Source organism: Bos taurus, chromosome 6 (genome assembly GCF_002263795.3).
Source record: "Bos taurus isolate L1 Dominette 01449 registration number 42190680 breed Hereford chromosome 6, ARS-UCD2.0, whole genome shotgun sequence".
NCBI lineage: Eukaryota > Metazoa > Chordata > Mammalia > Artiodactyla > Bovidae > Bos > Bos taurus.
The window spans coordinates 17,483,319-17,627,497 of NC_037333.1; the positions used below are offsets into that span (position 1 = coordinate 17,483,319).

At 41.0% G+C, this 144,179-nt stretch overlaps 1 protein-coding gene across 2 annotated transcripts; it reads left to right on the forward strand.

Annotated features, from left to right (window-relative positions):
- The first annotated feature begins 5,983 nt into the window (after positions 1-5,983).
- Positions 5,984-118,358, forward strand: PAPSS1 (3'-phosphoadenosine 5'-phosphosulfate synthase 1). Of its 2 annotated transcripts, none has more exon segments than NM_001034210.2 (12): positions 5,984-6,072; positions 20,391-20,505; positions 25,851-26,086; positions 33,027-33,165; positions 40,154-40,272; positions 59,297-59,410; positions 61,919-62,030; positions 64,365-64,570; positions 66,273-66,408; positions 78,023-78,291; positions 99,292-99,521; positions 117,637-118,358. In NM_001034210.2, coding segments are annotated over 12 exon segments (1,875 nt in total). In that variant the 5' UTR covers positions 5,984-6,012; the 3' UTR covers positions 117,776-118,358.
- Positions 118,359-144,179: the final 25,821 nt, after the last annotated feature.

The window sequence follows — 144,179 nt, forward strand, 5'->3', positions numbered from 1 at the left end:
GTTCCCTTGCCTACCTGTATTAGTCAGGGTTCTCCAGAGAAACAGAACCAGTAGGATAGACAGACAGATATTTATCATAAGGAACTGGCTCACCTGATCAGGATGGTTAGAAGTCCTAAGATCTGAGGTCAGTAAGCTGGAGCCCCAGGACAGCAGATGGTGCAGTTCCAGACCAAGTCCAAATGTCTGAGGAGGAGGAGAGCTGATGGTGTATATTCCAGCATGAAAAATAGCAAGCTCGAGACCCAAGAGCCAATGTTTCCATTCAATTCTGAAGACAGGAAAAAGGCCAGCGTCTCAACTCAAGGAAGAAAGTCAGGAGGAGTTCCCTTTTAGTTGTAGAAGAAACATCATTTTGTTCTATTCAGGCCTTCAGCTGACTGGATGAGGATCACCCACATTAGGGACGGCAACCTAGTTTACTGTCTTACTGATTCAAATGTTAATATCACTCAGAAACACAGACACACCCAGAATAATGTTTAACCAAGTATATGGGCACCCCTCGGCCCAGCCAAGTTGACACAAAATTAGCCATCACATTATCTTTCACCTAACACTTACATCAGTTACTAATGGTTACTGCCTGGTCATATCATTTACCTGGTCAGATGCTTAAAATGGTGATTTTTTTTAAAATGCCAGTATTCCTTCTGCATTTATTAGCCGAAATTCTATCCATACGAACTTTCCCTTCCTTATCAATTATTTTATTACCCTGAAATACAGTTTGTACAGAAAGGATGCAATAAATTTATCTTTTCTGATGACTTGGTTTTCTAAGGAGTTATCACTAATTTAATCCCAAACTCAGAGAAGGCAATGGCACGCCACTTCAGTACTCTTGCCTGGAAAATCCCATGGACGGAGGAGCCTGGTGGGCTGTAGTCCATGGGGTCGCTAAGAGTCGGACACGACTGAGCGACTTCACTTTCACTTTTCACTTTCATGCACTGGAGAAGGAAATGGCAACACACTCCAGTGTTCTTGCCTGGAGAATCCCAGGGACAGGGGAGCCTGGTGGGCTGCCGTCTATGGGGTCGCACAGAGTCGGACACGACTGAAGTGACTTAGCAGCAGTTTAGCAATCCCAAACTATGTCAGCTGTCTAAATTATTTTCAGTATGTCACTCCCATCGGATGCTCTATCAATTTCATCTTCCTAAACCAAGCTCTCCAAGGATTTTTTAACTTCATGAAGAAGCTTCTGGATGATTATCCTCTAGACCCCATAGCGGTCATCCCGGGATCTCCCTTCATTAGAATTCCCTCCAGCTGTTTCCTGTGTGGGAGCTCCTATTCTCTGAATGCTATGTTTTTCCTCGTTCTATTTAAGTGAAGCATATCCCCCAGGTTTCTTTAAGAGAGGGTGTACGATAATTCCAAATTCTACGTAGGAAATATTTTTTCTTTTCTTCTTTTTTTTCTTCATGGAAATACTTTCTGTTTTAGAGCATTTGTTTTCTAGCTCTTGGTGTTTTTCTTGACAGCTTCAGTTTCTATTTTTTTCCTCTTGAAAAAAAAAATTCTGCATTAAAAGACTGTGGAGTCTGCTTTTTATCAACTGCTAAGTGTATGAGGGAGACAGCAGAGGTGGGGTGGGAGAGGCAGCCCTGCCAGCTCTGTAGGGCTGAGGAGCACCCCAGCCGTATTTCTCTCAGCCATTCATTGTGGGGAGAGCCAGCTTCAGTCCATTTTTACTCCTCATTCTTTGTTTGTGAACTCTCCTTCTCCTTGGAAGCTTGTAGGATTTCCAAACAACTTCAGAGCACTGGGGAACAGTGTTTGGAAATTTCACAGTGCTGTGCTTTGTGTGCTTGATGTTTATCCGTTTAGTTGGACATTCTGGGAAGCTCTGAAGTCCTTCAGTGACAGGAAATTTTGTTGAATAATTTTCTTGGTTATTTCCTCTGGTGAACTTTCTGTTTCTGCAACTCCTAATATTTGAATCTTAAATTTTCTAGACTGTTCTTTCAATATTTCTCATCTTTTGGGGTTTTTTTTTTTTTTTTGCTCTGCATCTGAAAGATATCGACACCTTTCTTCCACTCCTGCTATCTTGTTTTTAATTTCCAGGAGCCCAATTTTGTTTCCTGAATACTTTTGGCATTGCCATTTCATTGGTAAATCTTTCAATATGTATCTCTAAAATTACTCCTTTAATGATAACAACACTTTTATCACAACAGAAAAAGTTGTCTTTAATATCAAGAGTCTAGGGACTCTTTAAATTTCGTGTGTTAAAAAAGATTTTTTTGTTTGAAGCAGTATTCAGGTAAGTTTATGTATTTCAATTGCTTATTTTTCATGTTATGTTTTAATGTTTAGTTCTTCCTTATTTATTTTTTCCAACCACTGACTTACTGAAGAGTCGGGTCATTTATGATGTAGAGTTTTCCACAGTTTGGACTCGACTGATTGTATTTATGCTGATTTTACATTTTCCTCTTTACTCTGCATTAACTATAAATTGATGTAACCTGAAGACTTTATTAGAATCAGATTTGACTTTCTTGGGGGTATTAATACTTTCAGGAAGCAAAAAAGTTCTAATGTTCTTTATTTTCATGATTTAGCAGCCATTGATGATCATTGTCTTTATTATTTCATTTAATGGTATAAAATGATATTACAAACTTATATTTCTTTCTGAATTTATTAGCTGTATGTCTACAAACAAAAAATTGCTCTCATCAGCTTTTTCATTACCTGACTTACAGTTAGTGCATGGTACAATTAGCAAATGCTTAATATTTTCCTTTTGTCAGTTTTCAAAATAATGAGTAGGTTTATTAGCATCTTCTAAGGATTACAATGAGTTCTTTTTAGATTGTTATCATTATGAACATTTAGATTTGAACGTATTTGATTTGTTTCAATACATTATAGATTTTACCCCCTTTAGTCCTCTGATTGTGTGATTTTATTTTTAATTATTTATTTTTGGCTGTGTTGGGTCTTTGTTGTTATGCAAGGCTTTCTTTAGTTGCATCGAGTGGCGGCTACGCTCCAGGTGTAGTGCGAAGGCTTCTTGCTGTGGTGGCTTCTTTTGTTGTGGAACATGGGCTCTAGGTGTCTGGGCTTCAGTAGATGTGGTGCATGGGCTTAGTTGCCCTGAGGCATATGCAATCTTCCTGGACCAGGGATCGAACCTGTGTCCTTGCACTGGAGGCAGATTCTTCACCACTGGACCACCAGGGAAGTCCCTAATTGGGTAATTTTGACAGAGGAAAGCTTCTTTTGTTTGGCTTCTGAGTCTTTTTTACATAATCATACTGGTTTTTTTTTTTTTTTTTTTTGACAATTCCTTGTTTTGGATTTGACAAGTTGTTTCAGGTTCATTTGCATGATGTCTGAAATAATAAATTTGAATTGATAGTATCAATGTAAACTTATGATACATTTTACCTGAAAAAGTCCATAAATATTGACTAACTCAAAAGCATTAAACACTCCTGGAAGCCTAGATTGTGATATCTAAAAAACATTTGCTTCTGAAAACCAGGAATCCTGGGTCTCCTTAGAGAAATGGCTGATTCCAGATATGGTGTTGTGTTTTCATCTGAAGCTTGGGATCCTCTTCCAAACTCATTCTGTTATTGGCAGAGTTCAGAAATTCATTGAAATTAAGTTCTATGTACAGACTGTAAATGAAGAATCTCCAAGGAAAAAGCTATAAGGAACCATCGACAATTTGAGGATCAAATTTTTAGAGACACTACTCTGATAGCAATGACAAGAACGGTGTGCATGGGCAGTAGAAGCACAAGATGCTTATCTACAGAGATTAGTTGTGATTCTTCCTGCATATGGGGAAGGCCTAACACAGGACAGTAGCAGTAGGGTAAATAAACAGGGGACTGGTTTGCTAACTATTAAGAATGTATGACTGTCAGCTTAACTGATGCCAACTTGGGCATGTACAAGTTCCTATCCTTCCACTGACCCTACCCAGGACTGTACTCTGCAGTAAATCATTTTACTGTCATCAAGAGCTTTGTAGTCAATGGATACTATTTAATAATCATTAGGATCCAGTGGCTTCCCTGGTGGCTCCAATAGTAAAGAGACAGCCTGCAATGCAGAAGACCCGGGTTTGAAGATCCTGGGTCAGGAAGATCCCCTAGAGAAGGGAATGGCAACCAACTCCAGTATTCTTGCTTGGAGATCCCATGGACAGAGGAGCCTGGTGGGCTGCAGTCCATGGGGTTCCAAAGAGTTGGACACAACTGAGCGACTAACACTTTCACTTCAGGACCCAGTGGCCTCTATGCTGTCTTAGTCCCTGAACAACGATGAAGACCTTCGCTGACATTTTCCCAGAGCCCAGGAGACTAGTTAGCCGTATATAAATCTTGACTTAGGAATGCACTTCCTGTTTCTAAGCACTACTCCCATTCCCTTGGCTAACTATAAAACTGCCCCAATGGGCCCTCAGCAGCGTATGCAGTGCAACTGCAAATGCCTCTGGATCATAGTCCTTCTGATCCCATCCTGTAAGTTACTGAATAATAAACAATTCCGTTGATTACATGGACTTCCCTGGTGACTCAGACTGTAAAGAATCTGCCTGCAGAGCTGGAAACCAGTTCCATCCCTGGGTCTGGAAGATCCCCTGGAGAAGGGAATGGCAACCCACTCCAGTATTCTTGGCCTGGAGAATTCCATGGACAGAAGAGCCTGGTGGGCTACAGTTCATGGGGTTGCAAAGAGTCGGACAGGACTTAGCGACTTCCACTTTCGCTGACTACATGGAGCTGCCTGTCTCATTTTTTTCAGTTGCAAGATACCTTCTCACTTTGGTGGGCATTTTTCATCTCCTTTTGTCCTCCAACAAAGAGGCAGTAACGTCAGGTCTTAGGGATTGGTGTGCGCTTGTAGGGGAGGGCACTGGGTTATGGGGAAGCGCGGCAAACAGCTACGGAAAAGCCCTGAGAGTGGTGGTTTAGTCGCTAAGTCGAGTCCGACTCTTGCGTCCCCAGGGACTGTAGCCCGCCAGGCTCCTCTGTCCACAGAGGTGGAAAGGAAGATAACTCCCAGAGGAAGCTCCCTCCACCCCCAGCCCATCCTCAGGTGAAGTAGCCACGGAATTCTCATGTGAGTTTGAAAATGTCCTCTACAGATGGGCATTCTACTTAGTGGTAACCAAGGGCTCTTCCTCAGCCTGGATTTCATTCCTCTAAGGATTTCATGAGAAGCTAATAAAATACATGCCCCTTTTTGACTTAGCCGGTGAGAAGTACCTGACAGAAATCTCTTCAAGAGATGTCTTCTAGTGGGGACGGAGGCACCTGTTAGAAACCAGAAGAGATGTTAACTACTGATGGTGTATTGACTTTTTTTTTTTTAATTGTTGGGCAGAATTTGAAAACGAAGCGGAATGTGTGGACAATAAGCTGTTCAATCTTCTCTTTGAGATGCTGGAAAATTCCTTTTTATATGTGCCCAAGCCGAGATGAACACAGATTTGGAAGATAGGAAACTGGTGACCGGGCTTATGGAGGAAAAGACAGGGGCGGGAGACCACGTCAACGTCTTCTTCTTTCCAGTAAACAGCAACAGGGAGCCAAACCCTCCAAGAGCTGGGAGTCTGGTACCTTGTCTCTAGGTGGAGGCTTCGGACCGGGTTCCAGCCTCCACGCATGCGCAGCGCAAGGTGCGAGCCGGGGAGGGACCGGGGAAGTTCCACGACTACCTTCTCAGGCTCCGCCCCTTCTCAGAATCAAGGGGGAGGAGCGTCGTGCGCGCTCGCGTCGGTGCGCGCCCTGAAGCCCGCCCCCAACTCCTGCCTCTGGTCGTTCCACCCCACACACCTCTGCCCCGGACCCATTTCGGAGGCGCGGCCGGCGCGGCGCGTAGTCAGAGCCACGAGCACGAGCGCGTGCGTACGACAGCGCGTGTCAGCTCCGTCGCGAGGAGGCCCCACCTTCCCGCCCCGCCCCCGCCGGCCTCAGCTCCTCTGGCTTCGCTCCCAGCGCTGAGAATCCCGGTATCCGCGCGCGCTGTGTAGCCATGGAGGTCCCCGGTAGCCTGTGCAAGAAAGTCAAACTGAGCAATAACGCGCAGAACTGGGTGAGTCGAAGCAGATGTGCGGAGGAGGTTCTGAGAGGCTCCGGCTGCAGATCCATTTGGAGCCACTGTCCGCTCCTTCTGCATCCTGCTTGGAGAATCGGGGAGGGTACCGAGGCCGCGGCGCCTTCCAGCAGGGGCGGTGGGTGGTGCCTGGTGGCGTGGCGTGGCGTCGCTGGGGCGGGGGTCTCGGCCTGGGCTGTACAGGCAGTCGGAACCACGGCCCGTGGGAAGAACGCCCGCTTCTCCAGCTCCACGGCTCGGATGAGACCTCGAGGACTATCTTTCGGGAGTGAGCTGGCGGCTGCTGAAACCTCCGGCGAGGGGAAGCTGCCCGCATCCCTTCCAGTGGCCTGAAGATCTGCAGAGGAAGCGGAGGCCGGCGCCTTTGGTGCATTCCTCATTTTTCTTGGCTCTGCCAGTGCAGTTAGCCCAGGTTTGGGTCCATCTCCATGTCTTTCCAGTTCTGACTTACAACATGAAGGGAGAGTACCCAACAATGTGGCCATTCATGAGCTGAGACTGCCCTGAACTGAGGTTCTTTGTGACTCGGTGTTAAATTGGAATATTTGACAAATAACATGGAAACTAAAATGTAGGGGGAAACTAATGGTTTATAACGTTTAGCAAGGACTGCCAGTTGGCTTTGATGGGGAAATGTTCTTCCTCAGAAGGTTGCTTCCTTCCTTAATTATTCTTGCTAAGAAACTGCCATAAGCTAAGCTTTTGTAAGTGAGGTGGGAGTAGGGTGGGGGAGGTGTTGCCCAACTCTGGAGGCCGGAAAGGCCTTGGTTTTAAGTCTGGATGGAAATTTTTTTTCACAGTACAGCAAGATCTTGAGGTTTAAATTCAGCCTTGTAAGTCATCATTACCGTTGGTGAATCGAAGGAAAAAAAAAGCCATTTCAGACAAGTGTTCATTTCAAGTCATTAATTTACCATTTCTGAGGTTACCAAGGATTCTCACCCCGATTCCTTTCTCCTTCTAAGTTACTTCACTCTTCCTTTAGGTGATAAGGAGGGAGAGGAGATAAAAGGTAAATTCAAACATTGAGAAGGAGCCCTGGACTACCATCTGGTCTCTGTTTCCAACTTTGCCCTTTAGTAGTTGTTTGATCCTGAGTGAAAACACTCGACTTCTTTAAACCTCAGCTAACTTAAAGATACAATAGCCTGTACTTCTCTAGACAGTTTTGAGGAGTAAAGAAGGTAATGATTTGGAAGGGTCAGTGATACCACTGCTATGCAATTATTGATATTGCTCCTGTTACTCTGAGGTATTTCCTGGTTAGGGACAAAGGGTTGGTTAAATTAGAGTATTTACAGGTTATTTCAGCTACACCGTCTGTAACTCATTTACTGTTCCACTTGCCAAAAAGTGCATGTGCTTTGTAGAAGTCCTCAGAGAAGATGAGAAATGAGGAACTCGGTACTTGCCTTCCAGCTGGTCATGGCCTGGTTGGGGTTGTAGTTGGCATTTGCTGGGTGATGAATATATCATTACAGGCCCAGTTATTTGATCACAATTTAGAGGAGAGATTAGTTTAGTCTGGATGTTTTGGAGAGGATTTATGGAAGAGAGGCTTTCCCTGGTGGCTCAGACAGTAATCCGCCTGCAATGAGGGAGACCTGGGTTGGGAAGATCCCCTGGAGAAGGGAATGACTACCCACCCATTTCATGGATACAGGAGCCTGGCAGACTACAGTCCATGGGGTTGCAAAGAGTTGGACAGAACTGAGCAACTTTCACTTTTGTGGAGAAGTATGCTTAGGTTTTTGAGGTAGAGGGAAGCTGTATGACTAAGGTCTAGGAACAAAAATAATTTATATTATTTATTGTAATATTATAACTACTATAAATAATAATAACAATTGTTATTTACTCTAGGAACAATGAAGAGACCTGTTAATATACTCTGGAGGGCTGTTGTTGACTGGAGATAATATTAAATAAGCAGTCTGGGGCTACGCTATATAGTTGTTAATGTTTGGCTGCTGAGTTGAGACTAGATTCTGTGAGAGATTTTTGATGAAGCTAGAATTTTTAATTTTATGGCCTTGTAAATCTTTCTTTGCCCCAATAGGGAACACCCATCATCTTTCCCTCTCATATACATCACCTGATAGCCACATGTGTAGAGAATGCACATACCTTTCCAGTTCCCAACACATGATGAAATTGGTATTCCAGAGGGACTGGTCTGCTGAAGAAATTAGATGCTGTTAGAGCCCACATGCGGAGAAGGCAATGGCACCCCACTCCAGTACTCTTGCCTGGAAAATCCCATGGATGGAGGAGCCTGGAAGGCTGCAGTCCATGAGGTCGCTGAGCGTCGGACACGACTGAGCGACTTCCTTTTCACTTTTCACTTTCATGCATTGGAGAAGGAAATGGCAACCCACTCCAGTGTTCTTGCCTGGAGAATCCCAGGGACGGGGGAGCCTGGTGGGCTGCCGTCTATGGGGTCGTACAGAGTCGGACATGACTGAAGCGACTTAGCAGCAGCAGAGCCCACATGTAGAAAGAAGTCCTGGCGAACAGACAGGTTTATGCTGCTGTTCCTGCTGCTGTGAGTATCATGAGAGACAGTGGTTTAAAGCAAGGATCCTGGAACTGACTGCCTGGACTTGATCCTGGGTTTCACGGTTTACTCATTGTGTAACCTGTGGCTAGTCACTTAATTTCTGTGCCTCTACTTTGCTCCTCTAGAAAGTGGGAGTGATAGTCTCACAGGGATATTGTGAAAATTAAAGGAGTTAATGTGTGAAAAATGCTTAGGACAATGTTTGGCATATAGCATTATATGTCTGTTAGCCCTTACTGCCTTAGTGTTACGTGTGTTAGCGCTTTATTCTCTTTATTCCAATTGTTGTTCAGTTGCCCAGTCGTGTCTGACTCTTGTAACTCTGTGAACTGCAGCAAGCTTCCCTGTCCTTCACCATCTCCCAGAGTTTGCTCAAACTCATTGATGTCCATTGAGTTGGAGATGCCATTCAACCATCTGATCCTCTGCCACCACTTTCTCCTTTTGCCTTCTATCTTTCCCAGTATCAGAGTCTTTTCCAATGAGTAGGTTCTTCGCATCAGGTGGCCAAAGTATTGGAGCTTCAGCATCAGTCCTTCCAATGTATATTCAAGGTTGATTTCCTTTAGGATTGACTGGTTTGATCGCCTTGCTCTCTCAAGAGTCTTCTCCAACACCACAGTTCAAAAGCATCAATTCTTCAGTGCTCAGCCTTCTTTATGGTTCAACTCTCACATCTGTACATGACTGCTGGAAAAACCATAGCTTTGACTATATGGACCTTTGTTGGCAAAGTCTTGTCTCTGCTTTTTAATATGCTGTCTAGCTTTGTCATAGCTTTTCTTCCAAGAAGCAGGTGTCTTTTAATTTCATGGCTGCAGTCACCATCTGCAGTGATTTTGGAGCCCAAGAAAATACCAGTTAGTGTCTCCATTTTATAGATGAAGAAGCTGAGGCACAGATATCATAGAGGTTGTAAGAGGTGGACCCAGTATTAAGCATGCTGCACAGGTCTTCCCTGGTGGCTCAGATGGTAAAGCGTCTGCCTACAATGAGGGAGACCCGGGTTCGATCCCTGGGTCAGGAAGATCCCCTGGAGAAGGAAATGGCAACCTACTCCAGTACTCTTGCCTGAAAAATGCCATGGACGGAGGAGCCTGGTGGGCTGCAGTCCATCGGGTCGCTAAGAGTCGGACACGACTGAGCAACTTCACTTCACTTTCTGTAAGGGACAGGCATTCTTAGTAGAGATAGTCTGTAGAACAAGGCGATGTGTGTGCTCAGTTGCTCCATTTTGTCCAATTCTTTGCAACCCCATGGACTGTAACCTGCCAGGTTCCTCTGTCCATGGGATTTTCCTGGCAAGAGTACTGGAGTGGGGTGCCATTTCTTTCTCCAGGGAATCTTCCTGACCCAGGGATTGAACGTGCTTCTCCTTCATTGGCAGACAGGTACTTTACCACTGAGCCATCAGGGAAGCCCATAGCTAAAGTACTGTCATCTCAGCATAAAAATGAGTTCAGTACTGTCATAATCAATACAAAATTATTACGAAATATGCACAAGTATATATTTTACACTTAGCACACATCTCAGTTCAGACTAACCACATTTTAAAACCTCCATAGGAACATGTAGATAGCCAGTAGGAATCGAGTTAGGTGAAGGTTGGAAATAAAGATTTGCTGGTTAAATTTGAGTTAGAGAATTTAGAGAGAAGGGCGGTATCTTCATGTACCTACAAAAATAGTAAAATCAAAAATGCAGAGGGCCCTGTTAGCCTCCTCTTATCTCAGTCTGACAAAACATCAGATGTAATGAATATCATTCCCCATCTGCTTGAACCTTTCTCTGTTGGGATTGGTTTTCATCTGCCTTTGGAAAACACTTCAAAGTGTGTGTTAGTTGGCCCTCGGTTCAGACCCAGGGGTCACTCACCCATTTTGTAGACTCACGTTGGCCCAGATCCTTTGTTCGAGCCTGCTTTATGGTGGAGTTGGACCCTTGCTCCCCGCAGATTAGTCTGGGATCTAGCGCACTGGAAGCGCGTTCAGTCTCGTTCTGGTCTGCCGTTCCAGTCCCCTCTCTCCTCCGCTCCCCAGATTCCTATGACTCCATATGTCCAGCGCCAGTTTTCTTTCTATACCTTACATTCTCAGGGTTTTACACAAGCTTTTCCTTCTGCCCTAATGCCTGTTGACCTGTGGAAATCTTCAGAGCCTCAGACGCCTTTACCAAAACAGGGTGGCCCTCCTGTGTCCACACACTCTAGCGTGTAGGATGAATTGTTTCTGCACCTCCGTATTACATATTACGTTGCACTCTGCTGTTACCATGTAATCATATTTCATTACAGAGGTTTTGTGTGTACACTGAGCTTCTGCTGATATAACAGGATTGGGATAAAGGTTAGGGTACAGAGTTAGCTAGGGTACTTCTGATATTAAAAGGCTTAGATAATTTACTAGTAACTTAGCACAGCTTAAATAAGAGAGTAAGCTCCATATGGGGTAGGATTCAAATTACAGTTTTGTCACTTACTACCTGTGTAATCTTGGGCATGTTACCTAACTTCTCTGTGTCTCAATGTCTTCAAATGTAACAATGTGGATAATAAAACCTAGCTTGTAGTGGAGCTAACAGGGCATACCTCAAAGGGTCATAGCAAGGTTTAAATCAGTTAATACATTTAAAGCTCTATAGCTGCTGCTTTAAATGGGCCTTCTTATTTATTTAAGGCGTTAAATTTAAGGTGTTCTTATTTATTAAGTCATCAAATATTTACCACCTGGTTGGTGTATGCCGTTGTCCTAGGTGCTGGAGATGCAGTCATAAAAAGACAGACAGGGCCCGGCTCTCATGGATATTGCATTCTACCTGGGAGAGAGTTAATAATAAAAAAGCAAATAAGTGAATGAGATACTTTTCCCTTTTATCAGTTCTCCTTCTCTGAGCAGTATGTCCCTCATACTGTTCAAAGCCTTTCATAGAAGGCCAACAGCTCGTTCTGGATTTGAAGGAAGAGTGAGGTGATACAAAAGTGAAATAAGCATGCAGAAGTGGAACAGTATGGCATCTGAAAAACCATACATTCCTCCTTCAGAGCATGGACCTGGCTGAGGGCAGGGGCGGGTATTGAGCCGGAAGGTAGGGAGCCACTGCTGGAAAAATTGCCTAAAGGAGAAGGAAAGCTGGACTTCTGCCAAGAGTGTGCTCCTTTGTTGACTGACCACAAGCACAGGAAGGATGGCAGGATCTAGATCTGCATTGTTCAGTATGGTAGCCACTAGTCACCTGTGGCAACTTAAATTTAGTTCAAATGAAAAATTCTGTGTTTCAGGCGCTACATTTTCATAGGAAGCTTGTGGCCACTGTTTCGGACCATGCAGTATGGAACATTTTTATCATCTCAGGAAGTTCTATGGGATAGAGCAGGTCTAGATAATAACTCTGGGATGGCTACTGACATTTTTTCCCTACTTATTTGTGTATTTGTTTTTACTTTCTTCCTTGGGGAAGGAAATTTTGAGAGATGGTGGCAACTTTGGAATCATGGTTTTGGACAGTTCTGCTGTTCAGGGTACCCAGCTGTCAGTTAGCCTCCCCTTAACACAGTGACTTCTCTAAAGTTGGAATGTGACATAAGCTTCCCCAGCTTGGCTCTGCTATATTGACCTTTAAGAAATAGTTTTCTTCTTCAGTGATTCTCAACCAGGTAAAGATTTGCCACTCCCAGTGGGTGTTTGGTAATATCTGGAGACATTTTTTGTTGTTACATTTATGTGTCTATGTGGACAGGGTTGCTTCTGACATGTGTTGGGCAGAGGCCAGAGATGCTGCTAAAAAAATCCTACAGTACAAAGAACAGCCCCCTCAACAAAGAATTATCACCAGCGCCAGGGTCCAAAAGTCTTAATGTTGAAGTTGAGAAACCCTTTTCTATGCTTTGAGTAAGAAAAAGGGGAAGTAAATTATGTAACTCCGAAATGCAAAACTAGTCATTTAAAACAAAGTCCAGCTGATGCTAGCATTTTTTTATCCACCTGCCTGGATGTTCCTGTCTTTTGCTCTGAGATGAGTCAGTTACCTGTAGCATACTGACAGCAAAACCATACAATCCACCACTGAATTGTTTTGAAACATATTACTGAGTAATTAGTTCACATGGAGAGGCTGTAGCTTTTGTTTTTGTTTCTGTTTTTGGCATTCACCTAAGTGGTAATTTTTTCTATGAAATTTCCTTTCCCAAGGACATAGTCCTCTACTAAGTATGTTTTAACTGGATAAAACTAGTGGAAAGATCGGACACTATATAGAAATCGGGTGAGATGACTGCAGCCATTGTTCTTCTTCTCTCTAGTTTCTCTGATGCTTGCATCCTTGCCTTCTCTCTCTCTCATGTGTTTAAAAGAGTTCAGTTCATTGCTCTGTAGTATATTCACAGTTTTACATCCATCACTAACCAATATCTAGTTTTAGAATATTTGCATCACCCCCACAGGAAACCCTGTGGCCATTAGCAGTCATCCTCTACCTTCTTCCTTCCCTCTCTGTATCCCCTGACAACCAATAATCTACTGTTTTGTCCCTGGATTTCCCTGTTCTAGACTTTCCTCTGAATGAAATCATACAATGTATCACCTTTAGTGTCTGACTTCTTTAACTTAGAATAATGTTTTCAAGGTTCATCTCTAGTGTAGCACGTGTGGATACTTTGTTCCTTTATGTGATGATATAGTGGTATGCTTTATGGATGTATCACATTTTGCTTAACCCTTCATTAGCAGATGAACATTTGAGTTTCTTCTACTCTAGTTGGTATGAATGATGCTCCTGTGAACATTCATGCACAGATTTTCATGTGTACTCTTAGATGGTTTGAGGTAGACATTAGTATATTTTTGGCTGCCCAGCCTCTAAATCCTCTTCGTGTACGTAGGGAATGCCCCAGTGTCACTGATGGGAGGCAGGGGCCTGTCACAGTATAAAGGTTTCTTTATCTGTTTATTGTTTGTGTCCTTCCCTGAAATGTTCTTGATCATTTTTCTCCCATATCTAGGAGGGAGCAATCAACAAATAATGAATGAACCAACAGGTAGGTAATCTCAGACTCATTTCTGTTTTTTAGGAATCTCTTATGGCTGGGCTTCCCAATTAGAGGTCACCCAAGGGCCACTCCCGGAGAAGGTGATGGCACCCCACTCCAGTACTCTTGCTTGGAAAATCCCATGGATGGAGGAGCCTGGTGGGCTGCAGTCCATGGGGTTGCTGAGAGTCGGACACGACTGAGCGACTTCACTTTCACTTCTCACTTTCACTCATTGGAGAAAGAAATGGCAACCCACTCCAGTGTTCTTGCCTGGAGAATCCCAGGGACAGAGGAGCCTGGTGGGCTGCCGTCTGTGGGGTTGCACAGAGTCAGACACGACTGAAGCGACTTAGCAGCAGTAGCCTCAGCAAGGGCCATTCCATTAAAAAATATCCATTAAGTCAATATTTAAATGTTCTTTCATCTGTAAAACAGAATAGTTGGCAAGCCATAATGTACATGCAGAGTGCATGCGTGACAATCAGTGATCAAATAAACATGCCAGTTTCTTCGCTCTGATTCAAGAGATCTGGGATATGGCCAGAGATTCACTTTCTGACAAGCAGCCAGCTCTCTGCCAGTTTTGCTGTGCACCACGCTTTGAGACAGCAAGGTTTTAAGTGTAGCCTTTGCAAGTTGTTTTCTTAACCTCCAGGAACGTATGAGCTTCACTTTTGCTGTTTGTGTTTGGCTTGTTAGTGTTCAAAAGGTTAATTTCAGTCATCAGCAACTCTGTGAACTAAAGCTTTTTTCTCATTGTGCTCTTCAGTTTGTCCACATGGGACTCCACCTTCTCTCCGGTTTATTCACTGTACGTTGGGATGTAGAGCAAATGTGCCTGTGCCCATTGCAGGTATTCCCTTTTGAGGAATACACAGTTTGGCAGTCAGTTTAAGATGGATGGTGGGATGTGATAGATGTTGAAGTCTAGAATTACTCCTGTTATTTGGTATATGCTTTGTGCCTTTGCAAATTCGACTTAAAAATGCAGAGATCCTCATAAAATCGGAATAAACTCACAAACCTTGAAATTCTCTAAATATCATCATGGGAGATGTTAGTTTGTTCCTTAGGGAGGTGGATAGAATAACAAAACATCCCATGTGGAAGTTGTTGCTTTGTTGTTGTTTTAGTTGGTAAAATTCTTCTCCTGTTTCATGGACTGTAGCTCTGCCAGGCTCCTCTGTCCATGGCAAATTAAGGTGGGTCAAAAAAGGGGCACAGGGTCAGTTGTGTGGCTGTTGAGGACAGCAGCAGAAGGTGTAGAAGATACATGCCACAAATATGAGCGGCCACCTGACATTAATTAACCTGTTAATAAGCCTGGTAGTCATTTAGTCCCAATCGAGTCCTTTAGTCTCAATCAGAGAAAGAGAAGGAATTCTCATGAAATGAATTGTCCCAGTCCTGCTGTTCTTAAAACCTGTGACTGTCAGTTATCAGTTCATTTGCAAGTTATACAGAGAACACAAATCACACTTTAAATGCCTTATATCTGACTTTTACTGAGTGGAGACTAGGCTCAAGAAAAGAGGTTGGGGGTTGTGAAAAACACAAAGAATCTGTAACTCTTCCTGCTTGACCAACCAACTCTCCCGAGAAAGTAAAAACTATATACAAAGAGACCCCTAAAAGTATAAAACAACAAACAAATCCTATGGGCAGTAAATGTTATAGTGACTAACTGATTGTACGTGCACCAAGCCAAATATTACTTCAAACCACCCAGACTGTTGGGAAAGAATTAGCCTGACTTTGCTGTTCTGTGGCTAGAAACTGGGCCATTGAAGACTCTGAGAACAGGAGTGGAGAGTTGGAAGGAAATAACTCACTCCTGGCCCTTAGTCACTAATGTCAAGTTTTCCCAGCAGAATTATAGGCAGGATTTGGTTAGAGTGGGATAGAAAAGGAAAAGAAGGGAAGTGGCCCTAGTGGTATGTTTTAATATAGCAAAGCAAAACTTAATTAAATGGACACTTGATGATTCCTTCTGGTGAACCATTGTTTTACAAGAAATTGAAGTCTCTGTGCTGTATTTAGGAAAGGTTGTGATACATGGGATGTCTCAGATTTGTTCATGGAAACCTAATCGGATAGTTTTTAAATATTGGCAGTTTATGATCTACAGGAATAAATGAGTGAACAAACTTTTCTGATCTACGCTTGACCTACATGTTTTTTCAGACTTGACTCCAATCCATTCCTTACATGAAGGCTCAATTTTCTCAGTATTTTGGGTTACTAGTTCAGCAGAAGCCAAGAAAAACAATAACTTTGTAGTAATCAGAATGTTATTCAACTGTATATTGTTTACTTTATTGTAAATACTGGTGAACAGTGGTCAATAAATAGTTTTATATTCCTTAAAAAAAAAAAAAAGAAGTGGCCTTTAGATTTTTAGTAAAATTCAGGCATCTACCTACCATCTTGCAATTCTAATAGATTTAAAAAATGTTCTTTGGTTTATTCCGAAAAACTGGGCATTAGGAGATTGTGGCAAATCTTTTTGGAGGTTTGTTTTTTAATATGAAAAATATCAAACATCCATAAACAGTAAGCCTCCTTGTACCCAGGCTGCCATATTGGCTGCCAGAATTTTTTGAAACATAGGAGGCAAGAGGCCTGGAGGGAGCATACTTTCCTAGTGATTAAAACAATCTTTTATCCTGTATCTTCTGTCAGCCATATCCTCTGCAGTTTATAGCTTCTCAGTTTTTTGTTTTTGTTTGTTTTACATTCTACTCAGTTTAAAAAGAAAAGCAGAAGGTATTTTATGGTGCCAAAATGAATTAAAATTCATTAGATACAGGTTTCTTCTTGCCCTAAAGCAAAGTAACTTGGAAAAACATCCCCAAACCAGATGACCAAGTGGAACAGGTTTTGCAAGTGTAGCCAGCTGACGAGTGTAGACAGCACCTTCCTGGTGCCGCCCCCCGCCCCCCACCACCCGTTCCTGTTGTGTCCCCTCTCAGCAGACTCGGCTTCTGTCTCCTCCCAGGCTGCCTGGCTGGGAGCTGAAACTGGACACTTCAGGAAAGAGGTGCCATTGCTTGCCAAGAGATGCAGATGTCTGTCTGATACCCCGTGTTTTGTTTAAAATCCTGGAAATGCAGAGCCGGAAAGTTAGGTCTGCCTCCTCAGTTTAATGGAAATGAAATGGGAGACCCCTATTAGCATTCTTCGTGATTATTGGAAGACAATCTGTTAATGAGATGGTTAGTGGGGGAGGGGTCCTTTTGGCTCCTGAGGATCCCGCCCACTCCCAAGGGCAATGGGTGATGGACAGTAAGAGGCAGATGGACAGAGGTGCTTTCTCCTGTAGCCCTGGCAGTTGTGCAGGGAGATGAGGAAAGATTCTGAACCTCCAGCACTTCTTTCGGCTAGCCAGTTTTAGATAAGAATACATCTGGAAGTTGAAGATCTCGATGGAAAAACAGTCCCGTTTCGAAGTCCATGTGTGTATACCTGGGAGGGTGTTTGTTCCCCGTTTTTGATGACCTCTGTCTCTGACTGTTTCATGCGTCAACATGAGCCACTCATGTGGCTGTGGAAGCACACAGTCATGGCCGCTGCTCTGGTTTTAAATGACTTCAGATGCTTTGTTCCGGCTCCCCGGCAGTCATTCTGGAGCTCCCCGTTACTTCTTGCTTTTCTCTACGCTTGCTGTTCCCCATCTGGAAGGGGCTTCCCTCAGAGGTCCTCAGAGACCTTCAGTGCCTTATTCTGGCTGAAACCTTCCCTGGCTACCCTGTCTAAACATCACCCTTCCTCTGATACTTCTTCTCATTTTTGGCTTTATTTACATTCCCCTCCTGTTTGATACTATTTCTAATTTACATACTTTCCATATTTATCTTGGTGTATTTGCCCTCCTCTGTTTTTCCAGTGGGTTCTCAAACTTGAATTGGCATTGGAGTCACTTGAAGGCTTTAGAATGACGATCGTTGGGCTTCATCCGAAAGTTTCTGACTTAGTTTGCCTGGGATCAGTTCTGGTAATTTGCATTTCTGGCATTTCCCAGGCGTGCTTGTTCAGTCACTCAGTGGTGTCCGACTCTTTGCGAGCCTATGGACTGTAACCTGTCAGACGCCACTGTCCATGGAATTTTCCAGGCAAGAAGACTGGAGTGAGTTGCCATTTCCTCCTCTAGGGGATATTCCAGACCTAGAGATCGAACCTGTGTCTCCTGACTTGGCAGGTGGATTCTTCACCAGCATTTCCCAGGAGATGCCAACGCTGCTGATTAGGGACCAGGCTTTGAGAACTCCTGCCTTGGCAGGGAGGATTAGAAAGGCCTCAGGAGGACAGTGATTTTATAGGTATTTTCATCAGAAGCTAGAAGAATATCAGGCATGTAGTGTGCCTTCAGTAAATGTCTTTGAATGAATGATGAATAAAACTGTGTTGAAGAGCTATACGAAGTATCAGATACAGACACCCAATTAAAAGAATGCTGACACTTATTTTACAAAGGCATAACTTGTTGGAAAGACCCTATAATTATATTTTTGCTCCATGGGAGGGCAAAACAGAACCTATATGATTCATTTTTTTCAATTTTGGAAAACAACTTTATTGAGATAAATTTGCCTGCCATTCAGTTTACCCGCTTAAAATGTACAATTTGTAAATACACGCTGTTTAGTGTATTTACAGACTTGTGCAACCATCGGCACAGTCAGTTTTAGAGCATTTTAACCACCCTAGGAAAGAACCCTGTTCCCATTAGAAGGCACTTAACATCCCAGTCTGAGGCTGTCACTAATCTACTTTCTATCCCTCTAAATTTTCCTGTTCTGGATGGTTGACATATTAACAAATGGAATTATGCAATATGTGGCTTTTGTTACCAGCATCTTTCACTTAGTATAATGTTTTTGATGTTTGTCCATATTGTAGGATGTATCAGTACTTCATTCTGTTTTATTAGCAAATAATATTTCCTTATATGGATATACCATACAATAAAAAAAAACCATTTTGTTTAATTATTGTGATGCACAGTGGGGTTGTTTGACCCATTGGCTTTTGTGAATCATGCTGTTAGAGCATATATGTACAAGTTTCATGTGGACTTGTGTTTGCTTCTCGTGAGTATGAATCTGGGAGTGGGAATCATTTGGTGATCATATGTAATGTTTTGTAGACTTGCTGTTTTCCAAAGTGGCTGTACGTTTCCATCAGTGAACGTATGTGGATTCCAGTTTCCCCGTAACTTCACTTGTTATTGCGTGTCTTTTTAAAAATAATTTTATTTTGCTTACTTATTTTTGATTGTGCCACGTCTTCGTTGCTTATGGGCTTTTTTCTAGTTGTGGCGACCTGGGGCCATTCTTCGCTGCCGTGCGTGGGCTTCTCGTTGCAGTGACTTCTCTTGTTGCCGAGCATGGGCTTTAAGGCACACAGGCGTCAGTATTTGTGGCGCACGGGCTTAGTTGCTCTGCAGCACGTGGGATCTTCCTGGACCAGGGATCAAACCTGTGACTCCTGCATTGGCAGGTGGATTCTTTACCACTGAGCCACCAGGGCAGCCCCCTTGCCTGTCTTTTTGATTATAGCCATCCTAGTGGGTGTGCAGTGGTATCTCATTGTGGTTTTGATTTTAATTTCTTGGATGGCTAATGTGCTAGAACATCTTTTAACGTGCTTATTTGCCATTTGTGTTTGTTCTTTGGAGAAATGTCTATTAAGATCCTTTGAAGCCTATGTAAGCCTTTGTTTAAGAAGAAAAAAATTTGAGAGAACAACAGTTGCATTCCATTTTTTTTTTTTTTTATCATTACCCATTTCGTGATACCTGCAGACATCCCTTCCACACCTCATTCAGGAATCTGCTCAGATGCTACCTACTCAAGAGGCTTTTCCTGATGATCCTGTTTAAAGAAGCAGTCACCCCCTATCTCTCTTTCCAGTTTTATCCTGTTTTCAGAGAGCACTTGTCACTCTCTGATTTAATAATTAAGTTTTATTGGTCTGTCTCCCAGTGGAATATTAGCTCAATGAGGGTAGGGAACCTGTTTTGTTCACTTGGTGTACAAGTATGGCCTCGAACCACTGGTTGAATGAATGAATAAATGAATGAATGAGTGAGAAGACAGGGCTCTGGAGTCCACCATTCAGAATTTATGGGAACTGGGGCAGGTTATTTAACTTTTCTCAGGTTTAACACCTTAATCTGGAAAACCATAGTAGTAGGACTTTCTGCATCTTTGGGGAGCTGTGCAGACTAAATCAGAGAAGGCAATGGCACCCCACTCTAGTACTCTTGCCTGGAAAATCCCATGGATGGAGGAGCGTGGTAGGCTGCAGACCATGGGGTCGCTAAGAGTTGGAAACGACTGAGCAACTTCACTTTCACTTTTCACTTTCATGCATTGGAGGAGGAAATGGCAACCCACTCCAGTGTTCTTGCCTGGAGAATCCAGGGACGGGAGAGCCTGGTGGGCTGCCGTCTATGGGGTCGCACAGAGTCAGACACGACTGAAGCAGCTTAGCAGCAGCAGCAGACTGAATCAATTGGTGTATGTAAAGAACTGGACACCGTGCCAGGTACTCTAAAGAAAGGAAAAGCTGTTAGTATTCATCTTTTTTCCTTGCTTTTGTCATGTTACATAGGGCAGTTACTGTATGTTTGCAAGGAATATATGTTTACCTTTTAAGGAACTCAAGTAGACCAAAATTCTTTCTTTTTTCCCCCCTTTTTTCCAGGGGATGCAGAGAGCAACTAATGTCACCTATCAAGCCCACCATGTCAGCAGAAACAAGAGAGGACAAGTGGTGGGGACCAGAGGCGGCTTTCGTGGTTGTACAGTTTGGCTAACAGGTATGGTCCAGAGAGTTCAACCAGTTTTTCAAAAACAGTGTTTATTATAGACAGCCTTGACCTGGGAATAAGCATATTTAAATTTTTGAGTCCTGTTGTATCTGGAGCATCATAATATAGCTACTCAGCAATAACGTATTTTCTTTTGCTAATTCCTCTTGTTCTTTGTAAAATTGCTGTTAAACGGGAAAAATCAGAATGCATCTTAGAATTACTTTACATTCTGTTAACTTCTGCATGCAAATAAGAACTGGATTCTGCCTTCAAGATGCTAATAATGTAGACCATATGAGGAGAAAGAATGAGCGATGAAGAATTTCACATTTTCTCTCACTCTTCTTCTGCTTTGGCCTCTGATTGAGTCTTGTGTTGATTTTTCTAGAGTCTGTCTTGCAGAGGGTAAATTGATCCAGGTTTTGGAGGTAGTTTTAAAAATGATGGATCTTTTCACTTCTAGGAGTTTGATTTAAAATTTTGGTGCATCTTCCCAGTTTACCCATGTTGGAGGACAGAGGGAATGAAGAGTGCTTACTGAATTGAGAAGGTATCTTGAGACTGAATAACAAGGCAGGCAGTTCCATTAATCAATGGATCAGTTTATTGTAGGGTAACCTACTCACTGGGTGGGATCTGGCAGTGATCTGGAAGCTTTCTCAGCTGCACCCTGCACTGCCGAGGGACCCCCTGGGACAATTTAATAGTTAACCTAGGGCATGGGAGTACGTGCTTGGACATAGGAAGTGCATTCTTAAGTCAATATTTATGAATGGATAACTAGTCTTCCGGGTACCAGGAGTATGTTAGCTAAGGTCTTCACCATTGTTGGGAATTAACAGAGCATAGAGGCATCCTGGACCTAATGATCTTTGAACAGTATCTATTAACTGCAAATTCTTGATGACAGAGAAGTGAAATTTAGTCCTGAGTAGGGTCAGTGGAAGGACAGGAGGAACTGTACTGGCCCAAGATGGCATCACTTACTCTAACAGCCACACAACCCACTAAAATTTAGACTTACTGACTTCACTTTCACTTTTCACTTTCATGCACTGGAGAAGGAAATGGCAACCCACTCCAGTGTTCTTGCCTGGAGAATCCCAGGGACGGGGGAGCCTGGTGGGCTGCCGTCTATGGGGTCGCACAGAGTCGGACACGACTGAAGCGACTTAGCAGCAGCATTTTCCTAGTGTAGACAAGGGTCCGTTTTCCAGTGTCTTGTCAACATAGATATTACTCATCCTTAAAATTTTTGCTGATTGCCAAAAAGCAGCATTCTCATGTTTTGTTTTTATAAATTAAAAGTTTCCGTTGTAAATAGGTGATATGTTTCTGTATGTGGCACTTTTGCATTCTTCCCATCTCCTCATTCTTAAGTTGAGATTGATGTTAAATTGTTATGTTTACATTGTCTAGACTTGTAATGGGCTTTCTAGGTGGTGCAGTGGTAAAGAATCTGGCTATCAGTGCAGGAGATTCAAGAGATGTGGGTTTGACCCTGGGTTGGGAAGGTCGCCTGGAGAAGGAAATGGCTACCCACTCCAGTATTCTTGTCTGGAGAATCCCATGGACTGAGGCGCCCGGAGGGCTACAGTCCATGGGGTCACAAAGAGTCAGACTCGACTGAGCATGCTTGTAACATATTCTGTTCCAAATCTTAAATATACATAATTGTTTGTATTTGAGTTCTGTAAGTAAATTGGTTCACCCTTAACCACCTAATCATCAGTTCTTTTATTATGGCATGTCTGCTCATGAGCTCTTTCTTTGAGTCACGTTTCTATGGTATATATTTTTGAAGTGATTTTTGTAAGATGGCTTTCTGTTAGATTCTAAATTGCCTGAGTTTTTATGTTTGAGAATGTCTTACCCATCTTTTATGACAACTTGGTTGGGTAAAATATGTATTTGGTTCCTACTTTCTTTGTCTTAGAATTCTTAAAACATTACTCCATTTTCTTCTATTAAATGTTGTGACTAATCTGACTTTTTTCTGCTCCTTACGAGCTTTTTTTTTTTTTTTTTGCATTCATGAAGAATTATTACTTTTCCTATACTTTCTTTCAGAAGTTTTGCTTTTCTCATGTAGGCTCTTTGTTGTTCATGTCTGACTGCGACCCCATGAACTACAGCACACCAGGCTTCCCTGTCCTTCACTATCTCCTGGAGTTTGATCAAACTCATCTCCATTGAGTCGGTGATGCCATCCAACCATCTCATCTTCTGTTGCCCCCTTCTCCTCCTGCCCTCAATGTTTCCCAGCATCAGGGTCTTTTCCAGTGAGTCAGCTCTTCACATCAGGTGGCCAAAGTATTGGAGCTTCAGCTTCAGCATCAGGCCTTCCAATGAATATTCAGTACTGGTTTCCTTTAGGATGGACTGGTTGGATCTCCTTGCAGTTCAGTGGATCCTCAGAGTCTTCTCCAGCACCACAGTTCGAAAGCATCAGTTCTTTGGGGCTCAGCCTTCTTCATGGTCCAGCTCTCACATCCGTACATGACTACTGGAAAAACCATAGCTTTGACTAGAGGACCTTTGCCAGCAAAGTCATGTATCTGGTTTTTTAGGCTCTTTATCTTCTGTGGTTGGTTTTTGTATTTAGTGTGAGGGAGGGATCCATTTTCTTTTTTTTCCGTGTAGATAATCAGTTATCCTAAGAGAATATATAGATAAGGGTATTCTTTTTCTCTTTGATCTGCTGTGCCAGCTATCATAGATCAGGTTTCCACTTATGTGTGGGTTTGTTTCTGGGAACTCTCATCGTTTCCACTGGTATACTTTACTTGTCTATTCCTCTTTTATTACCACAGTGTTTTAATTACTGTATGTTTATAAAGTCCTGAAATTCAGTGGAGTAAGTCTTCTTACCTTCTTCATTGGAAGTATCTTGACTTTTTTTTTTTTTGGCTCTTTGTATTGTATGAATTTTGTAATCCGTTTGACCAATTCCCCCAAAATCTTGTTGGGATTTGGTTTGGGGTTATGTTGTATCTAAAGATCAATTTGGGGTGGATTGATCTTTAAAAAATTGAGTACTCCTTTTCTTGAACCTAATATATTCCCTTTATTTTACCACTAATGATGTTTATAAATACTGTTTATCAGATTTTTTTTTTTATTGGTACTTCAGGTCTAGGATGTAATCAATTTCATAATTGTCTTTTGAAAAGAAAATGCATTCCCCTGACATGGGCAGTATTCTATATACATTCACCAGACCAGGCTTGTTAATTGTGTGTTTTGGTTTTTTTTTTCTGACAATATCGTTGGATACAGAATTCATGACTTCTTTCTTTTTCTTTCAATTCAATAGCTTAACCAGACCTGTCCAAGTTTGTACGCCATTTTCTTGAAACACTGTCTTTTCTCAGATTTTGTTTCAGATCAGCTTTCTTTGTATTTTTATGTTGATTTGTATATTATTTTACCAGGGCCCCTGTAACAAATTGCTGCAAACTGAGTGGCTTCAGACAACAGGAGTTTAGGAGGCGGCTGGAGGCCTGAAATCAGGGTGGCTTCCTCCTGTGGGCTCTGAGGGACAGTCTTCTCCGAGCCCCTCTCCTAGCGCCTGGTGTTTCTGGCAGTCCTTAGCGTTCCCTGGCTTGTAGGTGCACCACTCCAGTCTGCTTTCGCCTTCATGTGGCCTTGTTATAAAAACACCAGTCCCTGGATTTAGTGCCCATCCCAGGTCCTGTGTGACCTCATTTTAGTTTAAGTAATTGCATGCACAGAGACCCTGTTTAAAACAACAGTAAGCAAAGGACAGAAAAACCCAGTCTCCCCAGCCTCTGTGTGCACTTATTGTTGATACGTAACAAGTTACCCCAAACCTAGTGGTGAGGAAGAGCCATTTTAATTTGCTCACCATTCTGTGGGTAAGGAGGTCAGGAGGGCTCTGCTGGGCAGTTGCCCTCTGGGTCTTGCTTGGTTGCAGTCGCGCTGGCTTGGGCTCCAGTCATGTAAAGCTGGTCGGGTGTCCGCAGGAGCTTCACGGTAGGTCCTGCTTGTCAGCCGGGATCTTAGCTGGCTGGGGTTCTCAACTAGAACACCTACTTCTCATTTCTCCAGCGTGTGGTCTCAGAGTATTTAACAGCTGTTGTGTAGTTGCTAAGTCGAGTCTGATTCTTTCTGACTCTGTGGCCTGTAGCCTGCCCGGCTCCTCTGTCCAGGGGATTCTCCAGGCAAGAATACTGGAGGGGGTTGCCATTTCTTTCTCCAGGGGATCTTCTTGACCGAGGGGTCGAACTGGAGCCTCCTGCATTGGCAGGTGGATTCTTTATAGCTGAGCCACCAGGGAAGCCCTGTTTAACAGCTGGCTCCTCTCAAATTAAATATCCAAAGAGAAGCTGAATAGGTTTTTCTGACCCGGTCTTGGAAGTCACGGATCATCATTTTCACTGTATTCTTTTGGTTATAGGTGAGTCCTAAGTCTAGCCCAGATTCAAGGGCTGGGAAATACAATAGACTCTGCCTGTGAGTGGGACAGTGGCAATGTCCTGTTGTAAAAAAGCTTTTAGGCCAATGTTGCAAAATATACTACCTGCTATGCTTGTTAATATACATTTTTAATGTAGAAAGCATCTAATGCTATATTGATCCTTTTAACATATCATCTTTTTTTGCCTTCTATACTGACATGTCAAGAGTTTCAGTACATGAGGTTTCAGTATCTCTTGTCTCATAACTGTCTTACTTGTGAATTCTGTAATAACATACTCCCTAAGATGGCACATATTAGTGCATAAATAGACTCTTTCCTTTTCCTTCACTTCTCATCATTTAGTGACTAAACATCATTAGTAGAAGAAGGTTAAATGAGAATATTCTTTTCTTTCTAGATTAATTATGTTATGGATTAGATTTTCAGTTACTTTTATCATGATAGCCTTTGGGAAGTGTTGATTCTGGGATCTAGAGGTCACTTTCTAATATTTATTTCACTGACTTAGGTCTTTTCTTTTTCTACCCTCACCAGAAGTAATTTGGGCATATCACTTTGTTTTAGAATTGGCATGCAGCTTTAGAATAGTGGTAACGAGAGGACTTGGTGAATATCTGTATCAACCAAATATAATATTCAGATTGGTTAAGCCTTTGTAGCTCAGTGATTTCTGGGATGCCTTTGCATTTAGATAGGAATTACTAAAACATAAATGCTTATTATATTTAAATTATAGATGTTTTTCTAGCTAAGACATAGTAAAATCTTACAGAGAAATATTGGATAAGAATGTTACTAAGAGATTGCTTTGAATAATGAATATAATTAAGCCTGTGATTAAAATTATTTATTATTAAGTAATTATCTTCAATTTTCTATCTGAAATCTGTGGACTGTTCACTTTTAGGCTTATCTGGAGCAGGAAAGACCACAGTAAGCATGGCTTTGGAGGAATACTTGGTTTGCCATGGTATTCCATGCTACACTTTGGATGGTGACAACATTCGTCAAGGTCTCAATAAAAATCTTGGCTTTAGTCCTGAAGACAGGGAAGAGAACGTTCGACGCATCGCAGAAGTAGCTAAGCTGTTTGCAGATGCTGGCTTAGTATGCATCACAAGTTTTATATCACCTTATACTCAGGTATGTGGCTTTTGCACCATTGTGGTTCTAATTACATATATTGAGAATATGGTGTCAGAAAAAGCAAGCAATATAAACATTGACATGTACTTTGAGGCTAAATCCAAATTAAAACAATTAACCTACAGCATTTCTGTGCTGCAGCTTTCTAAGTAAATTCATTTTTGAAAAGCTTGCTGTGACCCACTCATCCCCTGGCCCCTACCAAGTATAACTAAAGTTGTTGACAAGTCAATGGCCAAATTATTTCAAGTTTGACTTTTCAGTTCACAAAACCTGTAGTAAAGACTCAATATGCATTAAACACCAGGGAAAATGTTAAGATTTCTTAGCATGTGTCCGGTTGGGACTTTTTTTGCTCACAATTCCTGAGGCTCATCTTTCATCACATTTTTTTCACAGAGACCATAGCAGCACTAATTCACATCTTTGTATTTCTTAGAGAAAAATCATGTTGTTTTTCCTCATGAGAATTTCGTTTCTCTCTGCCTTAGAAGGCGTTCACCTCCTTTTTCCTCGCCTCACCTCAGCATCAGTTGGTCAATCTGAGTCTCAGGTTGGGTATCTCCTCCTCTCAGACTTTGCAGGGTATCTGTCTTGGTTGCCCTTGGTATTGTACCTAACACATTAAAAAAAATTAATTAATTTTTGGCTGTGCTGGCTGTTCGTTGCTTTGTGCGGGCTTTCTCTGGTTGCGGTGGGCGGGGACTCCTCTTCGTTGTGGTATGAAGGTTTCTCGTGGTGGTGGCTTCTGTTTTGGAGCACGGGCTCTAGGTGGATGATGGGCTTCAGTGGTTGCAGCACGTGGGCTCAGTAGTCGTGGCGTACGGGTTTGAGGGTGCGTGGGTTTCACTAGTTCGGCTCGTGGGCCCTGGAGTGTAGTCTTAGTAGCTGTGACGTATGGGCTTAGTTGCTTCATGCCACGTGGATTCTTTACGGACCAGGGATCAAACCCGTGTCCCCTACATTGGCAGATGGATTCTTATCCACTGTACCACCAGGGCGGTCACATTGTTTTATTATAAATACCAGTTTTTTGGTTGATGATGCTAATAGCAGCAGCAGCAGTAATAACAGTGATGATGATGATAATAATAGCAGCCAGCATTTACTAGACACTTACTGTGTACTGATAACAGTTTTAAAGTGCTTTCACGTGAACTAGCTCACTTAGTTCTCGTCACTCAATAAGGAGGGTGGAGGTGAGGAAACAGAGATGTAAATCACCCAGGCTCACACACTGCATGGAGGAACAAGGATTTGCTCCCAGACAGCGTCACTGGGATCCATGCTCTTGCCCACGGTGCTTTGCTGCCTCTAAAGTCCCCTGGCTCCTTGATGCTGAGGTTCTGTCTGATTTGTCTTTATTATCTTGACGCTAAGCCCAGATGGAGGAACACAGTAGATATTTAGAACACAGTAGAGATTTGTTAAGTGATAGCATAGCCTCTTAGGGAGCCCAGGTATGTAAAATCAGGCGAGATAGCTTAGTGGTTAAAGATAGCAGCTTAGAAGCCAGAAACAAGAGACTGAAATCTCGGCTCTCCCAGTTACTGTTAGGTCCTTGGCCAATTTACTTAACCTTCCAAGCTCGGGTAATGCCTACCTTGTAGGATTGGTGTGTATATGTGTGTGTGTGTGTGTATACGCTTGTGCATGTGTGTGTGCGTGCACTCAGTCACTCAGTTGTGTCTCTTTGTGGCCCCACCAGGCTCCTCTGCCCATGGAATTTTCCAGGCTAGAGTTGCTCTGAGGATTGGGTAATTCATGCATTCACTGCTGTCAGCACAGGGATGATGTATAGTAAGTATGCAGTAAGTGTAATAAGTAATAGCACAATTCTATTATTGTAACATAAATCTGGATGGGTTACTTAGATTTTTAAAAAAGTTTAAGCTGTAAAGATTATAGATTAAGTATGAGATTGAGTGTTAATCACAGAGATTCACTTAATTGAAGTGTGGCAGGAGTTGTAAAAGGTTCTTTGAGGACTGCTGCTGCTAAGTCGCTTCACTCATGTCCGACTCTGTGTGACCCCATAGATGGCAGCCCACCAGGCTCTGCCGTCCCTGGGATTCTCCAGGCAAGAACACTGGAGTGGGTTGCCATTTCCTTCTCCAATGCATGAAAGTGAAAAGTGAAAGTGAAGTCGCTCAGTCGTGTCTGACTCTTAGCGACCCCATGGACTGCAGCCCACCAGGCTCCTCCATCCATGGGATTTTCCATGCAGGAGTACTGGAGTGGGGTGCCATTGCCTTCTCCCTTTGAGGACTAGCTGCTTTTCATTTTCCTGAAGCATTGGGATCAGTGTCAATACATCAGCTTAAAGTATCCTAGCTAATGAAATGTGTAAGAGAATGAGAATTGTTACAGTTCCTCAATCCTTGGATAGAAACAGTTTTCACAGTGATATATAATAATGGTGATATTCTTGCACCTTCTGGAAATCTTTGCAGTTCTTGGAAAAAGAAAAAGCCAGTAATACCTTTGGAAAGCTAGCAGCTGAGACCTGGGTATCTAGAAGTATATGCTAATATGCTTCTTTTGGCCCTGTTGTTTCCATTAGCATGGAAAAAAACTTTTGTTGATCTCATGCCTAAAAGCGCTGAGAGTGGAAATGAGGTTTAGATTATGCTTAGAGCACGTCAAAAATCCACGATAATATTTGTACCAAGTCATATAGGATATGTGTATTCTTCTGTGTCACCCCCCTGAACTTGGGCATCTTGGCTGTAAAAATAAACCTGATAATTCTTATCCTTAAGGAGTTGGTAAGTGATTTGGTGGGAGCATAGAGATGTGATCTTAAGGCAAGCAATTGGGTATGTATATGAAAACTGCTGTGGAAGATCCAAAGAGGTGGTGTTGCTTGAGGTGAGTCACGAAGGGTGACCCAGTGTACCAGTTAGACCAGAGGGAGAAAGCTATTTCAGACAGAGGAGATACCGCAGTAGTTACAAAAGCATGGACATGTGAGGGAATTGCACCTGGGGACCTGTAGGTAGTTTGGTTTGGCTGCTCTGCAGGATAAACATGAGGAAAGATGCAGCTCGAGCCATTTGCAGCAGTCTCACGCCAAACTCCAGACTGCTCAGGACTTTGCCCCAGGCGTGGTGGAGAGCTGAGATTGTGCTGGGGAATGGTGTCTCTGGGTGTGTATTTTTATGAGGTCACTGTAAAGCCTGGAATGAGAATGGTCGAGAGGTAGGAGAATAGTTAGGAGGCTTTTGGGGTGAATTCAGGCACCGGCCGTGGGAATAGAAAAGATGGGGCATATTTGAGAGCTCTTGAGCATGTAGTGTCAGTGGGATGTCGTGCCTGGATTGATTGCTGAATTGGGGGTGAACATGAAGGAGGGTGCTTTCTGAAGAGAAGATGATCTGATCGAGTTAGAAGATGTAGAGTAGGAAGGGAGGAGAAAACCGTGTCATTTTAGGTGGGTAAGATTTGAAGTGTCGGTGGCGTAGCTAGGTGAAGATGACCACTGGGTTATTTGGAAATGTGTTCTGGAGTTCAGGAACGTTGTATAGAGTTGAGATATAGTTTTGGAAGTCATTAACTCGATTAGTTGAAGCCTTGATGAAGCTGAAAAACAAAAGAGTATAGAGAATGAGAAGAGAGCGACGGATGGAAACTTGGGAACACCTTCATTTGGAAGGACAGTTGGAATAGTAGGATCACCATTGAGCTGCTGTGCCAGAAACTAACGTCATAAAGCTCATGAAATTATTTCAGTACATTAGGATCTGTGACAGAGGTACATTGTGGGTACTTTCCCAGAAGGCACAGTGGTAAAGAATCGACCTGCCAGTACAGGAGACGCAAGAGACATGGGTTTGATCCCTGGGTCCAGAAGATCCCCTGGAGTTGGAAATGGCAACCCACTCCAGTTCTTGCCCGGAAGATCCCATGGACAGAGGAGCCTGGTGAGCTGCGGTCCATGGGGTTGTGAAGAGTTGGACACGACTGAGTCACTGAGCACTGAGAACTCAGAGAAGCGAGGCCCTCAGCCAGCCTGGACGTGTGGGGCAGGGTTCCTGAGGACTTAGCATGGGGCTTACTCTGAGTGAGCGCACTGCTGTAGCCACAGGAGAGGGGTGAGCGTGTTTGCAGGGGCTATGGCAAAGGCATCAGATCCAAGCAGCCTGGTGGAAAGATTGGCATTAATTATCAATAGAACGTCAAATGCAAGACTTGAGAATGTTGGCCCAGGTGAAGGAGGCCTGTCCTGTCAGTCTGAGAAGCTTGGCTTTTACCCTGATGGCAATTGAGACGGGGCGGGCGGGGGGGTCTCTGAAGAGTTTAGTGACGTGGTTGAATTTGCATCATCTTGTCATCCTGGGTACAGTGTAGAGTGTGCCTTTGAGAAGATCAAAGCTGGAAGCCAGTAGACTGATTAAAAGGGTGTCACACTTGTCCAGGCAAGAGAAATAAGGTGGAACCAGAAGTTAGGCAAGGAGTGGATTAGTGTAATGTCTGGAGGTAAAATCTGAAGGACTTTGGGACAAAATGCACAAGATGGGACGGCAAAGGGAAGGAACCAGGAAAACTCCGGGGATTCCAGAATAGTGTTCTTATCCCTTGATTTGGGCAGTATGAGTGGGAAGGAGAGCCTGGGAGGAAAGAGAATGCTTTCAGTTTTTGGACATGTTCAAGGTACATGGCAATGGCACCCCACTCCAGTACTCTTGCCTGGAAAATCCCATGGATGGAGGGCCTGGTGGGCTGTAGTCCATGGGGTCGCTGAGAGTCGGACACGACTGAGCGACTTCACTTTCACTTTTCACTTTCATGCATTGGAGAAGGAAATGGCAGCCCACTCCAGTGTTCTTGCCTGGAGAATCTCAGGGATGGGGGAGCCTCGTGGGCTGCCGTCTATGGAGTCGCACAGAGCCAGACATGACTGAAGCGACTTAGCAGCAGCAGCATGGGGGATGTCCAGGAGGGTGTGTATACGAGCAAGTTTCAAAAGGGTGTTTAATTTCAGAAATGGAGAGAGTTCAGGCTGGAGAGTTGGTGTGTATATTGTAGTTTCCACTGTGAAAGCAGTTGAGAAGAGTGCTCCGGGACTGTGTGGGGTGAGCAGTGGGCTCCTGATCAGCTGTGGGCACCGCCAGTGCTGCAGCGAGGGGTGCAGTGGAAGGAGCCCTGGGCAGCCTGTGTGGGATCCACCAGGGAGCAGCCTTGTTGGGGTATGGACGGTCAGTAGTGTGAAATGTGGGCAGAATGGCCTGGCAAGTGCCCATGACCATGGGGATTTTTGTATCATTTGTTTGTTCACCTGTTTTTAATGGAAAATAGTGACTTTTACTTGTTCGTTGTCCGTGAAGAAAGAGAAGGTTGAAGATTCTGGATGAAGCAGGAATCGCGGACTGAGCAAGTTTCATTAGAGGGAAGGGATTTTTTTTTTTTAACTTGTTATTTTGTATTGGGATATAGCCAGTTAACAATGTTGTGACAGTTTCAGGTGAACAGCAGAGGGACTCAGCCATACATACACACGTATCCATTCTCCCCCCAACTCCCCTCCCATCCAGGCCACCACACAGCATTGAGCAGAATTCTGTGTGATCCTTGTCTGCTCTCCGTTTTAATCATAGCAATGTGTACATGTCCATCCCCAACCCCCCACCTATCCAGAAGGAGATTTTTTTTTAAACGTATAATTTTAAAAGTTACTTTCCATTTACAGTTACTACAAAATGTTGGCTCCATTCCCTGTGTGGTACAGTGCATCCCTGAACCTATCTTGTACCGAGTAGTTTTGTCTCTCTCACTCCCCACCCCTGTGTTGCCCCTTCCCTCCTCTCCCCTTTGGTAATCACTGATTTTTCTCTCTCTGTGAGTTGGCTTCTTCTTTGTTATATTCACTAGTTGGTTGTGTTTTCTAAGATTCCACGTGTAAGTGATCCCATACAGTGTTAGTCTTTCTCTGTCAAACTTGTGTCATCAGCATGATGCCCTCCAGGCCCATCCATGCTGCCACAGATGGCAAAAGCTCATTCTTTTATATGGCTGAGTGGTATTCCATTGTGGGCTAGGGCATTTTGAATCTGTGAAAGGAGGAGTGCGGGAGGGGATGTAGGTATATTTATACGGCAGAGGGGAGATGGAGAGCATTCGTGTCTGGGGATTTTCTTTTTAAAGTCAGAGGTGTAGCCGTTGGTAAGAGTGGAAGTAGGCTTGAGTGGAGGGACCATAAGAATGATGGTAAATGACAGCAAAAATGGTGGTACTGCCTTGGATGGATAGAGTGAGTGTGGAGCCTGACTTTGAGAACAGGCAGGGGAGTGAAGCCTGAAGGGAGAACTTGGTTTTAGTTAAGACCAGAAAGAAGAAGTAGTTCACTGAAAAGGGCGGAGTATTCCAGAAGACAGAGTGGAGAGGTTTTAGACTGGGCGATGAAGTAATTACCAGAGCTGGGGGTTAGGAGCCATGCAGAAAAATAAAGTTTGGGGTGTGTTAGAGATGTGCAGTGGCTGCAGGGGTTTGTATTTGGCAAGAGAATAAACTAGCCTCAGGGTTCTGAATGGATTTCTGGTGATGTTACTTTTAGGCCAGCACAGGCTGAGGTTGAGTGAGTTATTAAAAGAGCGGCCTGATGGCATTTGCATTGGAGCTGAGCTTTGGCTCACGTTCCTCATAAAGTTTAGGTGAAAGTTCTTGTGGGGCATTTATTCTGCCTCCTGGAACTTCCCAATATATCCGATTTTCAGAATAGCAACCCTTTTAAAATTCTTAGTGCAGAATGGGCTTCTTAACCTGATTTCTTGGGTTTTTATTTTCAGTTTGTATTTTTAAAATATAAATTAAACTTTGAGTAATACATTTTGCACTAACTCAACCGAAAAGCTCTTTGACTTGTCCTTGTTATCACTATTGTACCCTTGGTTCCTGTGATTATTCTTTGTTACGTTTCTGCGCACATCTTTTTCCTAAGGATCGCAACAATGCAAGGCGGATTCACGAGGGTGCGAGTTTGCCTTTCTTTGAAGTGTTTGTCGATGCTCCCCTGCATGTTTGTGAACAGAGGGATGTCAAGGGACTCTACAAAAAAGCACGGGCTGGAGAAATTAAAGGTAAGTAATACGTTTTTTCCCCAATTTGTCTTTCCTTAAATATTTCATCTTACCATATCTGAGACGGATAATCTTTTCTAAAAGATGAAAGTATTCGAACAACTTGAAGCTCCTTGAGAAGAGTGAGTGGGTCTTACTACACAGTTGGATCTCTCAGGCCTAACCAGTAGTAGTACTGTGTATACTCCGCATCATCCATCAGGTTAAAATCCTACTCACAAGACAGGTTTTAGAGGACTTGGATTTTGGGGGCTGGTGGAAACATATTGGTGTAATTTGGTGCCTAGCACTTCTGTGGTCTTTGTTCTAGTGAAAATGTAAGAAATTCCATAGTGAATGGGGAAAATGCCTAAATTATAAGCATCTTGAGAGCAAGGAAAATGTCTCATTGTTATGTATAACATTGTGCTTGGAATGATCTGAAATTCATTCTATGTGTGATTGTTGCATTAGATTGAATTAACATATCAAAGTACATGCAGCTTATATTTTCAGTTTTATAGTCTGTTCCCAGAGTTTCAACTCTGATGAAAATTTGGCATAGAGACATTTAGAACTTGTTCCTCTGTGGCCTTTGATACCAGTCATTCTATTTATCTTTTAGACATCCTTTGACATTAGTCCTGGTCTGTTATTATTATTAACAGTAAGAGAGAGCAGGCCAACATGAAAAAAGCATCAAAGATAGATATTTAGTTTACATTCTTTGGGATCAATTCATGCTGGTAACTTTTATTTGCCTTCCCAGCAGGGAATATGTGATAGCCTGGGACTATCAGAAGCTCCCAGGAGTTCCATGAAGTATAAATTTTGGCACCAGCTTCTGACCCTGAAAAGGAAAAGGTGGAACAGGAAGGAAAATGCTTGTTAAGCTCTTTTGTCTGGGCCTGGGAATGCATTAGCAGTTGGGGCGAGTTCCACTGAATCTGGTGGTGAATTTGGTTCCTTGGGCAGGCTCGTGTCCAGTCTTGCCACCTTGGAAGCTCAGTTTGACCTATGAAGCCTGTACTTTCTTGACTCAGGAAGAACAGTCCTGAATGTGATAACAACAGGAAGGGAACCAGTTTATCCATTTAGTTTCTAGGTCACCCTCTGGCTTACCTGGTAGCTCAGCTGGTAAAGAATCCGTCTACAATGCAGGAGACCCCATTTCAATTCCTGGGTCATGAAGATCCCTTGGAGAAGGGATAGGCTACCGACTCCAGTATTCATGGGCTTCCCTGGTGGCTCAGACAGTAAAGAATCTGCCTGCAATGTGGGAGACCTGGGTTTGATCCCTGGGTTGGGAAGACCCCTGGAGGAGGGCATGGCAACCCACTCCAGTATTCTTGCCTGGAGAATTCCATTGACAGAGGAGCCTGGTGGGCTACAGCCCATGGGGTTGCAGAGTTAGACACGACTCAGTGAATGAGCACACAGCTCTCTCTGTTGATTATCAGTGTTCCCTTCTGTTTGTTCGTCATAGAGACTTGCAAAGAGAAGCTGAAGGATGTGTCCAGGATCCTGATGTCTGAATCTTTTACTTACTTTAACTGTAGTTGGTTTTGTTGTTTTTGCAAGGATGGATTGGTGAGGGAGGTAGGTTTGTCTGCCCACCTGGAGTAAGCACCCTCTTTACCATTTTTTGTGTTATTAGAATTTAGCACAAAGCATGGCCTAAAAGTAGGAAGTCAAGAGATAACCTGGAGTAGCAGCAGGCTTGGCCTTGGAGTACAAAATGAAGCAGGGCAAAGACTAACAGAGTTTTGCTAAGAGAACGCACTAGTCATAGCAAACACCCTCTGCAGCAACACAAGAGATGACTGTACACATTAATACCACCAGATGGTCAATATGAAAATCAGATTGATTATATTGATTATATTCTTTGTAGTTGAAGATGAAAAAGCTCTATACAGACAGTAAAAAGAAGACAGGGAGTTGACTGTGGCTCAGATCATGAACTTATTGCAAAATTCAGACTTAAATTGAAGAAAGTAGGGAAAACCGCTGGACCATTCAATGAAAGTGACAAATAGATTCAAGGGATTAGATCTGGTAGAATTCCTGAAGAACTATGGATGGAGGTTCATGACATTATACAGGAGGCGGTGATCAAAACCATCCTGAAGAAAAAGAAATGCAGAAAGGCAAAATGGTTGTCTGAGGAGGCCTTACAAATAGCTGAGAAAAGAAGAGAAATGAAAGGCAGAGGAGGAAAGGAAAGATATACCCATCTGAATGTAAAGTTTCAGAGAATAGCAAGGAAAGATAAGAAAGCCTTTATAAGTGATCAGTGCAAAGAAATAGAGGAAAGCAATAGAATGGGAAAGACTAGAGATCTGTTCAAGAAAATTAGAGATTAGGGAACATTTCATGGAAAAGTGGGCTTAATAAAGGACAGAAATGGTAGGGACCTAACAGAAGCAGAAGATATTAAGAAGAGGTAGCAAGAATATACAGAAGAACTATACAAAAAAGATCATAATGACCTGGATAACCACAATGATGTGATCACTCACCTAGAGCCAGACATCCTGGCGTGTGTAGTCAAGTGAGCCTTAGGAAGCATCACTATGAACAAAGCTAGTGGAGGTGATGGAATTCTAGCTGAGCTATTTCAGATTCTAAAAGATGATGCTGTGAAAGTGCTGCACTCAGTATGCAAGCAAATATGGAAAACTCAGCAGTGGCCACAGGACTGGAAAAGGTTGCTTTTCATTCCCATCCCAAAGAAAGGCAATGCCAAAGAATGCTCAAACTACCACACGATTATCCTCATTTCATGTGCTGGCAAAGTAATGCTCAAAATCCTCCAAGCGAAGGTGGGAGGGGGTTCAGCATGGGGAACACATGTACACCCATGGCTGATTCATGTCAACGTATGGCAAAAACTACTATAATATTGTAAAGTAATTAGCCTCCAATTAAAATAAATTAATTAATTTTAAAAAATCCTTCAAGCGAGGCTTCAATAGTATGTGAACTGGGAACTTCCACATGTACAAACTGGATTTAGAAAAGGCAGAGGAACCAGAGATCAAATTGCCAACATCCGTTGGATCATAAAAAAAGCTAGAGAATTCCAGAAAAAATATCTACTTCTGCTTCATTGACTACGCTAAAGCTTTTACTGTGTGGATCACAACAACCTGTGGAAAATTCTTCAAGAGATGGGAATACCAGACCACCTTACCTGCCTCCTGAGAAATCTGCATGCAGGTCAAGAAGCAACAAGTAGAACTGGACATGAAACAATGGACTGGTTCCAAATTGGGAAAGGAGTACGTCAAATGGTATATTGTCACCCTGCTTATTTAACTTATGTACAGAATACATCATGCAAAATGCCAGGCTGGATGAAACACAAGCTGGAATCAAGATTGCAGGGAGAAATATAAATAATCTCAGATATGCAGATGACACCATTCTTATGGAAGAAGGCAAAGAGGAATTAAAGAGCCTCTTGATGAAGGTGAAAGAGGACAGTGAAAAAGCTGGCTTAAAACTCAACATTCAGAAAACAAAGATCATAGCATCTGGTCCCATTACTTCATGGCAAATAGATGGGGAAACAATGGAAACGGTGACAGACTTAATTTTCTTGGGCTCCAGAATCACTGCAGACAGTGACTGCAGCCATGAAATTAAAAGACACTTGCTCCTTGGAAGAAAAGCAATGACAAACCTAGACAGCATATTAAAATGCAGAGATGTTATTTTGCCATCAAAAGTCTATATAGTCAAAGCTATGGTTTTTCTACTAGTCATGTATGGATGTGAGAGCTGGACAGTAAAAAAGGCTGAGTGCCAAAGAATTGATTCCTTTGGACTCTGGGGCTGGTGAATACTCTTGAGAGTCTCTTGGACAGCAAGGAGATCAAACCAGTCAATCCTAAAGGAAATGAACCCTGAATATACATTGGAAGGACTGATGCTGAAGCTCCAAACCTTTGGCCGCCTAATGTGAAAAGCCTACTGATTGGAAAAGGTCCTGCTGCTGGGAAAGATTGAAGGTAGGAGAAGGGGACAACAGGGGATGAGATGGTTTGATGGCATCACCAACTCAATGGACATGAGTTTGAGCAAATACTGGGAGATGGTGAATGACAGGGAAGCCTGATGTGCTGTAGTCCACGGGGTCACAAAAAGTTGGACACGACTGAGCAACTGAACAACAACAAATGGCCCAAAGCATAATACTTAGTACATACACAGTAAATGCTTGTGGGATGGTATGGAAGGTGGAGTAGAAATCATGTGTTCAGCACATAGATCTCCACTGTCTATTTGCAAAGTTTGTGTTTGGTGCTAGGGATGTAAAGTTGAATAAGACCAAAGCCAAAATAGCTTAAGTCACTTGCAGTTTGCATTCTGCATCTGGGAGTATGTTTGTATTAGTTCAGTTTTCTACGTGTTGCTTGTTTGCCAAGTATTTCTTAATTCCTCTGACTAGGCATTGATAAAACGTTCCTTAGGTTAATGTATACCCATGTGCTTGAGTGTACCCACATTTATTTATTTTAGGTTAGCCATAATATTAGAGTTCCTGACCGGGTAGTCTTTAGAAATCATTCGTTGTTAGAATGGTGCTTAGAGAGTTTCTTAGCAATGATCCTTGATGGTAAAAATTCAAGGACAGGTGGTATTACATCCATTCAGTGGACCTCAGGCTTTTATATGGCATTACTAAACTGTAAGTGTATGCCTAAGTCAGATACTTTTAATACCTAGATTATTTTCATGATTAGTTCTTAAGTAGTTATAATCTACTTATATAAATGTTTTCCTCACAATGTACATTTATTATAATCACTTATGGGATAAATTAAGGAGGAGGAAACTTCCTGGACTTTTAAAATGTTAAACCAAACCTCCCAACACAGTGATCTTCAAGCTTTGCTGCACACAAGGATCACCTAGGAGAACTTAAAAAATCTAGTGCCAAGGCTGAACCCCAGACCAATGAAATCAGAATCTCTTGAGGGTAGGACCTGGTGATTCCAAGTTGTAGCCACATTTGAGAATTAGAACTTATGAACTAGAGTTTTAAATAACCAGATTTGTTCCCTATCTATGTTACTGTGACTTACCAGTGATACTGTTGGAAGTATCAGTAATGCAAAAATTTCTTCCTGGGCTTGGACTTTATGTGATACTTAGGAATATGAGATAGAAAAAGAATGAAATAGGTGGGTTGTAGACTTATAGTGTTCATCTCAAAGCTTCTTTGATACCTATGCCTCTTGTTAAGAAAAAAAATCTTTGAATTTTATGTTGGAATATAGTCAGTGAACAATGTTGTGGTAGTTTCAGGTGGACAGCAAAGGGACTCAGCCGCACACAATACATGTATCCATTCTTCCCCAGACTCCCCTCCCATTGACGCTGCTGCATACCTTTGAGCAGAGTTCCCTGTGCTATACAGTAGGTCCTTTTGGTTTTCCATTTAAAATATAACAGAGTGTACATGTCCATCCCAAAGTCCCCAACTGTCCCTTCCCCTTATCCTTCTCCTCCTGCAATCATTAACTTTGTTCTCTAAGCCTGTGAGTCTCTTTCTGTTTTGTAAGTCGGTTCATTTGATGCCTATGCCTCTTAATAGTAATGATTTTAAATTCGTATTTACCATTCTAACCCAGGAATTGGTGTTCCAAGGCAAATAGGCCCTGAATGACTTAGGTATGGAATAATGTGAAAGACAGGAATAGCATACGTTTAGCTCAGTCAGCCCATTCTGTGGTAGCAACATGTATTCTTTCTCTTCTAGCAGTTACACAGTAGCACATATATGATAGGGAAAATCTAAATAGTGGTTAATACCTAAATTGATTGCATTTGATTGTGGAACGTATTTGATGATATAACAGGATTCCTCACCTACGTTTTACTTGAGCCAATAGTAGTTAATAGATCCTGATTAACTTAATGTGATCTTGAACACTGACTGTGATGGCAGAAGAAGCTTGCAGAGCTTTAATTTGGCTGCAGATAATCCTGGTGAATATAATGGACAGATTGACTTGGCATCAGTTTTTGCACTGAGAGGAAAAAAGACCTCGATGAGGTTGGTTGTATGCCCAGAGCTTAGGCACTATGTCCTGTGTCCCTGTGGAGAAATTGGATGCTCTGGGTCACTTTGTATTCATTCCTGTTTCTTCTTACAAGGCACTTACTTAACAGGGAAGGAAAGGTGATAGAAGTATTGTCTGACTTCATTATTTGAAGACTCCAGGGCTGCACATGTGCCTACTCACTCAAGCTTATTTGTAACCCCCACATCAGTGTAGCCACAGTGCTTTGGCTTGTAAACACACACAGAGCAGCAGCCTTTTAGTCACCCAGAGTACACAGTCCCGGCTCAAGTCTGAACAACGCCTTTGTGTTTCAGCTCTCATGCTGCAAAGGAGTGTGCTTTACACGGCCTGTTCAGTGCCATGTCTTTTATTTTTTAGCTTTTTGGTGATTTTGCTTTTTTAAAATGCACTCCTCTACCTTGGCATGGTGCTGAAGTGTTGTCTCGTTGTTTGAACTGCAGGAAGACTGACCTGTCTTGGGGAGAAAATATACATGTTAGATAAGTAAGTTTTGTTCAGATGTGAATTCTGGTGCTTGTAGCCATTATTTTGGTGTTAATGAATCAACTATATATATATATATATATAAATACTTATTAAAAGTTATATATTAATTGGTTGATAAAAATTTGGTGATAGGAGGCTCACAGGAACCCACCTCCATGTATCTCCTTGGAGCTGTGGTTTAGTATTCACTACATCTGTGTTTGTGGCAGTTGAACATGACCACTGCGAATGAGGAGGATTGACTGTTTATATTCAGAGAGGGAACAAAAGTTTAATTAGAAATCTCCCCAGGAAGAAGTTTCAGTAATATAACCCTGTAACCTAAAGGGGAGTGTAAAAATGAACTTCAGCATAGCAGAGACTTGCGCTGAAGAAACAAACCTATTTTAATTTCCACCCTCTCTATCATCTGTTACCTTTTATAGGTTTCACTGGGATTGATTCTGAATATGAAAAGCCAGAGGCCCCTGAATTAGTGCTGAAAACAGACTCCTGTGATGTAAATGACTGTGTCCAGCAGGTGGTGGAGCTTCTACAGGAACGGGTAAGAGGATGTCAAAGAGCGAATTCCCAGAGAATGATTATGTCCGATTTATAACATTCCCTCTCCAAATGAAGGATGGTGGTAATATGGAGTAACATGTATATTTTAAGTTCTTTTTTTTCTTCCAATTTTGAGACATAATCGACACACAGCATTGTATGTTTATAGTGTACAGCATAATGATTTGACTTACATCATGAAGTGACTGTCACATTAAGTGTAGTGAACATCCATCATCTCATATAGACCCAAAATTAAAGAAATAGAAATGTTTGTGAGTGTGTGTGTGTGTAATAACTCTTAGGATTTGCTCTCTCAGGAACTTTAGTATATAACATACAGCAGGGCTAATGGCACTTGTAATGTTGTCCATGACATCCCCAGTATTCACCTTATCACTGGAGATTGTGCTTCTTGACTACTTTCCTCCAGTTCCCTCTCCTCCCCGTCCCTTCCTCTGGTAATTACAAATCTGATCTCTTTCTTTGTGAGTTTGTTTGTATGTTTGTGTGTTTTTAAAGCATTCAGTTCAGTTCAGTCGCTCAGTCGTGTCCGACTGTCTGCGACCCCATGAATCACAGCACGCCAGGCCTCCCTGTCCATCACCACCTCCCGGAGTTCACTCACACTCACGTCCATTGAGTTGGTGATGCCATCCAGCCATCTCATCCTCTGTCGTCCCCTTCTCCTCCTGCCCCCAATCCCTCCCAGCATCAGAGTCTTTTCCAATGAGTCAACTCTTCACATGAGGTGGGCAAAGTACTGGAGTTTCAGCTTTAGCATCATTCCTTCCAAAGAACACCCAGGGCTGATCTTCAGAATGGACTGGTTGGATCTCCTTGCAGTCCAAGGGACTCTCAAGAGTCTTCTCCAACACCACAGTTCAAAAGCATCAATTCTTTGGCGCTCAGCCTTCTTCACAGTCCAACTCTCACATCCATACATGACCACAGGAAAAACCATAGCCTTGACTAGACGGACCTTTGTTGGCAAAGTAATGTCTCTGCTTTTGAATATGCTATCTAGGTTGGTCATAACTTTTCTTCCAAGGAGTAAGTGTCTTTTAATTTCATGGCTGCAATCACCATCTGCAGTGATTTTGGAGCCCCAAAAATAAAGTCTGACACTGTTTCCACTGTTTCCCCATCTATTTCCCATGAAGTGATGGGACCGGATGCCATGATCTTCGTTTTCTGAATGTTGAGCTTTAAGCCAACTTTTTCACTCTCCTCTTTCACTTTCATCAAGAGGCTCTTTAGTTCCTCTTCACGTTCTGCCATAAGGGTGGTGTCATCTGCATATCTGAGGTTATTGATATTTCTCCCGGTAATCTTGATTCCAGCTTGTGCTTCTTCCAGTTGACCTAGAACCCTGGGTTGGTTTCTGTCACACCACAGAATGGTGTTTTTATACATTCCAAAATGATCACCATAATAAATCTAATTATTACATGTCACCACAAAAATATTACTTAGTTATTAACTATGTTCCCCACATTGTATATTTCTCTTGGAGCTGTAGGCTTGTACCTCTGAATCAACCTCACCTATTTCTTTCCTTCTCCCCAGTCCCCTCTCTTCTGGTAAACACCCTTTTGTTCTCTGTGTCAATAACTCTGTTTCTGTTTTGTTAAGCTTGTTCATTTGTTTTTTTAGATTCCATATATAAGTGAAATCATACAATGTTTCTTTTTCTCTGTCTGACTTAATCATATCCTCTGAGTCATCCATACTGTCATAAGTGGCAAGATTCTATTCTCTTTTATGGCTAGTTTTCATTGTATACGTCTACCACAACTTTATTCATTCATCTATTGATGGGTACTTGGGTTGCATCCATATCTGGGATGTGTAAATAATGCTACATAGGGGTGTGTATATTTTTTCTAATTAGTGTTTTTATTTTCTTTGGACAAATACCTAGAAGAGTTATTGCTGGATCATATGATAGTTCTATTTTTATTTTTTTGAGGACTATCCATGCTGTTTTCCTAAGTGGCTACACTAATACATATTCCACCAGTAGAGTATGAGGGTTCCCTTTTCTACACATTCTTGACAATACTTGCTATAACTTGTTGTGTTTTTTGAAAATAGCCATTCTGACAGGTGTGAGGTAATATCTCATGATGGTTTTGATTTGTTTCCTTGATGATCATTGATGTTGAGCATCTTTTCATGGACCTGTTTATCAGCTGCATGTCTTCTTTGTGAAAATGTCTGTTCAGCTTCTCAGAGCCTCTGCCTATTTTTTAATCTTTTCTTTTTATGTTAGTTGTATGAGTTCTTTGTATATTTTGGATATTAACCTTATCAGATGGATCATTTGAAAAATATCTTCTCCCATTCAGTAGGAGACCTTTTTGTTTTGTTGTTAATTTCCTTTGCTGTGCAAATGCTTTTGTTTTTATGTAGTCCCATATGTTTGTTTTTGATGGTGTTTCCATTGCTGAAGAGACATAGCCAAAAAAAAAAAAAAAAATGTTATTAAGGCCAGAGAGCATACTGTGTGTGTTTTCTTGTAGAAGTTTTATGGTTTCAGGTCTTACATTTAAGACTTTAATCCAGTTTTAATTTATTTTTTTATATGGTGTGAGAAAGTTGGCAGTTTGATTCTTTTGCCTGTAGCTATCCAGTTTTTCTAAAATTGTTTATTGAAGAGGCTGTCTTTTTCCTATTGTATATTCTTGGCCCCCTTGCTGTAGATTAATTGCCCATATAAGTGTGGGTTCATTTCTGGGCTCTCTATTCTGTTTGATCTGTGTGTTTTTGTAACATAACATTTTGATGACTGTAGCTTTATAGTGTAGTTTGAAATTTTTAGGGAGCGTGATACCTCCAGCTTTATTCTTCTTTCTCAAGATTGTTTTAGCTGTTTGGAGTCTTTTGTGTTTCCATACAAAATTTAAGATTATTTATTCCACTACTGTAAAAAATGCCATTAGTAATTTGTTAGGGATTGTATTGAATTTGTAGACTGCCTTGAGTAGTGTCCTCATTTTAACTGAACTAATTCTTTCGATCCATGGCCGAGGTATATCTTTCCATCTGTCATCTTCAGTTTCTTTCATTAGTGTCTTTTAGTTTTCTGGTAACAAGTCTTTTACTTGCTTAGCTAGATTTATTCCTATTTTATTCTTTTTGATGTGATTGCAAATGGAATTGTCTTAAGATCTCTTTCTGATAGCTCATTGTTAGTGTATAGAAATGCAACAGATTTCTGTATATTAATTTTGTAACCTGCAACTTTACCAAATTCGTTGATTAACTCTAGTAGTTTTTGGTAGTCTCTTGCAGATTTTCTGTGTTGAGTTTCCTTATTCTATGGTTACTCTTAATGTACTACCAGATTTCTCCAGTGGTGAGCTGTTCCACCTCGTCCTTAGTGTGGGATCTGGTCTGCAGAGAGCTTTCCCCAGTGTTTCTCCTTTACCTGCAGCTTTTAGCATTCACTCGATGCCTGTACTAGTGTTCTTGCTCCTCTCTTGGCAGTACACTTATTACCACTTACTACCTCGTTGTAGCCGGGCTCGGAGAAGGCAGTGGCACCCCACTCCAGTACTCTTGCCTGGAAAATCCCATGGACGGAGGAACCTGGTGGGCTGCAGTCCATGGGGTCACTAAGAGTCGGACACGACTGAGCGTCTTCACTTTCACTTTTCACTTCCGTGCATTGGAGAAGGAAGTGGCAACCCACTCCAATGTTCTTGCCTGGAGAATCCCAGGGACAGGGGAGCCTGGTGGGCTGCCGTCTATGGGGTCGCACAGAGTTGGACATGACTGAAGCGACTTAGCAGGAGCAGCAGCAGCTGGGCTCATGATGGGGAAGTGGTGGTGGTTTCCAGTTTTACTGAAGTTCCAGCTTCAGTCCTTTTTCTTTTTTAATAAAGGAGGCGCAATATTTTTTAAATTAATTAACTTCTTTCTTTTTATTTTTTGACTGTGCTGGGTCTTCATTGCTCTGCATGGGCTTTCTCTAGCTGTGGTGAGCAGGGGCTACTCTTCATTGTGGTGCATGGGCTTCTCACTGTGGTTGCTTCTTTTGCTGCGGAGCACAGCTCTAGGCATATGGGCTAGGTGGTTGTAGCGCACAGGCTTAGTTGCTCTGTGGCACGTGGGATCTTCCTAGAGCAGGGATGAAACATATATCCACTGCCTTGGCAGGCAGATTCTTATCCACTGTCCCACCAGGGAAGTCCCAGCTTCAGTCTTAAGCAGGACCTGTGTCCCTAGGGCTTGAGGGGGTTCTTTCTCAATGTGTCTTCCCCTCCCTGCACGGTAGCTAGCCTCTCCTTGAACCTGGGAGGTCTTGGAGGATGAGTCTTGTGCTCCTCACGTGTAGATCCCTGGTTTGTATTGGTTCAGGGTCTTGGGCCAAGACAGTTTCTTCTACCTCCTTTCGGTGGACCATACTTGGTTCTATTGTTGCTGTTGTTCAGTCGCTAAGTTGTGTTCAAATCTTTGTGACCCCATGAACTAAAGCATGCCAGGCTCCTCTGTCCTCCGCTGTCTCCCAAAGTCTGCCCAAATTCATGTCCATTGAATCAGTGATGCTATCTAACCATCTCATCCTCTTCTGGTCCCTTCTCCTTTTGCCTTTATTTTTACCCAGCATAAGGGTCTTTTCAAGTGAGTTGACTCTCTGCATCAGCTGACCAAAATATTGGAGCTTCAGCTTCATTCAGCTTTAGTCCTTCCAGTGAATATTCAGGGTTGATTTCCTTTAGGATTGACTGGTTTGATCTCCTCGCAGTCCAGGGGATTCTCAAGAGTCTTCTGCAGCACCACAATTCAAAAATATCAATTCTTCAGTGCTCTGCTGAAGATCATAAAGATCTCAGTTGGATCTTTATGATCCAACTCTCACATCTGTACATGACTACTTGCTTCTACAGACCCCCCCCAAAACAGTGGACCCTGGGTGGAGTGAGGGGTCCTTGCTGTCCTCCATCAGCTTAAGGCTTTTGTGTTGGATGAGACAGTGTTGCGGGGGCAGGCAGAGCCTTGTGCCTACACCACTGAGGGAGCTCACTCTCTGGTCTCCAGACCGGCTTCTCATCTTCCTTCTGCAAACCTGTTACAGGCCCACTTAGGGTGAGTGCAGAACTCCTAGTGTTTGAGTTCCCAGTGATAACAACCTGCCACACAAGTCCACACTCAGCCATTGGAGTTTTTAAATCTTTAAAGCTGTTTTCTTCTTTCTGTCTTTACTATAGCCATCTCTTCTTCCCATCCTCTACTGTAGGGAGATAATTCATGTGTCTTGACTTTTTTTGGTGGGACTTGTCACTCTTTGGAAGCAGTTCATGTTACTGAGTTAGGACCTCAGCTCTGTGATGGGTTCAGGAAAGTTTGATTTTATAGATTAGCTGGTCTTTTTCTTTGTTAGTGGTGGTCAGTTGTGAGATCTGTTTCATTTTCAGTGTACTGTCTATCCTTACTCTCCTTTGTGGGGTTGTTTATAGTTTTCTTATAAATTTGTATGAAATTAGTAAGGTGAAACTAGAGGTAAAAAACTTGCCTGCCAAGGGAGAGACATGTGAGAGATGCAGGTTCAGTCCCTGGGTTGGGGAAGATCCCCTGGAGATGGAAATGGCAACCCACTCCAATATCCTTGTCTGGAGAATCCCATGGACAGAGGCACCTAGAGGGCTACAGACCGTGGGGTCGCAAAGGGTCGGACATGACTGAAGCAACTTAGCACGCACGCACAGTAAGTATTCTGTGTCATTTTCATTGAGCTGTGTTTTCAGTATTTTTTCTTTCTTTTTAAATTTATTTTTGGCTGTGCTGAGTCTTTATTGCTGCATGCAGGCTCTCTCTAGTTGCACCAGGCTGGGGCTAGTCTCCATCGCAGTGCATGGTCTTCTCATTGCCTTGACTTCTCGAGCCGGCGTGCAGGCTTCAGTAGTTCGGGTCATGAGCTCAGTAGGCAGGGCGCGTGGGCTGAGTAGTTGTGGCACAGGGCCTTAGTTGCTCCGTGGCATGTGGGATCTTCCTGAACCAGGGATCGAACCCATGTCTCCTGCATTGACAGGTGGACTCTTAACCACTGGACCACCAGGGAAGTTCCTTCCTTTATATTTTGAGATAATTTTGTTTGTATGTTTTGTGTTGTGAACCCATATTTTCTTTTTTAAGACTTGTCATATCAATGTTGGAAAGTTATACATAGTTCTATTTTCTGTTAGTTTGAATTATCTATTTTCTACATCTAGTGATTCTTATGTGTGTTATGAAACTTCAGAAAAATGCACATAGATATTGTAAAATTTTGGTTCATGAATCTCTGAATCCATTTTATGGGCTTTAGATAATTCCAGATAGTTCAGACACTTAAAAAAGGGATTAGTTACTTAATAAGTGATGGCCATCCTCCTTCCTTCCTTTCTTTCCTTCAATTCCTAAACACTTCTTTGGGGCCCTGCTCAGAATAGCATCATTTGAATTTGACCCTTTAGTACATAGAGGCTATTTTTTTTTGGTAGTAGTGGTCAGATGATTTTTTTTTTTTTAATTAATAAAATTTTGTGACTCTTCTGTGAATCTAAAAGTAGGACAGAGTTCTTATATATCCTTCATTAGCTTCCTCTTAGGTTAATAACTTGCATAATCATAGATCGTCTCTCAGCACTGTGAAATTAACCTTGGTACTAAAGCACAAGCTTATTTGGATTTCACCAGTTTTCCCACTAATGTCCTTTCCTGTTCTCTGATTCAATCCAAGATTCTTCACTGTATGGACTTACTTTTAACCATGATTCTGTAAAGTGAAACTACAGGCTCACATGATGTCTGTTATGCACCGGATTTTGCTTCCCCCCAACCCAGTGGTAAAAAAGGCAGGATTGACTGTCACTGTAATTTTAGGCTCATGCTACTCGATATTCCCTCAAGTGGTCACCCCACCTCCAGTTCTATATGCCTTTTATTCCACTTTATGTTGTTGGCAGAATCATCTTTCTAAAATGTAGTCTGATCCTTTCTGTCATTTACTCTAAAATATGTATTGATTTTCCCCAGTGTTTGTAGGATTAAGGTGACTTGTGTTCAAGGTTCTCCATGGTTTGGTTTGAAGCTGCATTTTTTCTTATATTTTTCACTACAGTGTTTACCTGTTTGTTTGTTTGTTTTTCCTTTTTTTGATGCTGTTCCTTGCCTTAATCTCTGTGGCCTTAATTTTTACCTTGCTCCTAATTTGTTTGTTCCTAATTAATGATTCTTCCTTTTATATGGTGTATGTTATGGTCTCTTCTTCCTTTTATTAGTCTATACTGTACTTGCTAGACAGTCTCATAATTGGACAGTTTCATTCAAGGTTTTGGAAAAAGGAATAGATAAGGAACTAATGTCTAATAAATGCTTGTTGTAAAGGACATGTATGTGGGGCTTTGTTTTTTAAAGTATTTGCTTTGATGGTTAGAACTGGGGGAAAGTGGTCTTTCTTCTTCTTTAGCTTCTAACCAGTTCTCCCTTGAATTACTATCGTGGTTTCCCCCTTGGTCTTTGCACTGAGTGTATATGTCATCTAATTGTATTCACACAGTTAACCTATGAGTATTTCAGAGATCTGTGCTAACCTGCTCATGAATATATTGGATTCTGTATCTAGGACTCCAGGTACATGAATTCCTAGAACTCATTTTCACATGCTTCTGGCTTTTACTTTCAAGTGGCCTCATTACACCTCAAGTACAATATAAATAATTTTACAGCAGAAGGATATTCTGGCACTATTCTAGTTTAAGATAGAAATTTTCTTTTGAAAAATTATTCATTTGGGTCGTGACAAAAGAAATGTAAAAGCTTTCTTGACGCAGTTGCTTTTTCAGGTACCACCCTCTTTTGGGGAAGGATTTCAATTATATGCTTTCCTAAGGAAATTATTTCACTTCACATTTGAAAGTATGTATTTCTGCTTGTACTGATCGATCCTGTAAATTAATTTAGCAGATACTCGGTGCCGTACATACTAGGCACCGTGCAAACCACTGTGTGTGTGGCAGTGAATTACACAGTACAGATTCCTGCCTCATGAACCTTAATTTTTGGTCCTTTGTTGTTCAATTGCTCAGTTGTGTCCTACTCTTCGAGACCCCCATGGACTGCAGCACGCCAGGCTCCCTGTCCTTCATGATCTCCCAGAGCTTGCTCAAACTCACGTCTATTGAGTCAGTGATGCCATCCAACCATCTCATCCTCTTTCGTCCCCTTCTCCTCCTGCCTTCAATCTTTCCCATCATCAAGGTCGTTTCTACTTAGTTGGCTCTTCACATCAGGTGGCCAGAGTATTGGAGCTTCAGCTTCAGCATCAGTTCTTCCAATATTCAAGATTGATTTCCTTTACGATTGACTGGTTTGGTCTCCTTGCAGTCCAAGCGACTCTCAAGAGTCTTCTCCAACACACAGCTCAAAAGCACCAACTTCAGCCTTTTTTATGGTCCAAGTCTCACATCCAGCTACTGGAAGAACCATAGCTTTGTTGTTGGCAAAGTAATGTCTCTGGTTTTTAATACACAGTCTAGGTTTGTCCTTCCAGGGAGCAAGTGTCTTTTAATTTCATGGCTGCAGTCACTATCTACAGTGATTTTGGAGCCCAAGAAAATAAAGTCTGTCACTGTTTCCATTTTTTCCCCATCTATTTGCCATGAAGTGATGGGACCAGATACCATGATCTTCATTTTTTGAATGTTGAGTTTTAAGCCGGCTTTTTCACTCTCCTCTTTCACTTTCATCTACAGGCTCTTTAATTCCTCTTCACTTTCTGCCATGAGTGTGGTGTCATCTGCATATCTGAGGTTATTGATATTTCTCCCTGCAATCTTGATTCCAGCTTGTGCTTCATCCAGCCTGGCATTTCGCATGATGTACTCTGCATATAAGTTAAATAAGCAGGGTGACAATATAGAGCCTTGACGTACTCCTTTCCTGATTTGGAACCAGTCCATTGTTTCATGTCCAGTTCTATCTGTTGCTTCTTGAACTGCATACAGGTTTCTCAGGAGGCAGGTAAGGTGGTCTGGTATTCCCATCTCTTTCAGAATTTTCCACAGTTTGTTGTGATACACACAGTGCAAGGAAATGGCAACCCACTCCAGGATTCTTGCCTGGAGAATCAAGGACAGAGGAGCCTGGCAGGCTACAGTCTATGGGGTCGCAAGAGTTGTACACGACTTAGCTTCTAAACCACCACCACACAGTCAAAGGCTGTGAAGCATAGTCAGTGAGGGAGAAGTAGATGTTTTTCTGGAATTCTCTAGCTTTTTCTATGATCCAAAGGATGTTGGCGATTTGATCTCTGGTTCCTCTGCCTTTTCTAAATCCAGCTTGAACATCTAGAATTTCTCGGTTTAGGTACTGTTGAAGCCTAACTTGGAGAATTTTGAGCATTACCTTGCTAGTATGTGAAATGAGTGCAGTTGTGTGGTAGTTTTAACATTCTTTGGCATTGCCCTTCTTTGGGATTGGAATGAAAACTGACCTTTTCCAGTCTTGTGGTCACTGCTGTTTTCCATATTTGCTGGCATATAGAGTATAGTACTTTAATATCCTCTTATAGGATTTGAAATAGCTCAGCTAGAATTCCATCACCTCCACTAGCTTTGTTCCTTACAACCTTTATTTTTGGATATTTGGTTCTTAGAACCATTATTTATAATTATAAGCTAGAATGACTGTATAAATTCTTTTCTTTTATAACATGAGATAGAATTTTTAAAAAATTCAAGAAAGAAATTCACACACATACATAAGTACTTCTCTTCTGATGTTTGTTCTCTTTTGATTGACTTTCTCACGAAGTTGAATCTCAAATGAGCATTAGGGCACATGGGGAAACCAGTGAATACTTGAAATTCAGCTCGAAGTTTATGGTGATGCAAGGAGTTTGCTTGCCTGCAGCACCCTGATCACAAGGTGACTTACTATAATGTGCACTTTTTCTAACAAACTTTCTACATGGTGATCCAGGAGTAGCCAGTGCAGTTGAACTTCATTGTCATCACAAAGCCATTTGTTAGGGTTTCCAAAGGTGGGTTGTTGTTCAGTCGCTCAGTTGTGTTTGACTCTTTGTGACCCTGTGGACTGTAGTATTCCAGGCTTCCCTGTGCCTTCACTATCTCCTGGAGTTTGCTCAAACTCATGTTCATTGAGCCTGTGATGCCATCCAACCATCTCATCCTCTGTCATCCCTTTCTCCTCCTGCCCTCAATCTTTCTCAGCATCAGGGCCTTTTCCAATGAGTTAACTCTCTGCATCAGGTGGCCAAATGTCACAAATATAGATTGGGAGTGGAAAGAATGAATATGTTGAATACAGTGGTATTTTAAAGCAAAGAATAGTAACCACATCTCCATAGGTTTATAGAGTGTGTGAGTGGGGATGTGAAGATTTATTGGTGGGTCTGTGTTGACCAGCATTACGTGTAAGAATGTAATTGTGAGTGGAAGGAGATGGCATGGACAGAGGTGGAAATCTGCAACAAGAACTCCTGCGAGGACTCTTACCATGTGCAAAAGCCTTTGGTAGTCGCTTCAGTAGCATTATTGCATTGAATTTGTAAGATTCTGGAAAGTAGTTGTAATTTTCCTCGTTTTACTGATGAGAAAACAAATTCAGGAAGGTGAAGTTATTTGTTCCAAGATTGAGAAGTGCTGCCTCCCCTGGTGATGGGTGGAATTTTTTTCTATCTGCTGCTTGGTATTGGAGAGACTTAACGAAGTGAATTCTACCAGGTATTGTTTCTTCAGTATTCTCTACTACCAACAAAAAATTAATCAGTCCATCTAAGAAAGAAATGGAAAATTTTTATTGGGGTCAAATGTGCAAAGTCGCTTGTGTCACTTCTTTGTGACCTCATGGACCGTAGCCTGCCAGGCTTTTCTGTCCATGGGATTTTCCAGGCAGGAATGCTGGAGTGAGTTGCCATGCCCTTCTCCAGAGGATCTTCCCAACCCAGGGATCAAACCCAGGTCTCCCGTGTTGCAGGTGGATGCTTTATAATACAAATTTTTATTTTATCATTGCTAATATATAGAATCGATTTTCACTGAGAAAAAATATTTTTAGGGTGCTCTACAAAGGGTATTTTAGGATGAAGAGTATTTTGGTTCTGGCATCTCTGGATTGTCTTATTTCTCTTTTGATCTGGCTTATGTAGTAAAATTGGAATAGACAGTGGAGTCATTTATGTATTTAATTTTTCAGTGTTTTGTCAGAGCATCTTTATTTTCTCAGTGTGCTTTGGTTCACACATTTTTATTTAAGAAGATAGAAGACACTGGAAAATATTGAAGGTTTTTAAATTCATTGAAGTTTTTTTCCTAACCCTTGAATGGTCACTAGATGGCCTGCTGGTATTGCATTTTCACTTGGCGGGTTATGACATAAGGAAGTAGGCTTCTTGCTGATGGTTTTAATCTAATGTGATATTTTAAATACTGTTTTTAAATCTACTAGGAACTCTAGATTTAGTGGTGCTATAAATTATTTAAAGGTTTGTCTTTTTATGAAATGGTGGTTTAGTGCTCTAAATGGATTTTATACTGTACTAAAACCAGACTTTGCAGCTCCGTTTTCAAGTGATGCCAGAATGTCATTTGGTGTTCATGCTTGGGATGCATGTAGTTTAGATAATAGAAATTTAATAGTTACATAAAAAAATGATTGAGCTCTAGCGTTCAAATCTGTTGAGCAGATTTGGCTTAAGAAAAAGTTCAGAATATACTTAAAGGAACAATTTAAAATGTGAAGTCACTCTGTTTATTAACGTGTTCACAGTTAGGAACATTAAAAAGAGAAGGGAAGGACTACTATTTTCAGGTAGTGAATGTTCTACCAGCCAGTTTCCAGGAAAAAATGAGCAGTTGTCTCTGAACAAAGAATACAACACGTTAGGTCTTAGATTGTATTTAGTCAATCAAATAAAAAAGTTTTGTGTATCTATGTTACATATTAAGTTTAAATGAATATTTGAATATTTCTAGACCTACCTCATTAATGGTAGTAAATCGTTAGTCAGCCAATTAGTCTCTCAGTCGTGTCTGACTCTTTGTGACCCCATGGACTGTAACCTGCCAGGTTCCTCTATCCATGGAATTCTCCAGGCAAGAATACTGGAGTGGGTTGCCATTTGCTTCTCCAGGGGATCTTCCCCACCCAGGGATCGAACCCAGGTCTCCTGTGTTGCAGGCAGATTATTTACCATCTGAGCCACTAGGGAGGGCCCTAGTAAATTGTTAGTTAACCTCCTATTCACGAGAACTCCTAGGAGTACCCCTGTTTCCTCTTTACCCTTAAATGGTGACTGTGGAGCTGTTAAGATCAGAGTTAACTTGGACTGCAAGGACATCCAACCAGTCCATTCTAAAGGAAGTCAGTCCTGGGTGTTCATTGGAAGGACTGATGCTAAAGCTGAAACTCCGATACTTTGGCCACCTCATGCAAAGAGTTGACTCATTAGAAAAGACCCTGTTGCTGGGAGGGATTGGGGGCAGGAGGAAAAGGGGACGACAGAGGATGAGATGGCTGGATGGCATCACTGACTTGATGGACGTGAGTCTGAGTGAACTCCGGGAGTTGGTGATGGACAGGGAGGCCTGGCGTGCTGCAATTCATGGGGTCGAAAAGAGTCGGACACGACTGAGTGAACTGAACTGAACTGAACTGAAGGGTTTAGGTGCATAAACAGCTGTTCCTGACCTGGCTTGTGATCTATTTTTGTTTTAAAGGAAGCTTCCTGATGTAAAGGGTTTTATATGTACATGTTGCAGAAGAACACGTTTTCTGATAGCTGTATCTCTGGGAATCCTAATGAATCCCAAATAAAATGGATAGCTCATGTGGCAGAGACTTCATGTTCTGTTATCCAGATATCTTGTCTCACTTTGAGATGTTTTTGATCTTTTTTGATGTTTAATCGTGGTTTTGGAAACTAAAAATATTTCAGTAGAATGTGATAGAAACTGGCTGTGTCCACATTTTAAAAACAGTTTGTCTTCCTGATAGTTCTCTCCTCTCTACATGTTCAGTCTACAGAGAACCTGCTTCTTCCAAACATGTATTCCATGTTCCTGTTGACTCCTGCTGTGTTTGTGTTAATTCCAAACATATTTGCTTTATGTACGTTTTTGAAGAGAAAAACAGTGGCAACTTCTCAAACCTTTATTTTGCCATTGGTTAGGCATCAGAAGAATTTTATATTTAAGTTATGAGGCTAAAATTCCTCTTAAAATAATTGCTGAGTGTGAATTTTGAAAAGGAAAGAATTTTGTGACCTGCCGTGTAATGAAAAAAATTAACACTCAAATTTTAAAGTTTTAATGATGAATAAACATTTATATAATTTAAAATTATTTTCTTGATAAAAGGAAAAAAAATGCCTTCTTTCTTGGAGCCTTAACCACTGGACTGCCGGAAAAGTTCTAAATTCCCTCTTTCTTGAAAAGAAAGTGATTATAGGGGAATTCCCTGGTGATCCAGTGGTTAGGACTCAGAGCTTCCACTGCAGGGGTCCCAGGTTCCATCCCTGGTTGGGGAACTAAGAACCTGTAAGCCATGTGGCATGGCTGATAAAAATTAAAAAAAAAAAAAAATGATTATAGCCTCTATGTTCATGCAGATAAAATGGCTTGTTACTAAAAATGCATTCATCCTAAAGCTATGGCATTATTAGTATACAAAACATTAAACAAATAATTTGGCCAGGCTTATAATAGAGATACTGCTCTTTCATGTTCAAACAAGTTCTCCTGGATTTGCTCACCAACTGTTTGTACCTTTTGGTTTTTCACCGAGGGTGTGGTTGGCAGGAAATGGACATGATGTATAGAAACCTTTGTTGATTCTTGGCTCTTATTTTGAACAAACTCTCCTTGGAGGGTGCAGATTCACATACTGGGGTGCGTACTCCAGGGTGGTATGTGATACAGAAGGGGGGTCCAGGACCGAGGCGAGGCGAGGACAGAGCCTGCCTTGTGCTGGGAGTGTTGCAGTGGGCAGCGCTGCTGCTCCTCATTAGCGTGTGTGGGCTGGCGCTAGTGATGCTGGCTTAGCAAACCAGTTAAAAGTGCCCTGTTGTATCCAACAGAGATCAAAAGATTCAGTCTGTTGGGTGCGCTCCTCTGACCCTCCAGGATGGTTGACAACTGTTCGTGGTAAAGCGGGGGTGAGGGTGGAGGAAAGTCATCAATACCCATCAAGAAAGAGGCATCCCATCCTTGCAAAGTAGTATGGGCTTCATAGATGCCAAAGAAAGCTTTAGGTAGAGTTGTTTGTATCAGTGAAATCCTTCTCTTCCCTGGAGTTGCTGTGTCATTTGTTCCCAGACTGTGGATTCTGTTTTTTAAAGTTTTAAGGGATCCAAAGTTGTGAGAATGGAGGTGTTTGATTTATTTACAGTGATGGGGCTTGAGAAAGTTTGTTGAAAATCATTCACTTGTTATTAATAGAAATGTTTAGGTGTAACTGAAATGTTGAATATCTTTACTTTTTGTCTAGATCTTTATTAACACAGAAAGATCACATGCTGAAACCCTGGGAATTGTAAATGTTTAATAAAACCATGAAAAGAAACTAAGAGCACTATGTGTGACAAAATGTTTCATAACTTAGTTTTATGGGAGAAACAGTGAAGGTTTTATTTTAATTAAAATTTTTTTTTAGTTTATTTTTTTATTTGGAAGAGATTAGTGTTGGGACCTGAGTTGGAATCCCAGCCTCAACACTTATCAATTAACTATATGACCTTGGGAAAAATAACCTAATTTCTTTGGCTTTGATCCTCTCATCTGTGAAATGGGAAATAAAAATAGTACCTATCTCAAAATTGTTCTGAGAATTCTATTAATAAATGTAGCATGCTTAGAACAGTTCCTGGCATGTAGCAAGCACACTGTAATTATTATTTATTGAGTATTTATTGTGTGTTAAGCACATTGGAAGACTGTGTAGCAGGGATTTGGGGTAAGTTATTAACCTCTTCTGAGCCTCAATTTCCTCATCTGTAAAAGAACGATAGCAATAGTTTCTTTTACTTTCATAGGTAGGATTGCATGAAAATTAAATGCATTAATTCATGTGATGCCCTTAAGGCATTGCTGGGTTTGTTGTTAGCATCCAGTAAATGTGAACCCCCACGGATTACATACTTTAAGTCATTTTTCACACAGCCATGTAACTATATATATGTATATGCATATACTCACACACACACACATATATGTATTATATACATACACACACACTCCTACCCTTGTTGTTGTTAAACAGCTGAGAAAGAAACAAGTTGAGAAATGTAGATAACCTGTTCAAGGTTGCACAGTTGGAATTTGATCTCAGGCCTTAAGTAGCCAAATCAGAAATAAGTGACCTATAGACCTCTGTTGCTTTATTGTATCTTTTTGGTTTTGAAGGTGATGTTCCTCTGTTTTTGTGATTCATATAAATATTTAATTTCAAGTGTGTTTTGTGAAATTTTATCATACTCTTTCTCTCAAAAGCCTTAGTGAATGTCTGACTGTGTAACTTTTAATTCTAGTATTTGTTGTGGAAGACTTGAATTCTTTATTTTGCAAAAATGTGTGTTTCTCAAGGCACCTTTGAGAGCTTTACACATACCCAAGAAACTAATTGAACATAAGGGTGCATGTGCAGTTCACTTAACGCATGTTACAGTGTTCTGGGAAACTTGGATTCTGAATTTTTATTTTCTGGTTGATGGAGTAATAGACTTTGTACAAACTGCTCAAACTACCAGTTGCTCTATGATACACCTATGGGTGAAGAACACTTGAAGGGAAATATTCAAAAATGATGTTGATAACCATATATAAGGGTGATGGGTTTTTCTCATTTCCACATTTTCTTTACTACTGTTTATTTAATTTAACTATTTATAAAATTATTATAAATTATTCTTTATAAAAATAATCAAATAATTAATTTATTATTTCAAACAAATGTATTAAAAATAATTCCTGGAGTTAGAAGTATAGAATGGACTACCTTAAGCTGTTTCTCTTGCTAGATTTTAAAAAGAGACTTTACCTTGTTGTATTGTATTAGTATCTATAAAGAGAAAATGGAAGCAGCTTATAGAAGCTGTCTCTTCTCCTTCACCATTATTCTTTGTGGTGCTCATGTAGTGTTTACTGTTAGTAATAAGTAATAATAAGTAGTCTTCTGCTGTGAGTGCCTGCTGCAGGCTTAATTGCAAAAGGAGATGTGGAAGGTTTATGAAGCTCTCTGTGCTCTGCACAGTTTGTGTTTAACACACACTCTCTGCTTTCCCCTGAGCAGTGGGATTCTCGAAGGACAAAGGGCCCCCAGAGAGCTGGCTGAACATGGCATGGTAGCAAGCAGTGCTCCTTTATTTATGTCTTTTAATTTCATTATTTCTTTTCTTTCTTTCTTCATATTTACTCTTCTCATTCATTCTTGAGTTTCTCCTGAGAAAGATCAGAGGCCTTGAATTTACTGGCAGGAGGAACTTGGTTTTGGTACATGACTTAGCCAGAGCTGTTCCATCTTTATGGGCTTCCAAGGTGGCAGTAGTGGTAAAGAATCTCCCTGCCAACGCAGGAGATGCGGATATGATCCCTGGGTCGGGAAGATCCCCTGGAGGAGGACATGGCAACCCACTCCAGTGTTCTTGTCCAGAGAATCACATGGACAGAGGAGCCTGGCGGGCTGCAGTCCACGGAGCCACAAAGAGTCGGATACAACTGAAGTAACTTAGCACACGTGTTCCATCTTTGAAGGAACAGAATATCAGAGGAATGTAGGAGAATAATTCTTTCTAGATTCACAGGGCCCATAAAGACTGCTTGAGTGGTGGCATTCAGGCTTTCATGAGGTCATCTAGTTTTGAGACACACGTCTGACTCTGGTTTTTCTGTCTGCTGAAGATATTACTATAAGTCTGAATAGAAGTTGAAGTTTCTTCCCAAACTTTTTCCTTAGGAAAAGCAGTAGGTAGTGTCTTTAAACACTTGGGTCACAAAGAGTGGGATGCAACTGAGCTACTAAACAACAACAAATTGATACATTGTTATCATCCATAGTTCATGATTTACATTAGGGTTAAACATTGTGTGGTTATAACACCTGTATAATGACATTTACACACCATTGTAGTATTATACAGAATAGCTTTACTGTCCTAGAAAATCCCCTGTGTTCTTCCTATTCTTCTCCCCTCCCCTGTAACCTTGGGCGACCACTCATGTTTTTACTGTGTCCATCAGTTCAGTTCAGTCGCTCAGTCGTGTCCGACTCTTTGCAACCCCATGAATCGCAGCACACCAGGCCTCCCTGTCCATCACCAACTCCTGGAGTTCACTCAGACTCACGTCCATTGAGTCAGTGATGCCATCCAGCCATCTCATCCTCGTTTTGCCTTTTCAGAATGTCCTATAGTTGGAACCATATAGTATGTAACCTTTTTCAGTGGGTTTCTTTGATTTAATAATCTGCCTTTAAGCTTCCTTCATGTCTTTTCATGATTTGATAGCTCATTTCTTCTTAGGGCTGAATGACTAATATTCCATTGTCTGGATGTACTGCCATTTATTCATTCATCTACTGAAGGACTTCTTGCTTGTTTTTAAGTTTGGGCAGTTTTGTGTGAACATAAGTTTTCAGCTCATCTGGGTAAATACCAAGGAGCATGATGACTAGGTTGCATGGCGAGAGTATGGTTCAGTTCAGTTCAATTGTTGAGTCGTGCCTGACTCTTTGTGACCCCGTGGACTGCAGCACGCCAGGCTTTCTTGTCCACCACCAACTCTCAGAGCTTGCTGAAAACAGATTGTCTTCTAAAGCAGCTATACCATTTTGCATTCCCACCAGCAGGGAGTGAGAGTTCCTGTTGCTCTGCCTCCTTGTCAGCATGTGCTCAGTGTTTTGGATTTTGACCATTCTAATAAGTATATTCTAACAGGGTTATCTCACTGTGGTTTTGAATTGCATTTTTCTGATGTATATGATGTAGAGTATTGTTTCATATACTTATTTGTCATCTGTATAACTTCTTTGGTGAGGTGTCTGTTCAGGTCTCTGACCCATTTTCTAATAGGGTTCTTTTCTTACTGTTGAGTTTTAAGAGTTCTTTCTATGTTTTGGATAATAGTCCTTTTTCAGATACGCCTTTTGCACATATTTTTTCTCAGTCTGGCTTGTCTTATCATTTTCTTGAGAATTAATGTATTTTTAAATGAGACATTGCTTAGACATATATGAAAAACTTAATCAGTGCCAGTTTTATATGCTTATGGAGGTTACTTGATTGATTTGACTTTAAAAATTTAGAGTAATTAAACACATTTGATAATTATTCCTAGGAGAATGACAGGTGTGAACAGGCCTCGTGAAGGTCACCTGATGAGCAGTGTCTGAGAGTAGTGTGTAAGTTTGGGTCATCACAAATAGATACTTGTGGGATAAATGAGAAAAAGCTTTGTCCCAGTATGATATAAATGAGTACTTGGAGTTGGGATAAAATTTCCGGAATGCACTTCCGGAGTCAGAGAGTGCTCTTTTTCAAACCGCGGTGGTGGGAATAGAGCTGACGTGCTCTGGAGTACTGTATTACATGGCTAATTAGGTGGTGTTAGTGAGGCTGGTGATAAAGATGTGTCCGGAAGCTGGAATAAAATGGTTCCATAATATGTTACAGATAATAGTGATGATGTTTAGAGTGCTTTTTTTGTTTGTTTGTTTCTAAATCCTTTTAATCATTATTCCTTACTTGAGGTCACCTCTGTGCAGTTGCCTGATTTTGACATACATGGTACACTGTGGGAATTGCTTTCACACTCAATAGTGGGAAATTACGTGTGATGATTTCTTGCGTGTGGGATGTTATCTGCTTGGGAGTAGGCCAACCGTCATTAGGAAAATTGATTAAATCCTTCTCATACTGTTTTTAAAATCTCTTTTTGAAACATTAATTTCCTTCATTAACATACCTTTTGGAGAACTCTAAATTGTTGGATCAAGCATTTAATTTTGCTTTTGTTAATGTGTAGGATATTGTTCCTGTGGATGCCTCTTATGAAGTGAAAGAACTGTATGTGCCAGAAAATAAACTTCATTTGGCAAAAACAGATGCAGAAACACTGCCAGCGTTGAAAATTAATAAAGTAAGTGCTTTGTCCTTTTTCCATATCAAGTGCTTTAATCCTATAGATAGTTGTTGGTTTGAGGGCATGAGTGGTGGTGGTGGTCATAGTTGTATATATCACCATTTCCAGGGATGGGAAATATGTTTAATTTATAAAACCATATTCCCAAATTACCGTGGCTTTGATTTTATTTTACTCATAATATTTATTTTGAAATACCAAAGAATAGAGGTTATATAAGATTTTAGGTTTATCAGAAGGAATGGATTCTAAAAAGTAAAAAGCCTTTAATAATTAAAATGAACTTTTTTTCCCCTAAACTTTGTTTCCTAATCCCTTGCCAAGACCCCGATTTTCCCTTTCTTATATTGTGAAGAATAATTATGTTGTATATTGTAGCTCTAATAATATCATTAGGTGTTTTTCCCAATAAGAAACTGCTTAAACTAGATGTGAAGACAGTGGAGATTATAATTTATCACTTTCAAATCTTTAGAGAATTTTAAATTGTATCATTCAGATATACTTTAAAAATAGGTTTAGAAATAAGAACTTAAAGTATGAATAGAATTTCCCAGCCTTTCGTCTAGTGTAGTAAAAATCCCAGACACCCAGGAAAGTGCCAAATCTGAAAGTAAGGAGGAAGGGAAAAATAAAACCCCCAAACTTTCTGAGGCTGGAGAAAGACTCTTCAAAGACTTACTCAAATTCCTGATAGGAGTACATTGTCTAGGTGGTTTGTGTGATTGGGTTTCTAACCAGAAGCTAAGACATGTTGCAGGGAGCAAGGAGAAGGGGGCGTGGGGGAGCAGAGTCACTCAAAGCTGACTTTACTAAGGAACAACAGATTTTGTCACTAACAGACTTTGTGTCAATTGAATAAACACACACGCACACACACACACACACACACTGGGGTAGGGGGAGAGAGAGAAGAAAGAAACTGAGAATGAATGAATCCGAATCCAGGTCAGTCAGACTCTGTAACCCAAAAAGATAGTAGCTTTTTCAAATGTGAACCTTTTTCAATACAGTGGTTTGTTCTTTGCTTAGCAGTATGAAAAATAATTAATTTAAAAAACGTAGGCTACATCATGTAATGTATTAGCTTGGGCTGCCACAACAAAAACCGTAGCCTGGGTGACATAACAACAGACATTTCTTTTCTCACGGTTCTGTAAGAAAGAAAGTCCAAGACCTAGGTGCTGGCTGACTGGGCCCCTGACAAGGCTCCCTTCCTCTCCGGCTGTCAGACACCTTCTTGCCATATGCTCAGGGTGAGAGTCGAGCTCTGGTGTCTCTTCCTTCTCTTATGCAGGCACCAGACTATTGGATGAGGACCCAACCTTATGACCTCATTTAAGCTGCATCACCTCCTTAGGGCCCTATTTCCAGTTTACACTGGGGGCTTCAACATATTTAGGGGGGACATAAACATTCAGTTTATAGTAAATACCATCTAGAATTAGATTCCAGTAGAGACAAATAGGGACCATGTCAGATGCTTAGGAAGAATTAATAAGAGGAGAACTTGAAAATGAAACAATTTGGTGCATGAATATCATTTTTTCCTGTGAATTGAAGGAGGGATGTACTTTGCCATTATTTGATTTTTCAGTGGAACATGCTGGCCAGCATACTTTGGGAATACATGGTAAGCCACATCTTACTGCACACCTCTTGGTCAGGTGCTTTATCTTGTCTCTTTTGAGAATCTCTTTTAACATGTACCAAGTTAAAAGTGAGCATATCCAGCTTACATTGTTTTGTCGCTAAGTTGTGTCTGACTGTTTTGCAACACCATGGACGGTAGCCCTCCAATCTCCTCTGTCCATGGGATTTCCAGAGTGGGTTGCTATTTCTTTCTCCAGGGGATCTTCCTAACCCAAGGATTGAGCTAGCATCTCCTGAAATACAGGTGGATTCTTTACCGCTGAGCCACTGGGGAAGCCCCCCCCCCCCAGCTTACATGAATTCATCATTAATTTATCAATTCTTTAATATTCTGATCAGATACACTAGAAATCTTAAAGTTCAAGAACTAATACAGTGTTTGTAAAATGAACGTCATTGGTGAGGGACCCTTTTGGTAAGTATTTTTATCTAAAGTTTGTTTTAGTTTAGAACAGTGGTTGTCAGAGTGTAGTTCCTAGAACGTTATTGTTAACATTTTCTGGGTACCTGTTAAAAATACAAATCTTTGTCCCCCATAGCAAACCAGCTAAATCAGAAACTGATGTGGAATGGTCTTTATTTAACAAGTCTTCCAGAGGTTTCTTACACATATTGAAGTTTGAGGAATGCTGATTTAGGAGATGCTATTCTTATTAGAAATGTTATTTAAATTTATTAAGAAAAATGCATATTTTCTTAGTGCCCTTGTTGTTTATTAGATTTGTATAATCTATAATCGTTCTTGAGAAGTTTGTTACCATTACTTTCAAAATGAAACTCCAGAAAACCATTACTGCTTTTGTTGCTGAGAACATGAAATAGAGCATTGTTCTCTACTGTCTCATTTACTAGGTGGATCTGCAGTGGGTGCAGGTTTTGGCAGAAGGCTGGGCAACCCCGCTGAACGGCTTTATGAGAGAGAGGGAGTACTTGCAGTGTCTTCATTTCGATTGTCTTCTGGATGGTAAGACTTTGGACATTCAGGTGCATTGAGTGTGGAAAAGAGGGCACATATTTCCAGGGATTGGTCACTGTTTAGAGAGAGTACTGGTAACATCTTAATTGGAGATAGCACTTTAAGACTAAATTGTATCAGTACTGAATATTTTAAGTATATCCTGAGATCCTTTTTCCAGTTTTAGTTTTCCTGATTGTGATTTATTGTGAGGGAGAAGGACAACCTGGGGGTTAGGGCTGAAAATGGGTTTAAAAAACGAATGCAGTTTCCCTATTCCATATCTACCTGATCACGGTGGAAAGCCTCTTCCAAAAGTGTACATAGTCACTAAATTGTGCTGTACTGAAGCCCGTGCTTGCTTATTAAGCCAGGTGTTCTAACAAGGAATCAGGGAGTCCAAGTTTAGAAATCCTGAAATAGGTGGCTGAAAGGATGGTTTTCTTATTTTAAAACATTGAAGCAATTGCCAAAGAAATCTATATTTAAGATATTGTCATTACATTCTAGCTACCTTAAACTTTGTATACTGTTGGTAACATTAATTTACTACAGTAAAGGAGATATTACTAACTTGTAAAGAGCTCTAGTGCCATATGATCTGGCAATTCCCCTTCTGGGTATTTATCTGAAGAAAACAAAAACAGTAACTACAAAAGGTATATGCACCCATATGTTCATTGCAGCATTATTTATGGTCACTAAGACATGGAATCAACCTAAGCACCCATCAGTTGGTGAATGGATAAAGAAGATACACACACACACACACACACACACACACACACAGGAGTATTACTCAGCTGTAAAAAAAGAAAGAACTTTTGCCATTTGTTGCAACATGGATGGACCTGGAGGTTATTATGTTAAAGTGAAATAAGTCAAACAGAGAAAGACAAATTTCCATGTGATTTCACTCATGTGGAATTTAAAATACAAAAGCACAAACAAAACAGAAATAGACTTGTAGATACAGAGAACAAACTCATGGTTGCTAGAAGGGGAGGGGTGGGAGTAGGCTAAGGTGAAGGGGATTAAGAGGGGTAAACTTCCAGCTATAAAATAAATAAGTCACAGGCATATAATTATTAGCATAAATATAATACTGTAATAATTTTATATGGTGACAAATGATTACTAGACTTACGGTGATCATTTCATGATGATTTAAATATTGTATTTAAATGTTGGATCACAGTGTTGTACATCTGAAGCTAACATAATATTGTACCTCAGCTACAATACTTCCATTTAAAAAGAAGTCATAGAACCCTACAAAATTGCAATCATGTTCTTCTGTGTTATGAAGAACTTTTTTTGACCAGGGAAATAAACAGATACTAGAAAATGTAATTCCTAATCCTTGATCTCAAGAAACTTTTATCACAAGAACATAAGGATTGAATTTTACTTTTTGATTTTCTTCTTTGGAAATAATGGTAGAAGTTACTATGGACTGCCTCCTTAGTAATGATTCAGTCTTGGATGTGGTACAAATCTGTCTATTAATTTTCCATTTTGAACTCTACCTTGTGGTGGTAATTTTAAAATAGTCAGGCAGTTATCACTGATTTTGTTGACATGTTTCGCCCCAAGAAGGCATGCCATGATTTCCAAAAAAATATGGTTTCTCTTTGATACGTAAATAACATCCACATATGAATTTGAGAATGCTTTTTATTTTCCTAACCTGTACATGATGAGTGGGAAAAGAAGAAAACACTTTTAGCTCTTGAAAGGTTGGGAACCGAGAATGTGCCTTCTGTCTCACCAGCAGCATATTTTGATGTAAATGGAGACACTGATTATTTACTTGTTTCGTCACCCGTGATAGCTGACATTAGTTCCATTCTGATCAAAAACAAAAAAAAACGTCATGAATGTTTTTGTCTTCCTTTCTCAAGGATCTAGACCCAAGTCTAGCAAGTATCTTCAAGTAACTTGCCACTCAAAATGTAGTGATCAGCAAGGGTTCATATTTGTCCTGAAAGGGCCCTGAAGCACAATTGCTAATCTTACTCGTACATTTTTGGTGATGTTAGGTTTAACCAGCAGTTCTTCCTTGTTACAATCTGTGATTCTTCCCCCTAAAGACAGATTCATGAATGGTTGTGAAGAGTATTGCTACAATTGATGTTCTGAATTTTTGCTGTTTTTTTTTTTTTTTAAACTCTGGATTTGTTGCTTGTTCTCTCCCTGATTTTCTGTGCCAGGTGCCAATAGAACTTATCACTGGAGTAGTAAATCTTTTATTTGAAGAGTGTCTGCTGAAGTGTGAAAGGTAGATATGAGACCTGTTGAGTAACATAAGCTGTGCGCTTTATCTTCTTTTGTGCCCTGCAGGGGGTGTCATCAACCTGTCAGTACCTATAGTCCTGACGGCTACTCAGGAAGACAAAGAGAGGCTGGACGGCTGCACGGCATTTGCGCTGATGTATGAGGGCCGCCGGGTGGCTATTCTTCGCAATCCAGAGTTTTTTGAACACAGGAAGGAGGAGCGCTGTGCCAGGCAGTGGGGAACAACATGCAAGAATCACCCCTATATCAAGGTCCTGAGTAAACCTTGCTGCGTTTTGTCTTGATTTGCCAATAATGCTTGTGCTGAACTGTGAGGCATTACCTGTATATCAACTCTGCCATCAGAACCATTAATATTTTGCAGAATCAAGGCTGGAACTTATATTCATGTGATGAGCATACAAGCTTGTCATTTTGGTGCAGACACATGTTCAGCAAATATTGTTTAAACACCTCCTGTATGCCAGGCCGTGAGCTAGGTGCCAGTGCTGGGAACGTTGGGTGGTGTGCACGGCAGGCACAGTCCTTTCGTGTTTGCTGTGAGCTGTCTGGTGGTGGAGCAGATACTGATCTTGTAGTTACGGGTAGGATGTGAGGGCAGAATGCTGCGGGAGCCCACAGCAGGGTGAGTGGATCTAAGCTGGACTTTTAATTGAACATTGTGTTTCCGGTATGCAAACAGTGCAGTTTTAGTCTCCTCACAGGGCCTCATGTTATTTTATGTATTGTATGTGAAACATTATCACCGAAGTCACTTTTCTGTCCTTTGTTTTAAAGTAGAGTTTGAACTGTAAGAGAAACTGAGGGAATTCCCTGGGAGTCCGTGGTTTGGACTCGGCGCTTTTACTGCTGGGGCCAGGTTCCATCCCTGATCAGGGAACAGAGGTCCTACAAGCTTTATGGGGCAGCCAAAAAAAAAAAGCCCTAAGTGAAATTTTAGTAGCTCTGTATATCTAGAAAATGTATATGCTGCTGCTGCTAAGTCACTTCAGTCGTGTCCGACTCTGTGCGACCCTGTAGACGGCAGCCCACCAGGCTGCCCCGTCCCTGGGATTCTCCAGGCAAGAACACTGGAGTGGGTTGCCATTTCCTTCTCCAATGCATGAAAGTGAAAAGTGAAAGTGAAGTTGCTCAGTCGTGTCCGACTCTTAGCGACCCCATGGACTGCAGCCTACCAGGCTCCTCCGTTCATAGGATTTTCCAGGCAAGAATACTGGAGTGGGGTGCCATTGCCTTCTCCAGAAAATGTATATAGTATCTGTTTAAATCATGGAAGTGTGCTAAATTTTATTTCATTATCTTCTGTAGGACAAAAAAGAGCAATTAAATTTAAAAAATAGGCAGATATGGGACTTTGCTGGCAGTCCAGTGTTTAAGATGCCATACTTCCACTCCAGGGGCTCAGGTTCGCTCTGATCGTCGGTAGGGGAATATACTGAGATATACTGACTCCTTTGTCCTTAAATGCCATTCACTGTATCCCTGGATACTGTGTTCCCATGCCCTGTTTGTTTTCTCTGTAACATTAATCACTAGCTGGTATTCCTCTGATTTCTCCTGTCTTTTCTCATCATCATTACTTTAATTGCTCAAAAGTTTAGGATTGGAGAACACAAAGAGAGCAGAGTGACCCATTTCTCTGTTAATCGACATGCAGCAACAATTAAAAGAATGTTTTTGTTACTTAAAAGGTTATAATTATTCATTTCGATTTTGTTTGCATTTCATATGCAAATATAATAGCTGTATCACAAATCTTTTGTGAAATTATAAAATGTATTTTAATTCTACAGCATTTCTCATTCTCAGTTCAGTTGATAAGCCAAACAGATTTACCATTAACCTTAAGATGAGCATAATTTATAGGTATATATAACTTGTGTGAGAGAAATGTTCTTATTTTGATCTTGATTCCTGTTTAAAAAAAAATAATTTTCTTTCTCTTACCATTAGATGGTTATGGAACAAGGAGATTGGCTGATTGGAGGAGATCTTCAAGTCTTGGACCGAATTTATTGGAATGATGGTCTTGATCAGTATCGTTTTACTCCTACTGAGCTAAAGCAAAAGTTTAAAGATATGAATGCAGGTAAGACATGGATCTGATTATCTCACATGGGACTGTTTGGAGTCTCTGCTTGATGGGGAAGTTCTTAAGGATTTTTTCCAATACTTACTAAAAAGTAAGACAGATTGAGGAGTAAAGATAAGTGGAGTTAGCAATGGAATATGTAAGGAAAGCTATTATAGTCAGTCTGAATCCACCTGTGTAGTTCGCTCCCATTCTGTGTAAAACAATAGAAATAATGACATTCTGCAGAAAACAATAGAACAGCAATAACACGTTCACTCTTCATTCACCAAGTGCTCGTTGCTCATCTGTTATATGTGCCTGAGTGCCAAGCGCTGAGTATTCACAAGTAAACAGGAGCTTATGGTGTATTAGAGAGAGACAGTCAAAAAACAACAGAAAAAGTCACTGAAGAGTAGGTTAATAATGATTTCAGATTTCTGAATTAGGATGAAGTGGAGCAGTGGAAGTGGAGAGTCTGTAGAAACCCTTCTTTATAATACTGCCTTAGAAAGTATCCCAGGACAGGGATTCTTATATTAGACATCTGTGATTAGCAGGTCTTTTACACAAAGCTAGGTAAATAATGTGTTTATGCTGGTACACCCACAGGTGCCACAGCGTTTGCTGTAGATTTTGGGAGGCTTTTTTAAGGTCTGAAGAATTTCAAGCCTCTTATAATCATACTGCTTATGAATTCTCACTCTGGAAATGGTTAAACCCTAAGCATGGGTACTGCTTTTTCAAATAACTTCTGTGTAGAAATTGAGGAGATAGCTCTATTCTAGTTTGCTGATAATTGATACGACGTGAAATGGATCAGGAACTGGAGATGTGATCTGGGCACACCCCTTCAGGGCTCCATGGGCCTCAGCAGCCTGCTCATTCATTCACATTTCCTGCTTAGACACCTCAGGGTATTTGATAGTGTAGGACCACATTTCTGCTTCTGAATTTTATTCCTCACCTCTGAGTTTGAAGCACTTATTTGGCCTAAGCCACTTGTGCAGGAATTTCTCTGTGACACCCGCTGCTTGCTGATACAGCAGCTTGTTTTCTTCCTTTTTGCTGACAGGTTTGGGCAAGTCGCAGGGGACTGTATCACGCCTGCTGTAAGTCCGGATGGTGCCCCTTTCTCTTTTGTCAGTATGTGACTTAAAGGTCCGTGTGTAAGTCTGGTTTGGCCTTTGAAGTGTAAGGAAGCGGGGCTTCTGGGAGAGGTTTTCCTTTCTGAAGAGAATCAGGCTTAGGACACAAAGTTATCTTTTTCCATCCTTCCTTTTCCTCTTGCTTTGGACGTGATCATGCACGGGTTCAGTGTTTGGAGCTCCGGCAGCCATTCTGTAACTATGAGAATCCATGAGAATCTTATACTGTTGAGTTTCTGATCAACCCTCGAGTCCTCTGTATCCACATTTTTTACTCAAAAGACCTAATGCATGTTTCAGTTATAGAAGATGCTTCTAGTTGAGTCTTATCTTGTTTGTGGCCAGAAGCATCTGATAATTTAACACGTATAGACCTCTTTTTTTCTAGTAAGCAGGAACATGTTTAACTGAGGACTTGCTGAGTATTTTTTTTCCAATATAATTTATATCAGGAGCTCATGTTAATAATAATCTTTTGGCACTGTTGAAGGGTCTTATCATGAAATTATCATTCATAATCGGAGACTTTATGTTACATCTGTTTTGCATTCTTCCTTGTGGGGCCAAACGTTTTAAATCATTTAGAGAATTTGTTGCATAATGAATGATTGCAACTTTTGTTTAAAGTAGCTGGGAGCCAGTTATTTGCCTTAGATCAAGCAAAAAAGATGGTGGGGTGTTATTTTGTTTACTTTTCCATTTTAGACTAAAGCAAATAAACAACAGATTGAGGACCTTCCTTTATAGTTCTTACTCATTCTTTTCCGGAAGCCAGTAACAAGTCATCTACTTGTGTGTACAAATCATAATTCAAGGGAGAGAAAAGAGGAGATTCTTTTTTTTCTTTTACTTAGGATTCCTTTTTAACCTCTTCCCCCTCCTTCCCTCATCATAGTAGAAGAACTCTGATTACCTTGTGTGGGCTGTTGTCCTGTGCACATTGATAGGGTCAGTTTTGGTGTTTCTAACCCATTCTGTAGCTGGAAGGATTGGAAAATCACTAACACCCATGTGATTGCAGGTGTCATGGTTCCAGGTGGCAGGTTCTTTGAACCATGGATGATTGACCACTATCTTGGAAAGAATGAATTTCACTTAAGCCAATTAAGAGCCACATTAGTGTTTATTATACACAGTGGAGTCCTGCTGGGTTACGAAAGGAAATATTGGCATAATTCCTTTCAAGCTAGTGTGTGCTAGCACAGTGCTGAATACATCTGAAAAAGCCTTGTAGAGTTTATTGAACCAGACCATATTTTAAATGAATTGATAGAAACAGTAGATAGATATCTTAGGCAAAGTTGGGAATGATAGATACATGAGGAAGCTGAGGCGGAAGCAGATCGTCTGCCTCTGAAGGCACTGCCACAAGGCAGTGAGCAGGAGATGCTACAATCTGAGGTTGGGTGACGGAGCCTCTATCAGCCGGGTCAGGGCACACTCAGATGAGGCTGTGAGCATTATCTGTCAAAGTGAGTATTTAAAGACGGGTGGTCAAGGTTAAGGGAGCTGCCAAGGAATGACGAGGCATTTGGGGACTAGCAATTTGGGGTAGTATTACCATTCTTGACATGGTTTCTTAAGTGGGGAAAGAGAAGGCTGGCACTGCAGGGAAGGGTAGCAGGCAGGAGATAGTTGGGGTGTGGGCGTGGCTGTGGTCACCATGCTGGGGGCAGATGTTTTCTCCTCCATCCTCTGCTTGCCTGTTGGGGTCTGCCTTGGGGAGGTAGGCGTGCAGTCCTCCCCCTGCCCCTGGACACACACGTGTGCACACACACACACATGCACAGGAGACATGGACTAGAGGGGAAGGTGAATGCAGAGCAGACAGTACAGGGTCTATTTGGCAAAAAGCTTTATATTCAACATTACTTTTCACGTTAATTTGAAAGCACTTTGAAGAAAGAAAACAACTTGCTGCCATGTTTGGGGTGTGAGAGTCCCTGTTTGTGAAAAATTCTAGTCTATTCGTATTTACTCAAGTGGCCTATCTCTGTCTTGTGGATTTTTTTTCTTTATTCCCTCATGAGCAGTTCAAGTAAAAGAAAGACTGGTGATTTATGACAGGCCCGAGGGAGGAGGGGGATCAAACTAGTTTTTTGTTTGTTTGTTTCCAACTATCTTAAAAAATCTCCCACGGAAATAAACAGAGTGCCCTCACCTCTCCCCTCTCCCCTGGCAGCTGTGGCACTGTTCTCAGGACTCTTGTTCAGCTATTACACTGATTTGAGGAAAATCAGAAATGCCTGTACTTACAGTTTTGGAGTAAAATGGCAGATAGTAGAGCTTGCCTAGGACTGAAAGAGAAGACTTATTAATTAGTGCTGTATGTAGGACAGTTTTCAGAGAAGTTGAAAGGAAGGAAGCAGGAAGATGTTGTAATTCTGGGTTTAGCGGTTGGGCTGCAGTCCAGGACTCTGCCTGTGGGCTGGGCAGCGAAGCGCAGTTCTGAGAAATCTGGGGGAAGGAGTTTGGAGCACTCCCCTGCTGACCAGTCCATTCGTGGCTCATGGCAGCTCTGCTGGGAACCTGCTGCCATCCCTGGGCCCTTTGCTGAGGAACTACAGTGCAGGGGCCCGGCCCAGGTGTTTTCAGTATGCCGCATTGTGTTCCAGGACCGTGATGCTCGGTCAGGCAGCCTGTGCCCTGCCTGTATCCAGGCGGTCGGGGTCCACCCTCCTTCCACCACCAGGAAACACTCTGGAGCCATTCCTTCCCCATCGCATGTCAGTGCAGTCTCAGAAGAAGCTTCCCCACTGTCTTCTTCCCCTTCCACCTGCTTCAGGGAAGGGATCACACTGTACTGAACATAATGTGTTGGCTCCTGGCTGGTATCGAATGCAGAGGAGAAGGAGAGAAGCTGTACTGTGGGGTTCGTCCTTACTTAGGCATGAAATATAGATGTCTGGGGAGCTGGGCCTGCTTTTGGCTTGAGATATGCAGGTAATAGTGAAGGTGGAGAAATTGAGGGGGTGGGAGTGGTAATGAGCAATATCTATTGAAATGTTTTTAGTAATAAGTCTCTGTAACTGATGAGTTGGAAGGTCAGGACTTAGAGATGCAGCTAACAGAAGCCATCTGTATGCACATGGTAATTGAATCCAGGCAGAGGGGTAAGTTTCCTGAATGAGTCTGTAAAGAAAGAATGTCATAGGACCCAGCAGTGAACCTTATGGTTCTGAGAGGACTACAAGATGTCAGAAACAGGTGATTAGACTAAAATGGGCCAAGCAGAGTATAAAATGTCATACGCATTTGATCACATCTGTGTAAAAATGTATGCATAAGGAGAAAAACTAGGAGACTCTGCAAAAAACCCAAACCAATTATATTAAGATCATGCATTTGGGTTGGTTCTTTTCTCTCCAAATTTTCTTCAGTATTTCATTTGTATGTATGTGTTAGTCATTTGTGTCTGACTGTTTGCGACCCCTTGGACTATGGCCTGCCAGGCTCCTCTGTTCATGAAATTCTCCAGGCAGGAATACTGGAGTGGCTACCCATTCCCTTTTCCAGGGGATCTTTCTGACCCAGGGATCGAATCCAGGTCTCCCATGTTGCGAGGGTAGCACCTGTCTTCACTGTTGCCATGTGGTTACGGTATATGACCCCACGCACAGGGTGTGGGTTGTGATCTGTCACAGGAGCCTGCCTGTATGCTGGGGGAGGAACACATTGGGTGAGCAGAGGCAGTGGAAGTCTGGAGGATGGTTTACTTTATATGGAAAATGTGGGGCACATGTTTCTCTGCAGCAGCCTTCTGGTTTTGCTGTCTCTCCACTCCACCCCCTGACTCTCACCCACATCAACCCTGCACAGTCTCCTAGGCCAGTTCTCTCTGAACTATGGCTGATAAATGCATAGCCTCTGTTTGGAATGCAGTATCCTTCCTAACCTGTGTTTCAGAATTCTGTGTGATACCACGTGCTAGGCTTCGTATCCATCTTTGACAAAATGGATAATTCTGTGTCCTCAGACACGTCTGCCTTCCTGCTTCCACACTTTTGATCTCACCAGGTGGCTTGGCTGTAGTGTTTTCACTTCCATCACCCAAATTTCATCTGTCTTTGAGACGTCAGTAAGTTACAGCCTGCAGGCCAGATCTGGCCTACTGCTTGTTCTTGTAAATAAAGTTTTATTGGGAAATATCCACACTCACTCGTTTATGCATCGTTCTGTGACTATTGTTGCACTACTCGTGCAGAGTTGAGTAGTTGCAGCAGAAACCCCATAGCCTGAAAAGCATAAAATATTCACTCCAGCTCTTGAAGGAAAAAGTTTGCTTTTGTGCACAGCATTAGCAACTTCACAGTGTACTTTCTATAAGCCAAAATAATAGAATTCCTGGTCCTTTCCCAGAAATGAAGGCAGAGGGCTAAAAAGAGATGGAAATCATAATATTCTTGCCTAGAGAGTACCACGAACAGAGGAGCCTGGCAGGCTACCGTCCATGTGGTCACAGAGAATTGGACATGACTCAGCAACTAACACAGGCGCACACACACATCCCAGGAATGAGGACAGAGGGCTAGAAAGAAATGGAAATCATAAATGTTACTATTAAGCTTCAGTCATTTTGTAGGTAATGTCCCATTTTCAAACACAGTTGAAACTCTGATCTTTGGTAAAGCATTCAGTCTTAAACCAAGCCATTAGGAGTTATAAGTTAAAAGGTAAATATTTTATACCAGTTATGGTGTGACAATAGGGAATTCACTGTCCTTTAGGAAATGGGGATGAGAATGTGAAAAATTATTGAGAGTTGCTGTAAGTATCAGTGGGCCAAGGTCCATAGTAGCCCATTATTCTTTGTCCATCCTTGATGGAAAATTGATGGAGGAAAATTTAATAGTGATGCATGTTGGGTTATGTTAGTTGGGACAATACCTTGGGAATGTAAGCTTCCAATGGATCAGTTACTCCTGTTACATTGTTCATCCATGTAAGTTCTTTAGTGGAGAAACCAGATGGTAGGGATGAAAATGCAGTCTGCAGCTACAGACAGTTAAAACCATTTGGGTAATTCATTGATAAATAGTTATAAGGGATTGAAAAGACTGGAAGTTTAGGAAAAGTCTGGTAATACGGGGAAGAAAAAAATGGGCAGACCAAATGATCACTGCATTTCTGAATGGACCTGGTAACAAGGAAATAATTCTACCTGGAAGAAATTTTGGCAGTAAAATCCTTTATATGCTGCTAATGTAAACTTTTAAGAAGTCATTCATCTTAACTTTATCTGTTAAATGTCCATGTGGAGCTAGATTAATTCTTTTTGGAAAGGAAGCCTAGGTAGGTGAATTATTAGAACCTGTGAAATATGTGTATTTGAGACAGAATTTATTTTTTATGTTTCCTTTTGCACATCCTGTCATATAAATAATCTTGCAAAATGGCGATCTTACAGAATGAGATTTGCCCTGACTGAAGCCTAGGAATGTAGTCATCACACACCTGAGATGTATTACCCAGGGGGCCTGCTCACAGACACCTGTTCCTCATTAAGGACAGCGACGGCTGCATGTCCCAGCGCAGAGCTAACGCACCCTCATCTTTAAACACTCACTGGGGTGTTCGTCTGCAGTAGACCTGGAGCCACCAGTAGAACAGTGGGTTCAATTTTCCTGCCAGGAACTTTTAGATATGATGCTTTTCTGTTTTTTTTTTTTTTTTTAAAGAATGAATTGTCTTAAGGAACTTAGATTTATTAAGTGACTGCAGTGTGCATCTCACCGTGCTGGGTACTTTATATTATCTTCATAACAGTAACTTTAGTATCGCCCCACTAGGAAGATGTCACAAGTGAAATTAAGACCTTAAAGACCACAGTCTATGGTTAAAAACTGCTAGACTTGTGATTTGAAACTGTAAATATCCTGTTCCAAAACAGTGCTTCTTCCGTGTGTATCTTCACTTTTAAAAATGTTTAGAGAAAACTTCAAATATATGCTACTTATATTTGTAAGTAGATATATTAGGCTTCCTTGGTAAGAATCTGAAGTAACACTTTAAAGTAACACTTTACGTTTGTAATAGTAAGAATGAGTCCCCATTTACCTCCACCCCAAATTCAGTTGTACCAACTCTTGACTAATCGTGTTTCCCTTGTGCTGCTGCTTACCCCACTGCATGCCTGCATGTTATTCTGAAGCACATCTCAGACCTCATGTCATTTCCATCTGAATATTTCAGAAAGTATTTCTTAAAAGTTAGGACTTTAAAAATAGAGCCATGATATCACAGTTGCACCTAAATAATAATAGCTTATTAATACTATCAAATAGGCTTCCCCAATGGCTCAGCAGTAAAGAATCTGCCTGCAGTGCTGAACGGAGAAGGCAATGGCACCCCACTCCAGTACTTTTGCCTAGAAAATCCCGTGGACGGAGGAGCCTGGTAGGCTGCAGTCCATGGGGTCGCTAGAGTCGGACACGACTAAGCGACTTCACTTTCACTTTTCACTTTCATGCATTGGAGAAGGAAATGGCAACCCACTCCAGTGTTCTTGCCTGGAGAATCCAGGGACGGGGGAGCCTGGTGGGCTGCCGTTTATGGGATTGCACAGAGTCAGAGACGACTGAAGCGACTTAGCAGCAGCAGCAATGCTGAAGGTGCAGGAGACTCGGGTTTGATCCCTGGGTCTGTTAGATCTCCTGTAGGAGGGCATGGCAACCCGCTCCAGTATTCTTGCCTGGAAAATCCCATGGACAGAGGAGCCTGGTGGGCTACAGCCTGTGGGGTCACACAGAGTTGGACACGACTGAGTGACTGAGCACACACACAATACTATCAAATATCTAGTCAATGTTTGTATTTCTGATAATTTCATAGTAGTTAACATTTCTTGCTTTTATAGTTTGAATTAGGATCTAAGTAAAATTCACACATTGTAATCAGTTCATATGTTTCCCATCGTAATTTTTTACTTTGTTTTTTAACGTTTTGTTTTGAAATAATTTTTAAAATCTATAGAAAAATTATAATAGTACCAAGAGCTCCTGTATATTTTACCCAGATCCCATAATTAACATTATGTTTATTTGCCTTTTCATTCTCACTTTCTTTGAAAGTTGCAGACACAATGTCTCATTACCCCTTAGTTATTTCCGCATGTATTTACTGAAAATAAGGACAGTCTCCTGCCTAACCTCAGTGTGCTCATCAAACACAGAAAAATATACTGATATGAGACCAATCTGGGTCCTGCACTCCATCATGCCGTTGTTCCAGTTGGTTCTTTATCACAGAACCAACAGTGACAACGGAAGTCTTCCCTTGGCCACCTTTCACTGTGCTTCCCGACGTCAGCCGTGTCTTCAGTCGGCCTCATTCAGGCCAGTCACTTAGTCTGTCTTGTGTCGCTCACAGACTTGGCATTTCTGAAGAGTGCCTGTTGGTTACTTTCTTGACGGTCTCTCAGCTTTGGTTTATCTGCTGTTTCTCATGTTTAGGTTCTAGTTACACATTTTGTCAGGAATCCCATAGGAAGCAAGGCCGAATCATTGGCACATCATATTTTGTGGCTCACGATTTTGATTTGTCCTCTTACAGATGAGCTTAGCTTTTTTAAAAGTTAACTTTTAGCGTTAAAGGTCATGTTTACCAGGTTTTTCCTGCTGTAACGTTAACAAGTTATTTTGTACATACTAACAAGTATTTTGCGGGAGAGATTTTGAGACTCGATAAATATCCCGTTATCAAATTTTTATCTGTTAGTTTTAGCATGCTGCAAACACGGTGATTTTTCTAATTCTGTCGTTCTGAGTATGTTTGTTAGTTGACCTTCTATACTGTAAGTTAGAGTTTCCACTTCTTCTTCAATGTTTTTTTTTCATTTATTTTATTCTTTCTGGATTCATAGACTCCTCTTTTACTCAGTGGTTTTCAAACCATTAATTATTATTTACTTTGATGTTTAGCTTGTCCTAGGTTGGCTTCTGGGGCTGCGTCCCTTGACATGTCCTGGTTGCTGTATCCTTTGACATGTCCTCATCCTTCTCTGAGCACTTCCTTTCTTTATGGTATAACAGACATTCCATCTCATGTTGTACTTTCCACACCTGCCCTAGAATTGGCCATTTCTGCCAAGGAAGCCTGGTTTATTTAAATAGGGGGTAGTATTTAGGTTGCAAAATTTGGGCTTTAGTTTTGCTCTTTGCCACTGCTTGTAGGACCTTTCAGTGGACAGAACCAAAAAATAAACATGTATACTCAAACAAGTATCTATTCCTGAATACATCTATCCATACAGCTGAAAGCCATCAGGCAGGTCATCCTGTTATTTTCAACCCTAATCCAATACCACATGGTCTTTTCTAGCCTTTCTTCTTTTTGGTATTTTTGCCTTTCCTCTCCTACAGTCAGAATCCCGGCTCCCATCATCTTCCGTGGATTTACTTACTTGCCGTTCCTCCACGTGTGGTGCCGTCTCCCAGTCAGACGAGCTGTCTCCTCAGCTCTGGCCCCACTGACCCCACTCAGGCAGGCGTCTCCTTGGCCCCGGTGCCGCAGGCTTGTGCTGGCTCCCAGAGTGCTCCTAGTCTCTTTCCTCCCCGTGGTCCAAGCCTGAGCTACTTGCCCCCCACCTCCCCATCAGTGCAGTAACACATCAGCTCAGGAGTAGGATTCCTTAATGCCTAGTAAGTGTCTGTTCTTCAAGGCTGTTTACAAAGAATGGGTAAAGGGAAGGGAAGAGAGGGGAGAGAACTAAACTTACTGATGAGATCGAGGCCAGAATCAGAATGCAGGTTAAATGGAACAGTGGAAGTGTGTGTGTTCAGGAGACAGTCTTTGTTGTTTTTTGGAAAGACTGGAGTATGATAATTAGGAAGTAAGATTCACTCTTGGTCTTGGGCAAGGGGAGTTCTATATAATAAGGGATGTTTTGAAATCTTTTGATATCTATAATTTGAAGTGTTTTTAGAAGGACAAAAAAACTGTGATATTACCCCTCCTCCTGTTTCCTTAAAGCAGGATAATTTTAGATTAGTAAGTAAGTAAAGTCGTTCAGTTGTGTCCGACTCTTTGCGATCCCATGGACAGTAGCCTACCAGGCCCCTCTGTCCATGGGATTCTCCAGGAAAGAGTACTAGAGTGGGTTGCCATTTCCTTCTCCAGGGGATCTTCCTGACCCAGGGATCGAACCCGGGTCTCCAGCATTGCAGGCAGATACTTTACCATCTGAGCCAGCAGGGAAGCCCATTAATTTTAGATACGCACATATTTGTATTAAGATTTCTTTTTTGTACCTTATGTCCTGCTAGCTATTTCTTTGGTGTAAACCAGCCTTGTTCATTTATAAAAGGTAACTGGAGAACTTCATAGTACAGTGATGATGCTCTCAGTCTTGGGACGTCATACAATGTGTCCCCAAAAACCTCCTGGTCAACTAGGTGCCATAGTTTTCTTTCTGTGCCTTTTGTTGCCATGATAGAAGAGGGTTAGAACTGAGAATAGACTGGGGATATTATACAATTCAGCCTAAAATTATTAGGGGAGGGGAAGATGTTCCTCTCTGAGTCTAGATTAGATTTTAGAGCTCCTCTTACTGGGTTGTTACTCTGTTCTGTAAAATTACTCTATGACCCCAAAGAGCCATGCCTTCTGAGAAAAGTCTCCTGACAGCAAGAGCCCCAGGTAGGAGTGAAGTCAGGGTTGTAAGCAGAAGATACATAGTCAACCACTTTAATTTATTCAGCACTTTTCAACATTTGAGTAATAGCAATGGTCTTTGAAAGGGATATTGTTGTTGCATGGCTCAGATGATAAAGAATCCACCTGCATTATGGGAGACCTGTGTTCGGTCCCTGGGTTGGGAAGATCCCCTGGAGGAGGGCAAAGCAACCCACTCTAGTATTCTGGCTTGGAGAATCCCATGGACAGAGGAGCCTGGCGGGCTACAGTTCGCGGGGTCGCAAACAGTCAGACATGACTGAGCGATTTAGCACATAAACAGTAATCCAAAATCTAGACCTGGCGTCACAGAACAACTGGATAGCATTACAGTCAATTAGAGTAATCAGTATAAATGAACTTATTTAGATAGTAAGTAAATTTTCTAACCTCTACATTTCTGTCTTTCTTTAATAAAGGACTGTCTTAGATCTGATGATGGGATTGACCTGATGGATTATTAAGGCATAGACCAAGAATTTATATGCATTGCAGGCCATTGAACTGAGATGTGTTCGGGCCAGACAGTCTGATTTTCATCCTCAGGTTGCCCATGAATGCAGAAAATAATTGTTATAAGCCCATTACTATTATGTGACACATCCTGAGGCTTGTAAGATGTGTAAACTAATAGTCACTGTATCAGGCTGCCTTGAAGTAAGTGGTCAGCGCAGTACATGCTTTCCCCCCGTTTCTGATTCTGAGCATACAGGTTTGCTTAATCCTGAGCATCAAGCTTCACGAAGAATTGCTTATCTTTTGGAAGGTAGCATTGGAAATGTGCTGTTCTTAACTCTGAAATTCTCTTTCAGATGCTGTCTTTGCCTTTCAACTCCGCAACCCGGTACACAATGGCCACGCTCTGTTAATGCAGGACACCCACAGGCAGCTTCTGGAGAGGGGCTACCGGCGCCCTGTCCTTCTGCTTCACCCCCTTGGGGGCTGGACAAAGGATGATGACGTCCCTCTGATGTGGCGGATGAAGCAGCACGCTGCAGTGCTGGAGGAAGGAGTCCTGAATCCTGAGACCACGGTGGTGGCCATCTTCCCGTCTCCCATGATGTATGCTGGACCAACTGAGGTAGATAGCTTTTAAGATTTGCTCTGCAGCAGTGTTGAAACCACTGTTAGTAACACAGCAGGTAGCCACAACAAACTTATCTTTGGATATTTCCTCCGATCATAGATCTGTTCTGAACATGAGGCTGGAGTACTCACCTGCTCTGTTGGGGATGCGCTCTAGAGGTGGCCCTGAGGAGGCAGTCTTGTTAGGAATGGGAAGGCAGGGAGAGGTTCTCTTGCTCTTACGGTGGTTTGTGGTCCCAGTCGTGAAGGAGGGAAAGTTCCTTGCAGACAGAGGGCTGGGCAACCTTGAGTCTGTATGACACAGGCTGTTGTCTGGCCCTTGTTACACAGATCTGACAGCATGCATCTTATCCCTTTAACAAAGTTCTAAGTCACTCTTCCCAGGGGACAGAATCGGCCTGATTTTTGCTTCTGGTATTTGAGTGGGAAGAAAAGGATGGTATCTTTAAAGAAAACATTCTTCATCTGTTCTCTATTGAAGGACTAATCGAGTCAGGAAATAAAATTGCTTCTTGATTTTGGGTGGAGTAGAGTTCTAGAGTTCTACTTAGCAGTCAAAAGGAACGTTTTGAGATCTTTTTATAACCATACATAAGGAAGAAGACTTAGGTTTTTGCTTCAAGGTAGAGTTGGCTTTCAAAAAATATTTGTTTGAATAAGTGGATAAATCAGTGAATGTCCTGAAAAACAGTGTGTGAAAAATTCCTAGCCAGCTTCGTATTGAGAGTTTAAGATAAAGAATGAAATGCACATTATTATTGCATTCTTTCTCGTTTTCACTTTGAAGGGAGATGAATTTACTTACTAGGTATGTTTGGGAGGCAAACCCTTTTAGAAGGATAAAAACAATTTAGTTGTAGATACTCTGTGATAGCTTCCTTAAAAAAAATTTTTTTTTAAGGAAATAAAACATGTTTGGCTGTTCCTTGGGATCAAGCCTGAAAATTTTTATTGGAGCTTAGTTGTGGGGTTGTATATTTTTTATCTAAGAAATACTGACAGAAAATTACAGTAACAGCAGACTAAAAGTTTACAGGGTATTTGATTCTTCTCTTGGATCAGCCTGAATAATATATTAGAAGACATCAGGTAGAATTCCTCATAATCTTCCCTCTTTGTTGGTATAAAATATTCATAAGAATTGGGTGTTGAAAGCTGTTTTAGTTTCCCAGAGATCACCGTGTCTTTAGTTCTTACATCTTATTTTTTCTCTATTTGTTAATATTTATTTATGATTTTTGCATCCATATTTTTTAAGATATTATTTATTTTTAGAGTTTATTTTCAATTGGAGGATAATTGCCTTACAATACTGTGTGGGTTTCTGCCATCTGTCAACATGTATCAGTCACAGGTACATGCACTCCCCTCTCTCCTGAGTTACTTTGGAAATAAAGTAACAATTTTGTTCCAGTAGTTTCCCAACCTCTTTTTTGGTTCTGTCTTCATCACCATCATTTTAAGGGAATCATTTGGAATGAAGTTCTCCAGAATTACCACATGAGTGGTTTTCAATGTGGGAGTGATGGAAATGAATTTAGGGTTCAGGGCTGTTTATCAATAACTTCATTAAGAGCCAGTGAGGAAAATGAAAGAATTAATCTTGGCCTACTGAGGACATATTTTGTCCCATTTGTGTTTCTGATTCCTGTCTGAAAGGGAAGGTATGACATTTTATTACCTAAATAAACTAAAAACTGCTTTTGAGAAGGTGGCAACGAGGGGATAGACAAATAATAAAAACAGAAGAGAGAGCACCACACAGGGTCAAACATGCTGTTTTGTATACAATATTGTAAAGTAATTAGCCTCCAATTAAATAAATTTAAGTTAAAAAAAAAAAGTTTTTAAGTCCTGTCATTTCAGAGCCAGGTGTGTCTCTTGAAGAAAATTCAGAGATCAAGGTACCTAAAGGTGCCCTTGGGTGCCTGCATTTTGGCTTTCCTCAGAGTCTTCCTTCTTGCAAGGCAAAGCTGATGAGGTGAGCTGGCTGCAGCAAGCCCTCTCACGGCCTCAGATTTGACTCCTGTATGGCAATCCACTCCAGTGTTCTTGCCTGGAGAATCCCAGGGATGGGGGAGCCTGGTGGGCTGCCGTCTCTGGGGTCGCACAGAGTGGGACACGACTGAAGCGACTTAGCAGCAGCAGCAGCAGCAGCTACACCCGAGAGCGTGGTCTGGTTAAAACAGCATAGGCTCTTGGACCATTCTTGGCCTGGTTTTAGGTTCGACTTCTCTGAGCTGTTTTAAGCTCACAGAAAAGGGTAATTTAAGGCATGCACCAGGAGGTGGGACTAAATATTCTTTAAGGTTCTGTCTCATTCTCCTTATTTTCTTACTTGTCTTATTTGCTTTTAACTTCATATTGAACTATAATATACAAAGGAGAAAGTGTACATTTCCCAGGTATACAATTAAGTGAATTTTTCCCGTTTAAACAGTCATGTGACCAGCACCCAGACAGGTGAAAAGACTGTTACCAGCACCTTTGACGATCTGCATCCTGCCCTCTCCTCTCCCCCCCGTCCTCCCCACCACAGTCATCACTGTCTTCACTTCTCACAGCGTAGATCCCATGAGCTCATTGGAAATTCTGGGAAGCAGACTCTAAGAGAGAGATGAGCCTTCAGGAGGATAGCTCTTGGAAGCAGCGCTTGTGGAAGAAAGAGAAAGGCAGGGAGCAGAGTTGGGCTGGAGGAGAAGCTGAGCTGCAGTTCGGTCTTAGTGGAAGCCTGAGTTGATCCTGGGTGGGCTTCTGGAAAGGCCCTTCAAAGATGCTTTCAGTTGCACGAAAAGTAGTCACTTAAACCTCTGTGTTGACCAGTGGTTGGCTGCCCAGGGAGGGGGCCTGCCTTTGACCGCTGCGTCTTCTTTCTGCAGGGGCAATTTCTAAAGAGGGCTGACAGCCTGCCGGGTGTGTGCTGGCAGCCCTCCTCAAAGTGGGGAAGCAGTCCTTCTTCCCTTGGGGGCCTGGGCATTGCATCACGGCGCCTAGTCCAGCCTTTCCTCGTGCTTTTATAACTGAAATCACACTGTGCCTGCTCTGGCATTTGGCTTCTTTCCCTTTGCGTATGTTGGTGAGACTCACCTTACTCTTCTGTGTAGCTGATTGTAGTTGGTCACTCTCTGCCCCGTGGGGTATCCTGTCATGTCACTGCACCCAGTATTGTTGATGGGCATCACAGTTTCCAGTTGTTTGCTATTAAGAATAGTACTGGAGTGAAGATGTTCGTGCATGACTTTTCGTGGGCATTTCTGTTGGTTTAATACCTAGAATTCTAGATATTCTAGGGGTGAGCCTTTGCTCAGCTTTGGTGGATGTTGCCAGCCAATTTTCGAACGTGTTTGTACCATTTTAGCGATACATTCTCATCAGCAGTGTATTTCTTTAGCTAAACGTGGTTACTTGTTTCATTTGAGCCATTTTGGTCCTCTGGCTGTATGTAACCAAGTGTCCTGTATATACTTTTACTGTTTCTTATGCTAAGTCACTGTGAAGTACACTGAAATACAAGAAATACACTGCTGATGAGAATGTATCGCTAAAATTCAACCACGTTAGAAAATTGGCTGGCAACATCTACTGTTTCTTAACCAACCTCTAAAATATTTTCATCGAACCAGTTTCACTGAAGAGGAAATGGAGAAGTAAATGGGTTGTATGTATATACCATGATTGAGAATATAAGAATAGCCTGTTTTTATTGAGCGCTTCCGGCAGACAAGTGTTCCAAGTGCTTTACGTGTATCAGCTAACTTCATCCTTAGAACGACGCTCAGAGAGCAGATAGATGATTATTATTCTCAATTCAGAGATGAGGAAACTGAGGTAGAGGGGTTAACATACCTGTTCAAGATCACACGGTAGTGTTGAGATAGTCTGGTTCCAGAGCCATGGGCTCTAACTGCCACAGAATGTTTTTCTTTTATCTTATCATATAAAATTAAAATATGTGGCCACAGATTTTTGGAAAACAGACTGGAAATAAATTCTTAAAGTATCCTATAGAAGTTACAAAACAGTGATTTAGGATGGCCTTGGCTGACATTGTTATCAGAGGTAGAATCTTTAGTACAGGGCTTTTCAAAATTATTTTTCATTTGTCACAAACCACAGTTGTGTGTTGTGATTATCGTTGTTTAATCTGTGCGTGCGTGCTCAGTCGCTTCAATTGTGTCCGACTCTTTGACCCATGGACTGTAATCTGCCAGGCTCCTCTGTCCATGGGATTTTCCAGGCAAGAATACTGGAGTGGGTTGCCATGCCCTCCTCCAGGGGATCTTCCTGACTCAGGGCTCAAACCCACCTCTCTTTTGTCCCCTGCATTGACAGGCAGGTTCTTTACCGCTAGTGCTACTTTTGAAGCCCTTGTTTAATCTATATTCTTAACTCTTTTTTTTTTTGGACACACCGCATAACGTGCTGGATCTTAGTCCCCAGCCAGCGATCAAACCTGTGCCCCTTGCATTGGAAGTGTGGAGTCCTAACCACTGGGCCACCAGGAATTTCCCTTACTCTCTGTATTCTTCTGATGGCTGCCTCATTGTTGTTCAGTTTTGAAGTTGTGTCCAACTCTTTGCAGTTGCATGCATTGCAGCAGTCCAGGCTTCCCTGGCCTTCACTATCGCCTGGAGTTTGATCAGACTCACATCTATTGAGTCGGTAATGCTATCCAACCATCTCGTCCCGCCTCATGGTAGTAGTCACATCTGCCTATTTTTTTTTAACTGTTGTTGTGAGAAGTAAATAGAATAAATATAAATCAGTAACACATTGCCTACCTTGTGACAATACATGGTAATTAATATCAACTGCCTTAAAAAACAGTAACAAACTGTGTTGCTGCAAGTTCTTAACATCCCTGGGATTCTGTCCCTGTCTCAGGGGAGCTGTGTACATCTCAAGGCTGCTCATCCATCTGTGTGAAGTTGTAGTGTTTTGATTATGGCAGAGAGCCTAGGATGACCAACTTCCTAACAGACTCCACATCAGAGCATGGATCTTCTGATTTGGAATATCCATTGGTGTTTGACAGGATAAAGCTCAAATAAAGAATATGAAGACAAATGAAAATAACCATTTCTTGAATGCCTGAATATGTGGCTATCATATACCGAGCAGATTCTTTGTGCATATTATATAACCTCATCCCCACAACAGTTCAGTGAGATAGCTGTTATTTCCATTTTACAGCTGAAGTTACTGAAGCTCAGAGAGACCAAGTAATGTAACTATGGTCTGTACAGGAAAACTGAAGCTGGACAGTAATTAAAGCAGTAAAAATAGATTTTTATTCGGGGACTATTGCAACATGGGGAAAAGAGACCGAAACAGAGACCTGGGCTCAGTTGAATCCATCATGGTCAAGTGGAGATTTATAGCCAAGGAGCAGAGTGGTGGTCAGTGGCTGGAAAATTACTAGAAGGAAACATCAGAAACAACGGGTATGGGATGATTCTGGTTAAATGGACCTAGCAGGATCCTTGCTGAAGGCAGGACAGCCTGTTCACATACCACTTGGAGGTGGTAGGGATGAAGAATTTGATCATGTATTGAGGATGGAGGGGCTGTAGACTGACTTAGCAAGATTTTTGCCACAGTTGGTAGTATAAGCCCTACAAGGTGGATTCTGAAGGTCAGGGCATTGAGAGCTTGGAGGAACCTCATCAAAGTTAGGTCAAGGAGGGAATCTTGGTCATATCTTAAAACCAGCAAGATGTGCAAATGGACCTGAAACTCAAGCTTTTCTGACTCCAAAGTCTGTGTCTTCTTTTCATCAGGCTCCTTGCTGCCTGGAAGCCTGTCAGGGGCCATAGCAGTCGGTAGGAGGGCAAAGAGGTTAAAGATGCCCCGTGCCAACACAGAGCTCCCAGGCTTCCTAGAAGGGAATAAAGGCATATTAGAGCAGTTTCTGCATGTAAATCTCTGGGGTGTCAGTTACATGCTAAGAGCTGTGGCTCTTGTCAGAAAGCACTGCATCTGGTACCCAAGCAAAGGCAATTTTTAACTTCTGAACTTCTACAGAACAAACTTAAGAAATTCTGACAAATACCTCCATATTTTAAACTATTAAATATTTTAATGTTTATGACCTGGCAGGATTTAAACTGTTATATTGAGTGGCTTTTGAAAACTATCCATTTCTTTTTCTCAAGTGCCTCACTTGTGTGCTTGACTTATTTGGCTTATTCACAGCCTCAAATGAATTTTTTTATAGTTAAAAAAACACACACAACACTCATTTTTGTAGCTTTTCCAGTGACATCAGGACAAAGTTTGCCAGTAATGCTCATTTGCCAACTAATAATAATAAAATAAAAGCAATGACTCTTCCTTTAATCATTTTCTGTAGGTCATTTAGAAGGCATTGGTACCGGATTTGTTTCTCCAGCACAAATGCTTCTCAGAATGATGAGCAGCTGTTAGCCTATTTGGTTATCAACAGGATGTCCCTGATTTTCCAGTCTGTAAAAGATTTGATGGCTTGATTCCTAAATTCCATTTTAGGAATTGGGTAGGTGGGGGCAGGGCAGCATGTGGTGGGAGAGCTACTTCTCTAATGCTAAAAAATTGTCCCATCTCACTAAATGCTATAATCCATTTATATAAAGGACAAATAATGCTTTTTAAGATGTGTTACATGAACGTGCTGAAAGTAAGATATATCTTGGAATGTAGACATGTGCAGTAAGTTTTCTCTTGGTCTTTAAGGCATTTGAATGAAAATTACCGGTTGAATTCTGGAGAAAATGTATCATTATAAGCTGCCATGAAAGTTATTGGTGCAGTTAGTAAATGACTCCTTAGTAGCAACTGATTGTATTTAATTGAGCAAATGCCCTTAATCAGGGACAGTAGGAGCATTCTGCCACGTGATGCAGTATATTCGTTTAATTAGTCCAAGCTTTACACCGCTATCTGGAGCAGTAAATAGGAAGTCTATTAAGGTTTAAACCCTGTTCTTCCCCATAAACACTTCCAAGCCCTTAACAACTAAAGGGACAGCTCTTAGGATCTGAGCCTAAGTATAGGAGCCATAAACCCCCGAGTTTTAATTATAACCTTTGACTCTCTTTGAGCTCTTTGATCATTTTGTCTTCTGGTCATTTATTTTATTAATGTTTCTGGAATAGTGCAACACAGATTCACAATCTCTTATCTGAAGTACTTGGGGTCATGTATTACTTAATCCTGCTTATGGGCCTGGGGCATAAAACACATTTAGTATTTCTTAACAAAATGAATGCTTTTCCACATTAATTGGGATCAGCAAAGGCCACAGATAAACTTTGTCAGTTTTGATCAATTTTGCTAATGTTAGTTTTAAAAAATGGTTTTTGGATTTCAGATGGTTACCGTAAGATTATTGAACACATCCCTTTGGTAGTATGTACATGTATCACATGATCATGTTGAAAACTTTAAACCTACATAATGTTGTATGTCAGTTACATCTTGTTAAAGCTGGAAAAAAATGAAGTTCAGATTTTTGGATAGGGAATTGTGGATCTTTATCACAAAAACATTTAAAGTCTGTTGATTTATTTTAAAAATAACTTTGGGCTTCCCTGGTGGCACAGTGGTAAAGAATCCGCCTGCCAGTGCAGGAGTCATGGGTTGCATCCCTGGAGAAGGAAATGGCAACCCACTCCAGTATTCTTGCCTAGGAAATCCCATGGACAGGGGAGAGCCTGGCGGGCTACAGTCCACGAGATCGCTAAGAGTCAGGCACTACTGAGTGATTGAGCAGCAGCAGCATCTTTATTTTATACACTTTTAGCTTATATGTATCTTGAAAAGTGAAATCACTAATTTAATTCAGAGACATTAGATTTTATAGGTGTGTCAGATGCTTTTCACAGGGAAGGAGGAATATACCCTGTTTTCCTCCTGACTTTGCCATAGACTTCCAGCTCAGAATCTGTTCTTGTCTGTTTCTTACTCTGGCAGCATCAAGATCAAATATTGTCTTTTAGTTTGGCCTTTCACTTTTCCCTGCAGTTGTAATCTATGCTGTTTCTTCCCTAAATGTAGCTTGTATTTTCTCTCCTGCTCTGAGTCCTATCTTGTAGGGCATGACAGTTAAGTAGCTCCACGTGAATTGGTATGCATGGACTTTGGCATTGGAGAGACCCAATGTCAAATACTCCTCTTAGTTATTCATTTTGCAACTTTGAGTGTATTATTGAAAGTTTTCTTATTTGTAAAATAGAAATATTGACTATCTTATTGATTTACTCTAAACATTAAATGGGAGAAGGCAATGGCACCCCACTCCAGTACTGTTGCCTGGAAAATCCCATGGATGGAGGAGCCTGGTAGGCTGCAGTCCATGGGGTCAAGAAGAGTCGGACACGACTGACCGACTTCACTTTCACTTTCCATTTTCATGTTAGAGAAGGAAATGGCAACTCATTCCAGTGTTCTTGCCTGGAGAATCCCATGGACGGAGAAGCCTGGTAGGCTGCAGTCCATGGGGTCGCACAGAATCGGACACGACTGAAGCGACTTAATAGTAGTAAACATTAAATGAAATATTCATAAAACACTTTGTTTTCATGTTAGGAAGAACTTAATAACTAGCGCCTGTTTTTTCTTCACTCGCCCCTGTGAAGGATCTCATGAAATGTTTTCCAGTGACATCATGGTTGCCTTCCTGTGGTTCCTTAAAATAATAATCATTGAGGAGGTGGAGAGACAGAAAAGAGTCAAAGACTTTTGGCATTTACGAAAAACAAATTTTGGGGTCCCTGGGCTTGGGAGGCTGAAGCGGGAGGAGGACTGTGGATTTGCTGTCTCCCCCATGACCCTCTTTACACCTGCCAGTGGCCTGGGCTCAACCAGGGCAAAGTAATTTACAAGAATAAAACAGTTTGGTTGCTGATGGTTCTGAACAAATCCTTCTCTTACATTTGAGTTATGTTATTTTGAACCCTGAGACATCTGAGGTTTATCCTTGAAGAGAGAGGAAATCTTTGGGAAAGTCTGTATTTTACGAATCAGGCCTCAATTCTTAATGCTCAGAATGAAGGGTTTGGATTCCATAATCTAAACACTACTTTTCAACTCTTAAAATTGTGTGATGGGCATAATTATAAGGTGTGTCTAATTCTCTTCTACAAGCTGGAGAATGGCATATGTAAGTAGATCTCATCATTTTCGCATTGCAAATCAGAACTACGACTCTTACGATGACTGAATAGTGTTCCATGTCTGTGCAGAGCTATGGGAATTGGTCGAAGCGCTTAGAACGCTTAGTTGTGCAGAGATTGGAAATGATAAGTACCTAGGATCTACATGGCGGTAAGGATAAACCTTGTCTTTATTTGCCTCTCTAGATTTTCCCAGTCAACTTGAAGAGATTAAAATCATTCTTGCCATTGAGAGATCAAGAGGCAGACCATTCAGATTTGGGAATTTCAAGAAAATAGGTTAATACTAAAGTGTTGTGATAATGTATAACCAAGATGTGCAGGAATTTTAACGTGAAATTCAAGAGATGAATGAAAATACGGATGTTTTTACCCAACAAAAATAGTTAATTGGTTTGACTTTAAAGAATTTTTGTAGCATTAAGACAAGTACCTTTTTGACAATTTGTTTTTGTTTTTTTTTAACATTTTAAGTGTACATTTTAATAGCATTAACTATGGTCACATGGTTGTGCACTGTCAATTTCCAGAACTTTTTCATCATCCCAAACAGGAACTCTATACCCAGGAAACAGTGTCTTCCCTTTCTCTAGCACCATAGCCTTTGGTAACCTCTGTCCTACTTTCACCTTAATGGATTTGCCCCTTTTGGTGTCTCCTGTACGTGGAATCATGTAGTATAATGTTTTTAAGGTTAATGCATGTTATAACATACATCATTCCTTTTCATGGCTGCTGAAAAGTGGACACAACTGAAGCTAAGTCACTTCAGTCATGTCTGACTCTGTGCGACCCCATAGGCGGCAGCCCACCAGGCTCCCCCGTCCCTGGGATTCTCCAGGCAAGAACACTGGAGTGGGTTGCCATCTCCTTCTCCATTGCATGAAAGTGAAAAGTGAAAGTGAAGTCGCTCAGTCAGGCCCTACTCTTAGCGACCCCACGGACTACAGCCTACCAGGCTCCTCCGTCCATGGGATTTTCCAGGCAAGAGTACTGGAGTGGGGTGCCACTGCCTTCTCCAATCCTTTTTGACAATTTGGAAAAGAAAATTTGCATGACAAAAACAGCTTCAGTGTCTGAAGTTCTTTCACAAATCAGTTGAATATATGAATTTGGCTTTATGATGTGGTTACTTTAATAGACTTCATTATAGTTAAAGAAAATCTTGATGTGAAATGTATAAAGAAATAGGTGATTTAAGTAGGGACTTAAATAAATGTTCTGTTTGTTATCTTCAGTGTTTTTAATTAAACAAAATTGAAAATATTATATGCTTAATCTGCCAGGTTTCTAGGACAGTGGAATTTCTCCACCGTTGGGTAGGAAGAAGGTATAGGACTAGTGGTGTTATATGTTATGTGGTATAGTCCAGATTTATAACATTATGATGTAATATAATTTTAAATTTGAAAAATAATTTTTTTTTTCTCTCAGAAGCCACTGAAAATTAAATTTACCAAAATCTTTGGTAGCTTAAAGAGCGGAGGATACAGTATAGTACAGTTCAGTCGCTCAGTCGGGTCCAACTCTTTGCAACACCATGGACCACAACACGCCAGGCCTCCCTGTCCATCACCAACTCCCGGAGTTCACTCAAACTTATATCCATTGAGTCGGTGATGCCATCCAGCCATCTCATCCTCTGTCGTCCCCTTCTCCTCCTGCCCTCAATCTTTCCCAGCATTAGGGTCTTTTCAAAGGAGTCGGTTCTTCACATCAGGTGGCCAAAGTATTGCAGTTTCAGCTTCATCATCAGTCCCTCCAATGAATATTCAAGACTGATTTCCTTTAGGATGGACTGGTTGGATCTCCTTGCAGTCCAAGAGACTCTCAAGAGTCTTCTTCAACACCGCAGTTCGAAAACATCAATTCTTCAGCACTCAGCTTTCTTTATAGTCCAACTCTCACATCCACACATGACTACTGGAAAAACCATAGCCTTGACTAGGCGGACCTTTGTTGGCAAAGTAATGTCTCTGCTTTTTAATATGCTGACTTGGTTGGTCATAACTTTTCTTCCAAGGAGCAAGCATCTTTTAATTTCATGGCTGCAGTCACCATCTGCAGTGATTTTGGAGCCCCCTAAAATAAAGTCTGTCACTGTTTCCACTGTTTCCCCATCTATCTGCCATGAAGTGATGGGACCAGATGCCATGATCTTAGTTTTCTGAATGATGAGCTTTAAGCCAACTTTTTCACTCTCCTCTTTCACTTTCATCAAGAGGCTCTTTAGTTCTTCTTTTTCTACCATAAGGGTGGTGTCATCTGCATATCTGAGATTATTGATATTTCTCCCAGCAATCTTGATTCCAGCTTGTGCTTCCTCCAGCCCAGGGTTTCTTATGATGTATTCTGCATATAACTTAAATAAGTAGAGTGACAATTTATAGCCTTGATGTACTCCTTTCCCTATTTGGAATCAGTCTCTTGTTCCATGTCCAGTTCTAACTGTTGCTTCCTGACCTGCATACAGATTTCTCAAGAGACAGGTCAGGTGGTCTGGTATTCCCATCTCTTGAAGAATTTTCCATGGGTTGTTGTGATCCACACAGTCAGGCTTTGGAATAGTCAATAAAGCAGAAATAGATGTTTTTCTGGAACTCTCTTGCTTTAATGGTGATCCAACGGATGTTGGCCATTTGATCTCTGGTTCCTCTGCCTTTTCTAAAACCAGCTTGAACACCTGGAAGTTCACGGTTCACGTATTGCTGAAGCCTGGCTTGGAGAATTTTGAGCATTACTTTACTAGTGTGTGAGATGAGTGCGATTGTGCAGTAGTTTGAGCATTCTTTGGCATTGCCTTTTTTTGGTATTGGAATGAAAACTGACCTTTTCCAGTCCTGTGGCCACTGCTGAGTTTTCAAATTTGCTGGCATATTGAGTGCAGCACTTTCACAGCATCATCTTTCAGGATTTGAAATAGCTCAACTGGAATTCCATCAGCTCCATTAGCTTTGTTGGTCATGATGGTTCCTAAGGCCCACTTGACTTCACATTCCAGGATGTCTGGCTCTAGGTGAGTGATCACACCATTGTAGGTATCTGGGTCATGAAGATCTTTTTTTGTACAGTTCTTCTTTGTATTCGTGCCACCTCTTCTTAATATCTTCTACTTCTGTTAGGTCCATACCATTTCTGTCCTTTATTGAGCCCATCTTTGCGTGACATGTTCCCTTGGTATCTCTAATTTTCTCGAAGAGAGCTCTAGTCTTTCCCATTCTATTTTTTCCTCTATTTCTTTGCACTGATCACTGAGGAAGGCTTTCTTATCTCTCCTTGTTATTCTTTGGAACTCTGCATTCAAATGGGTATATCTTTCTTTTTCTCCTTTACTTTTCGCTTCTGTTCTTTTCACAGCTATTTGTAAGGCCTCCTCAGACAACCATTTTGCTTTTTTTGCATTTCTTTTTCTTGGGGATGGTCTTGATCCCTGTCTCCTATACAATGTCATGAACTTCCATCTGTAGTTCTTCAGGCACTCTATCAGTTCTAATCCCTTGAATCTATTTCTCTCTTCCACTGTATAATTGTATAGGATTTGATTTAGGCCATACCTCAGTGGTCAAGTGGTTTTCCCTACTTTCTTCAATTTCAGTCTGAATTTGGGATTAAGGAGTTCATGATCTGAGCCACAGTCAGCTCCTGGTCTTATTTTTGCTGACTGCATAGAGCTTTTCCATCTTTGGCTACAAAGAATATAATCTGATTTTGGTAGATGATAGGTAACTATTTTCTAATGGAGTCAGGGAGCAAATGAGACTTTTATGTTTATAAAAAGGGGCATGGATTAAACATCATATTGCAATGATTCAAGAACTATTCTAATTCTAAAGTGTTTACATTGTAAATATTCTGTGTATGGAGATAAGTAATTTTGGTTCCTATATGTCACTGATTTTTGGTTTGTTAGTTGCACAATATCTTAATCTGTGATGGATGGCAGGGAGAACCATAACAGGATTTGCATAGATCAATATTATTTGAGAACTGATTATAATTTGAATTGTGAATACTCCCCTTTTAGCACTATTGGGTAGCAAAACTTAATTCTTACTTGTATCGCTTACATTGTTGAAGTAAGTTATGTGGAGTCAAAAAAACATTAGCTGCAAAAATGTACTTGGGGAGGGATTTCTGAAACAAATACCGATTTTTTTCAATGACAATTGCTGGCTGTGAATTGTTATTATTCTCCCATCCTTTTGATTTGATTTGATTTACAATGTTGTGTTAGTTTCAGATTCTCTTCCATTATAGGTTTATTACCAGATAATGAATATAGTAACAATACAGAATATACTGCTATACAGAACATTCTTATTTATTTTATATATAGTCATGTCTGTCTGTTAATCCCATAGTCCTAATTTATTCCCCTCCCCTTTCCCCTTTGGTAACTATAACTTTGTTTTCTATGTCTGTGAGTCTGTTTCTATTTGGTAAGTAAGTTCATTTGTACCAGTATTTTAAGATTCCACAATCAGATCAGATCAGATCAGATCAGATCAGTCGCTCAGTCGTGTCTGACTCTTTGCGTCCCCATGAATCGCAGCACGCCAGGCCTCCCTGTCCGTCACCAACTCCCAGAGTTCACTCAGACTCACGTCCATCGAGTCAGTGATGCCATCCAGCCATCTCATCCTCTGTCGTCCCCTTCTCCTCCTGCCCCCAATCCCTCCCAGCATCAGAGTCTTTCCCAATGAGTCAACTCTTCGCATGAGGTGGCCAAAGTACTGGAGTTTCAGCTTTAGCATCATTCCTTCCAAAGAAATCCCAGGGCTGATCTCCTTCAGAATGGACTGGTTGGATCTCCTTGCAGTCCAAGGGACTCTCAAGAGTCTTCTCCAACACCACAGTTCAAAAGCATCAATTCTTCGGCGCTCAGCCTTCTTCACAGTCCAACTCGCACATCCATACATGACCACAGGAAAACCCATAGCCTTGACTAGACGAACCTTTGTTGGCAAAGTAATGTCTCTGCTTTTGAATATGCTATCTAGGTTGGTCATAACTTTCCTTCCAAGGAGTAAGCGTCTTTTAATTTCATGGCTGCAGTCACCATCTGCAGGGATTTTGGAGCCCCCAAAAATAAAGTCTGCCACTGTTTCCACTGTTTCCCCATCTATTTCCCACGAAGTGGTGGGACCGGATGCCATAATCTTCGTTTTCTGAATGTTGAGCTTTAAGCCAACTTTTTCACTCTCCACTTTCACTTTCATCGAGAGGCTTTTGAGTTCCTGTTCACTTTCTGCCTTAAGAGTAGTGTCATCTGCATATCTGAGGTTATTGATATTTCTCCCGGCAATCTTGATTCCAGCTTGTGTTTCTTCCAGTCCAGCGTTTCTCATGATGTACTCTGCATAGAAGTTAAATAAACAGGGTGACAATATACAGACTTGACGAACTCCTTTTCCTATTTGGAACCAGTCTGTTGTTCCATGTCCAGTTCTAACAGTTGCTTCCTGACCTGCATACAGGTTTCTCAAGAGGCAGGTCAGGTGTTCTGGTATTCCCATCTCTTTCAGAATTTTCCACAGTGTATTGTGATGCACATAGTCAAAGGCTTTGGACTAGTCAATAAAGCAGAAATAGATGCTTTTCTGGAACTCTCTTGCTTTTTCCATGATCCAGTGGGTGTTGGCAATTTGATCTCTGGTTCCTCTGCCTTTTGTAAGACCAGCTTGAACATCAGGAAGTTACTAGAGATCAGTGGAGAAATAACTCCAGAAAGAATGAAGGGATGCAGCCAAAGATTCCACAATAGGTGATATCTTTTAAATGTCTTTCTCCGATTCACTTCAGTTAGTATGATAATCTCTGGATACATTCATGTTGTTGTAAATGTCAGGATTTCATTCTTTCTTGTGGCTGAGTAGTATTCCATTGCATAAATATAGCTGTTGAGCTAAGAAGGCAGAGATTGGGTTTCAGGGCTGCTGAAGCAACGAGACTTGCAGCACAGAACTAAGGCAGGGCTTCCCTGGTGGCTCAGTTAGTAACGAATATGCCTGCATGCGGGAGACCTGGGTTCAATCTCTGGGTCAGGAAGATCCCCGGGGAAGGAAATGGCTGCCCACTCCAGTATTTTTTCCTGGAGAATTCCATGGGGATTCCATAGAGGAGCCTGGTGGGCTACAGTCCATGGGGTCACAAAGGGTCGGACACAACTGAGTGACTAATGCTTTCACTTTCAGGACAAGAGAAGATGTGAGGGTGTTCCCCAGGGTTCCTTGGCCTGCTTTTGTGCAGGGCAAGACTCTGAGGCCTGGTAGAGAGTAGCTACAATAAGTTTGAGAGTGGATGGAAGGTACTAGAGGTTATTCATTGTTGAAAGATGACATTGCAGCCTAGCTAAAGTGGAGAAATCTTGTTAACATCTTAGATATGCAACTAAGACACCAGAAACAAATGCTTTTGGAAAATAGGCCACATTGTCCAGAAAGCGTGTTATCAATTTGTTTACAGTCAGTAAGTGGGAAATCACACAGAATTGGACAGGGGAAGTTTAAAGAATTGTTAAACTTTAATAGCTGCTGCTGCTAAGTCATTTCAGTCGTGTCTGTCTCTGTGCGACCCCATAGACGGCAGCCCACCAGGTTCCGCCGTCCCTGGGGTTCTCCAGGCAAGAACACTGGAGTGGGGTGCCATTGCCTTCTCTGAACTTTAATAGAGAAGTAACTAAAAAATGCAGAGTGAACTCTGAAGGGTACCCTAGGGCTGAGGGAGATTACCAAAGGAAGGGTAGAATTGGAAAAGGGATCCTCTCCCCAAGGCTGGGCTTCAGATCTCATTGGAAAAGGTATGGTTTCTTCCCACTGGATGGTGAAATTGAGTGGACTCTCTGGACCACACTGGTTCATAACAGTGTGCCAGATGCCAGATAACAGGAAACAACCCTCTTTCTGGTTCACAGGCTGCTGCTGCTGCTGCTAAGTTGCTTCAGTGTGTCCGACTCTGTGCGACTCCATAGACAGCAGCCCACCAGGCTCTGCTGCCCCTGGGATTCTCCAGGCAAGAACACTGGAGTGGGTTGCCATTTCCTTCTCCAATGCATGAAAGTGAAAAGTGAAAGTGAAGTCACTTAGTCGTGTCCGACTCTTAGCGACCCCATGGACTGCAGCCGACCAGGCTCCTCCATCCATGGGACTTTCCAGGCAAGAGTACAGGAGTGGGGTGCCATTGCCTTCTCCAGGTTCACAGGCTAGCTGAGGCTAAAGACTGGTGAGCTCAGTGGGGGTCACAGCATTCATTGGGAGCTGGCTTGCTGCCAGATTGGTGCACACTGTGAGATACCCATGTAGCAATTAATGCAGGAAGCAACTCTCTGAGGCACAGTCTAGCACAGCGGGATACGTGAGTAAGCAGAGGGAGTCAGGAAGCTGCTAGTGGGAGGCTTGGAGTGCACTGGTGTTTGCATTAGGAGGACTGTAGCGAGGTGATCACTGGACTCAGGCTAGGGCTTTGAGGTTGTCGAAGGAGTGTGCACTTTGGGTTTGCTGCTGGACCCCTGTGCCACCAAATGGCCCCATATTCAGGTACCGCTACACATCCTTCCTCCTGCAGTGTCCCTCTAATGCCCTTTGCTGATTTAACATTGTGCCCACTGTGAAGGAGAAATGCCTAGTTTTCAATCCATTTTCTCAGCAAATACTAAGGGTGAATTTGGAGTTGAAAGGCAGTAGGTTGGTAATTGGTCCAAAAAACTGGACTGAACCTGCCCAATAGAGCTTAAAATTGAGCCTCAAAAAGATAAGAAGACGTGCCAGTAAATTACCTGCCTGCTGGAATCAGGCTCTTAACATTCTAAACGAGAACAGCATTATTCAGGGTCCTTAACACAAATCATTCACAAGTCCAGCATACAACAAATTATTGGAAATAAGCAAGGAACTGTGATTTATAATCCAGAATAAAAACTTTCACTAGAAGCGTACCTTTAGATGATGCTGATGTTGGAATTAACAAATAAGACCATTGAAGCTTCTTAAACAAAAATATTGTCTTTGGATGGGGAATCTCAGAAAAGTGGAAGCTGAAAAAAATCAAGTGGAAAACTAAGGGCTAAAAAAGTATAGTATCTGAAACAGAAATGTTTATTGGATAAACTTAAAAGCTGACTAGAGTTGGCAGAAGAAAAAGGTCAGTGAGTTTTTTAAAACTCTGTAGGAATTTTTTGAAAAAGGAAAATAAATGGGAGAAAACAAGCAGAGCCTCAGTAACTTGTGGACAATCTCAAGCCATCTAACATATGTATGAATGAAGTTCTGAAAGAGAGAGAGAGAATGTGGCACAAAAACTTTTTGGAAAAAAAAAAAGTGGTTGTAAGTTTTCTGCAATTGGTGGAAAACATCAGCCTACAAATTCAAGAAGCCCAGTAAATATAAGAAAGGATAAACCCAGAGAAAACCACAGTTAGGTACATAGTAGCCAACCTGCTGAAAATTTATGATAGAGAGGAACCTTAAAAGCAGAGAGATGGGGAGAGGAAGAGGGAACAGTAGGGGAGTAATGAGAGTGATGGCTGGCTTCTCAAGCGCATTATGAGCTAGAAGCAATGGAGTAGCATTTTCAAGAGAGAAAAAAAGTAGAAACATGTCTAGTAATCTAGAATTCTATAGTCAAGCAAAAATAAAGGTGAAGGGAAGACATTTCAGGTAAGTGAAAGTTGAGAGTTTTATTAATGGGGAAAAAAAGTTTTTCAGGAATCCTCTAGACAGCTTCCCAAGAGATTGTTATTTGCGCAGGCACCCATGCTATATTGCTGGGAAAGCAAGGACGTAGCATTTTCATCCTTTAGGGGGAGGTTTCTGTCACTAAGGAATAGGGAGCTCAGAGAGAAATCAGTTGTTGTGGAGGCAACGAGCAGTGTTTGCCACATGTGAATTAAATTACTCTTATAATCAGAAAAAAATGACAAAGCTGTTTGTTCTTTGCTACACAGATGAAAGTAAAGCAGAAAATAAGTCCTTTGTTGTTAGGTTGGCCATTTACAGATTCTTATAGGGGTTCATAGAAAACTTTTAGGCATCATCATGTAGTCCTTCAGTATGGATTCAGTTTCCTGATAATTATGCTAGCCAATGGCATAAAAAGATAAGGAATACATCCTGACCTCAGTCTGCCGGATAGACAGACAGTTCTTTCTGGGTTTTAACAACCATCTTCTGGGCAGCATGTCATCTTCTTCAGAGAGGAAAGGAGTTTTCTTTAGAAATTCTGGTCAGGAAGCAATTAATTCAACTGTGATGGTCAGGAAATACTTCACAGAGTAATAGTAATAGTGGCAGTAATAACCACTTTCCTTTATTGAAGGCCAGGTAGTATCCTGAGTACTTTCAAAACTTCCAACAATCTTATGCATTACGTGTTATCATTCTCATTTTTATAAATTAGGAAACTGAGGCTTGTGTAAAGAAGTTGCTTAAGATCCTTCTATCAGTGAGGGGCAAAGCTAGGATTCAAATCTAGGACAGCCTGACTTGAAAGCCTACGTTCCTAACCAGATACCAGTGGCCATGGCTGACTTGCATTCACTTCATTAAAACATATTACCTGTTCAGTAGGTTATAAGTTGACTCACACTAGGCTTTCTTGGAAGAATGACATTTGATTTGCTTACTCATGGCTGTTAAAAATCATAAAGTTTTCTCATAAGGGAACCATTCATTAAAATATACATTGAAACCATTTAGGTTGCCTGCAGGGGAAAGCTGACTCCATGTTTGTTGTGTTTACATGTAATTTACTCATATACCTTCTAAAAGAAGTCAGAGAAGCAATTACATTTTCTGACAGTTTTATAAGGCAGACTTATAACTGGCCCATGTCACCAATATGCTTTTGAAATATATTCCTGGCTTATTGACCAGTTGGCACTTGAATGATTTAAGCATCCAGACGTAAATATATAATTAGCAAAGTAAGTTCACCTAAGTTCAGAAAACTTAGACTGCCCTTTTAATTTAACTCTGTAAGCAGTAGCTATTTTTCATGAGGCAGAAAAGATTTTACATTTAAGTGGAGTTGCAGAGTACTTAATTGATGATTTGATGCTGACTGACCCCTTGATACAAATTGAGTCTGAACAAGTGGAATTCTTCTGTGTGTCTGCTGCGAAGGGGCAGAGGGAAATGAGCAGATATTTCATGAAGAGCTGAATCTGGGGTGAATGGAGGAAGGGGTGGTGTATGTGGAGAACAAAGGTCGTGTGGCTTCATGCTTTGCCATCTGGTGCATACAGAACTACTGCAGCTCACTGCAAGCAGAAGTAACACTGTAGTGGAAAAAGAGGTAGTTACAGGGCCTTAGGTCCTTTCTCTTCAGCTGGCTCATGAGGAAAGCAAACTAGGCTAGTGCTCAAGAGGCTTTGTAATGATCCACATCTGCAAGTGGCACACATCACTTTGGCTTTCATTTCTTTGGTCAGAACTCAGTGGTGGGGAGACTGAGAATTGTATTAAACTGTGTGTTTAGGAAGAAAGACAGTACAAGGTATATAGAAACAAAGGTCTATGGAAAACTAAGCAAGCAGAAAACGAATTAAGGCAATTATTAACTCTAGGAAAAACAGTTGTACAAGGAGAGGAGTAAAATAAAGATGATAACAGCCAACATTTATTGTGTACTTACTCTGCTCCAGGTACTATTCTAAGTCCTCAGTTTTTTCATATGTTAATTTTATTAAAAATTATATCCAGTAAATACAATTGTAATCCCCATTTTACAGATAAATGGTTACTTCACCAAAGTATTGATACCACAGTGTTTATTGAATAAATGGGATAGGGAATGAAGACAGTGGAGTAAGAGCCAAATATCTTCTTTTATAGTAGTAAATAATCATGTGGAAATTATGCCTATATTACAATTTTGAACATGACCAATTTGAACTATGCAGGTCCACTTTTATGCAGGTTTTTATCCAGTAAATATGTACAGTACTGCATGATTTGTGCTTGATTGAATCCATGGATGTAGAACCTTGAATACGGTGGGCTGACTATGGGACTTGAGCATCCACAGATATGGAGGGATGACAGTATATAATATCTAAAATTAACAGTCAGGTTACAACTGTATACATGTACTGTTTAGAAATATAGAGGTAAATATCAGTAGAAACAACTAGAAAAGTTGAAAATCCTCAGGGTGGCCTATTCAAATATAGGGTATGGGGTTGCCTTCACACTCCTGGACTTTCTGAACTATGTTGATATAAAAATAAAGTACTTGGTAGAAGAGAGGCTATCAAGAGAGATGAAATGATATGCAGTGGCCATCATTTATGTCACTGTTCACATAGAACTGAGATGGTTTTGTAAATCACTAAATAATGGAGCCGTACACTGACAGGGAACGAAGACCAAGTGTGTGGACCTGGGTTTGTCCTACGCTCTGTTGGCCGAGTCACTTAACCTTTGAGGATTCACTTCCTTCCTGTTTTAATGAGAATGATGCTCTCTTCCAGTTACTTTAACTTCTACATTTCTATAGTTCTAGGTGTTAGACCAAGTAATTTTTGTTTTTACACAGTGAGTCAATGTGACGGTATAGGCTACAGAGCTACCTTTGAAAGCAGCTGGCTGTTAAGTCACAGCCAACACCTTGTCTTATGCTTCCCAGATCCATATACATATATACTTGTAGATTTTTTTGGAAGGGGAGGGCTTGCCAGGTGTTTTTTTTTTTTTTTTTCCTGGCTTCCCGAGATGATTTTAATTTGTTGAGATTTCCTGCTAATAGATACTGATTATATAGGAAGTATATACATTTATTATCCACTTACTACTTCTAAGTGCTGGTCATGAAATCGTGGTTGTCTAATGTGACCATTTCTGTTCTAGGTCCAGTGGCATTGCAGAGCACGGATGGTTGCGGGAGCCAACTTCTACATTGTTGGCCGAGACCCTGCTGGCATGCCCCATCCAGAAACAGGGAAGGATCTTTATGAGCCGACTCATGGCGCCAAAGTGCTGACCATGGCCCCGGGCCTGATCACCTTGGAGATCGTTCCCTTTCGAGTTGCCGCTTATAACAAGAAAAAGAAGCGGATGGACTACTATGACTCTGAGCAGTAAGTTTTACATTCTCTACATAAATCTGTGAAACACCTTGTGTTCTAAGCTGCTCCTAGGGTTTTAATGTACTGCCTTATCTTTACAACAGCTGACCAGTGGCAGGCTTTGTTGTACCAGTTTCAGAGACGGGCAAACCAAAGAAACTAATTTCTCAATACTTTAGAAGTAGAAATAAAAATTGAGTCTAGTTTCATGGTTCATGATCTTAGGAATTTTCTTGGGAAGTGTTAAGGCAGTGATGACATTTCTGTCTGTCTTATAGAAGTAGTCCAAGTACTCAGCGATGATTTTGCTAGTAAGTGCAAGGGATCCAAGTAATAAGAGAGTTTGACTAATATTTGTGCAGTCATTGTGTGACAGGCACTCTCCTAATTGCATTATAGGTATTAAGTTAATACTTGTAATTAATGCCCTATACTAATCCTGTGAAGTAGGTACAGTTATCCCCATTTTGTAGATTGGTAGTAAGCTGAGGCATACAAAGTTCAAATAATCTTGTACTGTCACAGATCCAGTGAATGGCAGCTCACTGGGTATGCTGACCACTGAGAGTGCAACTTCATTCTTCAAAGATCTTAGAAGGAGCAAAAAATGAACAACCTTTTCATGCAAATTATTGGTAATATTGAGCATGTATCTATCTTCTGTTGACTGGCAACATTTTATTATGACCAACCTAGATAGCATATTCAAAAACAGAGACATTACTTTGCCCACAAAGGTTCGTCTAGTCAAGGCTATGGTTTTTCCTGTGGTCATGTATGGATGTGAGAGTTGGACTGTGAAGAAGGCTGAGTGCCGAAAAATAGACGCTTTTGAACTGTGGTGTTGGAGAAGACTCTTGAGAGTCCCTTGGACTGCAAGGAGATCCAACCAGTCCATTCTGAAGGAGATCAGCCCTGGGATTTCTTTGGAAGGAATGAGGCTAAAGTTGAAACTCCAGTACTTTGGCCACCTCATGCAAAGAGTTGACTCATTGGAAAAGACTCTGATGCTGGGAAGGATTGGGGGCAGGAGGAGAAGGGGACAACAGAGGATGAGATGGCTGGATGGCATCACCAACTCGATGGATGTGAGTCTGAGTGAACTCCGGGAGTTGGTGATAGACAGGGAGGCCTGGTGTGCTGCAATTCATGGGGTCGCAAAGAGTTGGACACGACTGAGCGACTGATCTGATCTGATCTGATCTATAGGTAATATCCATACCTCGAGATACTGTGGGTTCAGTTCCAAACCACTGAAATTAAAGTGAGTAATCCCAATAAAGCAAGTCACATAAAATTTTTTTGTTTCCTAGTACAAATAAAAGTTATGTCTACATATAGTATAGTATATTAAGCACACAGTAACAGTATTTCTAAAAAAGCAATTTACATACCTTAATTTAAAAAACTTTATTGCTTAAAAATGTTAACCATCCTCTGAGCCTTCAGTGAGTTGTGATGTTTTCACCGGTGGAGGGTCTTGCCTACATGTTGATGGCTGCTGACTGATTAGGGTGGTGGTTGCTGAAGTTTGGGCTGTGGTAGTATCTTAAAATAAGACAACAGTGAAGTTTGCCACATCCATCAACTGTTTCACTAATGAGCTCTCTGTAACATACAATCCTGTTTAATAGAGCTTCTTTCAAAATTGGACTCAGTCCTCGCAAACCCTGCTGCTGTTTTATCAGCTAAAGTTTATGTAATATTCTAAATTCTTTGTTGTCATTTAAAAATCTACAGCATCTTACCAGGAGTAGATTCCATCTCAAGTAACCACTTTCTTTGCTTATTAGAAGCAAGTCTTTAGCCATTTAAGTTTTATTGTGAGATTGCAGCAATTCAGTCACATCTTCAGACTCCACTTCTAATTCTAGTTCTCTTACTGTTTCTACCACATCTGCAATTCTTTCCTCCACTGAAGCTTCAAACCCCTCAGGTCACCCATGACGTTTGGAATTAGCTTCTTCCAAACTCCTGTGAATGCTGTTATTTTGACCTCTCCCCAGGAATCCCAGATATTCTTAACGGCATCTAGAATGGTGAATCCTTTTTTAGAAGGTTTTCAATTGACTTTGCCCAGATCCATCAGAGGAATCAGTGTCTGTGGCAACTACAGCTTTATAAAATGTATTTCTTAAATAAGAAGACTTGAAAGTGGAAATTAGTCCTTTATCCACAACGTTGGCCGGCGTGAAAGTAACATTAATCTCATTGCACACCTCCATCAGAGCTCTTGGGTGACCAGGCGCATTGTCAATGAGCAGTGTCAGTATTTTGAAAAGAATCTTTTTTTCTGAGCAAAAATTCTTAACATTGGGCTTAAGATACTCTGTAAAACCATGTTGTAAACAGATGTGCTGTTGTTCAGACTTTGTTGTCCCATTTATACAGCAGAGGCAGAGTAGATTTAGCATTGTTCTTAAAGACACTAGGATTTTTGGAATGGTCAATGAACATTGGCTTCAACATAAAGTCATCAGCTGCAGTAACCTCTAACAAGAGTCAGCCTGTCCTTTGACGCTTTGAAGCTAGACATTGACTTCTCCTCTCTAGCTATGAATGACATCATCTAGATGGCATCGTCTTCCAATAGAAGGCTATTTCACCTACATGGAAAATCTGTTGTTTAGTGTGAAAGTGTTAGTTGCTCAGTTGCGTCTGACTCTTTGTGACTCCGTGGACTGTAGCACAGCAGGCTCCTCTGTGGAATTCTGCAGGCAAGAATACTGCAGTGTGCTTGCCATTCCCTTCTTCAGGGGCTCTCCACGGACTGAACCCAGGTCTCCTGTGTTGCAGGCAGATTCTTTGCCATCTAAGCCACCAGGGAAGTCCATTGTTTAGTGTAGCCACCTTCATTAATGATCTCAGCTAGATCTTCTGGATAACTTGCTGCAGCTTCTATATCAGCACTTGCTTCTTCACCTTGTACTTTTATGTTATGGAGATGGCTTCTTTCCTTAAACCTTATGAACCAACCTCTGCAGGCTTCAGACTTTTCTTTTTAAACTTCCTCACCTCTCTCAGTCTTCACAGAATTGAAGAGAGTTGGGGCCTTGCTCTGAATTAGGCTTTGGCTGAAAGGATTATTATAGGTGGTTTGATCATCTATCCAGACCACTAATACTTTCTCCATATGAGCAATAAGGCTTGTTTGGCTTGCTTGTCCTTCATGTGTTCATGGAGTAACACTTTTAATTTGCTGCAATAACTTTTTCTTTGCATTCACAACTTGGCTGCTTAGCATGAGAGGCCTAGCCCATCTCAATTTTCAACATGCCTTCCTCACTAATAAGCATAATCATTTCTAGCTTTTGATTTAAAGTGAGACATGCACTTTTGACTCGAAAACTTAGAGGGCATTGTAGATTATTAATTGACCTGGTTTCAATATTGTTGTGTCTCAGGGAATAGCGAGGCCTGAGGAGAGGGAGAGAGATGGGGGAACTGCTAGTTAGTGGAGCAGTCAGAGCACATACATTTAGTAAGTTCACCATCATTATATGGGCATGGTTCATGGGGCTCTAAAACAATTACAGTAACCTCCAAGATCACAGATCACCGATACAATAATAATAATGAAAATGTGTGTGTGTGTGTGTGTATGTTAGTTGCTCAGTTGTGTCCAACTCTTTGTGACCCCGTGGACTGTAGCTGTCCAGGCTCTTCTGTCCATGGGATTCTCCAGGCAAGAATACTGGAGTGGGTTGCCATTTCCTTCTCCGATTTTAAGAAATAGGTAATCCAAAAAGGAAGAACCAATTGCAAAATACAGGACTTTAAGAAAAATAATAAACATTAAATATTTCATAGAATTTTGAGATGGAATAGACCTTAGATATCCTTTAGACAAGACATTAGTTATATCAATAGAGAAACTGAACAACTTCAGCAAAGGTTGCATTAAAGGTTGCATTAATTAAGTCTTCTTCTCAACTAAACACCATTTCTCTAGCCCTCTATTTTTCTTATTATTTATTTAGATCCCAATTAGAAATTTTTAAATTTATTTTTATTTTAACATCTTGTTTAATTTCATCTAAAGACTTTTCAGGTCTTTTAATTGCTGATTCTGTCATCCTCGCTATATGCTAATTAAATTTTTAGATAACATGACTTTCAAGGTTATTATTCAAGTCATTATAATAGAATTATTAAACTAGACTTCATAGAGGACAGAATTCACTAGAAACCTTATGATGTACAATCTAGCTTCCATTAGACATAGTATTATTCAATTAAATACAAATCCTCAAAATTATGTTAGTCCCCAGCTCCCATTTTTATCATGTCTACAAAGATGATGTAGTTTGCTAGGTTGAGTCTCTGATTTGGGGGAGTCGTACAGTGATAGATTAAATATTTTTTTAAATTATTGTTATTGTAGGATTGGATTCTTTAAGCTTGGGAAACAAAATTGCTGAATGTGTCTAGGGATTACTCTCTTATGCTCTCTTCCTTGATTTTAATTCTGTTCCCAGTGTGGATCCCACACATGCAGATCAAGGCTCTTTTCTGTCCTCCCTCTCTTCGTTCTGCCAAAATGATGTTTTTTTCCTTCCAAGATTTTTGCTACTTTCCCTTTACTGACCAGTTTCTTTCTGTTCAGAATTAGATCTAGAACAGTTTCCCCTAGAAATGTCTCTGTTTTGTTATGCTAGAGTCAGAATAGCAAAAGAGCACAGACTTTGAAGCCCAAGCGAATGGAGTCACATTCTTGCCCCACCGTCCCCTGCAGCTGTGTGACCGCGGGTGAACCACTGTCCTCCTCCTGCCCTGCTTCCCTCAGCTTCAGAATGGGGTGTAGTGATCATGCTGTGTGTATCTTCATAGAGTGGTTGAGGACTAGATCAGCTCCTATGTGTCATTTGCAAACAGTGTTAACTGGAACCTAGTAAGTACTAGAAATGTGTACATTGTTATCATATATATAATATATATAATGAAAAAGTATGAACAATTGTGAGGATTATCAAAATGTGCCACGTGGACACAAAAGGAGCAAACACTGTTGGAAAAATGGTGCCAGTAGACTTTTTCAAGGCAGGGTTGCCATAGACCTTCAATTTGTGAAAGACACAGTAAAGTGAAGTGCAGTAAATGGGGGAAGCCTGTAGGCGGTACACCCTGTAAGTTTAGAGTGGCCGTGTGAGGCTCTAGAAGCAGAAGTTACGAATGCTAGCCCATGCTTGCCGAGTGACTTGAGATTCCTGTGTCATCTCTGGCCTTGTTTCTTTATCTCCAGAAGGGTGGCAGTGGATGAACTGATTTTCTTCTAGCTCAACGTTTGTAGTTCTTTCCAGAATCTGTAGCTCCTAGCTATTTTCCGTTAGTAGGAGCTTCGTGTTTTGTTGATTAATACTTATTTCATGCAAATTGCACCTGCTTATTTAGTACTCTTGCTTTGTTAGTATTAATTACACTTCAGGGTGAGCAAGAGGTTGCCTCTTAGTTGCTGTGAGGATTGGTTCCAGGACCCTTGCACAGATACCAAAGCATTCAGATGCTCCAGTCTTTTATATAAAATGGTGTAGTATTTGTATATGGCTTACACACATCCTCCTGTGTACTTTAAATTACCTCGGAGAAGGCAATGGCAACCCACTCCAGTACTCTTGCCTGGAAAATCCCATGGACGGAGGAGCCTGGTAGGCTGCAGTCCATGGGGTCATGAAGAGTCAGACACGACTGAGCGACTTCACTTTCACTTTTCACTTTCATGCATTGGAGAAGGAAATGGCAGCCCACTCCAGTGTTCTTGCCTGGAGAATCCCAGGGACGGCGGAGCCTGGTGGGCTGCCGTCTATGGGGTCGCACAGAGTCGGACACGACTGAAGCGACTTAGCAGCAGTAGCAGAGTATTTGTAATACCTAATACAATATAAATGCTATGTAAATACAATATAAATGCTACGTAAATTATATATATTGTTGCCTGCCCATGATCAATTCAAGTTTTATTTTTTGACTTTTTGTGTTTTTTCAGTGTCAGTTGTTATTTATCTTCTTTCATTTTTTGTTTATTTGGATCCTTTCTCCTTTCCTCTTTATGAGCTTGGCCAGAGGTTTATTGATTTTATTTACCCTTTCAGAAAACCCACTCTTGATTTTACAGGTTTACATTTTGGGACTTTCTAGAATTCTCTTCTCGCCCCCTGAATGTTTTCAGTCAGAGGTTGTTTGTATCCTTGGATGTAGAAACCATGGATTTGGAGGGCCAGCTCTCTCTTTAAATTTTTGTTTTCTCAGTTCATGGGTGCTGATTGAAACTGAAGTCTTACAACTTTTCATCTGAGAGAACTCATCCTTTTTTCCATGATACTGTACTGTTAACTCTGCGTTCAGGAGTAATGCTGATCCTAACCGCGTGTCCTCATTTAATGTGGCCTGTTTTGTAATGGTTCAGACAAGAAGGAAAAAGAAATTAAAAAAAAAATAATTTTGTTTCTGAAAGGGACATAAATTCTGATGTCATTTAATAAAATAAGTTACCTGCAAAATTAAATACTATTGATAACAGTGGAACTTGAGGGATTTGTTGGCTTCTCGTTTAATGACAAATAATTCTGGAGAAAATGCACAATCTTAGATGAAAGCAGACTTTTCTGAGCAGTGGACTCTAGAAGAACACAGGAAAACCCCATGAGTCAGTGAACAGAAAAGGCTTATTGTGTAACTGATTTGGGGAATTGTGAAAGCACTCCTGACTGTGCTCAACGGCCCTGGTGTGGAATTCAAGGCAAGACCCACTCTAGACCATTATTTTCTTTTTATGTATTTTAATTGGAGGATAATTACAGCATGTTGATTTTTTTTTTTTTTTTGCCATACATCAACATGAATCGGCCACAGGTATACATGTGTCTCCCTCATCCTTAACCTCCCCTCCCACATCCTTCCCCACCCTACCCCTCTGGGTTGTTCCAGAGCATGAGCTTTGGGTGCTCTGCTAGACCGTTATTTTCTGAAGATCTGAGTTGTGGCCCAGGTTATAGTATACTGCAGAACCTCACCGTGAGAAGAATTTACAATAAACCAGAAATGTACCATTTTTACCCTTGTACAAAATGAGGGTTTGCCAATACCTGGAAATCGTTCTAAATCATGGCGTGTTTTGTTTTGGCTTAAAAACAATTAAAATAAATAAATTTATATTAAAATAGCTGTATGTGTCTCTGTGTGTATTTAAATACGTATATGTATGCATATGTATATATACTTATATACATACATACACACATACTACAGTTTCACTGTCTGAAAAAAAGTGCAGCTATAAAAGCAATGTGATGAGTTTTAAAGGGTCTTCTACCAAAGAGATGCCTTAGAAGGTTAAGGAAAATTTTTTTAAAGAAAAAGCAATTAGAGTGAACTTTGAACTACGTTACTGTATAGGTAATTGAAGTGAAAATATAAATTAAATATTAAGGAAAACCAAAAAGCTTCAAATATATCCTTTTGTGGTTCAAAACATGTAGGGTCACCATCAGAGATTTTAATTTTCTTAGTCTGGAGAGGATTACCTACTGGCAATTCTTTTGAAAGCTCCTCCTGCCATTGAGAATCCCCACTGAGGGTAGGCTTGGTTTCCTACAGATAGATAGAATGAATGGTGCCAGGGGTGGAATGCTGGGCAGGGCAACCCTTCACTTCTCACCCAGCATGCAATTTATTTGTGTGGTTTATGTACAAATGTTATGAGTGAAACCTTGTTCTGAAAGTAACAGTTAGTCACTTACAGAATACGAGGTGAGAAGTAGAATTGTTCTGCAGGTGGCCGGTTACTTAAAACTTAGATGAGTTTGCATTTTCATGAGTTAAGGAAGCAAAGCTAGAGCTGAGCTTTTACACTTCTTGTGCGGATGTGTTTTGTTACTGTGGTTTCCTTGCATGATCAGTTGATTTAATCACACGCAGGACCATAGAGTCCATCTGTATGTAGTTGAATGATGTGCTGGGAAGCCCTTGATAACTTTAATGTTTTGTTAAGTCTGTGTAATATTGCTTTAAGTCTCTCTTTTAATCATTCAAAAGCTAAATAATTACATCAGTTCTCATAAGAATTTCCAGTGATGAATTCTATATTAGTTGCATGACTGGCTCATTTTCTTGGAATTTTTTTTGAGTTACTAAATCTAATAAATTGTAACTTGGGAAGCTTTAAAACTGCCTTAGTTTTCTAATTTTTTATATTCCTGTTCAAGCGTAATTAAGTTGATGGGAATATGTTGGAAAGTGATTAAAATTTTGTGGAAAGGCGATAGTCTTTGATGTAGTGAGAAAACACAGTTATTAATTATGCACATATGAGGTTATCTTATGTTTGATTAATGGATGTTATTCAATGCCAACTTTTATGTAATTAATGATTTTATAGCTTTGATTTGACTAAATACCAGTGTAAAACAAGGCTTAGGGATAAAAAAACAAACTTCATGAAGATTGCAAGATATTATTGATAAGAATTATGATAAAAATCATCTGTTTATACTTAGGAAGTTAAGTAGGTTCATATTAGCTGTAATAATGACTCAAGGAAATTTAGTTTTAGGACTACAAGATTAAAGGCCATTCTTTCAGCTATTACAAACTTTTAGAGATAATTCAGCTATTTGTAATTTTTTTCTCCTTTAGCAATAATTCTTCTTTGTATTTGGATGGGTTAATGCAAAATTTTGGTTCATATTTTTGAAATAGCAGCTCACCAAAAAGAGAGTGCACGTCAGAGTGCCTGGTGGAAATGGGTCAGTGAGAGAACAGGTAGACATAAATGTTTGCTTTTGGTTATTTCCATGTTATCAGTAGAGTATTTCCTTCATATTTTTAATTCTGAAGTATACCTTGAATCTGGAGAAGGCGATGGCACCCCACTCCAGTACTCTTGCCTGGAAAATCCCATGGACGGAGGAGCCTGGTAGGCTGCAGTCCATGGGGTCATGAAGAGTCAGACACGACTGAGCGACTTCCCTTTCACTTTTCACTTTCATTCATCGGAGAAGGAAATGGCAACCCACTCCAGTGTTCTTGCCTGGAGAATCCCAGGGACGGGGGAGCCTGGTGGGCTGCCGTCTATGGGGTCGCACAGAGTCGGACACGACTCAAGTGACTTAGCAAAAATACCTTAAATCATGTACTACTACTAACGTCTTCTTTTTTTAAAGCACTCTACTTATAGACATCCTCAAGGCTTTTCTCATATATTCTTCACTCTTTTATATACTTTTCACAGAAGCGCTCACCTGCTCTAGTGGTTTCTGTGTGGTGACACTTAAAGCTATTCCTCAATGTTTCCAGGTTGCTAATTATGTTAACTTTCTATTGCTCTGTAACAAGTTAACACAAATTTAGTGGCTTAAAACATTACCCATTCATAACCTCACAGTTCCTTAGTCAGAAGCCTGGGGTGGCAGTTACAGTAGTAAAAGACCACAGATCACCAAACATAATAATAATGAAAATGTGTGTGTGTGTGTTAGTCGCTCAGTCATGTCCGACTCTTTGCTACCCCATGGACTGTAGCCCCCCAAGTTCCTATGTCCATGGGATTCTCCAGGCAAGAATACTGGAGTGGGTTGCAGTTTCCGTCTCCGATTTTAAGAAATAGGTAATCCAAAAAGGAAGAACCAATTGCAAAATACAGGACTTTAAGAAAAATAATAAACATTAAATATTTCCTAGAATTTTGAGATGGAATAGACCTTAGATGTCCTTTAGACAAGCCAGATGCCCCTTTTTGGAAAAATTCAGTTCTATATGGTTATAGGACTGAGGGTCCCCATCTTCTTACTGGTTAATAGGGGGGCCATTCTCTACAGCTCAAAGCCGCATTGTGGTTTTTCCTTGTGGGGCCCCTTTATCTCAGTGTTAGAACCTCCCTCAGGTCAAATCCCTGAGGGTTCAAATCTCTGACTACTGCTGTCATCTGAGAACATTCTTTGCTTTTAGAGGGCTTGAATGATTAGGCCTCTAATTCATTAGTTAGGCCCACTCACATAATTTCACTGTTTTAGGTCAATTGATTAGTAACTTTCATTGCTTCTGCAGAATTCCTTTTGCCATATAAGGACATATCATGGTAGTGACACCTTCATGGGGTGAAGGTCATGAAGGCCATCTTAGAATCCTATCTACACACTAATGGGTGTTTCTGCTTAGATTTCATGATGTTATTTAAAATGTCCAGAAGCCACTTTCCCTTTCCCTTCATGTATCTCCAAATCCTAAGTTTCCTTAGTTACCTGTTCTTCTTCTTATGTAGAAAGTTTGAAGTCCTTTATTCTTTCACCTCACTCTTCATACCCAAGTCTTGTCATGTTGACCCCTGAAATATTTCTTGTGTGACTTCTTTTTTCTTTCTTGCTGTGCAGTCTTTGCCACACATAAATATTTCTGTTAAAGTACTGGGGAACTGTCTGCCATTAATTCATAAAATGTTTTTACTGATTTTGATGTTTCTTTTGAAAACTTGTGGAAGTCTGACAGTAATTGCATGAATTTGCCAATGAGTCTTGTCCTGTGCTTGTAGATTTTTCACATACTTTATGGCAAAAGTTTTATTTTTTTATTGCATAGATAATAATTATTAGACAGTAATAAATATTATTTTTATTGCATAGGGAGTTATTGCATAACCAGTAACAGATAAGGTCTCATTTAAAATCTTACTATACCTTTGAATCATAATTAATGATAGTACTATGTATACTTTTGAAAGTCAAATTATATATTTTATATATGCTGTATCTTGTTTTAAAGTCAACATTTACATTGAAATTAGGATAAAATTTTCCAACTTTGCTGTTCTTTTATTCATTTATTAACTACATATTGATCTTTACTACATACATGCCCTTGCTAAGTGTGGGCACTGTGGTTGGAAACAAGCTTGATTTGTTGGCTTAACAGATATAGGACTTACATTCTGGAGAAGACAGACAATAAACCACTAATGACACAGTTAACTAACGGTCCCATGTGCTTTGCAGAAGACTTGTGGCAAGCTCAGCTAACACTTATCTGACCAAGTCTGGGTTATCAAGGATGGGTTCCTGGAGTAGGTGACATTTGGGCTGAGTTCCAGAAGATGAATAGGCATCTTGATAAAGAAGGAGGTAATAGACTGTGCCAAAGCCTTTGACTGTGTGGATCACAATAAACTGTGGAAATTTCTGAAAGAGATGGGAATACCAGACCACCTGACCTGCCTCTTGAGAAACCTGTATGCATGTCAGGAAGCAACAGTTAGAACTGGACATGGAACAACAGACTGGTTCCAAATAGGAAAAGGAGTACGTCAAGGCTGTATATTGTCACCCTGCTTGTTTAACTTATATGCAGAGTACATCATGAGAAATGCTGGGCTGGAAGAAGCATAAGCTGGAATCAAGATTGCCGGGAGAAATATCAATAACCTCAGATATGCAGATGACACCACCCTTATGGCAGAAAGTGAAGAAGAACTAAAAAGCCTCTTGATGAAAGTGAAAGAGGAGAGTGAAAAAGTTGGCTTAAAGCTCAACAGTCGGAAAACTAAGATCATGGCATCTGGTCCCATCACTTCATGGGAAATAGATGGGGAAACAGTGGCTGACTTTATTTTTCTGGGCCCCAAAATCACTGCAGATGGTCATTGCAGCCATGAAATTAAAAGATGCTTACTCCTTGGAAGGAAAGTTATGACCAACCTAGATAGCATATTCAAAAGCAGAGACATTACTTTGTCAACAAACGTCCATCCAGTCAAGGCTATGGTTTTTCCAGAAGTCATGTATGGATGTGAGAGTTGGACTATAAAGAAAGCTGAGTGCCGAAGAGTTGATGCTTTTGAACTGTGGTGTTGGAGAAGACTCTCGAGAGTCCCCTGGACTGCAAGGAGATCCAACCAGTTCATCCTAAAGGAGATCAGTCCTGGGTGTTCATTGGAAGGACTGATGCTAAAGCTGAAACTCCAATACTTTGGCCACCTGATGCAAAGTGCTGACTCATTCAAAAATACCCTGATGCTGGGAACGATTGAGGGCAGGAGGAGAAGGGGACAACAGAGGATGAGATGGTTGGATGGCATCACCTACTCAATGGACATGAGTTTGGGTAAACTCCAGGAGTTGGTGATGGACAGGGAGGCCTGGCAGGCTGCAGTCCATGGGCTCACAAAGAGTTGGACAGGACTGAGCGACTGAACTGAACTGAACTGAATAGCATTCTGGACAAAGAGATAAGCACTTGCAAAGGTGCTGAGGTGAGAAGACCCAGAGGGCTTGGGAAGAAGGCAAGGGTGGATAGGAAAATGGAGTGAAAGGAACAGGATGAGATAGGGACTAGATAAAGCAGTTCTTTGAATGGTACAAACTGGAATAGATTTTTAAAAGATAGTGTTGTTACAGTGAACATTAGCTACTGGGAATTCAAGTTTTGGGTAATTAGGTAAATTGGATTATACTGACTGATTCTACTAAGAAATTAGCTAATAATTCTGGTTAAAAGAAAGTGTTTTCAGAAAAGTATTATGGCACTGATAAGATGATAAGAACTGTAAGGGTAAACTATTAAGTGAAAGTTAGAACTTCTGTTAACTTGAGTGTTGAAGTTGCTTTTGCCCTGGTGAACCTAGGGAACTTGAGTGTTGATTGCCATGGTCCTGACCAGGGCCGGGAGTCAAGCAGGAGACACTCCCCTTACGCTGGTGCTCCCTCCCACCTTAGGTGTTTAGAGAGAACCTTAAGTGAACCCCACCCATTCCTCTACCCTGAAAGACTGAGCAGAGCCCTGAGCTTTAGGCTCAAAAGCTCAGACCTGCTCACATGGGCCAAAAGCAGATTACCTTGTTGTTGTTGCTGTTGTTTAGGCACTAAGTCATGTCTGACTCTTGTAACAGGGACTGTGGCCCGCCAGGCTCCTCTGTCCCTGGGATTTCCTAGGCAAGAGCACCAGAGTGGGTTGCCATTTCCTCCTCCAGGGGGTCAGGTATCAAAACCCCGTCTCCTACATTGGCAGGTGGATTCTTTACCACTGAGCCACGAGGAAAGCCCTCATGTTACCTGGATTATATCAGAAAAAATCAACAACCCCTAAACCCTCAAGCCGTGAAATCAGTTTTTGGTGGTTCTTAACTGGGCATGCCTCTTAAATATTCAGCAGAAGCAAATATATACTCTCACTGGATTATTACTCCCTTGTCCTCAACCTCAACTTATTCCCACAAATAATTATACAGGCTTAATAGACAGTTTGAATAAAAAATGATGAAATATACAAGGAAATAGCACCAACAAAAGAAAAAAAAAGGAAAGTACCTTCAGCACAAGCAGGTTCGCAAAGACTTCATATACCAGAATTATCAGACGTGGATTATGGAATAACTATACTTGCAGTGTTTATTAAACACAGACACGTTTGAAACTACTCCTTGGCACTAAAAGCATAGAAATGACCTAGCAGTATGGAAGAGGGAACGGTGGGAGGGAACTCAGTGTGGAGGCGTGCCCTGGTGCAGGCAGCAGTTAATGAGATGATGGTTTAGGCAGCTTGCAACGTGGAGACTGGAAGACAAGTAGGCATTCCCTGGAAACTTCTTATTTGACTGAATATCTGATAGGAGTTGTGCTCTAGCTTTTATTTAAAGAGTTTTGAGGGGAGGAAAACATGATGAATTAAGGATTTGGGTAAATTAGTTTGAGATAATTAAAATTTTCACATATTTTGATTGATCTTTGGTTTGGAAATAAAACATTATTAAATTTGTCACATACGATGTCAACCAATGCTTTTTGGTTCCTGAAAAGAAAGCCATAATAAACAGCTAATTATCTGGTTTTGAATAAATGATTTGTATTTGAAGAGAAGTCTTAGTATTTTGATGTACACTGTTTATATATTAGTTTCTTTCAAGTTAGGTGAAAGTTAATTAGCCCCCAAATAGCTAATTAGATTTATTTATAAGTTACTACCATCATCTTCAATTCTGTCAGAGAAGCTTCTCTTTGCATCCCTGATTGCTTATCATCTAATTAGCATTTTTTTAAAAAGCCAATTGAATATGAACTTTTGAAAGATAAATGCAAAGGGCCCCCCTCTGACCCCAGCTTCTTGTCTATCTGAACAGCTTGTGCTGGTGGCTCTGGTGGTCGCATGTGTGAGAGACAGCAGATGGTTGTGAAGATTTAAAATCTTCAGCACGTGGCCACGAGTTGCACTTTGGAGTCGGTCAGGATGCTGGCCATGTGCAGCTAGTGCGTCGTACGTGGGACAGGATGCTGCGCCCCAGGCTCCCACGTAATCTGATGGCTGGTGTGCCTTCTCCATCCTGGAGTCCTAAAACCCCGTCCCCTTCGTTTTTTGTTTTGTGTTTTATTGTTTTTTGGGGAGAGAGAGAGTGTGTGTGTATATGTTTTAGAGGAGGCGTTCTGTCAGCTGTGGATTGTAAGCATCTGTGACCAAGTGGTTTTGAAAAGGAAAAAAAAAAACAACAGACCTGCGTTTCTTTTTTCAGGTGTCATGGATATCCGTTACCGAGTGTAATCAGATGGGCTAACTGGAATTGCTTTGCAGTGAAAGCCTGTGCTGTACTTAGTTCCTCCGTTGTGTCTGACTCTGCCACCCCAGGGACTGCAGCCTGCCAGGCTCCTCTGTCCGTAGGGGGTTCTTCAGATAGGAATACTGGAGTGGATTGCCTCGGCCTCCTCCAGGGGATCTTCCCAACCCAGGGATCGAACCCAGGCCTCCTGCATTGCGGGAAGATTCTTTACCAGTTGAGCTATGAGGGGAGCCCAGTGAAAGCCTTAGGTCCTTTGTTTAGTAGCCTGACCTGCTTCTGGCAGATTCCCGATTACTCACAGGTAGGGTTCAGAGCTAGTTTTTAGGTCATTCCCGGAAGAGCTCAGTTTTTACTTTATTTTTTTCTGTAGAAAGCTATCCATTCAAAGCTGTGATTGTGAAAACTGTGATTAGATTACAGATAGTGACTCGTGTCAAGTCATTGCACCTGATTTCTGATTAAAAAAAAATAAAATCCTTGTGTGATGGATCGAAGTACAAGTATGCTGCTGCTGCTGCTAAGTCGCTTCAGTCGTGTCCGACTCTGTGCAACCCCATAGACGGCCTCCCACCCGGCTCCCCCGTCCCTGGGATTCTCCAGGCAAGAACACTGGAGTGGGTTGCCATTTCCTTCTCCAATGCATGAAAGTGAAAAGTGAAAGGGAAGTCTCTCAGTCGTGTCCAACTCCTAGTGACCCCATGAACTGCAGCCTACGAGGCTCCTCCGTCCATGGGATTTTCCAGGCAAGAGTACTGGAATGGGTTGCTGTTGCCATCTCGGGTACAAGTATGAAGCAGAGGGAAATAAATGTGTTTTCCGTTGCCAGGGTGGAGTGGAAGGAACCACCAGCTTGTGGAAGCAGGAACTCCCATTTCATGTGATGAAGAAGTGCTTATGGCATGCGGGGCAGATGGAGTGTGTAATAGGGTCGGAAAAGAGGTACCCAGGGACTGTGGTTTTAAAGTGCAATTTCAGAAGGAATGCAAGCCGACTTCTGGTTTCAGACTCTTTGGCATTCTGAGGAAAGAAAGGACTTTAATTGGTCTGGCTTTTTTCCTTTAATCACAAAGTCAGGACAGAATAATTCTGCAAGCTGCTCCCTCATTTTCTTTCTCATTGCCCATCAGGAACAGGCACTTTCTACACAGACATGGGGTTTCCTTTTTTGAAATCAAAGTTTTAAATTGACATGGCCAGAAAGATCTAGGGTCATAATTTTCCTTAATGAGGCTTATGGAAGGAATTGTTAAGTGAATCTTCTAAGGAACAGAAACGTTCAAGCAGCTTTTGTCAAATGATTGTTAGCCAAACTAATCAGTTGTACATTGGGTTGGAATGAGTGTTTTTGGACACAGATGGAGAGATCTGGGCCCCTGCTGGCCCTTGACTTCCTCTCCAGGTGCTGCTTTGCTAATCTCTGCCTGGAGGGGTAACCTCTCTGGCTTGGAGATGAAGTCACTTAACTGCATTGATGGATCTTATTATCAGTTCCTACCACACAGGTTCTGGGTTCCTCTTAGGAGATGATCTTATATCTTTATCGAGAAGGTTGAGACCATCTTGCATTAACCACCTCATCTCTTGCTAACTACAGATCATCACTATTTCTTCATTCTTCACTCTCCTTGTCAGAGCTTCTGTCTCTGTGTTCTTCATCCCAGACCTTCTTCTCCAGCTTTCATTTCTTTGCTGTTTCTCTCTCCTGGCTTTCATTCTCCTTCCTTTTCTCATTCTTGGCACTTATTTTCTTCTGCCTACATACATGGTAAGACCTCCCCTTTCCTTTAAAAACAAAAATCTTTTCTCCACTCTGTATCTCTGCCACTTTACCACTTCATCTCTTTCCTTCATCATCTATTTTTGTTGTTGTTCAGTTGCTTAGTTGTGTCCGACTCTTTGCAATCCCATGGGTTGCAGCACACCAGGCTTCCCTGTCTTTCACTATCTTCTGGAGTTTGCTCAAACTCATTTCCATTGAGTCGGTGATGCCACTGAAACTGTTGATTAAAGACAATTTAAATTTTGATTCATTTATCCAATGGATTTTCCTCTGTCGTGGTCATCTTCCTTAGCCCCTCTGTGGTCTTAACAAAAAAATCGTCACTCACATTTTTTACTGTTCTTAAGTATACTCTAATGACTGTGTCGGAGAAGGCAATGGCAACCCACTCCAGTATCCTTGCCTGGAAATTCCCATGGATGGCGGAGCCTGGTGGGCTGCAGTCTGTGGGGTAGCAGAGTCAGACACGACTGAGCTACTTCACTTTTACTTTTCACTTTCATGCATTGCAGAAGGAAATGGCAGCCCACTCCAGCATTCTTGCCTGGAGAATCCCAGGGACGGGGGAGCCTGGTGGGCTGCCATCTGTGGGGTCGCACAGAGTCGACACGACTGAAGCGACTTAGCAGCAGTGACCGTGTAACTGTACTCAGAGATGTACATAGTTTACTTAAACCTTCAACTGTCATCATTTACAACATTTAAAACAACTTTAAATAACTACCTTTATGCATAATGTTTGCAGGCCTCTCCAGTTATTTCCTTTACACAGATCCCTAGAAACCGAATGGTTAGTTAAAACGTACCTGGCATACCTGTAGAAGCGAGGACCACTTGGCAGTTTATGATTTCACTTGAGTCCCAAGTGAACTCCACAAATAGCAGTGGGGAAGGAACAAACGTACAGTCACTGATGAGGAGTAAACAGGGCTTGTGACCTGGTGAGTTGAATGACCTAGAACTCTCTCTGGGTTCTTGTCTGCTGCCTAGTCGGTCCCCTTGTTTGAGGGAAAAGGTTAAAATTACCAGTAGACACTGTGTGTCTTAGCCATAGTGCGCTGTACTTAATGATCAGAGGGCTTTTATGTGTTTTGAAGGTATGAAGGTGAAAAGAGCTAACACTGCCTTTGTGTAATACCCTATCAATGGAATAATATTAATCATTGCTACTTACTTGTTTATTATTTTTCAAGTTCCAGTTTTTCTCTTATGGTTCCAAAATGCATTTCGCCTTTCAGATTCAGACTGTCTAAAATTTTTTCAATAGGTGCTAGTTAAATTAGATGTTTTTCTAAAAAAAAAAAAGTTCCTATTTCTAAATTTTTAGTTGCCAAGGACTGGGGAGGAGGGAAGGAAATATGTATGGTTATAAAAGGGCTTTCCTCGTAGCTCATTCGGTAAAGAATCTGCCTGCAATGCAAGAGACCCAGATTCAATTCCTGGGTCGGAAAGATCCCCTGGAGAAGGAAATGGCAAGCCACTCCAGTATTCTTGCCTGGAAATTCCCATGGACAGTGGAACCTGGCAGAGTACAGTCCATGGGGTCACAAGCGTCGGACATGACTTGGCAACTAAACCAACAATAAAAGGGCAATCCAAGCGATCATCGTTTTATTTTGTGATTTTTGATACTGTGATGTTTTTTGCCCTGTGACAAACCTGAAATCAGGTTGATGTTCATAAGTATTACGTTTCATCTAGATCTTTTTCGTTAAGCTTCTCTACCATGAACAGAAGGAACAGACTTTTTAAAAAATTTCACTATTTACAAAGTTTTTAAAAATGTGAAATAATTTTCTTTTTTCTCTCCCTTTCAGCCATGAAGACTTTGAATTTATTTCAGGAACACGAATGCGAAAACTTGCCCGCGAAGGCCAGAAACCTCCTGAAGGTTTCATGGCTCCCAAGGCCTGGGATGTGCTGATGGAGTACTACAAATCCTTGGAGAAGGCTTAAGCTGTTCACCCAGTCAGTTCACCTTTGACACCACACTGAGTAGCAAGAGGTTACTGTTGGCATTTCTCTGTGATGGTATCTGTCCAGACATGCATCCCCAAAACAGACCCTTTTCCTGAAGTATTAACAGCATCAGTTTGGTCTGCCGTATGAGTTCTGTTCTGAACTAGTGTAATACACTCCTGGTTTTAATGTATCTTTTCCAACTTATTATAGTTATATTCCTACAGTACAGTTTTAAAACCTTGTCTTTTTGTATTTATGCTTCTGTCTTATCATTTTTTCAAGCTCTTATATCAGTTGTAAGCAATAGTATACACATTGACTCTCACTTTTCATCTCTTGAAGAAAGAAAAAAAGGTCCACTAAACAATAAACTTGGCTAGATCTTGTTTTGGGAATTTTATAAGACATCTGTAGCGATTAGATTTCTTTTTTTCCCTACAGTGAAAATATAAGCTGCTTTCTTCCTTCCCCTCAGCTATTGATCTCTTAACTGTTATAATCTAAAGTGTATTAATATCTATGTAAACTCTGAATGAACTTTCTTGATTCAATAAAATTAAACTTTTTGGCTTCTTTATGTGATTTTTTAAAAATATTGTTATGTTTACACATACTTATCCTTTATGTGAAAAAGTTTCTGATGGAGAAAGGAATCTAATAATTACTAGAATCTAATAATTAGTTCCAAGTACTGTTTCATAGTTTTTAAGTGGGAAAATAATGATGCATTCTTAATCCATCCAAAACCTCAACTTTTTTCCCCAAATATCTCTCTGATATTCTTAAATACCTCAGATGCTGGTACTAGTAGTAGGGACATGATGGAGAGATGTTAGGGTTTGCCAGTCAGTTCATCTGGAGTGGGGGACAACATGTCAAGTTTGCTTTTGTAGAATATCCTGAATACTCAAGTCATGGTTTCATGGTGGCAGCGATGGAGTCAAGATTCTGGGGGCAGTGAGTACACAGTGGTGACGGCATCCGTGGTATTCGGCTCTTGTCTCAAGTATTCCAGTGGAATGACCTTGGCTGAGTCCTCTGCCTCTAACTTCTTGTTCCTGACCATTTTCTGAGCCTCATTCTCTTGCCTTTTCCGTCGGTTCTGTAAGATACCCAACAGTTTTCCTGTATATTCCTTTGCTGCTTAAATTATCTGAAGTTTCTATTTACCAAGAGCCCTGGTCGTAACAGGTGGCATGTGAAAAAAAAAATGTGCATTTCACATTAAAATCTTGATACTGCTAAATTGAAGTTGATTGTTACTGTTAATGTTTTTTTTAAAGGTTTCTTATTTTGTTTTGCTTCCCACTGTGCTGGGTCTTCATTGCTGTGCAAGGGCTTTCTCTAGTTGCGGTGAGCGGGGGCGCCTTTTAGTGCAGAGCTCAGGCTTCTCATCGTGGTGGCCCCTCTTGTGGCGCGTGGGCTCTGGAGTGTATGAGCTTCAGTAGTTACGGTGCGTGGGCTCAGTGGTCAAGGCTGGTGCTTCTCTCGGCACTCGGGCTTCGTTGCTCTGCAGCATGTGGGATCAAACCCCTGTCCCCTGCATTGGCAGGAGGATACCTAACCACTGGACTGCCAGGGAAGCCCTACTGTTAACATATTTTAAAAGTGTAAATACAGAGGAAAGAATTTTGGTTCTTGGCACTCAGAAAATGTACCCTTTTAAAATTAGAAAAATATACTCATAAAATCAACATGAGAACATGAAGAACAGAAATCAGTGGCATTAAGGTAAAAAGTGGTTGAAAACGTAGCTTTGTGTTCTATCATATAATTGTTGTTCCTGAGTTAGTTGTGTCCTATCATATAATTGCCGTTCCTGAATTAGTCCCATTGTGGTATTTGACCTCATCCCACCAGAGGGGCACATGATGAAAACATGATTCTAGGACCCTGTGTTCTTGGGATTGGCCAGCCACCTGTGTGTTCTGGAACGATGGAGGAGAAAATAAAAGTACCCAGTGATTTCTCCAAGTCCACAGGTTGGTATGTGTGTCTTTAAGCTACAGTTATGATATATGTAGAAATTTTATTTTTTCCTTTCCAGTTCATAAAAATGAGCCCAAACCAATCTTTAAAACCTTCGACCCTTACCCCAGCCTCTCTTGCCAAATGGTCTTGGAAATCTCAATGCCATTTTTATCTATCCATCAGCTGGAAAAGTGAATGGAAAAATAATTACTTTTTTTCTTGAAGGAAGTAAAAGAAAGTGCAGTCATCTTGGCAGAAGTATAATGTTTTAAATCTGTCAATTCTCTATTCCAGTCTGATAATCAAGACCATGGATTTGCGTTTCATTTTCGTCCAAGAGGAAAACAATTATGTGCATCTCTTGGAAGTTAGCATTTGAATACTTGATCAGGAAAAATTCAGAAGTCATGCTTCCCACATATGGTATATTTTTATTAGCACATATGTATCCAGGGCTGAGTTGGCTCATGAAGTAAGGAAGTATTTGCCCACTGGGCTTCTTTTGTGTGTGGGCTATATTACTTAGAGGGTCTGTAAGCCCCTTTGTATTTCTGTGGATTCCATTTCCTCCTCCACACAGTCTTGTCCTGGATATAATTATATGTAAGTTGTGCCAAACACATTCTGCCCACCTAACTCAGTGTCTTTCTGGACTGAGGTAAAAGCTGGGCTTCCTAAAGGTAAGTACTTGAGGACCGTAATTGAGTAGGGATGTGTTGAGATTGGAACTTTTTTTTTCCTAATTGCCCATTTTACCAGATTCTTAGGAAAATGTCATCAGAGTTTCAGGCCTGGATTCAAGGAGCTGAAATTAGAAACAGGGAAAATCTCGTCACGGACCTTTATCTCCCAGACCTGCTCCTGCACTGAGCATCTGTGATGACCTACCTTTGTTAAAAAGTTGTGGTTACCAGAAAAGGAAAGGGGGGGGCGGCGCGGGGAGGGAATACATTGGAAATCGGGGATTAACAGGTACACATTACTACAGGGAACTGTATCCAATGTCTTATAACCTATGACAGAAAAGAATCTGAAAAAAACCCATAGATACATATACATGTGTATATAACTGAATCACTTGGCTGTACACCTGAAACATTGTGAGAGTTGGACTATAAAGAAAGCTGAGCGGTGAAGAATTGATGCTCTTAAACTGTGGTGTTGGAGAAGACTTGAGAGTCCCTTGGACTGCAAGGAGATCCAACCAGTCCATCCTAAAGGAGATCAGCCCTGGGTGTTCACTGGAAGGACTGATGTTGAAGCTGAAACTCCAATACTTTGGCCACCTGATGTGCAGAACTGACTCATTGGAAAAGACCCTGATGCTGGGAAAGATTGAGGCAGGAGGAGAAGGGGACAACAGAGGATGAGATGGTTGGATGGCATCACCGACTCAATGGACATGAGTTTGAGTCAATTCTGGGAGTTGGTGATGGACAGGGAGGCCTGGTGTGCTGCAGTCCATGGGGTCGCAAAGAGTTTGACACAACTGAGCAACTGAACTGAAACATTGTAAATCTACTATACTTCAATTTATAAAAGAAAACATGTCCACTGAAATGAATTAGAACACTGACTTACTCTCTGCTTTGTTTCTAACAGCTCTAACTTGTCCTCTTTGAGAAGTATTCTGTCTGAGTGTATAACTGCTTCTATTGCCCAAGAGAAAGTATCTGTTGAAAAGTAAACTGGAGCCTTGCTGCACAGTCGGATCCCCAAGAAAAAAGCCAAATGAAGGAGAGACAGTTCTGTCTGACCTGTGACTGGTTCACCCCTTGACTGCCCAGAGTCTGCCCCAAATGACTTTGAACCTCAGTCTGTGGCTAGTGTTATTTTGTGTGATGTAGAGGCACATCTGTATATTCTACTTAGGTTTGCAGTTAGAGCAAATTTGACTTTTGGTAAGTTGTGGGCAATTCCAGTGGGCTACGCAGCCATTAAGAGAGTTTTGAGTGAAAAGCAAGTTAGAAGTTATTTAGGAGATCTGTAGACTTATGCAGAGACACAAGTTTAAAAGTTTAAATTCTTGGTTAAGAATTCAAGCTCTATGGAGAACAGTGGGGAAGTTCCTTTAAAAACTAAAAACAGAGCTACCAGCAGGCTTCCCTGGTGGCTCAGATGGTAGAGAATCCACCCGCAATGTGGAAGACCTGAGTTTGATCCTTGGGTTGGGAAGATTCCCTGGAGGGGAGGGCATGGCAACCCACTCCAGTATTCTTGCCTGGGGAATCCCATGGACAGAGGAGCCTGGTGGGCTACAGTCCATGGGGTCACAAAGAGTTGGACACGACTGAGTGACTAGGCACACAAGGCGTATGACCCAGCAATTCCACTCCTGGGCATATATCTGGAGAAATCCATAATTTGAAAGGCATGCACCCTGATGTCCACTGCAGCACTATTTACAATAGCCAGGATATGGAAGCCATCTAAATGTCCATTGATAGAGGAATGGATAAAGAAGATGTGATATACACATAAAATGGAATGTTATTCAGCCATAAGAAGTGAAATAGTGCCATTTGCAGAGACGTGGATGGATAGAGAATGTCAGAGTGAAGTAAGTCAGAGAAAAATATCATGTAATACTGCTTATTTGTGAAATCTAGAAAAATGGTAGAGGTGAACTTATTTTCAAAGCAGAAACGCAGTCACAGATGTAGAGAACAAACTTACCAAGGAGGGAAGAGGAGGGTGGGATGAATTAGGAGACTGGTGCTGACATATACGCTACTATATATAAAATGGATAGCAAATGAGAACCTACTGTATCACACAGGGTGCTCGGTGGTGACCTAGATGGGAAGGAAATATTAAAAAGGACTGTACAAGCACTGCTCTTTATTATTATTTAAAGATGTAGTTTGTTGGCCAAGCAACACAGTAATACTAATATTTATGAGACTAGACCTTGTAATCTTTGCTTCGTAATACCATTCTCTAGCCCACTGAGCAAAGTGACTAAATACACTATGTTAGATACAAATCTAAAGGCAGTCAAAGCACAGTATCCCTGGTTTAGCCACACTTTCCCCTCACTTTTCCCCTGTGTCCAGCTTCTCCTATGTTTCCTAGATTAAGAAAACAAGTACATTTTTGCAAAGAGAAAAATCAGAAAAATACATACATTTGCTTAAAGTAAGCATAGACCAATCCTAGGAAAAACTGATAGTACCTTGGAAAAGCATCATCCAGAGAAAGATCTAGATGAGAAAGGTCAGTTAATTAATTAATAAAGATCAGCTTATTCTCAACATTAATAAAGAAGATCTGCTTTAATTAACTTGGTCATTCAGTTCAGTTCAGTTCATTCGCTCAGTTGTGTCCGACTCTTTGCGACCCCCTGAATCGCAGCACGCCAGGCCTCCCTGTCCATCACCAACTCCCGGAGTTCACTGAGACTCAAGTCCATCAAGTCAGTGATGCCATCCAGCCATCTCATCCTCTGTCGTCCCCTTCTCCTCCTGCTCCCAATCCCTCCCAGCATCAGAGTCTTTTCCAATGAGTCAACTCTTCGCATGAGATGGCCAAAGTACTGGAGTTTCAGCTTTAGCATCAATCCTTCCAAAGAACACCCAGGACCGATCTTTAGCATGGACTGGTTGGATCTCCTTGCAGTCCAAGGGACTCTCAAGAGTCTTCTCCAACACCACAGTTCAAAAACATCAATTCTTCAGCTCTCAGCTTTCTTCAGAGTCCAACTCTCACACCCATACATGACCACTGGAAAAACCATAGCCTTGACTAGACGGACCTTTGTTGGCAAAGTAATGTCTGCTTTTGAATATGCTATCTAGGTTGGTCATAACTTTCCTTCCAAGGAGTAAGTGTCTTTTAATTTCATGGCTGCAATCACCATCTGCAGTGATTTTGGAGCCCCAAAAAATAAAGTCTGACACTGTTTCCCCATCTATTTCCCATGAAGTGATGGGGCCAGATGCCATGATCTTAGTTTTCTGAATGTTGAGCTTTAAACCAACTTTTTCACTCTCCTCTTTCACTTTCATCATATTACTTAACGTTAAAGCTGCATTTTACAAGTGTTAACACTTTTCATTTAAAAGTTCAGCTTATTGATTTGTCTGATAAAGTATAAAATCTTAAATATATTTAGAATTGAACTATAAGTGGTGTTTCATGTACTAGAGAATTTTTATATCTTCTGTAGATAGAACAGGAATAAAGATATTAGGAATATGAAGTAAAAGATTGTATACCATTTCCCAGAGGAATTCCCAGGAATTTTGTTTTTCTTATTTGCATAGTCAAAAGATCTCATAGCTGAGAGTAGGATGATGAATAAATAACGAATAGCACAAAATTTAAGTGTATCTTGAGTAAACAATAAAAATCATAATAGTCACTAACATTTGCTAAGTGCTTACTCTTTTATTTGCCAGAGACTGTGCTAAGTCCTTTACATGTTAAGAAAGGAGAAGAAAATTTTTTTTCAAAGAATTAAAAATTAACAGTATAGTAAAGTTTCATTAGAGAAATTGACATTAAAAGTTAACTTTGGTAAAGAGGTCGAGTATAAGATAAATGTGCAAAAATCAAAACCATATAAATGTGCAAAAATCAAAATCTCTGTATTAACAGTAATTGACTACAAATGAAAATGTCTGATGGAGAGGTCATCAAGAGGACATGACTGCCAGGTGACCTGCGAGCTGGATATGGAAAATCAGGGATGCCTTGTCTCTGTTCATCCTTGGAATGTACATTCTCCTCACCATTCCCACAGCCAGAGCCATTTCAAGGATGCAGCCTTGAGAGGGAATGTGTTGTTGAGACCATCTGGACAGTATGCGGGGCTGAACCCTGTTAAGGATGCTGACAAACTCAAGATTCTGATGGGTGTGTGTGGACCTGTACTCGTTGCACGGCCTTTGGAGACAAGCCTCCCAGTTAAGTCCTGTTGCTTATCAGGACTGGTGCCTAGTGATCGGCAGTGGCTGCCTCATTCCTCTTTCCCCACCCTCTGTGTTCAGGAGCTGTTTTCAGATTTCACCTGGGAAATGCCTGAGTTTGTGAACCAGCGATGTCCCAATAATGACAGTCAAACAACTTGTAAAATACTTAGGAACAAAATTAAGAAGAAAAGAAGCAGGGACTACTTGAGTAAAACTGTGTAATTTTATGAAAAGTCATAAAAGCAAGATCTAAAAAAGTGGAACAGTTTACTATGGTCCTAGGTGAAAAAAATACAAAAATGTCAGTCTTCCAGAATTCATGATTTTAAGGCAATTAAAACCTCAATGAATTATTTTAGGGGGGGAATTAGATAAAATTTTATCAGTTCATTTGGAATTAACAAATACCAAAAAGACAAGATAATTGTAAGGGGTGAAAGGAGACAACTTATCTACTGACTCAAAGACGCAGGAAAAGTATTAGGAGTTGTTTTAAGCCGCTGAGTTTTGGGGTGCTTTGTTATACAGCCATAACCGCTAAGACAGGCCTTACAGCTCGTGTATCCTAACTCAGCTGTACTCACCTGAGGACAGGGCTGGGGAAATTTGAGTTATGGTAACGGTAAAAAAAAGGCAAACTGGAGTAGGACCTAGAAGCTTTATGATTAGAAGAATAAATGATAGAATCAATTAAAATAGCAGTGGCAAGATAGAATTAGACAACAATGTGTATAAAAAAAAGACTGTTCAGTTACAGAGCTATAAAATAGAATATATCCTTGATAAAATAAATAGATAAGCACAGGAGTTGGCAAACTATGATCTGGCTTGCTGCCTTTTTTGTAAACAAAGTTATATTGGAGCATAGATACACACATTTAAGTATTCTCTGTGGTTGCTTTTGTGCTCTAGTAGCAGAGCTGAGTAGTTGAGACAGAGACCCTATAGCCTGAAAAGCTGAAAATGCTTATCATCTGGCTCTTTACAGGAAGAAATTGCCGACCCCTGCTCCTGGCTGATAGTTACTCCTACAGCATGGCGTTCCCATGGCAGAGTTCCTACTAACAGGAGAGGAGAGACTCAGGGAATGGAGCAATATACTCGATATTTTGTCTGTATATCTCACCCTTCTATTCCCTTCTTCAAGTTGGATGGGAGTGAGATGGCAACAAGGAAAGAGACTCAGACCCTCAGCAGATTTAACCTTGTGAAGTCAGAGAAGTCAGAGCAGTACATGCTCAATTGCCTCTTATCGTGGAAGTGAGATTGGAAGCTTAATGACAGTAACATGTCCAAATAATTGGATTAAGTGTCAGGCATGCTGTCTGACTAGATTTGGAGCTATATCGATTGAATTGTTTACTGAATAGGACAGTTTTAGCATTATGTTGATGCAGAAGCATTTCTTCTAGAGATAGGAACTAAAAATGTGTGAATCCTTAACCAACAGCATCCTACTGTGTAGCACAGGGAACTCTGCTCAATATTATGTGGCAGTCTGTGTGGGAGGGGAGTTTGAATGGATACATGTGTATGTATGGCTGAGGCCATTTGCTGTCCACCTGAAACTGTCACATTTTTACATGGCTATGTGCATGCTAATTTGCATGTCAGGTTGTCTTTGCAACCCTATGGACTGTAGGCTCCTGTGTCCATGGGATTCTCCAGGCAAGAAGACTGAAGTGGGTTGCCGTGCCCTCCTCCAGGGGATCTTCCAGACCCAGGGATCAAGCCCACATCTCTTATGTCTCTTGCATTTTTGACAGGTGGGCTCTTTACACAGGCATATAAAATAAAAAAGAGTTTTAAAAAATCAGCACTATTTAAATAAAAAAACCCCAAAATAATGTATGAATCGAATAACTATGTTTTAAAAGTAGATACAAGGCAAAAAATAAAAACAAATATGAATTTTATTAAGCAGTGGTTTCAATAGTAGTTCTCTCACTTTTATGCATTCAGTGGTTGTCTAAGCAATTACAGATTCAAAATGATCGGTGGCAGGAACATCAGGTTTATCAGCAGAAACATGAAATACGTAATGCTGACAGACCATCATGTATGTGTTCAGGGCATACAAGCTAAGATTCCTCTGAGAACATTCACCTTTGCATTTCCTGCCTTCCATGTTTAAACTTGTATCCTGTGCATTGTGTTAACACTTTTCTTTGCATTTAGTTTCCTTTTAAAAAATGAGAACAAAAGAAAAAATTTAATATCCCAATCCCTAAGGACAGTCACCATATACCACATAATAGCTGCTTTGAGGGACTTAAGTTTTTTATATTTTTAAATCTTTGGAACATAGGGAAGGTATTTGGTTCCTTTTATTCATATCTCTAATGGATTAAAAATATTGTGCTCAAAGTTTGCATAAAAATTTTTCTTTTAGTGCCAGAAATAAAGAGAATAAAGGACCTCCATCAAGAAAAGAAAATGTAACACAGCTTAGAGACAAACTTGGAAACTCAGTTTTAAGTGATTAAAATATATGAATTTAAAAGGTCGTCTTTTTAGAAAAGGAACTGGGGTGATGACATCGTCTACCTGATAACTCCGAAAGAGAGTGCAGGCGGTAAGGTAAAAGCAAGGGACTTTGGGGTATTATAGTAAGTGAGATTTTTAAAAATATGAAAGTACTTGTTCCAGACCTTTCCGTGTAATAGGTATTAAACATACGTTTGCTTCCTCCCCTTGCAAAGGAGAGACTATGTGTTTCCCATACTCTCGTGTAGCTATCATTGGCCATGGGACCAATTTGTGCCAAGGAGACATAAGAGGGATTTTGTTCAGGTTGATCCCTGGGTTGGGAAGGTCCCCTGGAGAAGGGAAAGGCTACCCACTCCAGTATTCTGGCCTGGAGAATTCCATGGACTGTAGAATCCAAGGGGGTCGCAAAGAGTCAGACATGATTGAGTGACTTTCACTTTCCTTTGCTTTTCTTAGAAAACAGATGGCACAGCCGGTCACATGATACTCCTTTTTTTCTGTCTGATAGGCAGACCTCAGAATGCTTCCTCAGCAAGCTCTGTAACAAGATATTTAGCAATTTCTGTTGTATTTGAACAAAGTTTGTATGTTTGTTTAAAAGTTATGTTTTGATTTGTATCTGCATTCCAATTAATGATTTTAATAAGCTTTGGACTTGATTATCAGCTTTGGAAAGCGGGGTTTATGGAGACGTTATTGTCAAGAACCACTTAGTAAAGCCCTGATCCTTTGAACATTTTGAGAAATATGTTGAGAATTTGCCACTAGAGACAGAGGTGGATCAAGGATGGTCCTCACCTGAACTTGGGCTTTGCTAAGTTTTTCCTCCTTTGCTAAAAGGTTGAAACGTATCTGCTCTCCCATAAATAATTCTCAAGGATTCCTGAAACACTAACGGCCCATATAATCTTTTTAAGGAACAGAGCAAGACTACCACTGACAACAGGACATTTTTTTATGTTTTTTTTTTTTTTTTATTCTAGATTACCCTTTGCAGTTTGCTTGGTTCAAGACTGCATCCAGCAAATGACAAACACCCTCTGGATAGCCCAGGCTCCTTGAAAGTCTTATAATCAATTCAATGGAATTTTAACTTTTCAGAAGGAAAAGTTAACAGGGATGTGAAGTACCTCTAGACATCTCTAGATTTCTCCAAAGTCAGTCCTGCCTTAGAAGACCCTCCAAACTAGGGAAATAAGCTGATGTAACCCTACAAGGTGTAAAGCTTCCTGTTGTCTTTTCAGCTGAGGTTTTGGGAACTGGGGCTTCCCTGGTGGCTCAGACGGTAAAGAATCTGCCTGCAATGCAGGAGACCTGGGTTCAATCACTGGGTCAGAAAGATCCCCTGGAGAAGAGAAAGGCAGCCCACTCCAGTATTCTTGCCTGGAAAATTCCATGGAAAGAGAAGCCCGGTGGGCTACAGCCCATGAAGTCACAAAGAGTCAGACATGACTGAACGACTAACACTTCCGGAAACTCAATACAGACATTTTTCTCTTTAGGGTCAAGCCATCCTCACATTCTTTCTGTATTTCCACCTCTCTTTCTTCATGGCAATCCTGCTACACTAGAGAGGTTTTTAATATGAGGAAAAAGAACACTTCAGTCTCAGAAAGATGCTTAGCATCAAAGTCCTCTAGGCAAGCTCTTTAACATTTACATTTTTTTTAAGTTTTCTTAATGCTCTGAGGAACACAAGGCAGTTCCCCAACACCTCCTACGATCTGAGCACCCCCTTCCCTTGAGAGACATCTCACTGCTGCTTTGGCTGCCAACAATCCCTTGTGAAAGGTTCCCATTCTCCTCCAGTGCTGAAGTCACCACAGGGCAGGGTTATGAAAGGACTTGATTATGGGATGCAATTATAGGGGAGTCTCAGAATCTGTCCAAGCAAGTGACTTTTTATGGTAACCAGGGCTTCCAGTTCCTGGAACTTACTTAAAAATGAAATCAATTGAAAAAAGTGTTAGAGAAAATCTTCTTCACAAAAAAATAAGAATAAAATATAACCAGTGGAAAAATACAAAAATGGGAAAATTTCCAGCTACACTAGACTTTTTTTTAATTGCTTCCTAAAGGTTTAAGTATTCTCTTTTTCTTTACAATTTTTTTCTTTTGAGTTTTACTGAGATATAATTGACAATCAGAACTGTATAAATTTAAGGTATACAGCATAATGATTTGACTTTCATCATGAAATGGTTACCATAGTATGTTTAGTGAACAGCATCATCTCATATAGATATAAAATTAAAGAAGTAGAAAAAGGTGGTTTTGCCTTGTGCTGACAGCTCAGAATTCACCCTTAACAGCTTTCATCTATAACTTACAGTGGTGTTAATTATATTTATCAGGTTGTACATTATATCCTTAGTACTTATTTTATAACTGGAAGTTTGCACCTTTTGACCACATTCATCCATTCCCACTCTTCCCTACTCCCTGCCTCTGGTAACCACAAGTCTGATCTCTTTTTCTATGATTTTTTTTTTTTAAGTGTAAATGCCCTACAACACTGTATTAGTTTCTGTTACACAACATACTGATTTGATATTTGTATACATTTCAAGATGATCAACACAAATCTGGTTTCCATCTGCCACCATACAAAGATATTACATAATTACAGACTATATTCCCACCCTGTACATTTCATACCCGTTATTAGATTTCTTATTAATGCAAATTAAAATGTCTTGTTTCATTCTGGCTAGGATGCACTGAAATGAGTTGTGAGGCATGAGAGCCTGGTGGAGTTTTGATGCCTCCAAGACCTGTAACTGGGCCCTTAAGTGTTCAGGAGAGCATCGTTCTGCCCTACCGCCAGCAGTTGGAGGATTACTGATGTCCTTTTATTTATTTAATTTTGTCTGTGCCGGGTCTTCGTTGCTGCGTGGGCTTTCCTCTAGCTGCGGAAAGTGGGGGCTGCTGTCTAGCTGCACGTGTGGGCTTCTCATTGCAGTGGCTTCTCTTGTGGAGCTCAGGCCCTAAGGCGCGAGCTTCAGTGTTGCGACTCCTGGGCCCTAGAGCAGAGGCTCAGGTGTAATGGCTCAGGGCTCAGCATGCAGGATCCTCCCGGAGTGGGGATGGAACCTGTGTCTCCAGCACTGGCAGGCAGGTTTTTTTTTTTTTTTTTTTTTTAACCACTGAACCACCAGGGAAGCCCACTGATGTTCCTAATGAGAAGTTCATGTGTGAGGAGGGGTGAAGTTGACTGCAGTAAGAATGAAGCATTTTCACTGGCCCAACAGGGTCAGCCAGGAGTGTGACTTGAAGCAAGCAGGGTTTCAGGTAAATAATTGGCCATGGTGTGCTGAGTGGAGAGGAGCAACTGCAGAGGATTCACTGAAAGAGGTCATATTTTTTCAGGGAGGATGGTGGGGAGGGGCCCACCGTAGGTGTTAAGAGATGGGGAAGGGAGGGTACCTTTGCCATCTTCCCAAATAAATCCTGGCGCTCAGAACTCTGTCTGACCTGTTCTCTGGTGGCCACATAGGCTTTAATGTCATTGGTTCACTAGTGGGTGAGCTTGTGACAATAGGAGTTCAAATTTATTTCTGTTGTGACAGCTCCAAATACCAGATGTGTCTGCTTTTAGGGTCTGTGTCTCAGGAAAGCCTCTGGTGGTCTTTCTTCTCCCTCTTCCCTGGTGGCCTCTCTCTAACCGCTCCACAGTACTGCCATGTTACAGGACACGCCCTCTGTATACTAAGAACACCTGTGATGATACCAATTTACATTCAATTTCTAGATTGTTTCTTGGAAACCTGCAGATGTCTTTTCCTAATCAGAATTTCAGGATGTAGGGAATAATGCTAATAGGTAAGCTTTACTGTGGGCTCCAATGTGCTAGGCATTGGGTGAAGTGTTTTATGTACATTAACTCCTCTAATCTTCACAACTCTACAGGCCAGGGGAGAGGCTGCTTCACAGGCATCTCAGCAAGGAGCAGGTCCAAGTTCCCCCCAGGTTCAGGTCTACCACATGCTTACCAGCCTGTGCTCAGGCTCCTACCTACCAGCTGCAGCAGCTCTGCGCACGCCTGGTGCTACCATCTTAAGTCAGCGTGGATCGTGGCATTTCTACAGGACGACCACAGAGCTGAAGTGTGGGGCTCCCCTGTTTATCAGAGGGACTCTGCTCTGGCATTCCCAGTGAGCGGCACCCCGTGAGCAAGTGAAACTAGACCAAGCCAAAGGAAAAAAAAGGTTTAGACTTTATTTTATTATCCAGATTTTTTTTTTCCTCCTGGGAGTTGTTAATGGGCTTTGCCTGTGACAGGTATATTTAATCACTTTCTGTTCATGAAAATCATTAAAGTTGGTGTTAAATTTTTCATATAAAAGTATGTTCTAAGGAGCATTGATAAAAATTTAAAATTATTTTAAAGTATAGATTATATTATCTTTTTCAATTTTAATCTTCTGTTTTTATCTTTCATAACTAGGATTAATTACAGTGGATACATGTATAAAAATAAAATCACATACATTAAGTTGGCTATTATTATAAAAATAAAAAATAGTAAGTGTTGGTGAGGATGCAGAAAAATCGCAAGCTTAGTGCACTGCTTTGGGAGTGCAAAGTGGTGCAACAGCTATGGAAAGTAGTATGGTGGTTTCTCAAAAAAGTTAACTGTATACTGCCATAAGATCCAGCACTCAGCTTTTAGTTAAACACCCAAAAGAATTAAAAATAGAGACTCAGATATTTGGGCACCAGTGTTGGGAATTCTGCCCAGAAAGGGAACCATACCCTTGGACTTAATGACTTATAAATTTGTATAATTTGCTAGGATTTCAAAACTTTTTTTTTTTCTACTTTTGTTTCCCAATCTTAAAAGATAGAATAATATAAATTTTCTTACTATATAATCAGGACAAGCAATGCTAACTGCTATAAAAGTAATATCTAGATCTCAATGGCTTAATACAAATACAGTTTTATTTTTCTAGTGCTTATCACAGTCTTCAGGTAGATGTAGATCATTCCATTTTCTGATATGGTTACTTTCAATCTATGGCTTCCTTGATCACTGTGGAAGAACACGGAACAGATACACTCATGCAAGGGCTTTAGGACCAGGCCTTGAAAGTGGCCTTTATCTCCTGCTCTCTTCATTCCGTTGATCAGGATTGGTCACGTGACTGCAAACCAACTTTGTGGAACTCTGAGAAATGTAATCTTGAATTCTCAGGAAGCATTAAAGGAATTATTGAGCATTTGGCTAGTCTTTGTCACAATTAAAATTTTTTCTTGATTTTTTTTTTTCGCAGAAAGATTTGGGCTATACTATGAGGATTCAGATGAGAAAACATGATAACATAACACTTGAATGAGGACAATTAGAAAATGAAAGTGAGATATTTTGTGCTAAGCATTTATGTTTTATGATCTTGAAACCCTTTCCTTACATATCATGCAACCATGATTGCTATTCTTTTCCTCATTGTGACAGCTCAGAATTCATACACTAAAATAATTTAGGCTGTGCCTGAGTCAAGCAAGACATCCAAATGGAAATTGTTTATTTAATTAGCCTCATCCACATGACTTATTTTTGCTCTTGATATAAGCATAAGAAGTAGGAAACAGTCTGATATCACCGTCCCCACTCTATAAAAAACAGAAGCATAGAAAACTTAGCTAAGGTTGTCATGCGAGCAATTGTCATAATGCTTATATTTCCAAGACAGATGGAGAGTGGATCTGGGAGGGCTCCCTTAGCAAAGCTGTGCTCATGGAGCCTGAATTTGAGCTCATAAACTATGTCCTTGATTGTGTGTCATGCTTGGTTATGGTTAGAAAGCTTATTTCAATATGGTGTTGTTGTTTAGTCGCTAAGTCGTGTCCGACTCTTTTGTGACCCTGTGGACTGTTGCCTGCCAGGCTCCTCTGTCCATGGGATTTTCCAGGCAAGAGTACTGGAGTGGGTTTCCATTTCCTTGTCCAGGTGATCTTCTTATGCAGGGATCAAACCCACATCTCCTGCTTGACAGGCAGATTCACCACCACTGAGCCACCTATGTGAGTGTACGTGCGTGCGATAAGTCGCTTCAGTCATGTCTGACTCTTTTTGACCCCAATGGACTGTAGCCTGCCAGGCTCCTCTGTCCGTGGATTCTCTAGGCAAGAATACTGGAGTGTGTTGCTAAGCCCTTCTTCAGGGGATAGAATCCACCTCTCTATGTCTCCTGCATTGGCAGGCAGGTTCTAATGCCACCTGGGAAGCCCCTGAGCCACCTGGGAAGCCCTATTGCAATATGACTCTGTAAGGGACATGGCTTCCCTGGTGGCTCAGATAGTAAAGAATCTACACGTAAGGCAGGAGACTTGCATTCAATCCCTGGGTTGGGAAGATCCCCTGGAGGAGGACATAGCAACCAATGGAAGTATTCTTGCCTGGAAAATTCCATGGACAGAGGAGCCTGGCAGGCTGCAATCCATGGGGTCACAAAGAGTCAGACACGACTGAGAGACGAACACACACTGAGCCAAATGCTCTATTTCTCTAATAAGGGTCAAGGGCAAGTGTGGTATGGGAAAAGTTATTTTATGTCTCTGACACTCTCAGAGTTTTCTTGCCTGTAAAACAAGGATCTCACAGAGATTTGGGGTTTGGTAAGGTTAAAATATTTGAAAGCAGCTAACTCAAATTTCCTGGCACATAGTAAGGGTTTCATAAATTTCATTCTGAATTTTATTGTTTCCGTCCTGTATTTTTTAGTCGGAGCTGCATCTCCATCTGATGTGGCACTTGAGTAGCCAAGAAGTACATAGACCATAGTGCAGAGGGAACAAACATCAGGTTAAGCACTACAACTTGGCCTTCTGACTCTGTGCTTTAGCAGATGGTCATCAGTAACGTGTGAGATTTATAACCTGAAACATCATCAAGTTTGAATTCAGTTTTTTAGTCTTGTGGAGTTGAAAGAAGAAAGAATAATGGGGTGAAGGGCAACATGAATAGACTTATAGTCATAATCCAGTGAGTATGTTTGGCGATATGGAGGTAGGATGACAGAATATGGCCAAACACGTATGAATGAATGATGACCTGGCCCAGTGTGATGTGCTGGGAGCTTCCTGGCAAGCGTGGTATGAAGCATGTCAGGGCCCTAAGGATCTCTTTTGTTCTCTAAGTATCTCAGATCCACTTGCCAGGGAAGATCTGAGCAAGAGAGGTTGGGCTCATGCCTGGAGATGTCTTATCAGCTTGGTATTACTCTGTTTCCATTTCCATCCATCTGGGTCCAGGACTATGTCCTGGGAAGAAGTAACTGCAAAGAAAACCTTCAGTGTCTCTTGTATGCAGTATACAGGGGCAGTAGGGATTTATCACTGGCCAATCATTTCACCTTTAAGGGTGTGGGAAGGGAAGGATAAGATCTATTTCAAAAACTTCACAGTGGACAAGCACTGGTGCTGATTCTACTGTCGTTGTCCTTTGCTGTGGGATTTTAGTGACGCTTGAGGAAGAAAAATGTTTGTCCTAAACACTCCTTTCTGCATAGTTAAGCCGTGTTTATTTATTTTTTAAATGTTTAAACATTTATTTATTCTTAAAATATATTTATTTATTTTTATAAATAATATTCACTGACAAATTATTACTATTCTATTTATTTATTTTTAAAAATATACTTATTTGGATGTGCTGGGTCTTAGTTGTGGCATGTGGGATCTAGTTCCCAGGAACTGAACCTGCACTGGGAGCATGGAGTCTTAGACACTGGGCTTCCAGGAATGTCCCTTTTCCAGCTGTTTAGATACTGTATAATAATAGCCTGCTGCTGTCTAGAGTTCATGTTCTTGTAGGCAGTTCATGTAGGCAATACAAAACCAGGGTTATATGGACAGACTTCATGGATTTTATTAATTAAATAGAAAAAAAAAAACCTCACATATGTGTGTATATGCTTTTTTCTGGCTTTCAGCAGATTCTCAAAGGCATCAACATCTTCCCCCAAAATGCTGAGAATCACTGGTTAGCATATCTGCCTGGTAAATCTGAACCTCACTATTGGACATTGATGCTGTAGTTTTTAGAGAAGAAGTTGCTGTTATTCTTATTTGTAACTGATCATGTTTGTGTAACCCTACATATATGTATAGTATAATTTAATAAATTTCAGAATTTTGAATTAAGAAGAATGGGTTCAAATTCTGGCCCTCCTGCTTCCTGATGGTGTGACTTAGGCCAAGTAACTTAAGCTCTGTGTGTCTCTTTTTCTTTAGCTGACCAATGAATGCTAATCCTTCTTTAGAAGATTCCTAAGAGGCTTTGAAGAAGTATGACATTTGAACCTCCAACATGTTGTATAGTTAAATATAAATATATCTTATTAAGTCATGGTTGTGTAAAAGGTCTCTCCAAACACAGAGAAGAAATCAGCTATAACCTACTATCCAAACTTGCTTTTATCATTTTATCATATCTTTTAAGCCTTATTTCCATGGATAGAATTTTTTTAAAAAAATATAGTATACTACATTTATAATTAGATCAGATCATTTATAAACACAATTTAAGCCACTTTCCTTTTTGTTGGATTTTAAGTTATATTACTTTCCAAAATAGTAATAATTTTTTTCAGTGAATATCATGAAAAAGACATTTTAAAGAGACCTAATCTTTATAGACCTGATCTAGGTCTATAAAGTAGATTTCCAAAGGTGGAATTTGAGGTCCAGAAAGTTCTTGTCTTTCTTAAAAGGCTCTTGAAATATAATTGACTCACAAATTACATATTTTTCTAACTTTATGTTATGCAATAAAATGTATTTATGGAAAAGTGCATATTACAATAAACAGTTTATTTCTCATCTATTTATTGCAAAGCAAATACTGGTTTACTTATATTGTCCAGAAATATCCTTTGCACCCTTCTCAGTCATTATTTCTTACTTTCTCCACCAAGGAAAACACAGTCTTTTGGGGAAGTTGTTTCTTTGCTTTTATTTATAGTTTTATCATTGAAGCATACATCTCTAAATATCAAAGCTTGGTTGTGCCTGCTTTTAAAACTTGATATGTATGCTGTCATGCAGTTTGCATTCTTTGTCTGGATTTTAATGGTTGGTTTTATGTTTGTGAGAGTCTGTCTTATTGTTACATACAACTGATAAATTGTTCATTTTCTTTGCCACAGAGTCTCCCAATCCAGGTAATAATTATGAGCTGTGATCTGCCCTCATCACATCACAGCATCTGAAAGGATTTTATATTCTTATATTTCTTTGTAAAGAAAGGAAAGAAACAAACATTGGAACATCTACCTTAGTTTAGACATCACAAATCTGAATGGTTTTGGAAGAAGAAAGCAAATATGTTTGTGTATGTTTCAGTATTTATGTGTGGAATGTTGCATAGGAGAAATAACTGATATATAACATATGAAGATAATTTGTGTTCTAAATCATTGCTCCTTAGCTTGAAAATGCAAGTGTGTGTGTGTGTTTGCTTACTTATGAAAACTTCTTTGTTCCCATGTACAGAAAAAAAAATTTCTCAGAGAATAGATTGTCAGCTCCCCCCTTTTCTCTTTAAAAAAATTTAAAAATGTGTATATATATATATATATATATATATATATATATTTACTTTTGTTTTTAATTAGAGGATAATTACAATATTGTGATGGTTTCTACCATATAGCAACATGAATCGGCCATAGGTATACATATGTCTCCTGCCTCTTGAACCTCCTTCCCACCTTCCTCTAGGTTGTCACAGAGTGCTGGGTTTGGGCTCCCTGCTTCATACAGCAAACTCTATCTGGCTGTATATTTTATATATGGTAATGTATATGCTTCAATTGTCAGCCTCCTTTTAAAGTGTGGTGAATGTTTCTATATTTAGATAACAATGTGTTGATAGAACAAGTAGAGGTTTACTTTGCATTGTTACAAACTTTGACTAATAGCTGTAATCTTTCCTCTCCAAGAACAGAGATAATAGAAGATAGGATTTTTAATAAAATCCACTAAATTGCATATACTTGATTTAAAAAGAAACACAAAGCTTTCACTTTTGTAAAGTGCAGAGATTTTGAAGCAGAAGCCTTCCTTATCCTCTACAAGTCATAAATAGATTCATCTTTATGTACTGATCCATTTAAAAATAGACACTATCTTTAGCGCAATTGTAGAAGGCGATGGCACCCCACTCCAGTACTCTTGCCTGGAAAATCCCATGGACGGAGGAGCCTGGTGGGCCGAAATCCATGGGGTCGAGAGGAGTCGGAGGAGTCCGACATGACTGAGTGACTTCCCTTTCACTTTTCACTTTCATGCATTGGAGGAGGAAATGGCAACCCACTCCAGTGTTCTTGCCTGGAGAATCCCAGGGACGGGGGAGCCTGGTGGGCTGCCATCTATGGGGTCGCACAGAGTCAGACACGACTGAAGTGACTTAGCAGTAGCAGCAGCAGCAGTTAGCTCAAATGCTTGCAAATAGAGACGTGATGGATTTTAGGAAATTGCAACACCTCCCCCATCATTCTCTTTTATCTATGAGAAAGGATTTTTTTTGAACCTTTGATAGCATCAAGGTCTAAATTAGGAGTGTCCTTAACAAAGTCCCAGCAACTTTGAGCACTTTTCCTTGCTCAGAGTTCACAAAAGTGAACTTATTTATTCACAAAGAGCTGAATATGCAAAGGTCTCATGGACTGTGCGTTGGGCACTGCATCCACGTCTGTAAAGTTGCCCTAATGAATGTCCTACTTTGTGTGTCCAGTTTTGACTCCATGGGAAGATGAATCAGGGCTTTCTGTTTATTACCTGTATGTAAACAATCAACACAATCCTAGTACACAGTGATCACTCAGGAATATTTGGAAGTTGTTATTCTAGGCTGCTGAATCCCAGCAGCTGGTATCTGTACAAACAGTATTTGTTACAGCCTCCACAAACTTCCCCAGAAGTTTGGCAACATCACAAAGACCTTCCTGCCACCAAAAGGCTTTCTTGCCACTGCAGTGATTGCTGACATGGAGGGGGAACTGAGCAATCTTCTTACTTTGTTACTCCACTGATGCTCATGATTTCAATGGAATTAAGTTCCAAGATGAGGGAGCAATGAAAGCTTCCTAATGTCCTGCTACTAAGTCGCTTCAGTCGTGTCCGACTCTGTGTGACCCCATGGACGGCAGCCCACCAGGCTCCCCCGTCCCTGGGATTCTCCAGGCAAGAATACTGGAGTGGGTTGACATTTCCTTCTCCAATGCAGGAAAGTGAAAAGTGAAAGGGAAGTCGCTCAGTCGTGTCTGACTCTGTGACCCCATGGACTGCAGCCTACCAGGCTCCTCCATCCATGGGATTTTCCAGGCAAGAGTACTGGAGTGGGGTGCCATTGCCTTCTCCATTCCTGATGTCCAGGGTGTAAGAAAGGAAATGGATACTTTTTTTTTTTAAGGTAGAGTGATCAGTGCATCCTTACTGCCACCTAAGTTACTGAAATAAAATTATACGTAACCGTCTTTTTAAAAAAAATATTTATTATATTTGGCTGTGCCAGGTCTTAGTTGCAGCACTCGGGATCTTCAGTCTTTGGTATGGCATGTGGGAATCTTTAGTTGCAAAATGTGGAATATTTAGTTGTGGCATGTGAACTCTTAGTTGAGGCAAGTGGGATCTAGTTCCCTGATGGGGGATCGAACCCAGGCCCCTTGCAATGGGAGTATGGAGTCTTAGCCACTGGGCCACCAGGGAAGTCCCCACACATGGCTTTCTTGATATCAGAAATTTGCTTCTGAAACTCAGATGTTCTGTGCAACAAATGTTGGCTTTCAGCTCATTCTCCATTACTTTAAATATAAGTATGATATACCAACTCCCTCACCACCGATTTCCTTACATGCAACCAAAACAGTTTTTATGCATGTAATTTAAATACATTAGTAATAATTATAAGATGCTTACAATATTGCTTCCTGATCCCCACATAGTAAAAATAGTGGCTATAAACAGTGTTTTGCATGCCGTAACACGTTGCATTTCCTCTCTGTTAGCACTCCTCAGCTTTTAAAAAAAGTCTGCATAGAGTGACATTTTAGCAACTGCATTTGAAATTGTAGAATTTTCCTATACGTCATGCCATTTTGTTTAATATGTTGTAATGAGTATGATGGCTAATTTTATCTGTCAGCTTCACTGGACTAAACATGATTTCTGGGCATGTCTGTGAATATGATTCTGGAAGAGATTAACATTTGAATTGGTAGACTGAATAAAGATGATCACTGCACCAATGCAAGTAGGCATCATCTAATCTGAGAACCTCAGCAGAACAGAAAGGCAGAGGAAAGATGAATTTGCTCTGTTTGAGCTGAAACGTTCATCTTCTCCTGCCCTCTGACATCAGCATTGCTGATTCTCTGGCCTTTGGGCTTGAGATTGTTGTTTGTTGCTAAGTCATTTCTGACTCTTTGAGACCCCATGGACTGTAGCCTGCCAGGTACATCTGTTCATGGGATTTCCCAGGCAAGAATACTCTGGGCTTTGGACTTGAACCAGGGCTTATACCATCAGTTCCCTGATTCTCAAGTCTTTGGACTTGGATTTATACCACTGTCTTCCCTGGTTATCAGGCCTTCATACTCAGACTGAACACCACCAGACTTCCTGGGTATCTAGTTTGCAGACAGCAGATCATGGGACTTCTTAGTTTTCATAATCACGTGAGCTAATTCCGCTAATAAATCTCCTCTTATATATATCTGTATATATCTGCTACTGAGTCCAGACTCATTCAGCTTGCCACACAACAGGCCAATAAATTGGGAGATGAGTTATTGGGGTAAGGAAAGTCAGCCGACCGAGAAGATGGCAGATTAGTGTCTTAGAGAATGATCGTACCCCAGTTAAAATGTAGACTATGTGTGTGCTTGGGTGCTTAGCTGTGTTTGATTCTTTGTGGTCCCATGAATGGTAGCCTGCTAATCTCCTCTGTCCATGGGATTTTCCAGGCAATAATCCCAGAGTAGGTTGCCGTTTCCTCCTGCAGGGGATCTTCCTGAACCAGGAATCTAACCTTTGTCTCCTGCATTGCAGTCAGATTCTTTACCACTGAGCCACCTGGGGATATGTTTTATAATTAAAGGGGTTGGGGTGTGTGTGTGGTTGATTGTTGCAAACTTCTTCGTGTCAGAATCCTTTGTTCTTGAGTCATGATATTTCTGTAATAAATGTTTTCTGTTCTTCAACTTTTAAAAAATTTATTTCTATCTGAATCAGATCAGATCAGATCAGTCACTCAGTCGTGTCCGACTCTTTGCGATCCCATGAATCACAGCATGCCAGGCCTCCCTGTCCATCACCAACTCTTGGAGTTCACTCCGAGAAAGCATCAGAGTCTTTTCCAATGGGTCAACTCTTCGCATGAGGTGGCCAAAGTACTGGAGTTTCAGCTTTAGCATCATTCCTTCCAAAGAAATCCCAGGGCTGATCTCCTTTAGAATGGACTGGTTGGATCTCCTTGCAGTCCAAGGGACTCTCAAGAGTTTTCTCCAACACCACAGTTCAAAAGCATCAATTCTTTGGTGCTCAGCCTTCTTCACAGTCCAACTCTCACATCCATACATGACCACAGGAAAAACTGTAGCCTTGACTAGACGAACCTTTGTTGGCAAAGTAATGTCTCTGCTTTTGAATATGCTATCTAGGTTGGTCATAACTTTCCTTCCAAGGAGCAAGCGTCTTTTAATTTCATGGCTGCAATCACCATCTGCAGTGATTTTGGAGCCCCAAAAAACAAAGTCTGACACTGTTTGCACTGTTTCCCCATCTATTTCCCATGAAGTGGTGGGACCGGATGCCATGATCTTCGTTTTCTGAATGTTGAGCTTTAAGCCAACTTTTTCACTCTCTTTTTTCACTTTCATCAAGAGGCTTTTTAGTTCCTCTTCACTTTGTGCCATAAGGGTGGTATCATCTGCATATCTGAGGTTATTGATATTTCTCCCGGCAATCTTGATTCCAGCTTGTGTTTCTTCCAGTCCAGCATTTCTCATGATGTACTCTGCATATAAGTTAAATAAACAGGGTGACAATATACAGCCTTGATGTACTCCTTTTCCTATTTGGAACCAGTCTGTTGTTCCATGTCCATGTTCTATTCTATCTGAATAGAAGAGTGTTATACCATTAAAGTTCAGAGCCTTGAGAATGGGCTATCCTGTGTATTTCAGGCCATAGGCAACATTCTTAAAAAAGGTGCAGAAAATAAGCAACAAAGCACAAAGTTTAAAGTAAAGGAAATAGATCCAACATGGAGTCAAATTTGTTCTTCCACATTACATATCCTATTAATTCTGTTTCTTGGAAGAATCGTATTAATACAACAAGTTTTAGGAATATAAATATAGATCCTTTCTATGTAAACATCAGCCAAAATAAGTTGTGCTGAAAGATAGATATGTTCCATTAAGGTTGGGTATTGAAAATCATAAGATGTTCTACTATAAAAGATTAGCCAGGGAGACGTTCTTTGGGGTGTGACTGTACAAGTCTATTTTAATTGCAGTCGTTGATGGATGCAGTTCTGATATCCAAATGTTTACAATCACTGAGTATTCTGCAGGGACAGACATTTTCTATGGCAGACAAATAGGTTCAGTTTCGTAATAAGAGTTAGTTCATTTTCTATTTCTCTTCTCCCTAATCTCCTGAGTCCTCTATCCTATCCACAGGATAGAAGTAGTACATCTTGAGATTTTGCTACTTTTACTGATATGTGGGAAGAGTTGAGCACATAATTGTAAGGAAAAAGGATGGGACCAGCTACTGCCACTGACAATTCTCCCAAATTTTCAGGAGCAAACCTCTATTCAGCTGATGCTAGTGGAGCAAACACCATTTCCCAATGTGGGTAGATTAGAAAAACACGGTTTTTGAAGCCAAACAGATCTGGTTTCAAATCCCAGTTTCCTCCACTTACCTGTGTGAACTTCAGCAAGTTACTGAATCTTTAAGATTTATTTTCTTCATCTATTAAATGGTTAGTATGCTTACTTTAGAGGGTTGTGATAGGGATTAAATGACATAGTGACATTTTGTAGCTTTTTAAAATTAAAGTATAGTTAATTTACAAAGTAATTCATATATGTATATGTATATATACACACTTTTTAGAATAATTCTTTTAGAATTATTCTCATTTTTTAGAATAATTCTTTTCCATTAGATTATCATAAGGTATTGAACATAATTCCCAGTGTTATACAGTAAATCCTTGTTGTTTATTTTATTTATAATAGTGTATATTGTTAACCCCATAGTTCTAATTTATTATTCTCCCTACCCCTTCCCCTTTGGTAAGCATAGTTTGTTTTCTATGTCATTGAGTCTGTTTATGCTTTGTAAAAGATGATTTGTATTAGTTTTGTACTTTTTTAGATTCTACATATCAGTGATACCATATATTTGTCTTTTTCTGGCTGACAATTAATATGATAATCTCTAGGTCCACGTTACTGCAAGTGGCATTATTTCATTCTTTTTATGGCTGAGTAATATTCCACTGCATTGTACGCATCTATATCTGTTTCGCATCTTCTTTATTCATTCATCTGTTGATGGACATTCAGGTTGTTTCCATGTCTTAGCTACTCTAAATAGTGCTGTTATGAACACCAGGGTGCATGTATCTTTTTGAATAAGAGTTTTCATCTGTTCTGGATACATGCTGGATCATATGGTAACTCTATTTTTAGTTTTTTAAGGAATCTCTAGGTTTCCTGGGTAGCTCAGCTGGTAAAGAATCCACCTGCAATGCGGGAGACCTGGATGTGATCCCTGGGTTGGGAAGATCCCCTGGAAGAGGGCATGGCAACCCACTCCAGTATTCTTGCCTGGAGAATCCTCATGGACAGAGGGGCCTGGTGGGCTACAGTCCATGGGGTCATAAAGAGTCGGACACAACAGAGAGACTAAGCACAACACGGTACAAGGAATATCCAGACTGTTTTTCATAGTGGTTGCACCAATTGACATTCCCACAAGCAGTGTAAGAGAGTTCTTTTTTTGCCACACCCTTTCCAGTAATTATTATTTGTAGACATTTTGATGATGGCTGTTCTGATCAGAGTGAGGTGATATCTTATTGTAGTTTTGATTTACATTCTCTAATAATGAGCAATGCTGAGTGTGTTTTCACTTGCCTGTTGGCCATCAGTATGTCTTCTTTGGAAAAATGTCTATTTAGGTGTTCTGCCCATTTCTTCAGTTCAGTTCAGTTCAGTTCAGTCGCTCAGTCGTGTCTGACTCTTTGTGACCCCATGAATCACAGCACGCGAGGCCTCCCTGTCCATCACCAAATGAGTTGTTTATTTTTTGTTGTTGAGCTGTATGAGCTGTTTGTATATTTTGGAAATTAAGCCCTTACCAGTCACTTCATCTGCAAATATTTTATCCCAGTCCATAGGTGTCTCTTTGTTTTGCTGATGATTTCCTTTGCTATGCAAAAACTTATAAGTTTGATTAGGTCCCATTTGTTTATTTTTGCTTTTATTTCTTATGCTTTGGGAGATTGGACACAGTAAAATTTTTAAAATCTATAAAACTTATCCCATAATGGACTGTGATAATTCATTCTGTGTGTCAACTTGGAGTGTGCTTTTGATGAGCTCAACACTGAAGTCAGTGAATTTGGAGTAAGCAGAGTGTCCTCCGTAATGTGGATGGGCTTCATCCAATCAGTCAAAGCCCTGAATAGAACAAAGAGACAAGTCTCCCCAAGCAAGAGCGAATTCTCCAAAGACTGCCTTTGGACCTCACCTGCATCATTGGCTCTAGTAGGTCTCTAGCTTGCCAGCCCACACTACAGATCTAAAATTGTCAGTTTCCATAGTTGCCTGAGCCAATTACTTATAATAAATCTCTTTATATACACATCCTATTGGTTCTGTTTTTCTGACTAATACATGTGTGTGTGTGTGTGTGTGTGTGTGTGTGTGTGTTAAGTTGCTTCAGTCGTGTCTGACTCTTTGCGACCCCCATGGGCTGTAGCCCACCAGGCTCCT

Bases quoted from the DNA above. Each gene is read 5' to 3' on its own strand.
- PAPSS1 (XM_005207593.4), top strand. From the start codon at position 20,394: ATGCAGAGAGCAACTAATGTCACCTATCAAGCCCACCATGTCAGCAGA. The intron at 33,166-40,153 runs GTAAGTAATACG...TACCTTTTATAG, and splicing joins ACGGGCTGGAGAAATTAAAG to GTTTCACTGGGATTGATTCT. The intron at 66,409-78,022 runs GTAAGACATGGA...ATTCTCTTTCAG, and splicing joins GTTTAAAGATATGAATGCAG to ATGCTGTCTTTGCCTTTCAA.